The sequence below is a fragment of the Mustela putorius genome, unplaced genomic scaffold, assembly GCF_011764305.1.
Source record: "Mustela putorius furo isolate JIRA1106 unplaced genomic scaffold, ASM1176430v1.1 tig00004053_pilon_pilon_pilon, whole genome shotgun sequence".
Lineage (NCBI taxonomy): Eukaryota > Metazoa > Chordata > Mammalia > Carnivora > Mustelidae > Mustela > Mustela putorius.
The window spans coordinates 1981151-2125329 of record NW_025422186.1 but is presented as its reverse complement, the minus strand read 5'-3'; the positions used below and the strand labels follow the sequence as shown (position 1 = coordinate 2125329).

Here is a 144179-nt window from a genome sequence, read left to right as displayed (position 1 = left end):
TTATTGTTATCTTGAAGAAAATGGGAAGTTTCCTTGAACTGGGTACAGTCTTGAGGAATTCATTCCTTCACTCATTACCAAGCAATATTTATTCAGGGCCTACTATGTGCCAGACACTGTGTCAGGCCCTGAAGAGATAGACAAGCGTTAACAAAACAGCTTTGGGCCTCTAACCTCATGGAACTTACTGTCTAGTGGATATAAAATGAGTGTTTTTCATACTCACAATCCCCAAGTATCCTGTTGGTGGGAATGACTGATTAAGTCCAGAAAATGCCAAGGTATTAAACTGTTCACTTCACAATTTTAGTCTATCTAGCACCAGTGCATGACAATTCCCATCTAGTCTTCAAGGCAAAACAATGGCTAAGCTGGAGTCCCAGGTACTTCCTGCAACAGCATAGCCAGAACCATCTTAAAAGTGGGCCCAGACTGGAGATGGAGATAGAGACCTCCAGAACTTGCCTGATCTGAACTCTTAACCCTGGTTCCTCTCTCCAAGTTGCTCATTTCAGCAGAATTGATACTGTTTGATCAAGTCATCAAGAGATTGGACAATATTTTTCTGAGAACTGGGAGAGATGGAGGTGGGCACTGGGGAATTGAGATGGAATGGGAAGCAAAGCTTTGACTTTGACTTATGTCTTGGACACTAATTCTTACTTTACCTTTAGTTTCATTGGCACCAAAAGGAGTATGAGTGGGGGGCTGGTGGGAGTGGAAGACATATCTGACAATATGGGTGGTGAAGACAGAAGTAACTGGAAGAGGTTGCAGATTGGCAATGCCAGGTTTGGTTTTTTTTCCCCTCCAAAGTACTACAGAAAGTTATTAGCTAACATTTACAGAGAAAGGAAGCCCTGGACTTGGGGAATGGGGTTTGACGTCCTGAAAATTGGTGTGGGCTGACTTTCCCTGGACTCTTCTCTGCCCTGGGCTGGGTCACCCTTGAAGCTTGGGAGAAGAATATGGTACAATATTAATATAATATTAATATATTAATTAATATATTAATTATAATATTATTTACATTTACAGAGAACACATTATGTGGTAGACATGGTAGACACTGTTCCATATAATATAATATAATATATTAATTATGATATATTATATATTAATATTAATATATGTTCCATATATTAACTAAGTTTATCATCACAATAACTACAAGGCAGTTATTTGCATCATCCTCATTTTACTGAAACACAGAAAAAAACTTAGGACAACTAACCCAAGGTCACACAACCATTATTGGGATTTTAAACCCATGTAATCCAGGCCCAAAGTCCATGTTCTTATCCACCATGTTTATGTAATCTCTGCTCAGTTTCTGCACCTATCAAGTGACTATGTTAGACTGGTTTATCTCTGTGAGTTTTTCCAGCTCTTTCAGTCTCATCATTTTTCATAAAAAGTTCTTTCAACTTCCAAGCAAAATGGAAAGCAAAACTGCCCTCCAAATGTCAGTGATGTCTATTCAAGGTCCCTGGGGAAGGGGCAGGGAGCCCAGGCTCAGGAAAATGAGCCTGCCCTGGAAGTTGGTCCTCCCAGCAGCCAGCAGGGCCTGAGAACAGCTGGAGGCTTGGCAAACTCTGGGAGCCATGGCCTGGCCTGCATTTCCAAGTTACTAGGATCAATAAGAGGGAGCATCAGCCCGAGTGGCCTATGCTGGGATGTGGGATCGAGGTTTCACAGAGGGGTGGAGGAGTGGAGTTCCTTGACCCCAGCTCTCTGGCCCACCCCTCAAGCTGCTGCTGCTGCTGCTGCAACCTGGGACCTTGGAGTCCACTTCAACTGGCATTTCCAAGGTTTGTGTTGCCAACGGGCAGAAGAAAGGAAGCCCTGGACTTGGGGAATGGGGTTTGATGTCCTGAAAATTGGTGTGGGCTGACTTTCCCTGGACTCTTCTCTGCCCTGGGCTGGGTCATCCTTGGAGCTTGGGAGAAGAATATGGTATAATATTAATATAATATTATAATATAATATAATCCAGTAGCTGCTGGAAATGGGACACTAATCTTCTAGCCCAGGTCAGCATCTACTTCCCCTCTCCAAGCCCCTGCTTCCTCAAGTACCACATGGGGAGCATATTCTTTACTTCAAAATTAATTACAATGATTACATATATGGAAGGGCCTGCCATACAGTAGGAGCTCAGTAAATCTGAATTAAATTTGAAGATAGTTGATTGGATATTCTAGGTGATACTGGACCTATGGTTTGTGCTCTGAGTTTCCTCGTCTGAAAAAATAAGATTTACCTGCTTGAGGAGAGCCTGGATTCAGGAACATCCTCTAGAAGTGAAGATAGTAGGAAACCTGATGTTACTTCCCCAAGGCTCAGGAAATGGGCTATTTAGGTGACTCCCTTCTTCTCTTCTCCCCACCCCTACTCCAATCCCTTGTTGAACTAGATGTAGAGTCTGTAAAAAAGGCTTTGCTTCACCCTGGAACTACTGTGTCTCTCCTCCTCTTCAGTCTTTCCCTGCACTCACTCCATCCAAGGCCCCTCTCCTGGAAGGACTCTCAAGCTCTGGACAGGAAGAAGGGTCCCTGTTGGCTGGTGGGAAAGTCAAGCCTTAGAGATATGACATTCCTGAGATTATCCAGAGAACCCCTGGGGGTTGCAGCTGTGAACTCACTCTCCTCCCTGGCTCTCTCTCGCCTACTGTGCAGGCAGAAGGACAGGAAGGAAGGACAGAAGGACAGAAAGAGCCCCAAAGGCAAAGAGCTGGTCCTGGAACAGCCCTGCTGACCAGGTGAGAAATGGGGAGTGAGAGAGAAGGAAAGGAGGCCCTTCCACAACTGGCAGGAAGGAATTAAGGTGAAAAGAGTTCAAGGCAGCAAGAATTGCTGTCATGAGAGGAGTTATAAAATGATACACAAATCAGCATTCCTGAGGCTACAGATCAGATACTTTCTTGGGGGGGTTGGTGAGGTGAGTAGATATGAGACCACCATAGTTCTGGTGGCTAGGAAAGGACAGTCAGGCTTTCTAGGGCCACACTCCTAGCAAGCATAGGACACTTTGTACCCTCAGAGAGGGCATAAAAGAAGTAGACCCTCTGGGGATTCCTCACAAGGCTGTCCCAGACTCTGTTCTACAAAGATCTAGAAATTATGTCTTCTATTGCCCCTTCCCTGCTGGGATTGTCCCTTGCCCTCCTCCCTGTGATGGGAGGATGAGAATTATGAAGGACTCACCTATCATTATAGGCAACAAAGAATTGGAGGACCAGCAAAGAATTGGTCGAAGGCACATGGTCAGGCCTAGAATGCCTGTGTGGGTCAGTCTTACTCTAAATTAGGTCTCCTTTCCTCTTTCCAGGAAAGAGATTGGCATCCCCGAGGGCTGTAGCACCCTTTATCAACAGACATCACACCATGAACAGGAGCACATGTCCCCAGGCCTCCAGGATGGGGTTTAAAAGTGGTATCATGACACCAATGCTCCAATTTAGGACCTGGTGGCAGGATGATTCCAGACTCTGCCCACACAATGCCCTTCATTACCCAGATGTCTCCATACTGGACTCTGGGCTCCTCTAAGGACCCAGCCTTTGTCTTACCCACCCCTGTGTCCAGCTCCACACAGCCCCTATTCTGGGCCTAGCCTAGAGGGACTTGACTGAGTGTATAGGACATACATACATACTCAGACACATACCACTGGCCAGATCCACTGCACCCCATCCTAGCAGAGAAACCCTAAGATGCAGAGATGTCAGCTCTGAGGAATCAGAAAACCCTGCTTCCCACAGTGGCCACAGTCTGTGTTGGCAAAACACCAGCTGGGGCTGAGCGGAGGTGGTGAGGGCCCACTCTGGAGGCCAGGAGGGGCAGGCTGTGAATAGGGTTCTGTGTGGCCTAGCTGATAGGGCTGGGGGAGGCTGGAATGTGAAGAACGTGCTCTCATGACTGGCCCCAAGCTTGGGCCTGAGGCACAGAGTTGGCCAGGGGATGAGGGGGAGCAGAGAAACCAGGCAAATAAGGTTTGAATAGTCTCCAGGCTTGCCCTCAGATAGCAGGGCAAGGGCTGGTCACAGGACTTGCAGGCCCAGCAGAGAAGTTGCTGGAGAGAGTGAGGTCCATTTCTGCTGCTTATGGCTGAGGACTCCTCAGGTTTGGACAAGGTCTGCCTTTGCAACTTGTCTCCAAACCACCCCACTCAGACCTCCCACCTTCTCACCCAGCAGCAAGCTTTCTGTTCCCATCCCCTTTTTAGCTCATGTTCTCTCTTTTTCACACTTTCAACGTGATTTCCAGTTTCAAAAACTCCTGATTTGTCTTTTTATTACCCACTAGACTGCAAGCTCCTTGAAAGGCAGGGACTACATCTGCTTCTGTGGGACTTTGCATCTGTGGGTCTACCACAGTGCCTTCTGGAGAGCTCTGAGCAGATTCTCCACAGACCCCTCAAATCCAACAAGTTCAAAACCGTGATTCATTATAAAAGGAAATTCCCCTGTCCCCTACCCCCAACCATGTCTTTTCCTCCCTTCCTGACCTCAGTTAATAGCCCTGTTATCCACACAGTTGCATAGGTCAGAAACTTTGGATTCATCTTTGACTCCATTTTTATATTTCCACATCCTGTCATTGACTTTGGTTTTACCATGTAAATAGTTCATATATTTGTCCTCTCCTTTTCTGTCCCAAAGGCCATTGCTGCAATCTGCTCTGGCCTCTCTGTCTCTAGTTTTGTCTAACCTCCCCCAGTCCCATTCCCAATCTATTTTCACCCATATAAATCTGACTATGGTACTCTTCTCTTTAAGCCCCTTCAATGGCTCCCCAGTGGGCTCTGGATAAGGTTCAAGCTCCTTCACATGACCTACAAGGTCCATAATCTGGTCCCTACCCACTGTTCTAGACTCATTTCTTACTCTGCTCTCCAGCCAGACTATACACTTGCACAAATCACATGCTTTTATACCTCCTTGCCTTTTCTATGCTTTTCTTTCTACCTGCTGTGCTCTTTGCCCTCTTGCCTGCCTCATAAACAACTATTCATCTTTTTTTAAAAAAGATTTTATTAATTTATTTGACAGAGACAGCGAGAGAGGGAACACAAGCAGGGGGAGTGGGAGAAGGAGAAACAGGTTTCCCGCAGAGCAGGGAGCCCAACATGGGGCTCGATCCCAGGACCCTGGGATCATGACCTGAGCTGAAGGCAGAACCCCAACCAACTGAGTCACCCAGGTATCCCAACTATTCATCTTTTTTTTTTATATATAATTTTTTATTTTTTATAAACATATATTTTTATCCCCAGGGGTACAGGTCTGTGAATCACCAGGTTTACACACTTCACAGCACTCACCAAAGCACATACCCTCCCCAATGTCCATAATCCCACCCCCTTCTCCCAAACCCCCTCCCCCCAGCAACCCTCAGTTTGTTTTGTGCCAACTATTCATCTTTTAACACCTGTTCCAAATATTGCTTCCTTCATGAAGGCCCTCTTGACAATGCATCTGCATTCCCAGCACTCTGTTTGCTGATATCCACAAGGTTTCATGCTTTCCAATAGCACTTACATGGAACTGTGATGATTTGTGCATGTGGCTTCCCCTCCCACCCACTTGGTTGTGATTTGCTCAAGGGCAGGGAATGTGCCCAATTTGTCTGAATCCCTGAATACCTAGCACAGGGGCTGGCCCTGACAAAGCCTGTAGGGAGTGAATGAAGGAATGAATGAATGAGTGATTGGAACACTGTCACTATTAATCCTGGTCCTTTTCCAGAGTGGCTATCTCTGTAACTGCTAGGTTCCCAGGTTCAGAACAGCCCCAAGGACGGGGAATATGTTCTACAACAGGAAACAAAAAGAGCCTACACTCTGTAGCAGAACACTCTGATGTAGAAGTTTATGCCTCACCTTTCCCTGTAAAATTCTCAGCCACTAAGATCAGGATCCAAAGCAGAGTGGAACTCATAGTTCTAGCCCAGTCTGGGTTATCTGGGTCCCCACAGAGAAAAAAAATAACATACAATAAAATTGGGAGCTCCGTAGGCCTAAGGTATAAACTTGGTTCTGACATTTGGATAAGTCATTTCACTTCTCTGGACCTCATTTTCCTCATGTGTTACATGAGAATAATAATAATAAAAAACTTACCTTGTGGAATGTGTGTGACGACCAAGTCACTTATTTGTAACCTGTAAATTCCTGTGTAAAATTGAAGCCTAACTAGCACCTGAACTATCTTTAATTCTGTCATACCCATGATGGGTTGGGAGATAGGGTGGGAGAAGAGGGAATTGAAAGTGCATAGAACAGGACTGCAGAGTAACAGTCTGCTCCACCTATCAGTTCATCTCCTAATTTCTCAGAATGGTCACATTTAGGACCTCACAGGGGACTGCTTCTTCCTTCTCTCCCACTCCTTTATCCTTTTCTTTTACTCCCCTTTTGTCCACCACTGAGAATTACATTAACTTACTTAATCATAGGTCTCATAGCTTGTAGGGGAATACTGTATCTGTCCCTCTTGATTGGTCTTTCCCCTCTTTTTCCACCTATCTCATTCTATTATTTAACTCACTCATACTAGCATCCCTCAAGGTCCTTGTCAATTAATACTGGGGAACACCATCCATCCCTCTCATCTCCTGTGGCCAATTGTAGGTTGAAGATTCACCAGATTATTTTGTGGTCTACCAAGGTGGAGCTGAACTTTATCCATTTTAAAGTGATGTAGGGCTGAGACTGATCTCCTAAGACTAGCAATCATTGTAGTCAAGGGTCTGCACCTGGTGTGGCAATCACTCTTCAGGGGATAGGAGAGATGACAAATAACTATGACAACTCCTTTCCTGATAAGCTTTTGATTGGCTGCATCTCTTCTTTCAAATTAACATCCCAACATTTCCTGAACTACTGCAAAAGCCTCCTAAAAGTTCTCCCTGCTTCCACTCTAGCTCCACAATGCATTCCCCACACAGCAGCCAGAGAATGATCTTTTTAAAGTGAAAATCAGATATTGTCATTCTCCTCTACACCTTCCAATGGCTTCATAATGCAATTTAAATCAAAGTCCCAGTTATCACCCTGGCCCTCAAAATCCCTTGCCTCTCTCTTCAACCTCTGCCTGGAATATTCTGCACCAAGATTGTCACAAGACTGGCTTTGTCTTATCATGCAAGCCTCTGTTCAAATTTCAGAACCTCTGTATAATAATAAAGGGGACAGTCTGACAAGAAGCTGTAACAATTGTAAACATTTATGCACCCACCGTAGGACCACCAAAATACATAAAACAGTTAAAAACAAACATAAGGGAACTTATCAGTAATAATACAATAATAATAGGGGCCTTGAACACCCCACTTACATCAATAGACAAATCATCTAAACAGAAAATGAACAAGAAAACAATGGCTTTGAATGACACACTGGAACCGATGGATTTAACAGATATATGCAGAACTTTCCATGCTAAAACAACAGAATGCATATCCTTTAAAGTGCACATGGATCATTCTCCAAAACAGATCACACATTAGGCCACAAAACAGTCATCAAAAAGTTCAAGAAGATCAAAGTCATGCCATACATCTTTTCTGACCATAAAGCTATGAAACTAAAAGTCAACCACAAGAAAATCTCTGGAAAGACCACAAATACATGCAGATTAAATAACATGCTACTAAACAATAAAGGAAGAAATAAAAGTATATGGAAACAAATGGAATTGAAAACACAAAGGTCCAAAGCTTTTGGGATGCATCAAAAGTAGTTCTCAGAGGAAAGTATATAGCAATATGGGCCTACCTTAAGAAATAGAAAAAACCCCAAATAAATAACCTAACCATACACCTAAAGAAGCTGGAAAAAGAAAAACAAACAAAACCTAAAATCAGCATAAGAAAGGAAATAAAAAAGACTACAGCAGAAATAAATGATACAGAAACTAAAAAACAGCAACAAAAAACCACAGTAGAACAGATCAATGAAAACAGAAGCCAGTTCTTTGAAAAAAATCAATAAAATTGATAAATGCCTATCCAGACTTATAAAGAAAAAAAGGAGAAAAGATTCAAATAAATAAAATCACAAATGAGAGAGAAGACATAATAAACAAAGCCATGGAAATACAAATAATTCTAAGAGAATATTATGAAAAACTATATGCCAACAAATTGGAAAAACTAGAAGAAATGGATAAATTCCTGGAAACATATAAACTACCAAAACTGGAGCAGGAAAAAATAGAAAATTTGAGCAGACCAATAACCAGCAAAGAAATTGAATCAGTCATCAAAAAACTGTCAAGAAACCAAAGTCCAGAACCAGATAGCTTCACAGGACAATTCTACCAACATTTAAAGAAGTGTTCATACCTATTCTTCTTGAACTATTCCAAAAAATAAAAAAAGAAGGAAAATTTCCAAATTCATTCTATGAGGCCAGCATTACCCTGATGATACCAAGATACCAAAACCAGATAAAGACTCCACTAAAAAAGAGAACTACAGGCCAATATCCCTGATGAACACGGATGCAAAAATTCTCAACAAAAACTACCAAACCAAATCCAACAATATATTTTTAAAAAATTATTCATCATAATTAAGTAGGATTTATTCCTTGGGTTGCAAGGGTGGTTCCATATTTACAAATCAATCACTGTGATACATCACATCAATAAAATAAAGGATAAGAACCATGTGATCATTTCAACAGATGCAAAAGAAGCATTTGACAAAGTATAACAACCATTCATGATAAAAACCTTCAAAAAAGGAGGGCTAGAGGGCACAGACCTCAACATAATAAAGGCCGCCTATGAAAAACCCACAGTTAACAGCATCCTTAATGGGCAAAAGCTGAGAATTCTCTCCCTAAGATCAGGAACAAGACAAGGATGTCCATTCCCTCATGTATTCAACATAATACTGAAAGACCTAACCACAGCAGTCAGACAACAAAAAGAAATGAAAGGCATCCATATCAGTAAGGAACAAGTAAAACTTTCACTATTTGCACATGGCATGATACTCTATATAGAAAATCTGAAAGATTCCTCCCCAAAACGGCAGGAGCTAATACATGAATTTAGTAAAGTCACTCAGGATACAAAGTCAATGTACAGAAATCCGTTGTCTTTCTATATACCAATAATGAGGCAGCAGAGGAAGAAATTAAGAAAAAAAATCCATTGTACAGTTGTACCCAACCAACATAAAGAAAGAGGTACCTAGAAATAAACTTAACTAAAGGGGTAAATAACTATACTCTGACAGCTACAAAACATTGATGAAAGAAATGGAAGATGACACAAGGACATGGAAAGACATCTTGTGCTTATGGATTGGAAGAACAAATGTTTTTAAAATGTCCAAAATACCCAAAGCAATCTACGCATTTAATGCAATCCTTATCAAAACACCACTAGCATTTTTCATGTAACCAGAACAAATAATCCTAAAATTTGTATAGAACCACAAAGACCCCAAATAGTCAAAGTAATCTTCAAAAAGAAAAGCCCAGTTGGAGGCATCAAAAGTCCAGACTTCAAGTTATATTATAAAGCTGCAGTAACCAAAACATTATGATACAGTCACAAAAATAGACACATAAATCAATAGAACAAAATAGAAAACCCAGAAATAAACCCACCACTATATGATCAATTAATCTTTGACAAAACAGTAAGACTATCCAATGGGAAAAAGTCTCTTCAACAAATGGTTTTGGGAGAACAGCATACCAACATGCAAAAGAATGAAACTGGACCACATTCTTACACCATATACAAAAATAAATTCAGAATGGGTTAAGACCTAAATGTGAGACCTGAAACTGTCAAAATCCTAGAAGAGAGCACAGGAAGTAGCCTCTTTGACACTGGCCATAGGAACTTTGTAGATGTCTCCTGAGGCAAGAGAAACAAAAGCAAAAATAAACTACTGGGACTTCATCAAGACAAAAGATTTCTGCACAGCAAAGGAAACAATGAACAAAAATTAAAAGACAGGGGCACCTGGGTGGCTCAGTGGGTTAAAGCCTCTGCCTTCGGCTCAGGTCATGATCCCAGGATCCTGCGATGGAGCCCTGCACCAGGCTTTCTACTTAGTGGTGAGCCTTCTCCCCCGACCCCCCACTGCCTGCCTCTCTGCCTGCTTGTGATCTCTGTCCGTCAAATAAATAAATAAAATCTTAAAAAAAAAACTAAAAGGCAACCTACAGAATGGGAGAAGATATTTGCAAATGATGTATCTGATAAAGGGTTAGTATCCAAAAAAAATATAAAGAACTTATGAAACTCAACAACCAAAAAACATATAACCTAATTAAAATATGCGCAGAAGCATTGAACAGCCATTTATCCAAAGAAGACATACAGACAGCCAACAGACACATGAAAAGATGTTCATCATCATTTATCATCAGGGAAATGCTAATCAAAACTACACTGAGATATCACCTCGCACCTGACAGAATGGCTCAAATGAACAACAAAAGAAACCACTGGTGTTGGCGAGGATGTGGAGAAAAAAGAAACTTCACACACTGTTGGTGGGAATGTAAACTGGTGCAGCCACTCTGGAAAACAGTAAGGAGGTTTCTCTAAAAGTAAAAACAGAACTGCCCTATGATCTAGCAATTACACTGCTCAGTATTTACCCAAAGAATACAAAAACACTAATTCAAAGGGATACATGCACCACTACGTTTATAGCAATATTATTAACAGTAGCCAAATTATGGAAGCAGACCAAGTATCCATTGACTTATGAATGGATAAAGAAGATATGGTGTGTGTGTGTGTATATACATGGTGTGTGTGTGTACACACACACACACATGAATATTACTCAGCCATAAATAAGAATGAAATTTTGCCATTTGCAATGACACAGATGAAGCCAGAGAGTATTATGCTAAATGAAATAAGTCAGTTAGAGAAGGACAAATACCATGTGATTTTACTCATATGTAGAATTTAAGAAACAAAACAATAAGCGAAGGGGGAAAAAAGAGAGACAAAGAGACTCTTTATAATGATAGAGAACACCCTGATGCTTACCAGAGGGGAGGCAGATAGGGGTGATGATGGGAATGAAAGAGGGCACTTGTGGAGATGAGCAAAGGTGATATATGGCATTGGTGAATCACTATATTGTACACATAAAACTAATATGTTAACTAACTGGGATGAAACTAAAAACAAACAAAAAAATTCAGCTCTTCCGACACACCCTCTCTGTCCACCTTTTCTAAAGCAATTATCCCTATTACCCCCCCCCCTTTTTTTTACCCTATCACTTCCTACCTCATCCTGTTTTTTTAGTTTCACCTTCTTGGTTCTAAGTGATGTCTGAAAATTCCTTATTTGTTTTTTTGTTTGCCGATTCATTGTTTGTCCCTGCTCTATGAGAACAGGGACCTTATCTGTCTAGATGATTGCTACAGCTTTAGCATAGTGGGTAGTGCTCTACAGGGTACTGGTGCTCTATAAATATTTATTGAATGAATGACTTTAAAGTGTGTTTTATTTTATAAAGTGCTTTCATGTAAACTGATTTCTCACAAAGCTTATGAGGTTGGGATTATTACCATTGTAGTCTTAGGGATGCAGAAACTGAGATTCAAGAAGGCATGTCTAATATTACATAATAAGGTAGTCCTGAACTTGAGCTTTCCAATTCTAAATACTGCTCTTCCCACCAACATACCATGTTTCTAACCAAGGATGGTATGTGCAAAGCAACTGTTAACTGATTCTTTGATAATCCTTACTGTTGGGTCTTGGAACAGCCTTGTGAGCTGCCGCAGACTGTCTCCACTCTCCTGACTTAGGGAAACTCCTCAATCCATGAGAGTGAAGTGAACCAGGGGAGTCAGTGGAGTGGGACAAAATATTATGGATCAGGCAGTCAAAAGTCTGGGCTTTTAGGCTCTACTTGGCTTCCCATTGTACTTCATTCTCCTTTTCTGTAAGACTCAGTGTATCTTTCTGTAAAATGAGTAGATTGAACTTGCTGATTTCAAAGATTCCTTCCAGTTCTGACACTGAGTAGGTCTCTGCAATGTATTGACTTCTCTGTTTCCTTTGCAGTGCTTCCCATTGCTGCAGAGGAGGAAGAATACTGGTAAGTGTGTGAGGTGGGGGTCACAAGTGTCATGTGATGGGGCAGAGCTTCTCAGTGGTACTCATGGCCTGGCTGATCTTGTTCCTGAACAATGGACTAGATGCAAAAATCTGGATACATCCTCTGTCTCCCTCCAGTGGGCATTTTCTGACCTCTTTCAGTTTTTCCTTTTGGAAGGGAGTAAGCTTGCAGAACTTCTTTATTTCTCAGACGGAGGGTTTTCTCTAGTCAGGGAGCCAGGGAGGATTTTCCTAAAGATATATCACCAAGTGTACCCATCCATATGCTTCCCTTGTTCCCAGGTGCCTACTTCCGACCAGGATGTATATTAGGGGTGGGAGGTATGTTGGGAAAAGGAATAAGTAAGTGGAAGATAAAGGAAAGAAACACGACATTTAGAATTCAATGTCTGTGATATTCCCAACACTTGCTTTATCTTAAAGGCTTCTAGGAGGTTTAGTTAGGATGGAGGGAATATACATAGCCTTTTTCTAACAAGTTTCTTTGAGCCCGACTAGATATTTGCCTTTTGTCGCTGGTGTCCTACTTGGGTGTGGGCAAGTTAGTGGCGTTCTGGGAACAACTCCCATTCATTGAGGAGGACACAGTTGTCTGGAAGGGATACCTGGTTTGGGGAGGAAGAGAAAGAAGGATCCTGGCCAGGAATGAATTTGCTGCCAGAGTCTGAACTCTGGGTATTGGCTGAGCTTTGCTGAGGTCATTTAGGCCATCCTCGGAGCTCTAGCCCAACCTCAGCCATTCCCACTGCGTACAGTTTTTCAGGATGAGCTCAGGACTTGACTGAGCATCGTTTCTAGGTGGAAGTTAGGGCTGAGGGTCACAGAAACAGAAGGCATCAATGAACAAGTGGCATGCTAAGGGCCTGTGTGAGGCGCCTTAGGGAGACTTTAGAAGCGACCTGATCTCTTGCTCCTGAAGACCTCCTCAAGCAGTTGGATCCAGTTTGGGCACAGTTTTACCTGAAAGCAGAAAGGGGATCTAGTGACCTTCCAAATATCTTCCCACCTTAAGATCTTGAGTTCTTGGGTAGTGGCTGCTAGAAAAAAAGAAGAGTTGTCAGGGCGAGGTGTTTGTTTGCATTGCCATGACAGCAGATGAGAGAGGACCTATTTTGAAGTAGGATCCCTGCAGTGATCAGCACAGAGCCTACATCTGCTCTTCCACTCCCCACCTCCTCCCCCATCACCATTCCAGCATTTCTTGCAGAGCACAGTTCCTGCTTTGCAAAAGCAACTTCTGGGTACACAAGATCTGTGAGCTGTCCATCCTGGGAGAAGAATAAACTTCTCCATTGCAGATACACCAGCTGCAGAAGCTAAAAGGAAGACCCTAAGACCCTGAAATAATGACCCTCTCAGATGAATACACTTGCTGCTGCCAAGTTAGAATGTCTGTGCCAAGCTCAGTCAACCGGGCTGAATCCTGGAAGGGTGGGCACCAGGTGGCTGAGAGCCTGTGGCTTCCTGAGGAAAAAGAAGAGTGTCTTTTAGGGGGTGGGCCCAGGCAGAAGAACTTGCCACCTGCAAAGCTTAGCTAGTACTAGTTTTTGTCCTACTTCTTTAGGTTAAAGTTTGAAAGTGACTATTGAAGGGCAAAGTCAATCCAAGGACCATCTGGCACAAATTATGACTTTATGTGGATGTGGCAACAGAAGCAACAAGGCACTGGGAATCAAAGGACCTAGATTTTAGTCCAAATTTCATTACCAGTTCACTGTGTGAGCCCAAATAAGGAACTCCCTATCTCTGGACCAGTGTCCATTTTATAGTTCATCTATACAATGGAACTTAGTGCATGAAGCTCTTGTATGCATCATACAAGATAGTGCGTTAAGAGGTCAAAATGCTGAACAAATGTTATTATTTCTGCGATCTGGCTCAGGGAAGGAAGAGAACTCTTGGGATTTTTATTCATTTATTTTTGGAGTATGTAATACCTTCATATACCTCAAACTTCAAGAGATAGGAAAATAAAAATTCTTTCCACCCCTGTCCCCCAACCATCCAGCAGTCCTCTTGGAGGTGGCAAATGTTACCAGCTTCTTGGACCCTTGAGGAGTTTAAAGGTCTCAAGTGAGTTTGCTAGACAGGACGTCAGCAGAGGTGGCTGCCTGATTTGGGGTCGGGTGGCGGGGCGGGGTTGGGGGGGGTTCCTGATGAAGGGAATGTGTGGAAAAGGCAGTGGAGAAGGAACTGTGGAGGGGAAATGTGGGGCAGTAGTGGAAGAAGCACGAATATGGGTGCCAGAAGGTCTGGGATCCAGTCTTGACTGTTCCAATCGTGGCTGAATTATCTTAAGAACCTTCCCCTCTCTGACCCTCAATGTTCCATCTGCACATGAAAACTATTGTGTTCTCGTATGCCATTCTGACAAGTTCCACAGGAGTTGAACAGATATGATTGAAGAGAGGACCAACTAGGGACACTGTAGAAAAGAAAAAGCCAACTCAAAGTTGACAATTGAATATGATTTACGTGTCATCTTCTTCATATTAAGATCAGCCAATTGAAGGTTTCTCTGACATGCTATTGCTTTGATCCTGGTGGTCTTACTGACAGAGGAAACCTTTGGCACTGTCTTCACAGGAAACAATTAGGAATGTCCATCTGGCTTTAACATATGTAGTGCTGCCCAAGCCCAAGAGGATGAGCTGAAGGACCTTTGATAGCTGTCAAGGAATCCACCAGCACAATGTTTCCCAGATTTTACGTATTTGTGAATCAACTTCACAATTTTTGCCATCACTTCATCCTGTGCCAGTTCATACTTAATTTTTTCTTTATATCAATCAGATTTTAAACAATAACCTTGCTCAAAGCCATAATATCTATGAAATTAGTGTTTGCAGTACTAGTTACATCTTTCTTAATACATGTTGAATTCAGTCTATATCTATCATGATTCAAAATGTATCACTCCAAATCATCCTGTGCATTGGAAAACACAGAGGTAGCCGTAACACAACCAGCAGGTCAGAAGGAGGTTCAGGCCTTCAGGGCCCACTCCAAGACTCACTAATGCTCTTGGGCTTCCTAAAACACTTCATACTCCTTCCAAGTCCTTGTATCATGTTATGCAAGCATGAATTGCTCCTGAGATAGAAAAAGGTTCTGGAGGCCAAAAGGAGCTCCCTACCTCCAAACAAAATCTATAATTCTAAATGGCCTCACAGGTGCTGAAGTGAGGCCATTTGACTAGGGAACCAGGAGCTCTAGGTCCAGTTTTGGCTCTGCTGTTTGCTAGCTGTGTGACCTTGGGCCTGTCCCATTCCCTCTCTGGGCCTTAGTGTCCCCAACTATAAAATGAATAATTTGGTCTAATGATCTCAAAGGTATCTTGCTGCTCTGAAATTCAATGACTTTTTCACTGGTACCCCATACTTCTGCTTACCCATTGACTCCCAACAGCTTGCAGAGGTGAGAAGCTGCTGAGCTGAGCTTCTACTACCTTTGTGCCAAATCCTCCCTCAGGTCCCTTGCTCCCAGTGCGCAAAGTCCCTTTTGTTGCCTGAAGCCATTCAGGGCTCCTCTCCAGGCTCCTGCAGAAGTGACTGAGGTGACCTGGTGGGTAATAGTTGGCCTGTAACAAGAGTCTGCTTCCCCAACCCCGCTGGCTGCAGGCTTGGCCTTAGCACTAGATTCTGTGTATCAGTTGCCCCAGACCCCTCCCTCGGGCTCTGAAGGAGCAGGGAAACCAGTTAAAAGGGGAAAAAATATAAACAGATACATTAATTTAAGTGCATTTATTTAAGCTGCTAGTTAGTATCACTTCCAAGTCTCAGGAGGGCAGGAGACTGAAATACTGAGCCAAAGAAAATCAATAATAATGTTTCAATTAACTTTCTTTCTTTTGAAAATGACCAAATCATTCTTGTAACAAACTCTTGACAGACTTGGCCATTTGACATTTGCTATTTCATGAAGAAAATTTGCAGGGTATAACTTATTTAGCATTTGACAAACAGCTTATCCAGCAACTTTGAATAGTATAAAGGTCTACTTAGTTAGGGGATATCTGGAATTTATTATCATTTGAAACAGGAAACCTTACAACCATGACCTATAATGAATTCAGCCAATGCAAAAATACTGGACTGTGAGTTGAGAATTCCAAGATCTAGTCCCAGGTCTGACATTAGCTCTCTCTGTGACTTTGACTTAGTCGTTTCTTTTCTCTGGGCCGCAAATTTCTTGTCTGAAAAATAAAAAGGTTGAAATAGAAGGTCCCAAAGTCCTTTGTACTCTGTTTCTGTGTCATCCTTGACCACTGCCAGAGTCAGAGTGAAAGGAGGGAGAGGTTGAGATAGGGTCAGTAGAAAGGGCAATTTCAAGATGTTCTTTGGGATTGGGGGAAGGATTTACAGACCTGTGGAGGAGTGTAACAGCTTCCTTCTGGGTCAAAAGGGGCTGAGAAGCCCAGGTTCCCAACAATTGTTTTCAGAAGTGCAAAACAGAAAGTCAGGCCAAGGTTTACAGACATAGGTCAGGCAAATGTCCTGAAGCACAGCCTAGTGGGACATTTTTATAGCCTGGACCAATCCAGAATATAAGAGCAAGGGCTGGATGGCATGGGATAAATACCCAGGGGCTAGGAAGGGAATGAGAATTGCAGGAGGAGTGACAGGTCTGGAAAAGACCTGGGAAGTGTTATTGGGCACTTCTACCAGAACATCCCATTAATCCTTAAGACTCAAAAATCAGCATCATTATTCATGATCATTCTCCTGGAAACCTTCTCCTTCTACAGGACTCCCTTTCTTGATTAATGCACCATCATCATCCACCCAGTCAAGCAAGAATCATGGGAATCATCTGGACTCCTCCATCTCTCTCATTTGTTGTCATCCACTTCTTTGTGATGTTTCCTACTTCTGCCTCTTTTTTTTCCACCCACACTAGGATAGCCCTCCATCTCAGGCCTTAGTAGCTCTGGCATGGAAGGTTGCTATGGCTTCTTAACTGGTCTCCCAGCCACCATGCTTTCCCTTCCAGTCCATTTCCCATACTGCTGCCAGAGTTCACCCTTTAAGAGAACAATTTGGTTACGCTCAAAAACTTTTCATTGTTCCTTACCTTTGGTCAAAGTCCAAATTCTTTGCAGTGGCATTCAAGAGCTTTCACAACTTAAACAACCTATCTTTCTTTCATCTCCTGCCACATCCTCACATTTCTGAGCTCCATGGGGCAACTCCTTATTTCCTATACATACAATGAGTTCTCATATTGGACTCTTCACTGGAAGTGTCTTTGATAGCACCCCCACACACAAACACAGAAAAACACTTGGCCTGTTAAGCCATCCTCTAGACTCCCTTTCCGTCAGTTCTACATCTCTATTATAACACCTTATGTTGTTCCTCATTTGACTCCTTTCTTTCCTATACCTCCTACAGACCATGAGTGTATGAGAGGTATATCTGACTGACCCCTGTAGTCCCAGAACTGAGCATGGGGCTTAACACAAGCAATGAATCTGGCAAGGACTGTCTTTTATTTTTGATGGCAGCAAAAGAACTGCTGGTAATCAGGCTAATGAGTTCTTCTCAGCAGACTTTCTTCTCTGTCATTTCAGCTCTGCATTAGATATTATAAATTGACAAACAGACCCCGCTGTCTCCAGATGACAAATTGTCTGGAGATGAGGCCCTGAGGTTCCTGTAGTTCCAGCTAATGGTGCAGATTCATGTAAAACACATCTCTACCAAAACCTGGAAACTTTGAGGTTGCCTTACATATCAATGCAGGAAGGGCACTTAAGGACCTTATTAACCAGTTGTTTCAAACCAAATACTGAGGGACTCTAGAGTTCCCAGAGAGTCAATGGGGTATGTGAAAGGAGGAGAGAGTTGAGGGTACTTCATTTAACCAAGTATATTTTACCTTTTGGGGATTTCATGAGGATTTCATTTGGAGACTGGAGTTGACCACATAAAATTAGATGTTGGAGACCACTGCTCTAGCCCAGTGCTTAACTGCTAATAGCCTCCCTTTTATACCATTCCTGCTATGCATCCACTTGGGCTTGGACCAAACTCTCCAGCTATGGTCAAGTATCCCTTTTTGTTCTGTCCTTAGTGGAAAGTTCTTATTTATGTAGAACCAGAATCTGCCTTACAACTTTCACCCAGCTGTCCCATTTTCACCCCTTGGAGTCTCACAGAAGTTGTTTCTTCTTCCCTGTGACCAATCTACTGGCATAGAATTTCTCAAAGTCTTAGATGGAAGTGACTCTGTAGTTCATACAGTCCAGTGTCTTCACTGTGGTTGGGGAGCTTAAAGCCCAGAGAAGGCGGGGATTTGCATGACAAAAGACAACTCATCAGTGGTAAAACTGAGACTAGAAGCCAAGTTCTCATTCCCACTCATCTATAACTCATTTTCACTCATCTATAACATCTTCCCCTGAATCTGTCTTTCCCCATAGTAAATAGCTCCAACTCCTAAAATGATTTCTCACAATCCTGATGACTATGCCCTAAACTTGTTTCTGATTGACAGTAGCCAGTGCTTGAAGATCAGCAGCTCAGCTGGTGAAAACTCTATGGTTCCCAGGCTTTTGTTGGCCTGGGGTAAGGGCAAAGGCACAGGAAAGCAAACTGCCATCAAAAAACGAGCTGTGCCCACTGGGCAGTCTGGATGCTATTCTCCTCCTCTTTCCATAGGACCAAATTCCATTCAAACAGTGCTCCTCCCATGTCAGGGCAGCTTAGGGACAATTTTCAGAGGCCCCTTCTGACCTGTTCGCTAGAGGGACCCTGCTGTGTGACCTTCCAACATCCCAAACCCAGAAACAGGAAGAGCTGGTTTGGTTTACAATTTGAGAAGAAAAATGAAAACATAGGAAGTGGGGCTCCTGAGAACAGGAGCTTCCAACTCTGTGTCCATGTGCCCCTGGAACAGGATATTTCAGAGAATACATTCCACAAGAGAAGGGAACGGCCTCCTTATTAAAAACAAAGCACAAAGCCCTTCAAGGTTTGGAAAGAGAAAAAGGCCAAAAGGAGACTCTTAAAGAGAGGAGGGGCAGCCTGTTCAGAATCTCCAACCCTTCTCCCCTATCCAGCACTTGGAACTGTTGTACTTTGATCTTACTGCTGTTATCACCACATCTGGTCCACAGAGATCCCCCTCCTCTCTTTAACCTATGGCCCAGAAGAAGGTCTAAGCCTCTTTTCTTGTTTATCTGAGTATCATCAAAGTAGGCTCTCACTCAGAACCTTCCTTTATAAACCAAGAAACAGAAGACATAAATTAATTACACAACCTACAAGCAGCAGAATAATATTCAGGCTTTACAAAGTAAGTGCCTCTTGTCTTAAAGCCAGCAAAAGGAGGGAAGCACTTTATCAGTCCCCATATATCTCCCAGGATCATTGCTTCATCGCTCCACATGAACCACTGTTAAGTTTGCCTGGCTTTCTCCCCTCTCAGCTTTGTCTCTGGGAGGCGGGTTCTATCTTGTTTCCCAAGCGCAATTACCAAAAGAGCCAATGCAAAAAGTCTTTTAGAAAAAAACCTCCCACCCTTCCTCCATGCTCCTCTGTTTTGATTCTTAAATTCCACACATGAGTGAGATCATCTGAAAATTGTCTTTCTCAGACTGACTTATTTTGCTTAGCCTAATACCCACTAGTTCCATCCATGTTGTTGCAAATGGCAAGAGTTCATTTTTGACAGCTGAGTAATAGTCCATTGTATATATTAAAACAAGATGAAATCAGAAAGGGAGACAAACCAGAAGAGACTCTTAACCATAGGAAACAAACTGAAGGTTGCTGGAGTGGGGGGATGGGGTCATTGGGTGATGGACATTAAGGAGGGCATGTGATGTAATGAGCACTGGGTGTTATATGCAACTGATGAATCACTGACCTCTACCTCTTAAACTAATTATGCATTATATGTTAATTAATTGAATGTAAAAAAAATTTAAAAAAAGAAAAAAGAAAAGGAAAATGCCTTCCAGAACCCCTTAGGTCCTTTCCAGTTCTGGTGTTTGCATCTAGGAACATGATTAGTTCACAGGGTAAAAGTGTGGCATCTGGATGCCAAAGGAACACGGTCCTACAAAGAAACAGTGCTGGTCACCTCTGGAGCTTCCACAAGCACACACAACCACATGTTATACGCATCTATGTGCACACACACACAGCATCTTTACCAAAAATCTTAGTTTTGCAGAGTAACAGCTGCTTTAAAACACAAAACTTTACTCCTGTCTCTTGCTTCTCAAAGGGGACTATATGTCCCCTTGGGCCAGGGGTAAGCAGAGCCTCTTCATGGAAGATGAGTCCAAGACCATCTGCTTGGAATGGCTCATTCTCCTTAAAAGATCCAGGTTGGAGGGAGCATTATTTTTATATTAAAACAAGCATAGATATATTTTATGGAATAGCATGCAAAATTCACATGAATTTGTGAGCTAAAAGTGGAGCCTTCAAAGGAACTTTGCACCTGTGGATGACTACATGGGCTTCTCCATCTCCTTGGGGCCAGGTGCAGAATGGGTCTTTTTCAGTTCAACCATTTGGTATTTGGGTGCAAAAGTTTGAGAAGCACTCACTGGAATGGTGGGCTTCCTGAAAGTGGAAACTTCATTTCGCCTCTCTCTGTATCTTCATGCCCAATACAAAGCAAGCCACAGACAGCGTGTGTTCAAGAACTGTTTGCTTCATCTTTCCATCTACCCATCGGCCCATTCGTCCTTGTCAAGGAACAAGCAAAAAAATATAGTCTTAAAGTGGTGGAAAGAACTCAGTTTCTGGAGAATCCAGACAGCTCTGGGTTGGATTCTGACTCTGTCACTTATTAGCTGTGTAGTGACTTCTCTGAGCCTTGGTTTTAAAATGAGGATCGAAATACCCATCTCCTGGGTTGTTATAGGAACTAAGTGTGGTAGTGGGTGTAATAGTGTTCTATGAGGCTCCCAGGCAATATGCAAAGCATAGTTATTAGGATTATAAAATGACCACCATGCCTATCCCAGGCAGGAGGGTAAGGGAAGGGAGAGATGTTTTCTGCAGCCCAGAAGTCTGATTTGAGATTAAGAAAACAGGATTTGGGATTATGGACATTGGGGAGGGCATGTGATTTGGTGAGTGCTGTGAAGTGTGTAAACCTGGTGATTCACAGACCTGTACCCCTGGGGATAAAAATATATGTTTATAAAAAATAAAAAAATTAAAAAAAAAAAGAAAACAGGATTTGAAGCCTCGGGAATGAGCCCCTGGGCCTCTGGGATGGGGAGGGTGGATGTTGAAACATGGCTCTAGAGCCCCACCCCCCCCCACTTCAGGGAAGCAGTGTGCAGGCCAGAGGGCAACTTCTTCCACTGGAGTGACGGAAGGGTCAGATGTACCGGATAGACCTCAGCTCTTCAAAGGTTAGATGCGCTTGTTCCTCATGTCTGCCGAAGAGCTCCTAGGTGGCCCAGCTCACAGCAATGGTCATTTGTCAGTAGAGGCTAAAGTATAACCAGGCATGATGATTTGACTACTAACAAATTCTGTGACCTTGGGTAAGTCTTCTTCGACATTAAAATGAGGAGATTGGAGAGGGTGGGGTTCGAAGGCCCTCAATGGCCTACACACTGTGGTTATGTGACCTCTAACTGAAAAGGTGTTTGACTTTCATTCTCAAAAAAAAAAAAAAAAAAGTTATCAATCTGATCACCTGATAGTTTGATACTGGACCCCAGTTTTAAAAAAAAAGAAAGTTGGGCGCCTGGGTGGCTCAGTGGGTTAAGCCGCTGCCTTCAGCTCAGGTCATGATCTCAGGGTCCTGGGATCGAGTCCCGCATCGGGCTCTCTGCTCGGCAGGGAGCCTGCTTCCTCCTCTCTCTCTCTGCCTGCCTCTCTGCCTACTTGTAATCTCTCTCTGTCAAATAAATAAATTTAAAAAAAATAAATTAAATAAAATAAAAAGAAAGTGAAAAGTGGTGTGGGGAGGCCTTGCTAGAACCCCCTTCTGTTTCTAAGGCTGCTGGTCCTTCTGCCTGTGTCAGGCTGAACTGGCACTGTAGGATAGCAGCCCAGGTGAGGGGTGAGTGGATAAAGCAGGTGTTTCCCAAGCCCTGGGCTCTGACCCAGGTACCCCACAATGTAAAATGAGGAAAGGGAAGAAAACAGGAAATCCTGTCCACTATACGCACCTAATTGTTTAGGAAGAATGCCTTCTAAGCCGGCATGTTGTCTCAGAAGTCAGCAACAGCTGCTGAGCTGTAAAGCTGACTGCTGTGGTCTCTGGGACTCTGGGACTCCCCACCCCCATCTTAGCCTGTTTAGAGCTTTGCCATTCTTCCAAGTTCATTTCCAATACTGTTCCCCGCCCCCCTTCAAATCCCTAGCATACTGTGTGTGTGTCTTCTAGCATGGATTGTGTTCTACCTCACATTGGAGCTATTTTCTTTCACATGTGGATAAGAAATAAAATACATTCCCCAAGGAAAGATTTCAACCTGTAATCTAGATACAAAATGGAGAACCCTAGTCCTATAAACCCTCACTCCCACTTTCCAGAACTAACCACTGTTTGGAGGTTTCCTCGCAGCTTCACAGAAAGCTCCTTATTGTTGAAGCGACTGAAAAGGCCAGAGCCTGATGCTTTGGACAGAGTGCTGGCTCTGAAGACTAAACACTTGGGTTTGTGCCTCAGCTCTCCATTTGCTGATCAGATAAGCTTGGGTAAATTCGGTCTCCTCTTGAGTCTCAGTCTTCCACTCTGTGAAATGGGATAACAATTCCTCTCCTGCTATCTCCCAGGACTGTTGTAAAGACCAAATGAGACAAAAGAAATAAAAGCATTTTGGGAAACTATAAGGGGTGCTCTATTTCTCTCCATTCTTGTGTCTGCAGCTTGAATGTAAGCACCTTGAGCACAGAAGTCTTTGTCGCTCTGGGGCTGGCTTTCCATTGCCCTTAGTCCAGACGACTTGTCTATAACATGCAGGTAGTGAATAATAGGAGATAGGGAACTGAATTCTGGATGGTGTGCTATACCTAGATGGGTTGGTGCTTTGTTCCTATCCTGCTTCTGGGCTCATAGTTCTTGACCTTCCTTTAGAGATCAACCCAGCTGAGAGGACCATTATTTTGTAAAGTTTACTTGGCTTTACTTTGAAAATCCTGCAACTGTTATTTCCAGCCTCTACCTCCCTCAGCTCCCAGTTCCTCAGACTCTGGCCCAGCTAAAGCTTTTGGAGTTCTCTCTCTCTCTCTCTCTCTCTCTCTGTGTGTGTGTGTGTGTGTAGATATTGATACAAATATAGGTGAGCGATAGAGAGAGCTGACTAAGAAGATTCAATTTTTTATTTTTTATGACTTTTAAATTTTTTTTTTTCATTTTTTTATTTTTTTTTTATTTATTTATTTTTTTTTAAATTTTTTATTTTTTATAAACATATATTTTTATCCCCAGGGGTACAGATCTGTGAATCACCAGGTTTACACACTTCACAGCACTCACCAGATCACATACCCTCCCCAATGTCCATAATCCCACCCCCTTCTCCCAAACCCCCTCCCCCCGGCAACCCTCAGTTTGTTTTGTGAGATTAAGAGTCACTTATGGTTTGTCTCCCTCCCAATCCCATCTTGTTTCATTTATTCTTCTTCTACCCACTTAAGCCCCCATGTTGCATCACCACTTCCTCATATCAGGGAGATCATATGATAGTTGTCTTTCTCTGCTTGACTTATTTCGCTAAGCATGATACGCTCTAGTTCCATCCACGTCGTTGCAAATGGCAAGATTTCATTTCTTTTGATGGCTGCATAGTATTCCATTGTGTATATATACCACATCTTCTTGATCCATTCATCTGTTGATGGACATCTAGGTTCTTTCCATAGTTTGGCTATTGTGGACATTGCTGCTATAAACATTCGGGTGCATGTATCCCTTTGGATCACTACATTTATATCTTTAGGGTAAATACCCAATAGTGCAATTGCTGGGTCATAGGGCAGTTCTATTTTCAACATTTTGAGGAACCTCCATGCTGTTTTCCAGAGTGGCTGCACCAGCTTGCATTCCCACCAACAGTGTAGGAGGGTTCCCCTTTCTCCGCATCCTCGCCAGCATCTGTCATTTCCTGACTTGTTGATTTTAGCCATTCTGACTGGTGTGAGGTGATATCTCATTGTGGTTTTGATTTGTATTTCCCTGATGCCGAGTGATATGGAGCACTTTTTCATGTGTCTGTTGGCCATCTGGATGTCTTCTTTGCAGAAATGTCTGTTCATGTCCTCTGCCCATTTCTTGATTGGATTATTTGTTCTTTGGGTGTTGAGTTGCTAAGTTCTTTATAGATTCTGGACACTAGTCCTTTATCTGATATGTCGTTTGCAAATATCTTCTCCCATTCTGTCAGTTGTCTTTTGATTTTGTTAACTGTTTCCTTTGCTGTGCAAAAGCTTTTGATCTTGATGAAATCCCAGTAGTTCATTTTTTCCCTTGCTTCCCTTGCCTTTTGCGTTGTTCCTAGGAAGATGTTGCTGCGGCAGAGGTCGAAGAGGTTGCTGCCCGTGTTCTCCTCAAGGATTTTGATGGATTCCTTTCGTACATTGAGGTCCTTCATCCATTTTGAGTCTATTTTTGTGTGTGGTGTAAGGAAATGGTCCAATTTCATTTTTCTGCATGTGGCTGTCCAATTTTCCCAGCACCATTTATTGAAAAGGCTGTCTTTTTTCCATTGGACATTCTTTCCTGCTTTGTCGAAGATTAGTTGACCATAGAGTTGAGGGTCTATTTCTGGGCTCTCTATTCTGTTCCATTGATCTATGTGTCTGTTTTTGTGCCAGTACCATGCTGTCTTGATGATGACAGCTTTGTAATAGAGCTTGAAGTCCGGAATTGTGATGCCACCAACGTTGGCTTTCTTTTTCAATATCCCTTTGGCTATTCGAGGTCTTTTCTGGTTCCATATAAATTTTAGAATTATTTGTTCCATTTCTTTGAAAAAGATGGATGGTACTTTGATAGGAATTGCATTAAATGTGTAGATTGCTTTAGGTAGCATAGACATTTTCACAATATTTATTCTTCCAATCCAGGAGCATGGAACATTTTTCCATTTCTTTGTGTCTTCCTCAATTTCTTTCATGAGTACTTTATAGTTTTCTGAGTATAGATTCTGTGTCTCTTTGGTTAGGTTTATTCCTAGGTATCTTATGGTTTTGGATGCAATTGTAAATGGGATTGACTCCTTAATATCTCTTTCTTCTGTCTTGCTGTTGGTGTAGAGAAATGCAACTGATTTCTGTGCATTGATTTTATATCCTGACACTTTACTGAATTCCTGTATAAGTTCTAGCAGTTTTGGAGTGGAGTCTTTTGGGTTTTCCACATATAGTATCATATCATCTGCGAAGAGTGATAATTTGACTTCTTCTTTGCCGATTTGGATGCCTTTAATTTCCTTTTGTTGTCTGATTGCTGAGGCTAGGACCTCTAGTACGATGTTGAATAGCAGTGGTGATAATGGACATCCCTGCCGTGTTCCTGACCTTAGCGGAAAAGCTTTCAGTTTTTCTCCATTGAGAATGATATTTGCGGTGGGTTTTTCATAGATGGCTTTGATGCATCAAAATTCAGGAGGTTCAGAGAATGCCCCTCAAAATCAATAAGAATAGGCCCACACCCCGTCACCTAATAGTAAAATTTACAAGTCTCAATGACAAAGAGAAAATCCTAAAAGCAGCCCGGGAAAAGAAGTCTGTAACATACAATGGTAAAAATATTAGATTGGCAGCTGACTTATCCACAGAGACCTGGCAGGCCAGAAAGAGCTGGCATGATATTTTCAGAGCACTAAACGAGAAAAACATGCAGCCAAGAATACTATATCCAGCTAGGCTATCATTGAAAATAGAAGGAGAGATTAAAAGCTTCCAGGACAAACAACAACTGAAAGAATTTGCAAATACCAAACCAGCTCTACAGGAAATATTGAAAGGGGTCCTCTAAGCAAAGAGAGAGCCTACAAGTGGTAGATCAGAAAGGAACAGAGACCATATACAGTAACAGTCACCTTACAGGCAATACAATGGCACTAAATTCATATCTCTCAATAGTTACCCTGAATGTGAATGGGCTAAATGCCCCTGTCAAAAGACACAGGGTATCAGAATGGATAAAAAAAAAAACCCATCTATATGTTGCCTCCAAGAAACACATTTTAAGCCCGAAGACACCTCCAGATTTAAAGTGAGGGGGTGGAAAAGAATTTACCATGCTAATGGACATCAGAAGAAAGCAGGAGTGGCAATCCTTATATCAGATCAACTAGATTTTAAGCCTAAGACTATAATAAGAGATGAGGAAGGACACTATATCATACTCAAAGGGTCTGTCCAACAAGAAGATTTAACAATTTTAAATATCTATGCCCCCAATGTGGGAGCAGCCAACTATATAAACCAATTAATAATAAAATCAAAGAAACACATCAACCATAATACAATAATAGTAGGGGACTTTAACACTCCCCTCACTGAAATAGACAGGTCATCCAAGCAAAAGATCAGCAAGGAAATAAAGACCTTAAAAGACACACTGGACCAGATGGACATCACAGATATATTCAGAATATTTCATCCCAAAGCAACAGAATACACATTCTTCTCTAGTGCACATGGAACATTCTCAAGAATAGATCACATCCTCGGTCCTAAATCAGGACTCAACCGGTATCAAAAGATTGGGATCATTCCCTGCATATTTTCAGACCACAATGCTCTAAAGCTAGAACTCAACCACAAAAGGAAGTTTGGAAAGAACCCAAAATACATGGAGACTAAACAGTATCCTTCTAAAGAATGAATGGGTCAACCGGGAAATTAAAGAAGAATTGAAAAAAATCATGGAAACAAATGATAATGAAAATACAACGGTTCAAAATCTGTGGGACACAACAAAGGCAGTCTTGAGAGGAAAATATATATAGCGGTACAAGCCTTTCTCAAGAAAACAAGAAAGGTCTCAGGTACACAACCTAACCCTACACCTAAAGGAGCTGGAGAAAGAACAAGAAAGAAACCCTAAGCCCAGCAGGAGAAGAGAAATCATAAAGATCAGAGCAGAAATCAATGAAATAGAAACCAAAAAAAACAATAGAACAAATCAACGAAAGTAGGAGCTGGTTCTTTGAAAGAATTAATAAAATTGATAAACCCCTGGCCCGACTTATCAAAAAGAAAAGAGAAAGGACCCAAATAAATAAAATCATGAATGAAAGAGGAGAGATCACAACTAACACCAAAGAAATACAAACTATTATAAGAACATACTATGAGCAACTCTACGGCAATAAATTCGACAATCTGGAAGAAATGGATGCATTCCTAGAAACATATAAACTACCACAAACTGAACCATGAAGAAATAGAAAGCCTGAACAGACCCATAACCAGTAAGGAGATTGAAACAGTCATTAAAAATCTCCAAACAAACAAAAGCCCAGGGCCAGACGGCTTCCCGGGGGAATTCTACCAAACATTTAAAGAAGAACTAATTCCTATTCTCCTGAAACTGTTCCAAAAAATAGAAATGGAAGGAAAACTTCCAAACTCATTTTATGAGGCCAGCATCACCTTGATCCCAAAACCAGACAAGGATCCCACCAAAAAAGAGAGCTATAGACCGATATCCTTGATGAACACAGATGCGAAAATATTCAACAAAATACTAGCCAATAGGATTCAACAGTACATTAAAAAGATTATTCACCACGACCAAGTGGGATTTATTCCAGGGCTGCAAGGTTGGTTCAACATCCGCAAATCAGTCAATGTGATACAACACATCAATAAAAGAAAGAACAAGAACTATATGATACTCTCAATAGATGCTGAAAAAGCATTTGACAAAGTACAACATCCCTTCCTGATCAAAACTCTTCAAAGTGTAGGGATAGAGGGCACATACCTCAATATGACTTTTAAATTTTTAAAAAAGATTTTATTTATTTATTTGACAGAGAGAGAGACAGTGAGAGAGAGAGAGTAAAATCAGAGGGAGTGGGGGGAGGGAGAAGCAGGCTTCCTGCTGAGTAGAGGAGCCCAATGCAGGCTCCAACCCAGGACCCAGGGATCATGACCTGAGCTCAAAGGCAAAAGCTTAACAGACTGAGCCACCCAGGCTCCCCAAGAAGATTCCATTTTTTAAATGGACCGCCTGTAAATGGTTGGAAAAGAGAGCTGGAAAGCTCCTCAGGTGTCATTTAGTCCAATCACTAACCTGTAACCTCTATGAAAACGGAGGCCCAGAAAAGGGAAGGGATTTTCCTAGGAGGCTAGTGGCTCTGACAGCCAAGTTACGGAGGAAAAAGGCAAGGCTCTGGGCTGAGGGCACTCAAGTTAAGGGAACTGGCCTGGAGAGAGTGTGTGGGGCCCCAAAAGAGATGAATGTGGGCAGGGGGCAGGGCATCAATCAGGGGAAGCAGATGGGACCATCTGCAAAATTCCCCTGGAAAGTGGAAATATAAGAAACACGAGGGGCGTGGTTTAGCAAGTTATTAGGAGTCTGGCTGAGCAAGGAGGAGGAGAAAGGGAGAGAAAAATAGAGTCAGAAGTGGGTGGAGAAGGAGAAGAAGGAAGTCTAAACCAGGCAGACGGAAAATATTTAGAGTAGTAGGCTCAGTAAGAGCTGAACATAGCACGTCAGTAGTGTTTTGTGGTGTGTGGAACATCTAGCTATCTTCTAAGTTCCCACCAGCTCGGCTGCCTGACTTCTTTTAGACTCCCATCATGCAAGCTAGTCCTTATTTTCTCAGTAGATGCAGGAGTTTTCCATGGCACTGTTTGCAGAAATGGTCCCACACTGTAGGTGTGGCCTCAGATGTGGCAGGTGAGGGCACTGTATGTACAACCTGGACTAGTCGTCAGAGCGGGACTGCACCGGCTCTGGGGCTGCAATCCCATTTTAGGCACACAGTCACATTGTGAGGTGAACTCAGCCCATTTTTCCAGATGAGGGGTAACACCATTTGTCAGTGAAAATTATAACCAAAAAAAAAAATACAGATAGCTACGTATGTATTGAGAACCCATAGTTCATCATAGCTGATGAACAATGAGGGCCCCAGAAGCCCCACCACCTATATTCTAATGCCCAATGCGCCTCTCATCCCTGGTGTGAGCTTGGAAAATTTGCTTAACCTCTCTGCCTCAGTGTCCTTATCTGTAAAGTGAGGATAATGATAATGCCTTCTTGAGAAGATTTGTAAGGATTAGGTGAGTTGACCCAGGTACAGCCTTGGCACAATTCCTGGCACCTAGTTTTATGCAAATGAGGGTTACAGTTGACATCCTCATTATGGCTGGGCATGGTGCTAAGTGTTTTACTTATATCATGGTGTATAATCGTCACTTGGGAGGTAGCTGAGGCCCAGGTGCAGGAGGAACATATCAAGTCACTGGCCTTTAAATTTTCCTTAGAGGCAGACTCTTTTCCCTGGCCCAGACTGAATTCTGTGTAGAACTCTGATATATAGAATAGATTTAAAAAGCAGCACGGCTCTGACTGATGCAGTTGGGTAGGGGTGGGAGTTAGAGCCTCCAGCCTCAACCTTCCCATGTTTTCCCCTCCCCCAACATCCCCAAGGCTGGCCTTGAGGGTCTTCTTTGGTCACTGTGAGGAAAAATCTGCAAGCCCACTGATGTAGTCCATCCCACCTTGTTATACTCAGATGAAGATATCATGAACCCTGAAAGGGTGGCACAGCTAGCCAAAGGCAGGGGGGGGCACAGGTGGCACCACTGGGCATGGAGGAAATAATTTAGTTGAGGAGAAAAGCCTCCTTGGTTAAGCTAGAACACAGAGACTGCTAGGCCTGGGCAGAGAACAGCTAGGAAAGGAAGGTGAGCAGGCGGGAATGGGAGGCTGAGCCAGAGGCCTTGCCCCTGAGTTCTAGATGTGAATAGACCCTGGGAACCCTCATATCCTATGGGAGCCACCCTAGATCTCAAGACAATAAGACAGCACCCTACCATCACAGGACCTCTCACAGGCTTTGGGGATCTGTTTGGCAAGGGACATAGTCCCTGAGGTCTCTAGTCTGTGGGATGCATCTGCCGTGGGGCTAACTTTTACCATTCCGGCTGGACTCTTGGCATTAGCAAGGCATTTTTATAAGGCTCCTTTGCCTCCAGGAGTCTGGGAAGGCAGCCTGGCTTCCAGTGCACTAGAATGGCCCAATGCTCTGCCCCTCTTACAGCTGTGCTTGCGGGTGCCCATCTCTGTTCAAGGTGTGATGCTCCTGAATCTAAGAACCTGTGTGTTGCCAACTTTTATTTCCAGATTTCAGCACGGGTTACCTGAGGACACCACATGGAGGAGAAATTACAGAAGTTCCTCCCAGAGAACCTTGGGACTTCTCTGGAAATCCCTTCTTCTGACCTAATCTCTTGAGCAACTCAGGCCCCATGAGAGCTCTGGAAGACTGAATCTTCCAGAGGCAAAAACTGGAGGGCAAAGCCTGAGGGAGGGGCCCTGAGTTGCTTGCCCTCCCTGGATAGGCCTCAAGATCTTCATCTGGACCACGAAGGAGTGGAGCAGATGTGCTCTGCGGGCCCACCAGCTCCAGGCTAGTCTTCTGTGGAAGTACCCCCCCCCCCCGCCCCAGACTTGGCCGCTCCCTCATGTGCTGGTCTAGAATCTCCAGGGAACCCACCAGGCAGTAAATGCATAAATAAATCTTGCTCCCTGCCACGGTTTGCTGGCCCTTTGGACCAGTCATAAGAAGGCATGGATGCAGGAGGCAGATTAACGATCCCTGACTCGAAGACTACTCCTCTGACATAAACGCAAGGCCAGCTGCTAAATGGACAGAGCCCTCAACCCCTGAGCCATAGTGCAAGATAAGCATTACCATGGGACTGGTGGTGCACCCTGCCAGAGGATGGGAAGAGGAGGAGAGGACTCTGTGAGTTTTGACGGGGATAAAGGTGTAGGTACTAAGGCTGGGGAGTGGGGGTGGGGGGATGGCCAGGGGTAGACCCAGATAAAGGCAGAAAGAATTGTTGAAGTTTCAAATCTGCAGCCTACATGATTCAAGGGCAGGAAGAAAGACACGAAGCAGGGTGAAGGGCTAAGGGGCAATCCTGTCACTCATAAAGGCATATCACTGACACTTGCACTTTTGATCCCCATAACATTTTAGAGAGGTAGGTGTTATTGTCTCCATATAACAAGTGAGGAAACTGAGGCCCAGAGAGGTGATATAACATGTCATCAAGTGTTCAGGCTGGCATTCAGGGGAGCCCAGAGGTCTCAGTTGGTTAAGCTTCTGCTGTTGGCTCAGGTCATGATCCCGGGGTCCTGGGCTTGAGCCCTGTGTGCATCAGCCTCTTTGCTCACCTAAGAGTCTGCTTCTTCCTCTCCTTCTGCCTCTCCCCCTGCTCATGCACTTTCTCTCTCTTTCTCTCCCTCCCTCCCCCTCTCTCATGCTCTCAAATGAATAAAATCTTAAAAAAAAAAAAGCTGTTTTCATACCCAAGGGTGCTTTGAGAGTTGCAAAGCAGAGTTGCTTCCCATCCAGCTACCTGCTAAGACTTGGCCTCAGGGGCCTGGGAATGATCTTTCCCATTTTACAAAGGCCCGGAAAAGGTTGATTGTCATACAGGAGTCATACTGAAGCAGGGTGAGAGAGGGGAGAGGCTGAGGCTCAGGTCCCTCACCTATCTGCCTTCAACTGGAAAACTGCAGAAAGCTGCTAAAAGCAGTCCTCCTACTGTCATTTTCTCCACATCTAGTCATGTTTCCCTTTGTTTGCGGGGCAGAAAAAATTATTTCCATTTTCTAAGTTCGGTAACTTGCCAAAGGTCACAGAGCTACTGAGTGGTGGAACCAGGACTTGAGACCAGAGCTGTGCCCAGACTCCCCTCTGCTTTCCCACAAAGCGCATTTGGCCAGCAAGAGACAGACAGAGATATGTTCACTGAAGCATAATGTCTGAGACCCAAAGCAGCAAACTGGGGTAACAATTCAGCCCTTTGCACTTTTCCATCTGAACCTCTGAAGTGCCAAGGCAGTCCTGGGGCCTCTGAGGGAGAAAAGCAGAATCCAGTGAGCTCAGCTTTCCAGAGCAGATCCCAGAGTGCCAGCTTCTGTGGTGTACTCAATGCCCCATCAGCCCAAAGTTAGTCCAACCACACAAATGGCAGGATGGTGGACGGGCATGAGGGGGAGGGAGGCAGTTCTCTCTTCCCCTCTCCCTACCCGTGGTTGCATTTCATGCTCAGTCACCTTTACACTCCTCTATCCCGGTGACACTGGGGAAAGAAAACCCCAAATGTCTCAGGCAGCATTTGATTTGGTCAATGCCACTTTGGGGCCAGTCACTCATTCGTCCTCTCAATTGTCATCAGTCCTTTAGCCAATATCCCCTAAGTGCCAACTCAATGCCAAACTCCTTCCTGAGTAGCGGATATGCCATAAGTAATATAACACAGTCCTGGCCCTCAGAGAATTCACATTCTTATTGGAAAAGATAACTGAACTCAATATAGAATGACTGCTGAATAAACTGAGCTGTGGGAATATCCAGGTAAGGAAGGGCCGACGGTATTCACAGGAAGGGCTGCAGGAATATGTAGGACTTTGCCAGGTGCAGGAGATAGAGCAAATACCTTAGCCTCTATTGTGCCTCAGTTATCTCATCTGTAGAATGGGAGAGTAACTATGTGCAGGGTTTCTGTAAGAGTCCATGAGTGAAAATATGCAAACAGCTGAGAGCAGGACCAGGCACACAAAAAGCACCAATATACGTGTTTGTTAAAAAATAAATAAATAAATAAATAAATAAAAAGAGGGGGCGGCAAAAGAAAGAAGAATGAGCATTCTTGTGAGAGAGAAGATCCCATGTAACAAACACATCTGGAGGGGTAATGAAGTAGAGGGTATTCTGGGAATGCTTGCTGATTTGGCTGGGTGAGCTTGGGTGGCAGTTTGAATGTCAATATCAGAGGCATGGACTTGTCCCCTGTAGCTGAGTGGCAGCCATTTCCAAAGCTGGATCTTTGCCGCGGAGAGTGGCAGAGGAGTCCTATGTGAATCGTTAGCACTCTGGCTATCAGCCCAGTAGGTGCGAGGTCCGAGAGACTGCCACAGGCCAGAGTGTAGTCAGTTGCCACACATGAGAGGACAGGCCCTGTGCTTGGCCCCAGACCCTGGTTCAGCATCATCCGGGACAGGGTGGCTTGGTAGGGGAGACACTATGTATCTGCCCTCAAGGAGCTGCTCCTCTAATGGGAATGTGTCATGCCAAGAATCAACTCAATCATCCTGGTGGCAAGTGGTGGAGATGGGTGGGGAAGAGAGGCTCTGTTGTGGCCCAAGAGGCGCCATCCACAGAGCGGTGACAAGCCAAGGCTGTCAGTCTGTAGGGGTTTAAAGCCTAGGGGTCACTTACTTACAAGCTGTGTGACCTGGGGCTCATTGCTTAACCTCTCTGTGCTGTGGTTTTTCCACTAGAAAATAAGGGCAATAATAATCATCTTCCCTCCTCGTAGAATTGTCATGATGATTAAGTCATAAGTGGAAAGTGCTCAGAATGTTGGTTCATATAATAAGCTCTTCATTAATGTTAGCTCTTCTCAGTGACTAGGGGCCCACCATGTGCCAGGTGTGTGGTACCCATGAGGTAAAAGGCAGTTGCCTGGAGCACACAAATGCACAGGACCACTGAAGTGTCAACTTTCCTCAAAACAACATGGATGCGCACCAGAGTTAACCAGGAAATTCAAATAGGTGTTTAAGATAAGACCAGGGACTTCAAAGACATCCTCTGCATGGAACCAAAGCTTCCGGTTATGTCTTTGGCTCCCCCAGCGTTTCTAGGCATTCTTCCCCCTGAGCCATTAGGATTGTTGTGTATAAAAATTTTAGCCACACAGACACATGTGAGCTCACAGGACTTTAACGAGGGATCATTCTCCGGGATAATTCTGTCATGATACAGGTGAAAACTGAGGATCAGGGTTCAAATTCTGCCATCATCACTTATTAGCTGGGGGAACCTAGCAAGTCACGTTACCTTGGTCATCCCTCAGCTTCTCCATCTGTGCAAAGAGGGTGATGGCGATGATGATGACAATCGTAACAGTAACCTACTTTAGAGGGTTGTGGTAAAAATTAAATAGACGAATTCCCAAAGGACACCTGGAACCAGGCTGGGTATGTAGTTAGTGCTAAGTGCATGATAGCTTTTACTAAATCTGTTCTCACATTCTGTCCCACAACACTGGCAGGTAGATGTCTTCCCGTCCATTCCTTCAAGGAGGAAATTGAAGCCGGAAGTGGTTAGGTCACATGCCCCCCTCCTCTCTGCTCCAGAAGGCGCTCCTGCTGCGGGGAGAAGGTGGGAATAAATGAGCTCTGAGGTCTTCCCAGTTCCAAGTTTCTATGACTCAAGGAAAACTTTGGAGTCCCTTTCACACCACTGTTCTGGCTGGGGCTAGAGCAGCAGAACACAGGAAACGGGAGGGACCAGCCAGGGAGGGAGATGACTTAGCAGGGTAGGAAATGGCTGCTGCCGCCCTTCCTTCGAGGCCACTGCTCTGAGAGGCTGTGTCCTGCACTCCCACCCCACAAGAGAGCAAAAGGGAAACTCCTGTTTTTGGAGGAAGCTGACTGGGACCTCCTTTTCCTCAGAGGGGAACTTGGCCCCTGGGGCAGAGGCAGTCCCAGGACTTTGAGAAACTCAGAAGTCAAAGGCTTGGAAGTACCAAGCTGGGCGCAGACTGGGGCCTCCCTGTGGTTGCTTCTCCTGGCTAAGCTCGACCAGAATGGGGATTGTCAATAGACCAGAGGGTTCTGGGGGAGAGGAATGAGTTCCCCACTGATTTAGGATCGAATGGGAGAAAAGAATTCCATCAAGGAACAGGGCCTAGTAGAAGGAGTAGATGTGAGATCTCTCTTGACTGTGAAACAGACTCACTGTGTGATTTTGGGCAAGTTTTCTTCCCTGGGGGGGGAAGAATACGTTCATTCAATACTTTGTGAACCCTACTGTGTGCCAACACTGCTCCGGGGCAAAGGGAGACTGGTGTGGAGATCAACATGTTCATTTCTCATTCCTTTCCAGCTCTGACATGGCATCTATGAAAAGTGAGTGCAAATCTCATGCAAATAAGCACATACCAAGTCACAAACTCCTCTTCTGTTTCCTAGCCTGTCCCTCACAAATGGCGTTGCTTGGCCCTAGCCTAGTGGCACAAGGTATGGAGATGGGAAAGGGAAGAAGCTGTGACCTTCACCTGCGTATCCCTTCACCTGAGTCATGGGATTATTATCCTCATGTTACAGACAAGGAAATGGAGGCTCAGAGAGGGAAAACCACATGGGTTTTGCCCAGTAAGTGCAGAGCCACTATAAGATCTTGCCTCCTTACTGGCCACCACAAGAAGTGGAGCAGAAATAGCCAGGTCTGTGAGCTACTCCATCATAAACAAAGTTGGACAGAACTCCCCACCATCCCCAAATCAGGGCATGCAAATTTGCCTGCCTGGGTGGGGTGGAGGTGAGGGTAAGGAAAAGGGTCATGGAATTTAGGGTCCTGGTCCAGGTTTTCTTTGTGGCAGATCCTCAGCACTGATATCTTTGAGAATAGAAGTTAATCTTTCTTTAGAGCCTCGAAACAGCACTGCAACAGAGATAATTGTCCCACTGAGATGACAACTAAGTCATTTGCATTTTAGGGCGTCAGTTTTGCTTTCTCTAATGCAAGAGAGCCTATAAGAAAGGAATGCTTCTTCTCCTAAGGTCCAGGATATTCTGGGTGCTAGAAGGATTTCAGGTCATCCTTGTTGGAACCTAGGGTCCTGTTGCTCTGGTCAGACAGACAGAAAATGGGACTGGGAGAGTGCTAAGAAGCAGGGCGTGGAGGGGGCTGAGGAGCGAGTGAGTCAGTCAGTCCACCAAGTGGGCTAGAGCCACTGTTTCCCTCTCCATCCGGCTATTGCACAAGGTCTTCTGCCATGTCACGTGGTTGGCGAGGTGTGGGGGAGACAGGAGGTGCAGCGGCTGACCCTAGTGATGAGGTTTGGGGGAGGCGGGAGGTGGAGGGGCTGACTCTCACTACCTTGCACTGGCAGAGGACAGCAAAAAGGAGTGGGATCTGTGGTGAGATACCCCTCAAATTGGGGGCCAGTATGGGAAAGGCCAGACCCCAACCCGGGAGTGGAGACCTGATTGTGAGGCGCGAGGCAGAGTGGCAGAGCTCAATAAGTAACCTGAGGCCAGTGGAGGCTAGAGAAGGGGGGTTTTCTGCTCAAGGTGGGGGCGTGGAACTTTCTAGTCGTCGCTGAGTGGGCGGGGCAACTTGGGCCGTCATTCCCTCAGCCCCTCCCTACCTCCACTTGGCGCCGTCCTCGCCCCAGGCTCAGTGCGGGGACGACAACCCGAGGGACCAGCGCTCCGCTTGGGAGTCGCCGGTGAACTCATGGCTGAAGCCCCGGGCAGGGGGCCAGGCTTGCGGCTCCCAAAGCCCCCGACGAGGATGCCGTGGAAGCTGCGGGGTGCGAAGGGCGCTCGGTGGGACCCGCCGCACTGGAAGCCAGGTGAACAGAGCTGGGCGGACCTCTGCGGGAGGTCAGGGCTAGGCTTGCAAGTCGCTGGGAGCCTTGGCGCTGCCCTCCGGCTAAGCAGAACTCCAGTCCCCCTCGCCTCCGAATCTTTGGTTCCGGTCCCGCTTTCATCTATTTAGTTCTGCGTCCGTTTGTCTGAATCCCATCCCGGACTGGCACTCTCCTTTTTTCAGACCTTGCGTCCCCGCGCTCCTGCTTCCTTCTAATTCTTAGGCAGTTCTTGCTGTTTTTCAAGGTGCCCCCATCCTTTTATCCCAGCTGTCCATCGGGCTGCGCCCCTACCTGCCTCTCTCCCTTTGCCTTTATCCGCTACTCCCAAAAGACCAACATTTTAGTTGTTAACACATAGTAGGGATTTAATGAATTGTATGTCCCTTATCACTAGTCCTCTAGCACTTTTTTGTCTCCACCACTGGCGTCACACTTCCACCCTCCTGTCTGTCTTCCTGTCCCATTATATGTCTGACCTGCTTATGTTTTGACTTCATCCCTTCATCCTTCTGTGCTTCTATCCCTCTTTTTGTCTCTGGATCCTTGGGTCTCACTACCTAGTCAGTAGCTCCACACAGCCCCTGTCACTCCAGGGGACCCTTACTGCCTCACTCTGTCTCCTAGTTGCATGATGTGGGCCCGCCACCCTGGCAGCACCTTGATTGCCTAAAAGCTCCATCCCAAGGCCTGTTTCCACTCCAGTGGGTCTCCCAGTCTACCTGGCACTTTGTCTTTTTAAAAATTGAAAAAAGTACTGATTTTTCTGTGCTGTAAAAAAAATCTCCAGGCTCTGCTGCTTCCTTTTCCCCCAGTAAGTTCTCCCTTGCTCCTGCCCAAATGGCAGGGAGGAAATAGCAAACTGGGTTGGCTTTCTCAACATGGGTTTGTCATGGAACATGAACACTCTTGAAGGACAGGGCCTGCAGAAACCCTTAGAGCAGACTCTCTGATTGTACATATGTGGAGCCCAAGGCCCAGAGAGGGCAAGACTCTCAGCCAGGTCACACAGCTCCTCAGTAGTAAAAGGAGGGTAGAAGCCAGAGTTGCAGTGTCCTGGGCCCTGATCCAAGAGCCTTGATGGGGCCCAGGAGCCACTTTCCTGGTGTTTCCTGTGGGGTCGGTTCATCCGGAGATATCAAGTGTGAAACATGGGGGCCTTGCTGTCCCCTCTCTCCCTGTCCTCTGGGACCTGATCTGGCTGCCCCCTTGCCTGGGTTGGGTATTCTTTATCTGGGGACCACTGTTGTCCTTCCAGTGGTGTCAGAGCTCCATAAGGCAGAGACCCTGGCTGTTGGACCTACCTGCCTTGTTTTCTCCTCCCGTCCACCCCACCCCAATGCCTGGGTGCCCATGTTGACTGATACATTGATACATATGAACAGGGAATATATATATTCTCTATATGGGAATACACATATTCCTTCAGCCAGGAATGCCTGGCTGAAGATCAGCTCAGAATTTTTATTTAGTGAGTATGCGTGTTTGTGTTTTGGGATGTGTGTGTGGAGGGGGTAGCTATGCTTGGAGAAGAGCACACTGAGAGGGGCTTTAAGAGCTCAGAGCCTTAGATGAGTGGCCCTCGAGCATCACCATACATCCTATGCCTTCTCTGATGTCCCCACAGGCCTCTGTAGGCTATTCTTCAGGGGAAATAGACAGGGTGGGTGGCCCAGGGATCATTCTGTCTGCTTGAATTGAGAATACCAAGCCCTAGATCCTGGTAATCACAGGGCTGAACTGGGATAGACTCTGGGCAGGCCTGTGAAAGTGAATCCCCCCTCCCCCACCAGCCACCCTCCAACTTCATGGACACCATATCTGGTTGCAGCATGACGTCAGACCACAGTGGGTTGATGGGACAGCCTGTTGGGTAGGAAGGAAGAGCCCACTCATCCTCCTCCATTTCCTCCTCACCCTTTCTGTTTTGTCCCAGGAGCTGCTTCCCTTGAGGGACAAGTGGATAGGTCCCAGGCAAGGGGGCAGGATCCTGAGCTCTGTTCTGAGGCCGTGGGTGTCCACTGCTACCAGGTGAGCTGGAGGCAGTGCTGGAGGCAGGGATCAGGTCTCTAGACTTCTGGGCTCATTTGGTCCCAGCATCTGCCCTGCCTCTTTCTCTGCCTTTTACCTCAGCCTTCTCCTCCTTCCTTTTTCTCACTTTCCTCAACTTTTTCTCCTCATCCTTAGAGAACTCTTACACCCCCAAGTACTTCTAGTCCTCTGCAAAAGCTCCAGAGATGTTGGGTTTCTGGGATCCTCACCCCCTCCACAGGAACGAACACACAGAGAACCTCACAGAAGCAGAGAATGTTATGGAAAGAAGGTCCCTGGGGCATCTGGGTGGCTCAGCCAGTTAAGCATCTGACTGTCAATTTTACTCAGGTCACCATCTCAGGGGTGTGAGATTGCGCCCCTCATTGGGCTCTAGACCCTCTGCCCCTCCCCCTGCCTTTCCCTCCCCATTTCTCTCAAAAAGAAGAAAAGAAAAGAAAGAAAGCACCCAAGAAACCAGGACGCAGCTCTGTTTTTCCAGATGAGGAAACTGAGCCTGGCCAGGAAGGAGTGAACTCAAGGGCTGAAACTAAGTCAGGCAGAGGGGAATGTTGTTGAGGGAGCACTGGGAGGGTTTCTCTGGTTTCAGCTGCTTGCAGGTGTGCCTAAGGATGGAGTGGGGCAGGGAGAAAGCTTTCGTGTTAGAAGTTGACTTGTTTTTACTCATCTCACTGCACGGTGACTATCCTCTGAAGGGCAAATGAGGTGGGGGGTGGGGTGGGAGTGGACATCCTGCTCTGGGTATCTGTGGCAGGTTCACTAAGGGCTTAGCCCCTCTGTTTGTTTGAGAGGAGGCAGGCAGACCTCCCTGAGAGAATGGAGGGGTGCTCCATTTGCTTGCAGCAGAAAACCTCTGGCCTCTTTGAGACTGGCCAGTAAAGCCAAGTCAGGGGCCCATCCTGGGTGTGAAATGGTGCCTACCACACTGTCATGGCTCACTTGGGTTTGTTGCGTGGATGCTGGGGGCTGGCTTTCTAGCTGCTGTCGCTTTGCCTAGTATCTGTTGGAATGATGCGGGCAGGCTCTTGGGTGTCTGGAGAATAGTGGGAGGCAGAGACTGAGGGGGCTTGGGTTCTCCCTTTCCAGCTGCTTAGTCCAAGTGCTTGGAGGTTCATCATGAGCTGCCACCTACATTCCTTTCAATAGTTCCAGGAGGCAGGTGAGAGGGAATAAATGCATCTGAGTCCTAGCTTGGAGTTGGGGGGAGGGGATGTCCTGAGAGAGTAAGCAATCCCTCAAACTCCCCTGGCCTGTGCCTGGCTTAGCCAGTACCTCAGCTTTCCTCACAGCTAGCCCAGTGCTCCCAGCCCAGCACGGAGCTCCCCCTTTCAGGGTACTCTCTGGTGTGGGGTGGGCACAGCCATGGTGATCTCCTGGGCTGTGGGCTGAGAGGTGGTCTTTGTGCTCCTCCCAGGACTTAGCTCCATCTCCACTCCCACTTAGCAATGCACAGTGGAGTTCCTGTTACCCCTCACCTTTTCAAGACCCTCCCACTACCAATCCCTTTCTTCCTACACTGGCACTACTCTGGCTGCCTGTCTTGGTGCGAACGCCCCTACCATGGCATGGCATTTTTTTTTTTTTAAAGAGCTGTAACTGTCTCATGTTGTGGGGATCTGAGCAGTAGCCCTCGTTCATGAAGCTGGGCAGGGGCCCCAAAAACTTTGAAGAGCAGGCCTTTACCGTCCCAGGCTTGACTGGAGGCCTTTCAGACCTCAGACTGGAGGTCTGAGAAAATGTGTGCAGGTGTGAGGGCATCCGTGGTCCTGTGCTGTCCGGGGCTGGTCCAAGTGTAATTCATTTCCCCCTCATGGTTCCTACCTGCCTTCTTTCTTCTCAGCTGGGTTCCCTGGGAATTATTTGCTGCTGCTGCTGCTGCTGCTGCTGCTTTAGCTCCATGGAAAAAGGTAGTGGAAGCACCTGTTTAATCACCCTCAGCTGTTCCAGAGTGGAGCTACGGGTCTGCCTGCCACAGTCTGAAGGATGTCCATTCCTAGGCAGTAAGGGATCTAGGGGGCATTAGAAGTCCAGATAGACACTTATTGGAACCCATGTGTCTTGGAGTGTGGCTCACAGTCACGGCATCTGGAGTTTCTCTCTGCCACCTCCTAGAAGAAATGAGCTGGTTGGCCTTGGAAAAAAGCTGAGCTGCCCAACACCTTGCTTGCCCATCCCCTCACCTGCCACCACCCTTTACAGCCCACCCTCACATCCATTGTCTTAATTTTGCTTGATAGGGATTATGCTCTATCCTCATTTTACAGGTGAAAATCCTGACGGTTGGAGTGGCACAATGACTTTCCCTCCTTGACACAGCCAAAAAGTGGTAGAACTGGGAGTAGTATCCAGCACTTTCTCTTTATTGCTTAGTACCTCTGTCACTGTATCTAACACTTAGGAGCACTTACTGTGAGCTAGCCACCATTCTAAGTACAATTTAGCCCAGAGGATCCGCTTAACAGCCATATAAAGTCCGGACTGTGATTATCAGCCACATTTTACAGGTGAGGAAACTGAGACACAGAAAGGTGGAAAATAATTTGCATGAGGTCACATGGCTAATGAGTAGCAGAGTTGGGCTTTGGGCTTTGTGCTTGGGCTGTCTGGCTCCAGATTCCATCATACGGCTCTTTGTATGACACACCTGGGCTTGGATAGTGATAGAGGGAAGCCCTATGTCTAGGGCGTGGAAATGCATACATGCACCCCAAGGTTTTTCCACCTGCCCTCAGTCTGCCCTCATGCACTCTACATTACCCTGCTTAATGGCTGAGCTGGCATCTAAGGTAGTAGCAGCAGCAGCAGCATCACCCTAAGATATCCAGGCAGTAGTAGGGGCTTGTGGGAAAAGGGACACCTGGGGCCTAAAGGCTCCAGTTATCACCAGAGCCATTCAAGATGCAACCCAGGAGACTGTGAAGAGGTACCATTTCCTCATCTGTACCAGGCCCCATTACTGTATATCTGCTCCACACAAGACTCTGACTTAGGTAAGGGCCTGGGGGTAGATCAGAGAGCAAGGATTGAAGGCAACGAGTTATCTCCTTCTGAAGAGACTGAGTTCTTGCCTTTCTAAAGCTCATGGGTTAAGAGAAAGAGATCAAGAAAGACCCAAAGAAATAGCCTAGATATGGGCTACTCTATGCCAGGCACTGTGAAGTTCTTGTTCCACTTATTTATAGCAATTGCTATATTTTTACTTCTGTAGTTTTTCCTTTTTTAATTGTCTGGTTTGATTATTATTTTTTTAAGACACTACTGGGTGTCTCAGAATCCATCATCTCTGAGTCACTTAAATATATCTCCTAAAAGGTTATTGGGGTTTGGTCATTATTTATGTGATTGCAATTTCATTTCTTCATGGTTGGTTGTCCCTTGAATATCTTTCAACATTACTGAGAAACTACTGTGGACACTGCTTGGTGCTATGTGGTGGATGAAATTGGCTCTGACATGGCTTCCTCCCCATAGGGAAGCTATAAAGATACTGCAGGACCCACACTTTTTATATCCTTTTTGCATTTTTCAGAAACAAAATAAATTTGGCCCCAACTCAGGACCTTAGGGATGTCCACAAATATAACAGCCCAGCCTCAGGAAGGAGGTCATCTACCTTCCCACCCTTTACAGACATTCCTGACTCTGGGTAGGATTTTGTTTCCAGAAGTGAGTTCTGAAGTCTCATCTACAGGTCTCATCTACATCCAAAACCCACAGGGACCTGACTCATCTTGAACAAAGTGCCAGCTCCCGTCTTGCCATTGAGAGGAAAGAAGGGGTGCACCCTGGGCGTAGCCTTGCTTCAGCATTTCTCCTCTGATTCTCTCAGGACCACTAGGGAAGGAAGGTGGGAGAATTCCAATTTGTCTGAAGACCAAGACAGGAGGGGGCACACTTGCGGCTATGCCTATCTTTGCCATTGCCTGGGTGACCTTAACAAAGTTGTTGTCCTAATAAACATGAATTTTTGCTCTTGTCTGTGTTGGGTACTCTAGCAAAGAAATTAGGTGGATGTGGCCCCTGCTTTCCAGGAACTTCAGCTTCATTTCTCCCGTCTGTTAGGTATGGAGAAAATAACCCATGGATCTGATAGGTTAGCTTGAGTGAGTCATGTCTTCTCAGTTTCTGTATCTGTAAATGTGGAGGAGGGCAGCTGGATGGCACATTGTCTTGAGTACTCCCAGTCCCCACTAATAGGAGTCCTCAATTCGACAATAAAGTCATGGTTGTGAACTTGTAAACTTCGTGAGGAAAGACAAGAGGGAAATCAAATCTTAACACTCTTTCTCATAGAATTTAAATCAGCGGGGCACCTGGGTGGCTCAGTGGGTTAAGCCGCTGCCTTCGGCTCAGGTCATGATCTCGGGGTCCCGGAATCGAGTCCCGCATCGGGCTCTCTGCTCAGCGGGGAGCCTGCTTCCTCCTCTCTCTTTCTCTGCCTGCCTCACTGCCTACTTGTGATCTCTGTCAAATAAATAGGTAAAATCTTAAAAAAAAAAAAAGAACTTAAGTCAGCTTTCTGATGTCACACTCTTGGAAGCCCTCGCCTGTCATGATTAATGCATATGCCCCAAGTTGTCCATGCATTTCTCCCCGGAGGTAGAGTTTGGACTTGAGGCAGAGAGCTCGGGGTAGGCGGGAAGTTGCAGAATGCCGGGGGCTGAGCAAGGTGGGAATGGCAACTTCCTGCTCAAGTATTCAATGTCCAAGTTTCCCTCCCGGTTGTCCCTACTAATCGGAGATCTCACTGAAGTCTTCGGAATGCTCCATAAATTACCCGCAGCAAGCATCTGAACCTTGACGTGCACAGGCACATGTATTTAAATTCCCCAGACCGTGCCAGGCACATTCAGAACCTAATAAATAGTCTGTGCGCCTGGCCAGCCGCTTGCTCCTTCACCCCGCGCTGCTAGCTCTGGCTGTGGCTTCTCCCCGCCTACCCCTCTTCCCACCAGCAGTGTGACCTGAGGAAGAGGCCCCAGAGCGGTTATTATTGGAGGAGCTGGAAGGCAGCGCCCCGCCCACCACAATTTGGGCAACTTTCTGGGAAGTCCGGTGGGCCGGACTGCGCCCTCATTGGTGGAGGGGCCCGTAGGTGGGCGGGGCGTCCCTACCGCCCGACTTGCAGTCGTTCCCTCCCAACCTGAGCCGAAAGTGGCCTCTGGTTGACAACAGCTAAGCAGCCGCCGCAGCTGCTCCTCTGGCTGACACCATTACCCCCGCCCGACCCCAGGCTCCGCGCGTGCCCCAGCCAGGAGCAGTCCTTCCTGCACTCACCTCCTGCCCACTGGCCGCTGTGTCAGGGTCTCGAACCCCAAGTGGTGGACGCGGCCTCCAGGTAGGAGTTGGGGTGAAGTCAGGCAAAAATCCGGACCCACGGGGCCTCCCGGGGCCTTCCTGGGCCCCCTGGCCCGGCCTAGTCCCGGGAGCGCTCTGGCCCGCCCCCGCTCTTAGCGGTTCGGCCAGGCAGCGCACTCAGGAGCCACTTTCGCCCCGCCCCGGGATTTGGGGTCGGAGTCCCCGAAATTGGGGGATCCCCTGAGCCCGCTGGCAGCGCTTCTCCCCACGGAAGCCCCGCCAGTCGGGTGGTAGAAGGAGACTTTCCCTCGTTATCCCGGGCCTGGCCGGAGTCTGGAGCCCTAGCTCTGGGGCTTTGGAGGGGGGCTTGAACAGGGCAGGGGTGGCGGCCCTTCGGGCTCTGTGCCACCTCGCCTACCCTTTTCCTTCCTCTGCTATTGAGGGCATTTCCAGGAATCCCGGGTAGGGCCCTGTGGGCTTTCCCCTTGGCCATTGTCCTCCCTTCTGAGAAGCGCTCGTACTTTCCTGGTATTAAGGTGGCTGTGGGGATCAAGTAAAAACCTTTGGATAAGTCGCATCTTTCACGGTTCTGTGGCCCCATGAAGTCCCAAGTGGGTTTGGATTATGGAAGCTCTGAGGAAAGGCTTCCTTTTAGTGGAAGTTTTTGGGATTTCCAAATTAGGTAGTCTGGGGTTCTCTCCATTTCTCTTCTCCCAAGGCTCTTTAAAGTGGAGCACTGAATTAGGACTCAGGAATCTGGGGTTCGGCTACTAATTCATGTGACCTTAGGTAAGTCATGCTACTTCTCCCGGCCGAAGTGTTTTCAACAGCGCTCAACCCGAGGTCGTGGGTTGGATTTCAGTATCTAAAGGGCCAGTGTTTTCCATGACATTTTGACTTGTCCCACGGGTCCAAGCTCCTCACTGGTATAGGTAGGTAAAAGTTTGTCTTGGAGGTGCTTGGGGCGACAGGAACTATACAGATGGAAAGCTTTGTGGTGATTGTGCAGGCAAACCAGCAGGCAAACCAGCGGGAAGGGTGAGTAGGACAGCAGCCAGATTCAAGGTGGGGAGGAGTGGGGCCAACTCAGAGCCTGGGACCCCAGAGGTTGGGCTGGAAAAGCCTGGCTTTCTCTGTCCCCCTTGGAGCCCCGAGGTCTGCCCACCTAGGAGGAGAGGGTGATGAGTCACACCCAGGGCTATTTTCAAACCCTGACTCCTACTGTGGGACCTGTTGCCGCCCCCACTCTGAGGGTTGCTCTCTCCACCCACCATCTTTTCTTGTTGCTCTCTGAATTTTCCCCTCATTTCCATCTGCCTGGAATAAAGGAGAGGCAATTTCTATCTGGGGGTGGAAAGGCAGACAGCCCAAGGGCATAGAGAAAGAGGCATGGCTGCAAGTGGTTTATGAATGGAAGATGGAGCAAGTGGGTAAGAGTGTGATGGGAATGGTGTTGGGGTTTGGGGGTTTTTTACCCTAAAGCTGTAGCTACCATATCACTGGGCATTCTGGGTTTGGAGCTCATTTCCGGGATTTGATGTCCAATTTTGTTCCCGATTTGGGGTTTGGCATTTCTGCTCCCTGGACCTCTGTCATTAGGGCTAGTAAACACCACATGGACAGAATCCCATTTGCCCTCATCGCTGGCCTTATGTCCACCTCTTAAGCAACTCTTTGAGAAGAATGCTCAACCTCCCTGTGCATCTGCAGCTCCCCTGCCCCACCAGGAGAGGAGACAGGGTTGAGAGATAGCTGGAGATGCTTAGAGCAAGAAGAGGAGCAGAAGGTGCACAAAGGGGCTGTGTATCTTGTGGGAGTGCTGGAGAGTGGGGCATGAGTTGAGCAGGGTGGATGGAAGAACTTTCTTAATTAAAGCACACTTCGGGAGTTTGAGCACAGGAGCAAAGAGGGTGCCACAAAGAGGCCTGAACTTTGACCTTCTCTGCCTTCTTGAAGTTTTAAAGTTCCACCCTTAGGGATAGGGATTGGAGAGGGAGCATAGGACCCCTGGAGCCAGCTACAGGGATACCAGCAGCAACACAAAAGCTAGAAGGTTCCACGGGAGCAGAGGATTGTTTCTGTAATCTGGATGCTATTGCAGCTGCTGGTGCTGTTCTGCTAGGACACTCTTGGAGTTCACTGTTCTGGAATGTTCAGGTTCAGTGGATGGCAGGTTTAACAAATGAAGACTGTGCCCTCACTTTTTTGGAGAAGGTGGGGCAAGGGGTCTTTGGCTGGAAGAAGGAATTGCCTCTAGCTTGAATAAAAGAGAACTTTTTCTTTGGACTCTAAGTTTGGGTAAGATGGAGTGTCTTGGCCCTGGGCCCAGGCCCTGGGGAGGCCATTATCAGATAAAATAGAGATAAATGATCTAAAAAATCCAAGGGCTCTAGGATGGGAAGTGTGAGCTCCCCCACTCTGCAGCCCTAAACAAAGTAGTGGAGAATAGGCCTGAGCACATAATCGTTGGTGTCAGCTGTGTACTAAGGCTCTCTTCATCTGTGACCCATGGCCTTGGTTCGTGTGTATGGGAGGAGAGGGGGACTCATCCCAGAATCGGTCCATTGCAGGTCTGAAATGCTGTGTTTGTGTGTGAGTTTTCTCTTGCCCAGCCCCCTACTCTGGGAACTCACATTTCACTGACTGCTGTCCCTGTTTACCCCCAACCCTCAGGGTGCTGGTATGGGTAACTGGACGTTAAGTTCCTCAGGAATCCAGGATGGTGTGGGGCAAAGCACAAGGGAGTGAAAGCTGGACATATGGGAAGTTTAAATCTGGGCCCTGCTGCTCCATTTGTGACTTCCCCAGCTCTTGGTTTCTCCTCACTGTTTCTACCTCATTGGATTAGATGAGAGAATCCATGGCTAAGTGCTTTGTAAACTACCAAAGACCGTACAAATTATTAGTCATTAAGTTCAGGCTTGGCTAGGTCTTAGAGGACACAGAGTGTAACCCCCACCTTCAGGGAATCGACCAACTAGTTTGGGGGTTAGTGGCATAAATCATGCGTGGCAAACAAAGCCTTTACCTCAGTGAGGACTTTTCAAAAAAGATTATTTATTATGAAGGCTTTCAAACATATATAAAAATAGAGGAAATTAGTGTAGTAAGAGCCCATTAGCCCATGGGTATAATCCTGCCTATTAATACCTCCATCTGCTTCACCTTCTTTCTTGTTATTTTGAAACAAATCCCAGACATCTTATCAATTTATCTATAGTGCAATATATAGATCTCTAAAAGATAAGGCTTCCAAAAAAAAAAAACAAAACCTACTGTACCATTAACACATCCAGAACAGCCCCTTAATATCATCAGATATTCTGACAGTGTTCATCTTTGCAGCTGTCTAGGAGGGCTGTTTTGCCTGGGGATGCCTGACTAGAGAGCCTGCTTGTTGCTTTTGACTGAGGGGAAGGTGACTGACAGAGGCGAGGCAGTGATATTTGAGCTGAACCTTTGAAGAGGGGCCTAGGCAAAGTCAGAGCTGGAGCAATTAGGGAATCCTGGGCCCTCGTTTTACAGCACTAGCCCCAGTCCCTGGGACTGCCGCTCCGGAGGCTGATTTGGGGAAGCTTCTTGCCGAAACTTTGTGCCTTGCTCCTCTAGCAGTAAATGGGGTGAACTTTCCCACTTGCCTCCCCAGTTCCAGGGCCACCCAGGACCTTGAGGTCAGTAGGCCTGGGAGAATTCCTGGGAGGCTCCTCTCCTCCTGGCCCCTCCCCTGACCCCTGAGGCCACTTTGGAGCAAAACAGGATGCATTCAGGATGAGTGTCTTTCCCAGCTTGTCAGCTAATCACCAAGGCCCAGCTTGGAGCTTCCTCTCTAATTCATGATAAAACCTCTCACTGTCTCCCTTTTCCCTCCACCTCAGTGAGGGTGTGCTGACTTCCTCCACATCCGGGCCAGCCCTCCTCCACCCTCCTGTGGAGCTGAGGGAGAGGCCCTCATCCAGGCCTTTCTTCTGACTGCTCCAGAGCTGGCTGTGAGACCAGAGCAGGCTGTGAGAGGGCCGGGAGACCCCATGAGCGCTCTCCCTGGCTGCAGCCTCCTGCTCTTGGGCCGTCCTTGGGAAAGGAGTGGCTCCATTCCAACAAGCCTGGGGTCCTGCCACTGCCTGGTTAATGATTGAGCCACATAATAACCACCTTGAAAAGTCACCTCTGGGGGATGGCCATTAACCAACTCCCCGTCCACCCCTGGCCTTAAGGGGGATCCCCTCTTAACACTCACCTCCCTCAAGGGGACACTAACAAACATTCCTTCACGGGAACTTCCCGGAGCCAATTAAACTTCTGGCCCTCTGTTTTTGCTTGGGCAAACAAGTTCATTTGGGTGGTTATTGAGAAGGTCAGGGAATTGATAGGGATTCGGATGGGCAGTGAGGTAAGGGGAATCTTTAGGCATGAGTCAGAAGGGTCTGGGGGTCTTTCCAGGAGTCCCTCACCCCCTCAGGTCAATTTGAAAGAGCAAGAAATACCCACGCAAAGGATCTGCCGTTAGTGGGGCTGTGTGCCTGTCTGTTTTCAGTCCAGCTGTGGGTCACTCCTCCACACTAGGCAGAGACATGAGCCGTCAGTCATGCTGCTGCTGCTCCTGCTGTAAGGCTGAGGCCTCCACGGTGGAAGAGGAGACCTCCCTCCAAGAGCCTGCATCTTGACGAACAGTGGGAATTGGGAAGGGTCAGGTTAGGTCCCATTTGGAAAGCTCCGGACCCCAAGCAGTTTTCTGCAGTTTCAGTGAGAAGAGACGGAACCAGCATTTAGGGAACCAGTGGGGGCCTCCTACAAGTCAGGAAGCCTGCCCTCTGGTTGTGCCTCTCTGTAGCTACCTCAGCATGAGTGACTGTTACTTTCTCTGGGACTCAGTTTTCACAGGTAGTGTGCACTCAGTGGTCTCTCAGGTTCCATTCCAGCTGTAAGATTATGCACTCCCAGGCAAAACCTTTTGCTTGTCCACAAGGCAAAGGTCGGTTGGCTTTAAATTCTGCCAGGCCCGGTTACTACATTGTGCCAGTTGGCTGGTCAGTTTGAGCTGACCAGGCCTTGAACTGCCATAGCTTGGGTTTTGCTCGAGCATGGGCTTTTGTGCAGTTGCTCTCCAGTCCCCTCCCCGTGTGTGTGTGTGTGTGTGTGTGTGTGTGTGTGTGTCCCAAGGGGCTACCCTCTGACCCATTCAGCTACAGGTTAATGAGTGACCTGTTGGCCCTGGTTAGCAGCTGAAGGTGCTCCTGGGATCCCAGGTCTCTGAGGGAAGCGGCTCAGGGCTTAGCCAGCCCCACCCACCTTTATGCACAATACCCCAGAGGTAGAGAGCCAACCTAACTCTGGGGAGAAGGGTCTTTAGAGGGCACTCAGTCCAATTCTCCTTATGAACCTAGATCTTCCTACCAGGGATTTGTGCAGCTCTTGTGCCCCCATCTTCAGTACCTGAGAGCTCAAGTTTTCAAAGCAATTGCTTTCATTCCTGGAACGTCCAAAAGCATTTGCTTATGTCGAACTGCACACCATATTCCTGTGGCTTCTACAACCCTGGATCCCAGCTCTGCCCCCTGAGACCATCTAGCCAGGGGCCATTCTCGCTGACTTCCAGAGGTCTGAGGACGGAACCCAAGTCCCCTCGCTTCTTCTGTAGGCCAAATAGCTTCAGTTCCTCCAAAGACTTCTCAAGGGACCTGGGACCAGTCCTCTTCCCAGCCTCATTACTGTCTTCTGCACATGCTACGGTTTGTGGCCCTGGGAATGGGAAATGGGGCTCTGGAAGCCCCTCACGCTCTGTTTATTTCTAGCCTGAACTTTTTTTTTTTAAGATTTTATATATTTATTTGAGAGAGAGAGGGAGAACACAGGCAGGTGGAGCAGCAGACAAATGGAGAGGGAGAAGCAGACTTTCCACTGAGCAAGGAGCCAGATGTGGGACTGGATCTCAGGACGCTGGGATCATGACCTGAGCCGAAGGCAGATGCTCAACAACTGAGTCACCCAGCAGCCCCTAGTCTGAACTTTCCTACAAGACTTCTCCATTATCTTTTTCTGGTGGCTCCAGCAGTTGCATTCTGAACCCCCAGGGTCCTGGGTCCAAACAGCTCCTGCAGCTCTCTGATTTGTTTGTTGGTTAGGTCTGGCTGGCCTTCTTCTTGGTGCCCTCATAGCAGAAGGCAAGCCTGGTGAGAGGAAGTGCTCATTTCTGATGAGCTGTCTGCAGTGTATTCTGTGTGGCCTGTCAGTATATCCTGTTTTCCTGCCACTTACTTTCTTCCCTTGAGCTGGTGGAAGTCAGGGGGAAGGGAGTGTTTTGAGGAGCATCAAAGCCGGAAATGAGCATGAGCCATGCCCACACTGGGGCGTAGAAGGGTGAATCAGATGGGGAGAAACACCAACTCAGCCATTCCTCCTCTGCAGTTGATGATGAAGACCACGATGAGTATTCCCATTTCTTTCCATTTCCAAGGTACTTTCACTTCTACAATTCCACCCTTTTCTCAGAGCGGCCCTGGTAAGAGAAGCAGTGTGATCATTGCAGGTGCCCACCTGGGGCCCAGATGGGGGACAGGCTTGGTGTCTGAGGAGGGAGGATTCAGAGCCCAGGTCTCCTGATGCTCAGCCCTCACTATTTCCCCCAAACCACACCCAGCAGCTGAGGCAGCTGGGGCTGACTCCGCTGCTTCCTCACCACAGAGGAACCTCTGCCCAGGCTGAAACTCTGTTCCCATGGTGGAGGGAGCAATCTTCAGGGGAGGTGGCCAAGGATTTCCTGTCTTTTATCTGGGCTGGCCAAAGGCTGGCCTGTCTGAGGTGTGAGACACGCACTCACAGCCAGCTTTTCTGCTCCCGGTCAAGGTCACGTCAGGCTGGGGCTATGAGCAGGCAGCTTGGGAAGTGCTTCGCCACAGACATCTGCCCTGAGCACCCCTCACCTGAGCAGGGCCTTCTAAATGGCAAAACCAAGAAGGGATGTGGGAAAGGGGCCAGAATGGAGATGAAGTGAAAGGCATATAGAGCTGTACATCCAGAGTTTGGGGCAGGAAAGTGTGTCATGGTGGGGAGCTGGGGCTCTGGGATAAACAGCACTGGGTGACTTTGGGCCACTCACTTAACCTCTGGGAGCCTCCATTTTGTCAACTGTAAAATGGAGCTATAGGTACCTACCTCATGGGGTTGTTGAGTCATAAATCCAATAATATGAACAGGATTCTTCTTATTGTTGTTGTTTAGTGGCACTTTCTGCCACCTTATCTCTTTGCTGTTTTTCACTGACCTGGGACTGTGCTGCACCCAAACATGTGGCCCCCGAGGCCTTAGGTCTTCTCTGTCCCTCAGATTCCACTTCCTCACAAAAAACATTCCTGGGCCACACTCACCTGGAGGGAGGGATCCTTCTGGTCTCCTCGAGTGAGGAGTGACATTTATGATCACGCTAACAACAATAATAATAGTAAACTCTTCTAAATTCTTGACACCTTTGAACTTAATTAGCTCCCATGGTAATTCTGTAAGGTAGGTACTGCTATTCTCCTCACATTTTACATATGAAGAAGTATACAGGGAGAGGCTAAAAGAAGAACGGACTCAAGGTCACATGGCTAGGGAATCATGGAACTGGAATCAGGACCCAGGTAGGCTGAGTCTACCACCCACACCCTTAGCAACGGTGCCATGCCTCTCCTCCCTTTTTGGGGTGGCCAGCCAGGAGGCCAGAGCTCGGGCTTGGGTCTCCCTTCCACCCCTGACTGCTTATTTTACCCATCATGATCAGTCTTTCCTGGGCAGACAGTCCCTAGGTCCTTGCCTGCTCCCTCCCCAGCAAGGCAGACAGATGGAGGGGAGAGAAAATCAAAGGGCTGGGTATTGAGGCTTTAAGCAGAGCTGCACAGTGGGGGCGGGTATACAGGAGGAAGCTGGGGAGGTGGTTCTGACAGCGGCAGGCCTGCCTGATTAGCACCTTCCAGGACTAAGGGTGCTGGGTGGCATCAGGGAAAGGAGACACTCTAATGAGCTCTCCTGACAACCAGAGTTCATTATTTAGAAGGTGTGGGTGGTTAGGGGCAGGTGGAAGGCTGGCTGAATTAACTTGCTTGACCCTTCCAGCTTGGTGTGGTCCATGCTGGTATTGGGCATGTGGAAGGGTAAGCTTTTGTCCAGAAGCTCTACCTTCCCCACAACGTTCCCACCTCTGGGCCCATGGGGGGCTAAAGACTTCCTTCCCATAGGCTGTACCCCCTTTAGAGCTCATTCTCTGTGATCTTGCCTGCAAACAGAGGCCAGAGAGTGCTTCAGAGGATAGCCAACCTTAGCATCTGCTTCCCTGAGAAGTATGGGCCTGATAGCAGCTCTGGTACTGTACTCCAGGAGAGTTTGGCTTTTGCTCAGTTTCAGACCCTGGTGCCTAGCATGGGGCCTGGCACAGGGTAGGATTGGATTTGGAGGGGAGAGCCTAGGGAGACAACATGGGAACAGATCAACAGGTTGGTTGTGGTCATTTAGGCAGGCTCCTGGTCCTCGTCCATAGTCCAGTGGAAGCCACTTGACCTCCTATAGCCTCAGTTTTCCCATTTGTGCAGTAGGTCTGTTTCGGACAGGGCTGTCATGGGGACCACAAGAGATGTGGGATGGTCAGGTGTTTTCTCCACTGATGGGAAGTTACTTCAGGCTCAGGGTTCATACTGCACAACTCCTGGCCTATGTTTCTTGTGTCCACAGCCAAGGCAACTTCTATTTAATGAGTATTCTAACTTGGTGGACTTGGAGGACTCTGGATCTAGACTGCCTGGATTTGCACCTTGACCCACTACTTCCTAGTTGCTGATTTAGGGCAAGTTACTCAATATCCCTGGGCCTTAGTTTTGTCATCTGTCAAATAGAAATTTCATAGCACTTAGCCCCTGCAGGGTTGTTGTCAAGATTCAGTGAAATAAACCATATAAGAAGTACTTATGCTGGGGACCCAACAATGACTTGGAACCCTTTGCTTGTTGTTATTATCTCATTTTATACTTGCAAAAACCTCCTGACATCAGGGATATAAACATGTCACTATTTTACAGCTAAGGACACTGAAGCCCAGAGAAGCTAAGTCTTGCCCAAAGAGATCTGTGTAAAGTTCTTAGCTTGGGGCTTGGCACATATTAAGTGCTCAGTAAATATTAATGTTTAATCTTAATTATTGTTAATAATGACATTCGGTATCCTTAGTATTATTATTAGTAAGGAACACAACCACAGCTAAGAAGTAGCAGAGCCAAGACTAAAAGCCACAGTCACTAGCCTGTTAGTCTTCCAACTGCACCTGAAAACCTCTATTTCTAGATATTACACAGTTATTAGGTTGCCATTTAGATTCTCCTTCCCTTCACCCCAGGTGGCCTAAGCATGCACATGGCCACCCCTGCCCACAAAGCTAAGCCCCCCCCCTTTCTGCACAGAATCACAACCCTCCCTTTGGCTGCAGAGCTCAGGGGAGGCTTGTATCCATTGGCTTCTAGAGGGGGAACAGACCCTGTGAAGAGGTTACTTCTCTTGGGCCCATTTTCTTTCTGTAAGAGACAATATTTTTTTCTGGGTCTCAGGGTGGGGCCAGGCTCCTTCAAGGCATTTCCTGCCTGCGGGTTTATATTTGGCCTCAGCAAAAGGAAAAGGAAGTAGGCAAGGGGGGTGGGATGTAGAAGTGGAGACACAGGTTCAAGATGGGTGAGTGCCAAGACTTTGCAGGCCAAGAGAGGAAGCAGGAGACGGTGCATGTCCCTTGCCCTGTGGGCTTGGGGGCCCTCACAGGAGCTTGGGATGGAAGAGCTGAGGGTTCCTTGGGGCCAGAATGTCTTTGTCCCTAGGCAGAGATTATTTTCACATCTTACACCTCTGGGCCTTGGTTCTTGGCCGTGGTTTCTGCCCTGGGGCAAAGTGTTCTGCTGGTCATCTAGTTGGCTGAGTTGCAAGCGTGTCTCCTCAGTTCTGTGTCTTTGCTGTAGTGATAACAGAGGAATGGGTGGAGGCAGAGGCCTGCACACTGTTTAGTTGGAAAGCAGGACTTCCTGCCTAGGTGTTGCCAGAACATTCTGTAGCCCTTACCACAATGCAGTGGGGATACTGAGACCGATAGGACCCAGTGCCGTGGGACTCCAGTTGAATGGGGCAGACAGTCTCATGTGCAGCTGAGAAGGTAATGGAAATGCGTAGGGGGTAGGGGTCACTTAATTTAAGTGATCCGTTAGTTGGTAGGGGATTTAGTGAGAGGTCAGGGAAGGAAGATCTCATGGGACGTTTGACCTCCATCTTGATGAATACTGGGAGTTTGCAGCTTCGAGTCAGACTGAGTCTGGGGTGCTGAAGGCCTCACGTGCCAGGTGAAAAGCAGTCTGGTTGTTGCCCTGGGCTGTGGGCAGGGGAGCCTGCAAGGCAGAGTGGAGTGTGGCCAGGTCAGAACTGGGTTCTTGTAAGAAGAAGATGGCAGGACAACTTATTGAAAGGAGAGACTAGAGGCTGGGAACTTGGAGGCTTAAGTGATCCAGGCATGCCAACCTAGAGCACAGTCAGGTGTGGGAAACCATGACCACTTGATGGAAAAGTTGATAGAACTTAGTGATTAAATACACAAGTTGAGAGAGGACAGACCAGGATGACTGGTAGGTTAAGCCTGGGTGTTCGGGTGCCTTGGGAGGCAGGAAAGCCAAAGAGCCAGGTTGGGAGGGGAAGATGGATTTGGTCTTGGTGCCCACTGAACCGTGGGTCTGCCACTCAGACTTACTGGAGTCTGCCAAAAGAGTGTGCAGGAGGAGCACAGCTCCTCTACTGAACCAGCCAGGGAGAGTCATACACACTCCCCTCTGGGTTTAGATTTTGGTGAGTGGCCACTAGGAGACAGAAAAATGGAGGCCCAGACAGAGTTGGTGGCTTGCCTGAGGTCACCCAACAGGTTTCTAGCACAGTTAAGGCTCTTAGAATGTAGTTCTCTTGACCTTCAGTCCGATAATCTTTCCAGCCATACCATAGTGGAGAGCAGTTCGTTGGTCTACCATCTGCCCCAGACTAGTTAGGTGGGCATCTCTTGCCTACAGCTTGGTGACTGGAGGTGTTGGAGTAGTGCACAACTTATGAAAACACCTGTCCTTTCTTGTAACCATGACCTTGTCAGAGCACTTGGGACTGGGTTGGGGGCAGGATTCCCTGAGGGTAAGAAAGTTAATGGAGTGACTGCCCCTGAGCAGGTGGCAGCATTGACCTTCACTGTCACAGGAAAGCCCTGGGCTGGGTCAGAATGTCCACCGCCTGCTTTAACCCTGCTGTACCCAGTGACAGCCTGGGAGACCACAGACTGGACTCTGGTCTCAAACTTTTAAGCAGCCCCGGGAGGCCAGAGGCCTGGTTTTGGTCCCAGTACCCTCCTGTTCCTCCCTCACTTAAAGCTGTACACCAAATCTCAGACTACAGCTCCGTCGGGGAGAGGGGTGCAGTTGGGGATTTCTTGTATAACTTCCATGTTTTTAAAAACTCTCAACTCAAACTGCCACCTGTCCCTGGCTGACCTGCGGGATCAGTGTTTCCACAGACAAGGGACCTCCACTGAATCATGCATCCAGTCTTTGCCTCATCCCTCAGGACATCTTCAAGGAGTGGTTGCCTGAGGCCCCCAGGTAAGGTGGAGGCTGACCTTGGGGTCACAGTTCAGGACTGGAGTCTGCCTTTCTTTCATTGTGGCGACTTTCCTGGAGCCAATATATTTCTAGACATTGCCAAAGGTCCCCCAGGGCATAACGTTGTCCCTGGGTGAGACTCCCTGAGGTCCTGTGGCTTTGGTGCAGACATGTAGCATTAAGGAGAGAGGGCTATTTGAATGGAGAGCCGCACGTGTCAAACTGCCACTAGTCAGCCGGAAGATGCAGTGGATTCAACATGCTGCCACCCAGCCGCATGGTACTGTCCCTTCCTGGGCTGTGTGTGTCGGTGGTGCTGCAGTTCTGATGGGGAGACTCCCTTGCATGGGCTTGGGAGCTTGGTATCCAGCTGCAGCTCTGGCTAAGATTGACACAGCATCCCAACAGGTGCAGCAGGGGCCCCATGTCCTGCCTGTGACCTAACAGGCTTGAGGCCAGCCAGTGGCTAGCGCAGCCAAGCTGGCTGCTTAAAATCCAGCAGCCTTTCCTGTGCCCCTGCCTCCTGTGGGGTTTGGGATGTGGGATGAGAGCTATTTTGGTGTTGCTGCTTTCTCTCCCTTTGCCCCCCTCGCCCATGAGAATCAAGTAAGAACTGTCATTCCTGCTATGAGCAGCAGTAGTGGGGAGACGAGTATACCCAGTGTCCCGCCGAACAGGGTACTGCAGACCCTTCCCCCCCACCGAATGTCCCATTCAAGGTCAGGAAGTGAAGTCTTGGCAGTCGTAAAAGTCATGACAGCTGTTACAGCTGTTAGTATGAGCCCTTGTGAGAGCTCCTCTCCCTCTGTCCCTTGGTGGGTGGGGGATAGCCAAACAGTCACCTGTTGCAGCATTTGTGCAAATTTGAATGGAGCCCCACCTCTGAGGGATCCAGGGCTCAAGGCTGGGTGGGCACCCTTCTTGTGGCCTAGGCTCCTTAGCTTATATCCTTACAGGAGGGTGAAATGAGCTGCTAATAAGCATTTGAGGCCAAGTGAGATCCAAGCCCCCTGCCAGAAAGACAACATCTCTTCCTTAGACAGGATCCCTCTCTGGGAGTGAAGGTGGGAAAAGGAGGAGGGCTTTGCATTTCCCAAGAGAAATGGGCCAAGAAGCCATTTGCCCAGACCTAGCATTTCCCAACTATAGTAATGGGGCCGGGGTGGGGTGGGGGGCTTCTGCCTACCTGGAATACCAGCTTGACCTTACAAAGTCTACCTCGGAAACTTGGGTTGTCACACAGACATCAGCATCCCAGGTCTTTCTCTACTCCCTCAGAATGCTGGCTTTCCCTCCTGTGCTCACTAAAGTTGGGAGAGACCATGCTGATCCCAGACCTTGTTTGGAAGACACTCGTCCTACAGTGAGGGCCAGTGAAGGAGATGTTTTTCCAAACATAAAGCAAAGTAAGGTAAAGGAAATTGGCACATTTGCTGAAAGATTCTTTATGGAGTAGGACAGCTAACTGTTTGACTAAATTACCTTCACAGACACCCACAGACTCGCCCTCCCCTGTCCCACCACATGCATTCGTATTACCACTCATGGCTCTCTTGCTCCTTGTCTGGGGCCTGGAGAGAACATGGACCAGTGATTAGAATGGGCCTGAGTCTGGCCTCTGGCTAGAATCTTTCCAGAGACCTATGCTGTGGCTTTTTGGCTGACTGTGTTTGTTCAGGGCAGTGGTGCTCTTTCTTGCCTGCACTCAAGAATCATGTAGAAAACTCTCAAAAACAAATGAAAGCTTTCCCATAGATTCTAATTTAATTGGTAATGACTGGGGCCCAGACATGGGAATTTTTAAAAAGAGTTTATATATTTATTTGAGAGAGAGAGAGAGCGAGCACACACACATCCACATGCATGTGCTTGTGAGCATGAGTGGTGGGGGGCGGGGCAGAGGTAGAAGCAGACTCCCCACTGATCAGGGAATCCCAATGATGATGATGATGATGGTGTCACCACTGCCTAGGATCATGCCCTGAGCCTAACCGAGGGAGCCACCCAACTAACCCCCAGGTCCTGGAATTTTTAAAAACTCTCAGACTATATAATGTGTGGTCTGAGTTGAGAGGTTACTATTTTGGTGGTAACAAGGATCCTGTTGACTGGGGCCTCTGTGACATCCACCCATTGCTTGTCCTGGGTTCTGAGTCTTACCTGGTACCTATGCCTGGAGATGGGTTTTGGGTTGGGAAAGAGTAGGCAGAGTGGGGTCTGAGCAGCTCTCTCATAGCCCACTGAGTGACCACAAAGTAGAAGGACTCAAGTCCCCTGAATGTGGCATGAAGAGGGTGGGGTTGGTGATATTGGCTCGGTGAGGCCCAACTTCCCTAAACTTAGTTGGCAATTGCTTTTTCTTCCCCTCCTAGCTCATGCTCACTTTTTAAAAAGTAGGACAAAATCTGAGCTGAGGCTCACCAACTGTGAATGTGTGCATACCAAGGTCAAGGAGTCTTTTTTTTTTAAGTTTTTCTTTAAATTCCACTTAGTTAACATACAATGTAATAATAGTTTCAGGAGTGGGGGGGCAAGTTCAAGTAAACTTAACAAAAATTGTGCTCTCTAATGATAACTTTCATACAGCCACTTTCAAAACCAGGCAAAACCTGACCCATTCCATGCAATAACCATGGACGTAGGCAGGAAAGCTTTTGGTCATCACTACCTAGTTCAAAATCCAAAGCTTAGGGAAAGAAGCAAGTTGGCTAAAGTGACTTAGGCAGCGAGTAGGGGAGCTGGCTTGATGGGAAAAAGCTCGCTCTTCGACTCACTTATCTATCATCTTGGAGCATGATTGCATTTCCCCCGTGGGAGATGTTGCTCGCCCTTTCCTGAGTGCGTAAGCTACCCTTGTTCATGCAGCATTTCTTGGGAACAGAAATGCTTTTCTCTGCGTTCTCTCCTTCTCAAAATAGAAGAGAGCTCTGTGCTAAGAGGCTCCTGGTACATGGCCTGTTTAAGTGTAGGTGTAGATCCTGTCATTGACCTCTAAAACCTTCTCCTGCTGTTCAGCCATTTTTCTTTGACACTCCCTCCAGGAAACCTGTGGGCATGGCCTTGAGACCTAATTTGATTCTGGAGCTTTTGAGTATGCCCCTGGCTCTGATTCTTATGGCTCAGATCACCTGGGACCATCCCCGGGTTTAGAGTCTGAGCCTAAATCTCTGTGGAATCCAGCTTGTGCCAGCTGAGTGCCATTCCTGACCTGTCCCAGCACATCATCCTAGCCTTGGCCAGAGCACAGCCTGCAAAATATAGCAGTTGAAAACTGCTCAAATCTGTACATCTGGACACAGAAGCAGGACAAGGGGACACAGACATTCCTTCATCGCTTGCATCGGCCTGCCCGGTGTCACTCTCCCTGCCAGGCACAGAAGGCAATTCTGAGTCTGGAACACCTGGGCCCTAACCTCAGGGGAGTGGACTTGCTTGGGGTGAGTGGTCACTTCTGGTCCCAGCCTGGGCAGGCTGGGGTGGGTGGGAGGAGTAAACGCAAAGTACTTTAGCTCAGTCCTTAATCACCAAGACATATGTCTCTGACTGCTTCATCTGGGAGGAGCCTTAGGGCCTCCCCGACCTCCACGAGGTGGTGTAATGCTGGGAGGCAGTGTCCCTGACATCCTGTTGGGTAATAACCCCTTACATTCTCCAGATTCCTGCCAGGGAGTACTTGCTGGGGATTCAGTCCATAGCCCTGCTTCAAACTCCTTGGCTCCTTTGTCTTTTGGAGCTATTGTGGCCTCTTTGAAATGTCTGCCTCTTAACTAACCTCACTTCCCAGAGCCATTTGGCTATAATTTTGACAGTAATGTGGATGCAGCCACTTTACAGACCCAAAAGGAAATGCCAGCTGGGTCTCTTTCTTCTGTTTGTTCTTTTTCCTTCAGACCCTTCAGTTAGTTGCAAGTATTTATACTATGTGTCAGGGGTTTTTGGTTATTGTTTTTTTTTCTCCCTCTTTAGTATTTAACTTAATGCTCTCAGTAGCTATTCCAAGTAGACTCTATTACCTCCATTTTACAGAGGGGGAAACTGAGTCTTACAGAGGTTAAATAACTTGCTCAAAGTCAGAGGGCTCATGACTGGTAGCACCAGGATTTCAATTCAGTCTTGTAACTCTACTCTATCAGAAGGGTGGAAAAAATTTAGGGGACATGGAGTTGGTTCCTTTGAGTGTGGGCCCTTGGTTTCTCTGGCATTTGAGGGCAGGTGGCATAACTCCATGGAAAAGAGAACTGGACAGGAAATGAAAAGATCAGGGTTGTACATGAACAGATATTTCTCCAAAGAAAAATCCAGATGGCCAGCAGGTGCATGAAAAGATGCTCATCATCACTTACCATCAGGGAAATGCAAACCGAAACTGTAAGGAGATACCATGTCACACCTGCCAGGATGGCTAAAATCAACAACACAAGAAACGCCGGTTGTTGGTGAGGATGTGGAGAAAGGGGAACCCTCTTGCACTGTTGGTGGGAAAGCAAACTGGTGCAGCCACTCTCGAAAACAGAGTGGAGGTTCCTCAAGAGTTAAAAAGAGAACTACCCTATGACCCAGCAATCACACTACTGGGTATTTACCCAACGGGTACAAAAACACTAGATGAAAAAGGATACATGCAACCCTATGTCTATAGCAGGATTATTTACAGTAGGGAAGCTATGGAAGCGACCCAAGTGTGATGAATGGATAAAGAAGATATGGTGTGTGTACACACACACACACACACACACACACACTTACAGTGAAATACTACCTAGCCATAAATGAGAATGAAATCTTTCCATTTGCAACAACATCGATGGAGCTAGGGGGCTTATGCTAAGCGAAATAAGTCAGAGAAAGACAATTTAGGAAACAAAACAAATGAGCAGAGGGAAAAAGAGAAAGCAAGCAAGCAAGAAACAGACTCTCAACCATAAAAACAAACTGGAGGTAGGTTACTGGAGGGGAGGTGGCTGGGGGGATGGCTGTAATCAGTGATGGCGATTAAGGAGGGCACTTGTAATGAGCACTGGGGGATGCATGGAAGTGTTGAATCGTCATATTGTACACTTGAAACTAAAATAACACTGTATGTTAAGTAATGAATTTAAATATAAAAGAAGGGGCGCCTGGGTGGCTCAGTGGGCTAAGCCTTTGCCTTCAGCTTGGGTCATGATCTCAGGGTCCTGGGATTCAGCCCCACATAGGGCTCTCTGCTCAGCGGGGAGCCTGCTTCCCCCTCCCCCTCTTCCTGCCTCTCTGCCTACTTGTGATCTCTCTCTCTCTCTCACTCTCTCTGTCAAATAAATACATAAATAATCTTTGAAAAAAAAAAGAAAAAGAAAAGATGAAGGTTATAGTCTCAACTGTGACACATAAATAACTGTGGGAGTTGGAAAAGCCTCTTGGGCCTCAATATGTCCCATACTATAACTTTTTTAAAGTGCTGATTTGGGGGCATCTGGAGGGCTCAGTCAGTTAAGCATCTGCCTTCGGCTCAGGTCCTGATCCCAGGATCCTGGGATCGAGCTCCATATCGGGCTCCCTGCTTAGTGGGGAGTCCACTTCTCCCTCTCCTCTGCCTGCCGCTCTGCTCTCTCTCTCTAGATCTCTCCAATAAATAAATAAAATCTTTTTAAAAAATGTTGATTTGGAGAATCTCACCACAGAACAATTAAATCAGCCTCTGAGGATGGGGACCCAGGAAACTGGTATTTTTTAAAGCTTCCTAGCTGATTGTGATATGCATCCAAGGGTGAGAATCCTTGAGCTAGGTAATATAGGCCAGTGCTTCTCAGACTTTAATGTGCATGCAGATCAACTCAGGATCTAGTTAAATAAATGTCAATTCTGATTCGGTAGGTCTGGAACTCTGCATTTCTAACCAGGTTCCCAGTGATACTGATGGCTGCCGGTCCAGGGATCACACATAGAATAGCAGGAGGCTTGAGGGCTCTAGGTAGCAGTGAAAGAACTTGGTGCCCTCTTGTGTGACCTTGTTTCCTTCCCAACAACCCTGGCTAGAGCCTAACACAAGAGGAGCAGGTGGCTCGCCACTCTCCTGTGGGCTCTGCCTCCGTGGCTTGGGTAGATTGTGCAGGTATTTGAGATGTACACTTAATTATTGCACTCTTCCACCTCCTTCAGGCTTAGGAAGGAGCCCAGGAGTCACGGACAGGCTAGTGCTTCTCTCCTTCCTTTCGCTCTTTGTTCTGCCGCTAACCACAAAGGACTGAGTGGACTTTGAAGGTGTGTCCTTGCCATGCAGGCCTATCTCTGGAGTTCACAGCCCTGCCTGGGGTGGCCATCCCAAACCCATGGTCCTTTAGGGGTGACTGTTTCCTTCTGTGCCTGCCTTTCTGGAAACTCCTAGCAGATCCCTCCTTCGGGACCTTCTCTTTGTCCTGATGATGGGATAGCAGAGCTGGCTTCTGGCAGGGGCTCTGAGGATGGATAAGGGCCTTCTCCTGGGGCTGTGGTAGGATCAGAAGACAGGGAGATGGTTATGGCAACTGGCTCAACTGTCCTTACAGCAAAACCATGTCCCTGAAATGCTTCCTGGGCTGAGGCAAAGTCCCTTCCAGCAGCTCTTAGCACAGTTCTCCCAGACTGCCTCTTGTCTAGAGACCTGAGTCCTCTCCCAGGCCTGCATTGCCCCCTGCCAGGGGGTCTGGGGGACTGCTGGCTGAGCTCTGTGGAAACAAATGCCTTCCAGGACCTCTCAGAAGTCCTGATGACCCTTAGATCTTTGTCATAGGTTAGAAGGTTGCAGTAACAAAAAACATGTACATGTGCACAGATTCGGTTGCATGCACAGACTGAGGGGCCTGTCCATGTGCATGTACAGGAGTGCCATCCCACATTGATATTCATGGATCATGGACCTGAGCAGACTTGGCTGCAGCTGTGAGCAGAGGGAGATGCTGGGGGTGGCCCTCATTCTGGGAAATGCACAGATGTTCATCTCCACCACACTCCTGTTTGCCCCCAAAGCTGTCAGGGGAGCCAGAGCCTTCTCTCCTCCCCTCCTCAAATCCCCATCAGTGTGTGACCCTTGAGAAGCCTGTTGTTTTTTCTAACCAGCTTCCACCTTTCTGTCATCTTCCCTCCCTTGGCTCCCCACCCGGCATTCTCTCAAGTACTGTTTTGTCTTTTAACTTTCCGGTCCCAGCTTCTAGGGCCTCATCCTGGATTTTCCTGCAGGAAAGCCCTGGAAAGCAAGAGCTATCCCAGTCTCAGAGAAACCTCACAAGTCTCCTTGGAGTCCCCTGGTCGTGGGTGCTAAGGACCAGGGCTTTGCTGATGGTATTCAGCCCACCCAACCTCCTTTAGTCCAGGTGCATGTCTCTGCTGAGGCTAGTAGGGGTGCTGAGCCTTCCCAGCACAGAGGTAGGAAGCTAATCCCACCACTGCCCTCTAAGATTCCCACAGGTCTGCACTGCGTTATCAGGACAATCAGCACTGGATTATATCACATAGGCCTAACCACTGGGGAGAGCTGGAGCAGTCCCAGGAGGCTCCCCGGGGAGGGAGGGCTAGAAATCGATGATGATGTGTGGCCAGGGAGGGTGAGCACCGGGGAGGCTGCCAGATCAGAAGGGTAGGAGCCCTGAGGAGGAGTCAGACTGAGTTTGAACTCTGGCCCCAGCACTGCTACTTTGGTCAATTGTGAAACTATGGAGGAGTCCCTCCCTTCCTGAACCTGTCTAGAGAGCCATAGAATAGAGAGAATACAACCTTCTTCATGGCATGTTGTGTGTGCTAAGTGAGATTCAGTTCTCAAAGTGCTGGGGAATATTACATAGAATAATGGTGGGAAAGAGAAGGCTAATCCTTGAATATTTTGTATCCCTGACTGGAGTAGGATGGCCTCCCCAGGGCCATGGAAGGGGGACAGCTTCCCGAAGAAAGGAAAGGTGAAGACACAGCTGTGGCTTCTTCCCCCAGCAGTACTCCTTGACTCCTTCCTTTCTTGGGGGTTGCTGCTGGTGGGTTCTGTTCTTGGGTAGGTATGGTAGAGTGAGAGGAGCAGTGGGACAGGCAGAGAGTGAGGCTCAAGAAGGGTGTGCCAGGACATACAGAGGGTTGGGTGTGGGAAACTGAAGGTAAATCCTAGCAGCGAATATGCCAGACCTCACCATGTTCTCCTTGCCATTTCTGGATCACAAGAACTCGAGGTGAGGCAGTGTACACCCAGGGTGGCTCCATTCCAGCACCCAGCTAACCCCATTTCTTGGCCTATTTCTGTCCCTCTGTTCCATTTTAGAAGCTGAGGCCAAGAGAGCATGCAAGTGGCTCCGAGCGACAGGATTCCCTCAGTATGCGCAGCTTTTTGAGGGTAAGGCTACTCTGTTGCTCCCCTTTCCCTACCCCCAAATCTTGCCTTATCCCTCTTGTTTTTTGTTTCTAAAATGAGGCCAATCAGATCCTTTCTCCAACCACACAAGAAGCTGTGAACATTGGTCCTGCTCCCATCACGACCCCATCATCTCCAGTGGGTCACTCTGATTGGCTCTCCTAAGCTCTGGTGTCACCTCTATGTTCAAGTACATTGTCTCAACCAGGGGCCCTTGCACTATACTGCTTCTGAGGGTTGAGCCTCTGCATGGCCAGAATTTCTGTTTCCCTTCATTCTTCTGTTTTTCTTTAGAGTTGTTTATATTTGTTGTTCTAACTTTCCCTCTTCTTCCCACACCTCCCACTGTACCCTACCTTCACTCCCACTTTGCCAATAAAACAATCCTTGTCCAGGTCGCTGTGGACTTGCACATGATCAAATTCAGTGATCCCTCCCCAGTCTTAATCTCTTAAGAGCTTTCAGTGCAGTTGGCCACTCACTTCAGCTTCTGGAACACTCGCTTCAGCTTCTGGAACACTCGCTTCTCTTGGCTGCCTCTCTCTAGCTGCCACTGTAAGTCTTCTTATAATAGACTCTGCTTTCTCTAACTGGTGTCTAAATGTTGGGGGTATCCCAGAGCCCAATCTTGGCCTTTTTTCCCTCTACACCTTTCTTTCCCAGGTGATCCTTCTCCAAGTACCACGTATCTTCTGGTGCTTCCCAAATAGTTCTGTTAGACCTCATTCCTGAGTTCCAGATTCATCTAGCCAACCGCCAATTCAGTATCTCATCTGTCTGATAGGCATCTCAAATGGAGCAGGTCTCAATTCCATCTCCTGAGGGCACTACCGTGCACTCAAGCCCCACAGCCAGGAATCACCCCTGAGTCCTCTTTCTCCTTCATCCTCCATTTCTCCTCCAGCTGGTCACTTTCTCCTTCCATGCTATATATCGAATCAGTCCACTTCCTACCACCTCTGCTGCCACCTCCTTTGTAACCCACCATCACTGCTCTCCTGTCTTAGAGCACCAGCCTCCTTCCTGCATCCCCCTTCTCTCGCCTCTCATCAGCCCATGGCAGCCAGAGGGACCCCGGGCCTCACTCTGTCATTTCTCTGCTGCTTTCCTGGCACACTCAGAATGAGGGTAAGCTCACATGCTTTATTCTGGCCAGCAAGACTATGTCACCCAACTTCTGTCTAGTCCCCTTCCATTTGCTCGCTACATCCCAGGCTCCTTCCTACCACTCCTTCACACCTTCCCTTCCTCAGAGCCTTAATGTTAGTCCTGCCTGAAATCCTCTTCCCAGGCTCTTGGCCCAGCCAGCCCCCTCTTACTCCGCAGGACTCGGCTCAGAAGTCACCTCTCTATGAGTGCCCCCGACCCCGCCAGCCTTCCTTGGCCCTATCATCCTGGCTAATGTCTTTTTGTGGCATTTAGAACTGTCTTATCTTGTTCCACACACGGTCTCTCCATGAAGGCAGGGATCATTTTTATCTCATTCACTGTTTGATCCCCAGTACCTGGCACCAAGTAGGTGCTCAGGTAATGTCAGTTAAATGAGAAAGTGGGTTTCTTTTGGCAGTCAGGCAGAGAGGTGTGGGATTTCCTGGATGCGTTGTCCTCCGACCCTACTCCTTCCTCTCTCCCCTCCCCTTCCTACATCCTAGGGAGTGGGCTCTCCTGTTTGGACAAGTAGGAGGAAATGAGGTATTGTTTGGCTGCACACTGCCCTCTCTGTCCTCACTCTCTCCCTGCTCCCACTTCACCTTGGGCCTGGAAAGAGGTTCCCTGTCTGAGTAGCCCAGGATTCAAAGGGGACTGGGGGCGGGGGGGGGGGCGAGCTTGGCTCTTGACGGTCACCCAAGTCCTCGGGCCCGCCATCTCCCAGGGACCTGCTTATTGCTGGGTCCTCTCATCCAGCTCAACCCTCCTTTCCCTCAACCCTGGACTTGCCTCTGATGGTCAACCCCAAGCTCCCTGGGCTTCTCCTTTACTCCAGGCTTGCTCCTTCTGCTTTGCTTTTTGCCTTCCAGCCTCCTCTCTTCCCTGGCCTCCCCTTTTTCTTCCTCAAGGGTTGCTGGCACTGAGTTTCTGACCTACTACTACCGTGACTCATCTTGGCTTCTTTTCCGCCATACAGAAGGTCTGTTTCCTCTGGATATTGGTTCTGTGAAGAAGGACCACGGTTTTCTGGACGAGGACTCTTTGGGGGCCCTGTGCAGGTAGGGGGCGCTGGGGGCCAGGCCTGAGAAGTCAAGGCCCGGCTTGTGGGCTTTCCTGGGAAAGAATCAGTCCCCAGCCCTTTCACCAGAGGAGGAGCCCAGCCTGTAACAAAGCTTCTCTGCAGCAGTCATACTGCTCACTCTGTTTTCTGTGTCCGTGTCCGTGACTCCTCGCCACACAGGCACTCGAGCCAGAGAGCCAAGATCTGGCCTTGATTCATTTTCTCCCTTCAGTTCCATTCCCCAGACATTCCTCTGCTTTGTCCCCCCTCTGCTTACACTGGTTTGGGCTGTGTTTCAGGCCAAACCACAACCTTTTGGATCCAGTTCTGTAGCCTACTAACTGGCCTTCCTGCCATTCCCCTCCTCACCCTGATCCAGACTCTCTCTCTACAGCTCCCAGTTTCAGCTTCCAAGCAGGTGCCCCTCCGCTTGGTGTGTGCAGCTGCCTACAGAGGAAAGTAAAGATTTTTAAACACGAGGCAGCTTTGCAATCGGGCTCTGACCAACCGTATCAGCCTCAGCGCCTCTATCACACCAGCACTGGTCTGTTTACTGACTGTTTTCCTCTCTACCTTGTCACAGCCTCTTGTGGAAGCCTGGGATAGAAGTTCCCAGTTTTTTTTTCTTTTTCTCCTTCCGAATCCCATCCCCCTTTGCGGAAGTTCCTTGTCCCACCCTCTGTATGCCTGCTGTACCTCCCTATATACTGTTCTTAAACTTGCCCCATGTCTGTCGTGGTTTATTTGCATATATGAGCTCCCAGAGGACAGAAGCCATGATCTCCCTAGCACTGTGTCTGGCACTGAAAGCTTCCTGAACACCAGGTCTTTGGAGATGTTCTGATGGCTCAAGCATGTAAAGTAGTGGATGGCATCTTGGGACTGTCTTGGTAGATCATTCCCTGCAGGCTTTGGCTGGGACCCTTGGTTGAGTGCTACTTTCTTTCCTTACAGGAGGCTGATGACCTTGAACAATTGTGCCTCAATGAAACTGGAAGTTCACTTTCAAAGCAAGCAGGTGAGTCATGACAAGGGTAGGGCCTGGGGACTTGTGGCACCATGGGGGAACCCAGGATATATGCAGACCACTTGCAAAAGTAGCTCCAGGGTCCTGGGACTCTGGGGTGTACAGAGCAGTGCCTTGGTCTAGCCTGGGAGTGAAGTATAAGGGACTCTATGATCCTGCTGTGTTTTGGCAAGTGTGGCTTAGAGGTTGGAGTCTGAGAACAAGTACTCTGGCCCATGGCCTCACACACCCGCCTCGGTACCCCTCTCCCCACTGAGTTTACTCATAACCTGATCCAGTGATGGCCCTTCCTCAGGGAAGTCTATCTGCCTCGTCTGCTTTGTGATGGCAAGAAATCCTTGCCTAGGGAGCAGAGACAGAATAATGTGGTAGAAAAATCACAGTCTATATGAGCTGAGGAGTCAAGATCCCCAGCCATGTCCCCATGAGGTCTTATACCCCTGAGCCTCATTTTTCCCCATCTCTGCACTGAACTGGAGGGGAGCATTAATAGCCTCAAGGGGCCTTTCTGACTCTACCAATGTGAGACTGAAGAGACGGAGAAGATCCTCAGTCCACATGTAGCCCTGATGACCTCGTCCTTCTGTAGGGTCCGGCTTCATAGGTTTCTTCTAGGGCTTTCTCCACTAGAGATCTGGAGCCAGGAGGTTCAGCTAAGCTGGACTGGAAAGCAGGAAACCCCTGGAACCTGGTCCCAGCTCTGCCACCAACAGCTCAGTGGCCTTGAGCAAGCCTCTTCCCCTCTCTGGGCCTTGATTTCCCCATATTGCAAAGGAGAGAATTAAAATCCCCTTCCAGTTCTGGCATTACATAGTTCTAATCTAAGACCATAGCCTAGAGGCTTGGGGAGCTGCTGAGGACAAGAGGTCAAGACACCTGGATTCTAACCCTGGCTCTCTCACTGACTCACAGCATGCTACTGTATGACCTTGGGCAAGTGGCTTCTCATTTGTGGGTCAGGGTTTCCCCATCTTATTCTGTTGCTTCCAGAGCCAGCTCCCCACCTAGGACATGTCCTCTGTCAGAAAGCGGGGCCCTTTGCCTCAAAGTCCCCCAAGAGTTTGGAGGCAGAGTGTTGGGGGTACTAACAAGGGCTTGGGGAGTGGACTTCTCTGACTTGACCTGACCCCATGGCTCCGTCCCCAGAATGAAGACTCAGAAGAAGAAGAGCAGTGTACCATCAGCAACCATTGGGCTGTCCAGCAAAAAAGTAAATTCTGGTCCCACGGAGGGTCCTCTGACCTGCTGGCCCCCCCGAGCCCTGGCCTGCCGGGGACCTCCAGCTGTGAGAGTGTCCTCACAGAGCTCAGTGCCACTTCCCTGCCAGCCATCACTGTGGGCCTATCACTGGAGCCAGAGGACCTGCCCTCACCCTGCCATGTCCCCAGCCCAAGTAATCAGCTCCTCCTTAGCCCCACCCAGGGCCAAAAGGGTCCCTGGGACAAAGCCAAGAAGCACCGTTCTCGTAGCTTCCTTAAGCACCTTGAATCTCTCAGGCGGAAGGAAAAGGGTTGTGGTCAGCAAGCAGAGCCTGAGCGTGGCCCAGCCACCTTAGAGAAGACCAGCAAACCCTCCTCTTTCTGCAGTCGCCGCAGTTTCCTCTCTGCTGGATTCTACAAGGCCAAGAACAGGGCGGCCACCTCAGCTGGTGACGGTGGCGCTGCAACCCCGAGGGCCTGGGAGGCCTGGCCTGTGGCAGCATTTCAGCATCCACAGCGGGCGCACCAGGGTGACTGCCTTGTACACGTGCCCAGGGACCACAAACCAGGCACATTCCCTCGCTCCCTGTCCATTGAGAGCCTGTTTCCTGAGGACGGACACCGCCTGGCAGATTGGCAGCCAGGGAGGCCCCGGGGCTGTGAGGGGCGTCGGGGCTCCTGTGGCTCCACAGGCAGCCATGCCAGCATCTATGACAACATGCCCAAGCTGTACCCAGCGGAGCCTGTCCTGGCTGGCGCTGAAGCTGAGGAGGAGGAGGAGGGCAGCAGCAGCTATGCCCACCTAGATGACATTCTCCAGCATGTGTGGGGGCTGCAGCAACGGGTGGAACTCTGGTCTCAGGCCATCTACCCAGACCTGCGGACTAGAGAGAAGGAAGAGGAGGAAGAAGAGGAGGAAGTCATTTCATCCGTAGAGATGGCCATGGTTGAGGTTGGAGGGCAAGCTGAGGCTCTGGCCCAGGTGGAGGCTCCAGCCCACCAAGGGTCCTCGGCCCTGGACCAGGCTGATGTCCAGCCAGTAGTCCCAGCTCAGATTCAGGTTAGGGCTGAGGTTGAGCCCCTGGCACAGGCACAGGCTGAGGCCGATACTGAGGCCCTGGGTCCAGCCCAAGATAATGGTCAGGAGGCGAATTCAGGTGGGGAACCCACCTCAGTCTCCAGCCTGTCTATGGAAGAAGGACACTCCATTCCTGACACCGTGGCCTCCTCCAGTGAACTGGACAGTAGTGGAGCCTCCGTGAATGAGCCCGAGGCCAGAGGCTCACCAGCTGAACTTCGGGCATCAGCACCACGTGAACGACGAGATTCAGGCGTTGGGGCCTCGCTTACTAGACCCTGCAGGTGGGAGTTTTGAGCAGGGGTGGGGACAGAGGACTCTGTCATGTCTCTCTGTCTCTCCCCATCCCCGTCCCTCCTCCTCCTTCTCTTCCTTTCCCTCTCTCCCTCATACAACTCTCCCTCAAGCCAGTATGTTAGTCCTGAGGCCCAGGGGCAGGGTCTGTGTTCCCTCCAGGTTAAGTTCAGGGCCTGCCTCTGCTGTGATTTTGAGCAAATTCTAGCTCCTCTTTGGGCCTTGCTTTCCCCATGTGCCAATCAAAGGTATTAGAGAAGATGGTCTCTCATCTCCAGCTTTGCCACCTTGGGTTCTCAGAGCAGCCCCTTTGCTGCAGTCTTGGAAGCAGAGTAATGGTGCTGCTTATTGGCCCTAGATGGCCCTAGATGGGCCTCAGCTCTGGGCCACCCACCCCGACGGCATCTTGGCCACCAGACAGCCCTGGAAACTGGCGTTCAGTTTTTCACCCGGGGGCCCAGTAGCAGTGCTGACAGTGGTCATATCTCCCCGCATTTGCTTTCTTTGGGGGAGAATAAAGGGACCAGAAGAGTGCAAACTTTCCTAAGATTTATCTGCACCTGTTCCCTTGGCCTTCTTGGCCCACCTCCTATCTTTTATCAGGAAGCTCCGCTGGCACAGCTTCCAGAACTCCCACCGGCCCAGCCTCAACTCAGAGTCCTTGGAGATCAACCGCCAATTCGCCGGCCAGATCCACCTCCTGCACAAGGGCTCACTGCTGCGGCTCACTGCCTTCATGGAGAAGTACACTGTGCCCCACAAGCCAGGATGGGTCTGGTGAGCACTCCTGGGCCACAGAGGGTTGGTGGGGAGCTTCTTGCCCAGGTCCCAACTCCCTCCCTGTTCCCAATCCAGGACCCTGGGAGGGTCAGCCCCCAGAAGGTGGGTACAAGTAGGAGGGGCCCAGAAGCCAGTAATGGTAGGTTGTGCCAGGCAGCTGGAGAGGCTGAGGCCCAAGAGGCCAGCATGGCTTGCACATGTGTCTGTGTGTGTGTATGGGGGGGGGTGCTCCTGGGATGTGTGTGCATGTGTGTGCTGTGTGCAAGGAGGAGTGGGGGTAGGGGACCCTAGGTCCTCAAGCCACACCTCCTCCATCCTAGCCTCCAGGCTGCCACCAGTGAGATTGTCCTGAAAGGCAGCTTTAGTTGCTGCTCTCCTGATAAACACCCTTCGTGCCCCCGTCTCCCTCTTCCCTCCCCCACAACCACTGCTGGAACCAAAGAAGGTCCAGCTTCCTTCCTATCATGACCCTTTCATGTTCTGGCCCTGCCCCAGCTGTTGGGTTCCTTAGCCTGCTGCCCTCAGGCAATGCCACCAGGTAGGCCACTGGGGTCATTGCTCTTCCCTCAATATGCCATACTCTTTTCTTCCCCTGCTTCTTTGCCTTTGTCCATACTCTTTTCTCTGCCTGGAATACCTTTTCCCCATTTCTTCTCTGGGACAACACCTACCTGTCCCTCAAGAGCCTGCTGAATGCCCACACCCTCCCTGAAGGCTTCTCTGATCCACTAGGTACGGTTCCCCTTCCTCGTAGGTCTTCCCCTAAGTTCTTGCTTGTTCCACCCCCGACCACATATAGTGTCCCTGCCTGTCGATGCAGTTATCCCCTCAAGCAGCCCGAGAGCTCCCTGTGTTCCTCTGGGACTCTCTAGGGCCGGGCCCTGAACAGGTGCTCAGGGAGTGTTGGCCCTGGGGACACGGTGTGTTTCTTACCCCACCCCACCCATCCCTGCCCGAGACCCCTGAGACTGCACAGTCTCCAGGCTACATCTGGACTGGGCCCATGGCTCTCAGTGGACCTCTTGTTACTGCCCCAAACAGGTCAGTGCCCAAGTTCATGAAAAGGAACAAGAGCCCAGACTACCGGGGCCAGCACGTGTTTGGGGTGCCGCCCCTTGTACATGTGCAGCGCACAGGCCAGCCACTGCCGCAGAGCATCCAGCAAGCCATGCGCTACTTGCGCAGCCAGTGCCTGGACCAGGTGAGCCCTACTGGGGGACCTGCAGGGAGACAGCCCTGGGGAAGAAATCCAAGGCCAAGGAACTGGGTGGGGGGACCACTGGGGACTTTCTAGCCCACGAGAAACCTTTCTGGACTTTCCTGAGCTGAAGCTCCCCTCTGCCCAGCTCTCTGACCACTTCTTTCTGGCCCAGGCACTGTAGGCGCCATCTGTGGAAACCTGCCTTAGCCTAGGTCCTTTTCCTGCTCATTCCTGCTACAGCTATCTTTCTCTTTGACCTTGAGGCTGTAACAACCCTTCTCTTTGGTGTTGCCATTTTCCAGGCAGGAAGCCTGGCAAGCTTGGAAGTCTCTGGGGTGGACTACACTCCTGACACCCAGCCTGGGCCTGGCCTCATCATAATCTTCCTCCCCACCCCACCCCTGCCCTGCATGTCTCCTTCCCTTCCTTTCCTGCATGGGCCAGGTGGGCATATTCCGCAAGTCGGGGGTGAAGTCCAGGATCCAGAACCTGCGCCAAATGAATGAGATGTCCCCAGACAATGTTTGCTACGAGGGCCAGTCAGCTTATGATGTGGCTGACTTGCTGAAGCAATATTTCCGGGACCTACCAGAGCCTATCTTCACCAGCAAGCTCACCACCACTTTCCTGCAGATCTACCAGCGTGAGTCACCTGCAATTGCCGCCAGATGCCTGCCCCGTTCTCAAGCTCCCAGAATCCTGGGGCTTGTGAGAGATAAACCCCATGTGGGCAAATCTAGCCATACATAGGAATGAGCTCGTTGGATGATCTGCTATCTGGAGTTGGAAAGGCCCTCCCACCCTTGAAGGGAGACCACATTCTTAAAAAAAAAAAAAAAAAAAGGACTTAATTTATTTATTTGACAGAGAGAGAGAGAGAGAGAGATGGTCAGAGAGGGAACATAAGCAGTGAGAGCTGGAGAGGAAGAAGGAGCCTGTCTGCTGAGCAGGGAGCCCGATGCAGGGCTTGATCTCAGGACCCCCGGATCATGACCTGAGCCAAAGGCAGACGCTTAATGAATGAGCCCCCCCAGGCACCCCGGGAGACCACATTCTATTCCCCAAACCCATTATACAGAAAGATGGTCTAAAGCCCTGAGGAAAGACAGGGGCTTCCCTAAATGTACATTGTCCGTTAGAATGGGGTTTGGTCTAGGACCCAGAGACCTCCCAGAGCCCATCTTTACCTTTTCTTCTCACTGACTTCCTTTGGGACTGCTGCGCCCTCTGCATTCCTAGAAGTAGGAAATTTGTTGCCAGAAGCTTTAGGGGTGTAAGAAAGCCCTTCTGCCATTCCTTTCTCACAGTCCTCCCCAAAGATCAGTGGTTGGCAGCAGCGCAGGCTGCCACCTTGCTGCTCCCTGATGAGAACCGAGAGGTCCTACAGACCCTGCTCTATTTCCTAAGTGACATTGCCTCTGCTGAGGAAAACCAGATGACAGCCGGCAACCTAGCCGTGTGCCTGGCACCCTCCATCTTCCATCTCAACGCCTGCAAGAAGGATAACCCCTCACCCAGGTGAAAAAGGGCAGAATGTAGTAGGGCGCGGTGTGATGTGGGAGCTGGAGGGTTTGGCTCCCTTTGGATGGCAGGCCCTCTAGGGCTGGCCCTGCAGTTCCCAGGCATCACCACAAGGGGTCAGCCTGACTCTTCAGGGGCCTGGGACTGCATGGATGTTTTCAAAGCAGGTCCTTCTAAAGGGTTGCAGTTATTTTGTGTTGATTGGTTTGGGGGGGGGGGGCTTGAAGCCAGCCATATTGTCTTGAGCCAATGCACCATCCTCTCCTCCCCTGCCCTCCAGGATCAGGAGCAAACGCAGCCTGGTTGGCCGGCCAGGCCCTAGGGACCTGAGTGAGAACATGGCTGCCACCCAGGGCCTATCACACATGATCAGTGACTGCAAGAAACTTTTCCAAGTGAGTAACCCTAGGCCCAGATCAGGGGAACCACCAGAACAGAGCTTCACACCCCCGGTCAGGGGCAGGGCCCAGCTTGACACGTACCCCCTCAACTTCCCACTCCTGTCCTATCAGGTTTTTTATCTACCTCACTCCTACAGCCAGACCTCTCTAGTGGCCCTGAACATGGACCTGAGAGATCCCATGGGTTCTGGGATGGATGGGCCCCGAACCTTCTGTTGCTGCCCATGGCCCCAGTGTGTGTGTGCTCTCCCAGGTCCCCCAGGACATGGTGCTGCAACTGTGTGGCTCCTACAGCGCAGCTGAGCTCAGTCCTCCTGGGCCAGCCCTGGCCGAGCTGCGGCGGACCCAAGCTGCAGGTGTGAGCATGAGCCTCTACATGGAGGAGAGCATCCAGGAGCTGCTCCGCGATGCTGCCGAGCGCTTCAAGGGCTGGATGAGTATGCCAGGGCCCCAGCATACGGAGCTGGCTTGCAGGAAGGTAAGGAACACAATGCCCGTGGCTGCCACGGAGCGGGTAGCGTGGGCAGTGCACACAGGGAGGTGAAGAGGCCCCAGGGAGGGAGCCACCCTGCCAGTCTCAGCATGCCTTGGCTTGACCTTGGAAGATGTCAGCTGGAAGAGTCGAGGACCTTAAGGAACCAGGACCCTGATGAGACCAGGGGCTCTCTGTTGGGCATCATGGGCCAGAATTCCTGTACCAAAGCCCCACTGCAGACATTTCACTCTTTGCAGAGCCTCGCTTCTCGTATCTTTCTGCACTATGGCCGTGCTGAGCCCCTCACACTTGCACCTTTGTGCTTCCGCCCCTGCCGTCTTGCTACTTGGGCTGACCTGGCCTGAGCATTACCAAGCCACAGGAAGCCTTGATTTGATATGCCTTCTCCTTCATTCAGAGCCTCCTGTCATGTCCCAAACTGGAGATGACTTCTCTGTCGTTCTCTTGGCACTAGCCATCTTCTTTCTTGAATTGCAATGACAAGTAAGACTGCAAGCCCAAGGTTTGCTCTGTTTGCGCCAGTCATAGTGAAACTTTCCTTATGGGATGGGGACGAGAAGCTCTGATTGCTATGCCCTTGGCCTCCTGCCTGGGCTCAATGGTGAGTTCCTTCAGGACGATCACCATCTTCTCTTCCTGTTCACCTCCAGGAATTCTAAGCCCCGTGTCCCTTTCATGGTAGAGCCTAGTAGGCCCCAGAGGATGTGCGTCTCAACATCTCTCTGTGCTTTTGACTAGGTGGAGAAGCAGACATCCAGAAAGGACTGAGAGGACAGGGCACAAAGGGACTACCTGTCTGGATGTGGCTAGGGCTAGCAGAGTGCCCCTGCAAGACTTCCATTTTCAGGAGATAAAATGAGGACAGCCTGGTTGGAATCGGGGGATGTGGGTGCAGAGTGGGTGTTCTCCGGCTCTGACGGCTGTCCCCCATCCCCACTCCCATGGCTCACAGGCACCAGACGGGCACCCCCTGCGTGTGTGGAAGGTGTCCACTGAGGTGGCAGCCCCTCCGGCCGTGGTGCTACACCGTGTTCTGCGGGAGAGGGCCCTCTGGGACGAGGACCTGCTGCGAGCCCAGGTGTTGGAGGCCTTGATGCCCGGCGTAGAGCTGTACCACTATGTTACCGACAGCATGGCGCCCCATCCCTGCCGTGACTTTGTGGTGCTCCGGTGAGGGGTTCTGGCTGGCAGCCTGCTACGCATGGGGGACTAGGGAGGTGGACCGGGAATGGATGCCAGGAACCTGACTGTGCATGTCCCTTTCCTGCAGGATGTGGCGCTCCGACCTGCCCCGTGGTGGCTGCCTGCTAGTCTCCCAGTCCCTGGATCCTGAGCAACCGGTGCCAGAGTCAGGGGTGCGGGCTATGATGCTCACTTCCCAGTACCTCATGGAGCCTTGTGGCCTGGGTCGCTCCCGGCTCACTCACATCTGCCGTGCTGATCTCAGGTACTGGATCACCTGCAGCCCTGGCACTCTCCCCACCTCTGTCCCATGCCGTCTGTCCCAGGGGGCTGAGGGCAAGTCCTTTCTTCCTTCCTCCGGGCAAGGGCTCCAGGCCATAACCATGGCTCATTCTGGCCTGCTTCTACCTCCACAGGGGCCGTTCTCCTGACTGGTACAACAAAGTCTTTGGGCACCTGTGTGCCATGGAAGTGGCAAAGATCCGGGACTCCTTCCCCACCCTACAGGCAGCTGGCCCTGAGACAAAGTTATGAGCCTCACCCCATACCAGGCCCCTTGGCACCAAGGGAGAAAGAAAGCGGGTAAGGGGAGGAGAGCAGCCCTCATGTGTTGCTTCCAGGGGCAGAGCCCGGCCCTTGCTGATCTGGCAGCCTCCTGTCCCCTTGGCTGCCTGAAGCTCTTCCACATGTATAAGGGAGGGGAAGAGAATTTCAAGTGTTCTGACTCTACTCCACCTGCACCCAAGAGCCCGTGTTCTGTCCTCCTAAGAGGGAGGAGTTATTTTCCAAAGAAGACGACTGCTGCGACACTACTGGCCCACAACAAGGCACCATCCATCTGAAACCTTGCCAGCTCCCCCACCTGCAGGGGGAAGGAGATAGACAGCAGGGTGTGCGTCCAGGCCTCTGCCGCTCAGGGAGGCCAAGCCATCCTTTTGGGTGCTCAGTTCCCTTTGAGGTTGGCAGGAGGCTCTGATCCTGCCTTTGGGTCTAATATTTGGCTCTGAACTGACTTTTTCAGAGAAAGGGAATTAGAGAAGGTGAGCACAGGGCAGCCCAACCACAGTGAACTGTTTGATTTGTGTCAATACGATACTGATTTTTACGAGACTGATTTAAAGAGTGGCACTAGCAGTAGGCAGCAGGATGGTTTGGGGCAGCCTGGGATATGGGAATGGGGGTGAAAGGGGGCTCCCTTTCTCAGGTCTCAGGATACCAGTGAACCAGTCTCCCTGGCTTGGGCCCCCTACTTTATCTGCCACTCGCCAGTGTCCTGTGCGGCCTTTGGTCACATACTCTTATGTTTAGAGAGCAAATGGGCTCAATCCCACTACATAGGCCCAGCAAAAGCAGACAGTAGTGAAGAGACACATATCTGTGTCCATGTCCCTTCTCCTGCTCCTCCTGCCTGTGGTAACAGGCTGACACAAGAGCCCCATCATCAAGCAGAGACCTGGCGCCTGCTTCAGGCAGCTGGTCCTCCAGATGGAAGGGCCGAGTGTCACCTCAGCCAGCTGCGGCTTGATCTAAACCTGATCCATCCCCACCCGGCAGCCATCTTGGCTTATGTGGAATTCCAAATGACATTCAAATGCCAACAGGTGCTTCATTTTTCTTTCAGCTCAGTAAACTGGAGTGGGATGGGTGCCAGCCAATGCTGTAATTTTTGAGCCTATTTTATTTGTACCTATAAATACTGTACAGCCAGAATATATATATATATATATATATGTATTTGTGTGTATATATATATATAGATAGATACATATATATGCATATCTGTATATGCACACGTATTCTATTGTGAGTATATTATAATCCGTGGGTGCGAGCAGGGGTCAGGAAAGCCTGAGGGGGACAGGGCATTTAAGATGACGGGGGCTGAAGGCAGGAACCATGTGACCCCTCAGCAGAACAATAAAGCAATACTAGAGATGGACTTTGGTTGTGTGGCTGTCTTCCCTGAGATGATGGGTTAGGGACCAAGGGCAGGTTACAACTGTGGCCTTTGTGTTAGTGTCAGACATTGTGAACATTACCGGTGTAGGATTTGGGGGTAGGCCACAGTAGGATTGGGGAGGGCCTCAGTTCTTCTCTTTGGGAGGTGATTTGGGGGTGGGGAATGTGGGACTCCCAGAAGCCAGGGTGTGGGCAGAAGCCACAGATTTCTATCCTATCCCTTGATCTGGCCAGGGTCTCCAGTCTGTGTGGCACACAATCATGACCGCAGGCATCCTAACAGTAGCCCTAGGGAGAAATGCCCCTGGCTATGCTTTCCTTCCTTCACCTGCTACCCACAGCCCAGGCTTCAGGATGAAGAGTGAAAAAACCCAGCCCCTGACAGCTTGGAGACCATGTTTTCCCCATAAAGCAGCCTAAGAGAGGTCAGAGTGCCCGAAGGCAGCCTCTGGTCTGGCATCAGTGGCCAGCAAAGCCCAGGGGGCTAGAAAGGCCCCCTCACCTTTATTTTCCTGAAGGAAAGGGGTATCTTAGCCCCACTGCTGTGGCCATAAAGTTCCCAAGCTCCTAGGGGCTGCTAGAGAGGAAGTATAGGCAACGCGATCCAATCTATGTTTGTACCCATTGAGTGCTCCTGGGTTGCCTGGGGCAAATAGGTCCTGCTGCTCTCCCTCTAGCTGTAGCTCAGCCTCCTCATGGGCCAAGCAGGCCAGTGACAGCTTGGCACAAGCTTGGCTCAGTAAAAGTGTTGTGTTGGGCCTGCCCTGCTCCACCTGGACAGGTTGGGGCATCTGTCAAGTCCCACTTCTCTGTTACCTTTCGTTCTCTTCTCTTGGGTTCGGCTGTCCCTACATGCCTTTGGCCTGTCTTCACTGCTGCCACCTGGGGATCTCAGCTAGCCTCAGGAGGGAGTGAGGTGGAACAGAGGTCCCATCAGCACTTTGCCTGTGGGAGAACAGTGGAGTTACCCCTCATTTCAGTATGGGAGATGGGAGATGGCTCAAGCCGTGATGGTGTTAAGGGACACTAGGGGGAAGCTCCAGCCAGTAGTTTGAGGCAGACAAGAGCAGCCAGGGGACCTTCTGACCTTTAAGCACCACCTGACCTGGTCACGGAAGGAGGCTATGGCAATGGTACAGAGCATAGCGTTGAGCATGCTGTCAATGGGTGACAATCACAAGGAGACAAAGAGTTGTGTATGAGGGGGATTCTTGGAAGAGCCAGAGAATTCCTCCCACCTTCCAGCTCTTGACCCATGCCCGGCACCAACTTCCCAGGGTGGTTCCCCATATCTGGCATTCTGGGAGAGTTAGTGACAAGTAAGGGAGCTTCTCTGGGCCTTAGTGCTACACACTGTGCGGCCACAGTCATGGCCATTGACTCATTCAACCCTAATGACAACATTGCAGTATGTAAGTAATTATCAGCCTTATCTTCTGTGAGGAAAAAGATATCAGAAAGGTTAAATGTGTCACTGAAGATCACAGCCAGGAAATGACGCAGCTCAGTGTGAACCTGGGTCTACCAGGCAGAGCTGCGTCATTTCCTGGCTGTGATCTTCAGTGACACATTTAACCTTTCTGATATCTTTTTCCTCACAGAAAGACACGAATAAATGGTAGTCGCCTCTACCCAGCCTCCTACCTGCCTCCCCCTTGCCAGGCAGCTTCTGTGCTAAGGGCCTGGGCTTGGGTGGGTGGGCGGGTGTGTGGATTATGTTCTCCTTGGCATCGAGGTCCTATATACCTCCTTGGCTCTTCAACCTCCGTAACCTCAGCTGCCCCCATGCTGGACAAACCCACCTCTTCATCAGGTTCAAAACATCCCAGTGGCCTTTTTGTATCCTAAGTACTGATTGTTTTTTCATTCCACTTCCTCCTTGAGAACTTGGCTCCCTGGACCTATCTTCCCTCCAGAAGCCCTCCTTTCTCCATTCAAGGAGAGCTCTTCCCACTTCTTTGACTACAGCTCATGACCCTCTTCCCTTGCCCCTTTCATTTCTCTTCTCCCTCTGGCCCGCCTCAACCTCGGTCATTCCCCCGAGTTCTTCCTTTTCCTCCTCTCTGCCTCACCTTGCTCATCAGAGACCTCACTGGTGCCCATGGTTTCAGTTTACACTTTGGGGCAGATATTCCCTGTCCCTCCCAGAGCCTCATCACTTCCTTGAGCTCAGGCCAATATTTTCCACTGTGTGAGTGGGCCTGTCTACCTATAGGCCCCTCCTGCATATCAGACTCACCAGGCCCAAGCCAAACTCCTCATCTTCCCACATGTAATCTGCTCCCCACTGCCTGCCCTACCTCTGTTGGCAATGTTGTCATCCTCGCCCCAATCTCTAAATCAGCCAGAACTCTGCCCTCCCTCTCCCCTTTCCCCATGACCAATGCATACAGGTATCCATCCATCAATCCGAGCTCTCATACATTCTGCCATTCAACAAGTAGTTGCAGAAAGTCTGGCATATATGGCAGCCTGGAGGTACAGAGAATGCAGCAGTGACCACAAGCCCCACAAGGTTCCCATGAGCCTCTAGCACACATCTTAGTAGATGGACAAGTGGAGGGAGGTAGATGATAAACACACGCACAAGCTAACATCAGCTATGATAAGAGTGATGAAGGCAGTCAAGCTGGGGAAGGCAGTGGTGACTGAGCCTTTACCTCCACAGGATGATAAGGGAAAGCCTCTCTGTGGAGGTGATATGTAAGCTAAGACCTGAGGAAGGAGAAGGAATCAGCTACGCAAAGTTAGAGGAAGGGGAGGAGCTCTGGGCAGAGGAAATAGCAAATGCAATGGGCCTGGGATGGAGGCAAAGTTGGCATTTTCTGAGGGTGAGCATGGCTGGCATGCAGGAGCAAGGGGAGGGTAGAAGGAGAGTGGAGTATAGGTCTGGATCATGTGGGTCTAAAAGGGGAGGTAGCCACATGCTGCCAGATCTACCTCCACTGTGCCTCCTGCATCTAGCTTCTAACCAATGTCCAAGGCACACTACTCACATTGCACGCCTTTCCCCCCAGACATTAGCACGAGGCACTCACCTCACTTCTCTCTTCTCCCACCCCTTTCACCTACATTTAGAACCAGGTGAATCATTCAAAAGTCAAAAAGTCAAGTATCATCTATGTTTTTCAGGTCCTGTCATTCAGGACCCATGATGTGGCCTTGACTTTTCCACCAAGTTTCTTCTTTTCACTTCCCTTCTTCTGCCACATGCCTGACATGCTCCTTTTCTTACCTCTGCCATGAGCAGATATAGAACTGTCATGGACTGGGAGGACACAGGTTCAAGTTTCAGCTCTGCCACTTCGCAGCTGTGGGACTGTGGGCAAGTTATTTAATCTTTTGGGAGCCCAGTTTGCCCACACATTAAATGGGGAGATGTGCAGATTACTTAGCAACCTAGGTCAATTATTACAAAAAGCTAGTACTCCCAAGCTTTATCAGTTTGGCAATCCCCACTGTGAAGTTGTCCCTGAAGCTTCCAGCAAGGTTTCTTCACTCCCTCTTCCAAGTCATCATTGCCCTTTGTATCTATTTCCAAGCTTCTGTCTCACTTATGTCTCCTCTTATGATTGTTCTTTGGGTACCAATCACATGCCCCTCATTAACCTGGGAGCCCCTGGGATCAGGATAGCAGTGAGGTTCATCTCTGAGTCCTTCGTGGTATACAGCCCAGAGAGACAGGGAGGCTTGATGGAGGGCATCTGGAGACACACAGAGGTGGGTTCAAATCCTGGCTCTGCCATTTCTTAGCAGTATGATCTTGAGCAAGCCTGCTTCGCCCCCTGAGCCTCAGCTTTCTCATCTGCAAAATGAATGTTGAGAGGAGCCCAGGCACCTAGCACAGTGCCTAGTACATTGACAGGCATAAATGGAGTGTTTCATCACCTTTGACTATGTTGGCTTGTTCACTCCAAGCCTTCGCTCTACAAGGTTCCCTCTCTTTGGCTTGCTCTCCTTTATCTCACACCCTTCCAGCCTCAGCCAGCCTTTTCTAACCAACCCACCTCTGAGCTCCCAAAGTACCTTTTGAGTGGATGACTCAAGCAGCACTTTTCATCACACAAAACCTCAAATGGACAAGCCTGTCTCTTTGCTTAGGCTAGGACGTCAAGGACAGGAACCAAGTGAGAGTCATCTCTGTGGCCCCAGGGTCCAACACAGGGTCTTAGGGAGGGTGTGCTGAATGCATTTACGTATTTGTGTGTAGCAGCAGGGAGACATGAGAGAGCATGAGGCACGGAGTGTGCAGTGCACTGGAGCCCAAAGAAGCATGGTAGAGTGGGTGAGAACTGTACCAAACCCTTCCACTGCCTAAGAAGGGATGCATGGATACAGATCTGAGTGTCTACTTTATAGCATTTTCCCCTTACAGGATGTCCTTTCAACCTCAGAAGTCTCCTGTGAGGTATTAGCACCCCCCCCCCTTTTCCTAGGTAGAGATTTCAGAGTCTGAGAAGCAAGGAGACATGCCCTGGAGCACATAGCAAGTAAGGGACTGAAAGGGGACTTCTGCCCAGATTCCTGAGCCTGTGTTCTTTCCACTGGAGCCCAGTGCAAAGGGAGAGGACACTCCCACCTCCCACTGCTAGCTTCAGTGTGTGTGTGGTGGGGGCGGAGGGGGGGCAGTGGGGAGAGAACTGGGAGTGGTAGGTATGAGAGCTGTTGAACAAAGGAGGAAATGTGTTTGAGGAATGCTGGCTGAAGGGCAGTCTGGCCAGGAGAGAGGGAAAAGGGCCAGGGATGGTAGAAGGCACAGTGAGGTAGAGACTACCCTCCTCTGCCCCAAGACCACCCTCACAGCCTGCTGGGAGTTGGCCTGCTTTGCTCTGCCCTGCCTCCTGGATCCCTGCAGTGCTCCTGAGGGCCCTAGGGTCACCTTGGGCAGCTGCTGTAACTCTAAGACAAGAGGGTGGTGCTTCAGCCAATGGGAAGGGCCTGGGACTGAGCAGAGTCCAGGGCTGCATGTGGACTTTCCTGGGCCTTTCCTCCATAAACAATGCTTAAACTTCTATTTTACAACTGCATTGGTATAAAGGTAAACATTATTTGGGCTGCACTGTTCATTACACATATGCCATTATTATTCCCCCTTTCTCTTCTGATGTTAAAATCAATGAAGAGGAAGACATTTTCATGGGCCCTCAATGCCAGGCCTAACATATGCCTAACGATAAAGTGGTCCTGGCAGAGGGCAGCATGGAGCCTGTATTAAAGTTAAAATGTCACCACTCCAGGGGAGCAAGGCACTCAGTCCTGGACTGCTGGATGCCTGACCCTACACTTCGGGTGATCTAGTTTGTGCGACTGGTAGGGACATTTCCTGTCTCTCTTGTTGGAGTGTAGACGCCCCTTATCATTTTCTAACTACCCCCAGCTACGCTTCCTAGTTCAGGGAAGCAAGCAGGTTTTTATCAGGGCCTCTAACTGGCTTCTATGGCCTTGGACAAGTGTTTTGCTGACAAATGAGAGCAATATAGCTCAGGGCTCGTGACTGGGAGGCAGAGGTCCCAGGGTTCCCAGCCTTCTTTCTTCTGAATCAGCAGCTGAATCAGTGGGTACAGCTTGTCCATGGACACCATGGACACCTTGTTCAGGTCACCAAAAAATGTTGGCATAAACAAATGTAGAGTAAATGGCTGTGTCCTGGTCTGTGACAGCTTTATGTGGGTGGGGGGGTGGTGAAGGGGAGGTAAGGGGAAGGTGAGATTGGGGGCAAGGGGACAGAGTAGTAAGAAGGGAGGCAGGGCCCACCCAGGGCCTATGCAAAGGAGGAGGAACCACAGAAATGAAAAGCATCCTCTCTCCCATGTGATTGACATAGCACACATTCCTATTTTCTTATTACTCACAAAACCCTGAAGGTGGGTATAATTTTGATCCCCACTTTAGAGGTGCAAAAACTAAGGCTCAGCGAGGTGAAGGAAGGTGATTGGCCAATGTTACATTCAGCTAGTTGGTACTGGGAGCTACATTTGAACAAATTGGGTCTGTATGACTCAGTGTTGGGTGGGTAGGAAAAGATTAGTCAGTGAGGTGGGTAGGGAGAGTGAGTGAGGCAGGAGTGCCATTTCTCATGGTTTCACTTGTCTGGGGGCCGGGGGTGCAGGTCAGTCTCCTTACTGCCTCCGGTAAAGTGTACTTGACTTGCTTCCGAAAGATCTTCAGGTGGGTATCAGCATTAGAGTAGCTATTAATTATTTATTTATTCATTTATTCCATGCCTACTATATGCCAAGCACTGTTTACACTGTTTACACATCTTTCCTCTCCTGATGCTTAGTGTGCAATTATGATGCCAAGCGGTGTTGAGCCCTTTATATGCATGAGCTCATTCCCTTGCACAACAATCCTATGATTAATAGCCCCACTTTATGGACAAGAACACCTGCAGCCCTGAGAGGGTAAGGGAACTACCTGAGGTCACAGAGCTAGCAAGTGGAGGAAACTGAATTTGAAGCTTGGGCTGTCAGACTCTAAAGACCAAAGAAAAGCTGTGGTTGGGCACAGCAGTGGGCACAGGTTTGAGTCAGGCTGCATATTTGATTATTTACACCAGAGTGGCAAACTTACTTCCTACTCTGAGGCTTAAAGGCCCAGCCTCTCAGAAGGCTGTGCAGCCCCCAACCTCCCACAAGATGGAGAGCTGGAGGACAGTGCACAGTGTGGTAGCATCATTGAACTAGACGAACCACCATTGGAGGCCTTAGGTCACTGAGGATGGCATGGTGATGAAGGGCAGCAGGAGAACATTGTCAAACACCTTCACACTACATAGGCTGCTTTGCTCTGAATTCCACAGGAGGCTCGTGTGCTGAAGGTTTATAGACTCATTTTTCAGGCCAGGGAAACTGAGACTCAGGGAGTGCTGGAATGTGAGAGGAGACATGGGAGATATGCCAAGGGGTGCGGGCTTAGAGGAGGCAAGATTGCATTCTAATGGAGTCATGCTGGGGGAGCATCATTTTAAAGTAGCACTTAAGAGAAGATAGAAGAGGAGGGTGATTTGGGGAGGATGGGAGGAGGAAATCCCATGGAGGAGAGAAGAGTGTGATCCAGAGTTGGCAGGTGGGAGAACACAGGTCCCGCCTAGTGAACTTGAGGATCTGAGCTGGCAGGTAAGAGCAGTGGAAGCAGAGAGAGAAGGCAGATAGGTCTGGAGAAGAGGCTCCCCAGAGAGCTACTTTGAATTGAATTCCCTAGGGCCTAGGCCACAGGGAGCCTTTGAAGGTTTTTGAGCAGTGGAGGAGTGTAATGAAAATTGTGCCTAAGCAAGATAAACCTGGCAGCATAGTGAAGTGAAGTTAGAAGGGGAGCAGGAAACCCAAAGAGGAAACTCCTGGACTAAGAGAAGTTAAGACTCCTGGAAAGAGAAGTTAAAGGTCATGAACTGAGACCCAAGAGGCATCAGTTCTAGAGACCATATAGCCACTGAGTCATTATCCCTCTTCTCTTGGCCTCAGGGTTCTGATCTGCACAGTGATTTGGACTTTGTTTCTCCAAGGGTCCTACAGTCAAGACCTCCTATAGCTCTAACTTGCCAAGTTCCCTCCAACAACTTCTGGCGGAACAACTCAAAACCTTGGTTAGTCCTACCACAAGGGCCACAAGACTGAAAAGGTGAAGGTGCCTGAGGGCTGGTTAAGCAGGGTAGGTCTTACAGACAAGTGTGTGTGGAGAATACAGTCACTTACAGCACAAAGAAGGCCCTACAGCCCTGATACTCGGAGGTGCTCAGGCCACTGAGAGTGTCACACAACACTCAGGGTAGAGGAGTTGGAGGGTAGATCCCAGGAATACCGCTGGCATCACTGGCTTTGCCCAGGCACCATATAGTGATGACAGATTGCCTAGAGAGGAGAAAAACAAGGAGTTATGAAGCTCAGCCATCATGAACACCTAGCAGGAGAGGTAAGATCTTAAAAAGACCCAGCTGGGCTCTAGAAGGAAAGTGGCACATTGCCCTAGGGGTTGCTGGCCTTGCAAACAAACACCATTTCACTATTAATACACTGGCAAATCCCAGTGTCCTCCCCTAATCTCTGTCCCCTTCCCACCCTATCAGATCTCATCCCAGTCTACTTCCAAGTACTCCCAACTTGTATAGATGGGAATGCTCAGGGCCCAGCTCACAAGTTCTGGCTCCTGGAGCTCTGGCTTTTAGCCCCAAGCAGGCAACGGACTTGGCAGGAAGAGGGCCTCAGAGAGGTATGGGAAACACTGGAGCTGGTCTAGTTCACCACCCACACCACAGCCTTCCCAGGAAAGGGAGGCAGAACCAGAGTAGCTGCATTCAGCCTAACCCAGTGGTTCTCAACTGAAAACCATTTTTTCTTCCCAGGGGACATTGGACAATGTCTGGAAATGTTTTTCGTCAACCCAGCTAGGGGACAGTGAGGAGAAATGTGGTAGTGGCACACACTAAATGCCATGTAGAGGCTCAGGATGCTGCTTTTCAGGACATAAGACAGACTCCACAATAAAGAATCTCCCTACCCAAAATGTCAGTAGTACCAAGATTGAGAAATGCTGGCCTAAACCAAATCCTTCCAGTTGCAATTGGGGTTAACTGGCCAAGGCCATTGGTACCGAAGACTGTAAATCCAGAAAATCAAGGTTGAGAAGATAAAGGAAGATGAAAGGAAGGGCTGTGGGGAGCTGACTGTAAACCACCCAACCTTATTCCCAGAGCTCTGAAGCAGGGGCCCTCACAGCCAGTTCAGCTTGGGTCTCTAGGTACAGAGATGAAGTGGGCATGGAGCTGAGAGAATTGTGTAGCAGGAAGCTAGAAGGTGACAAGCAAGTAGACAGGACTTAGTGCTTACCAGGGACTCAGGACTCTGCCAGAAACCCAGGGAGACACAATGCCCAAGAGTCACCTCTCACAAGAACACAGGCAACAACCTCTTCAACCTCAGCTGCAGCAACTTCTTCTTAGAAACATCACCAAAGGCAAGGGAAGCAAGAGCAAAGATGAACTCTTGGGACTTCATCAAGATCAGAAGGTTTTGCATAGCAAAGGAAACAGTCAACAAAATCAACAGCCAACCAACAGAATGGGAGAAGATATTCACAAATGACATATCAGATAAAGGGCTAGTATCCAAAATCTATAAAGAACTTACCAAACTCAACACCCAAAGAACAAATAATCCAATCAAGAAATGGGCAGAAGACATGAACAGACATTTCTGCAAAGAAGACATCCAGATGGCCAACAGACACACGAGAAAGTGCTCCACATCACTTGGCATCAGGGAAATACAAATCAAAACCACAGTGAGATACCACCTCACACCAGTCAGAATGCCTAAAATTAACCAGTCAGGAAATGACAGATGTTGGTCAGGACCTAGAGAAAGGGGAACCCTCCTATATTGTTGGTGGGAATGCAAGCTGGTGCAGCCACTCTGGAAAACAGTATGGAGGTTTCTCAAAAAGTTGAAAATAGAGCTACCTTATGACCCAATAATCACACTACTAGGTATTTATCCTAAAGATACAATTGTAGTGATTCAAAAGGGCAAGTGCACCCCAATGTTTATAGCAGCAATGTCCACAATAGCCAAACTATGAAAAGCACCTAGATGTCCATCAACAAATGAATGGATAAAGAAGATGTGGTATATATATATACAATAGAATACTATGCAGCTATCAAAAAACAAACTCATGCCATTTGCAATGATATGGATAGAACTAGATGGTACTATGTTAAGCAAAATAAGTCAATCAGAGAAAGACAATTATGTTCTCTCTGATATGAGGAATTTGAGAAGCAGGGTGGGGGGTTATGGGGGAAGGGAGGGAAAAAATGAAACAAGATAGGACTGGGGAGAAAGACAAACCATAAGAGACTCTTAATTTCAGGAAGCAAACTAAGGGTTGCTGGGGGGTGGAGGGGAGGGGTAGGGTGGTTGAGTGATGGACATTGTGGAGGGTATGTGCTATGGTGAGTGCTGTGAATTGTGTAAGACTGATAATTCACAGACCTGGGCCCCTGAAGCAAATAACACATTATATGTAAAAAAAAAAAGTCACCTCTCACAGGTACATGGCCTTTGACACCCAACTAAGCATTGTTCTGTCCATGGGTTCCTACAAGCTTCATAGGCACTCCATGGGACCTGACAGGATGAAGATTCTTTTCTCTGCTCTGGGGGAGTAGGAAAAACACAGCTCTGAGAATCAGGAGGCATGGATTCTGTCACAGCTCTGTGACTTCTGAACTATGTGACCTTGAGCAAGACCCTCTCACACTCAGCCTTTCCTCCAAGCCCACGCAGTTTAAGTGGAGACATGGTCTAAGGACCTAAACCAGGGTCTGTCTTCCATACCCCCACCTCTTCTAGGGGATAAGGTGGGGACTCCTGGGCTTCTGTTCTCTGGGAAGAAGCTCCTGCCCCTCTCCTGGTTGCAAGGTAGGTCTACGCATAAACACACATGCTCCCAGACATGTTTACTAGACATGCATGCTCATGTGTGCACACGTACAGTTACCAGACTTTTTGCTCCCTCGCTGGAGCAAATGTGGGGGAAAAAGGAGAACAGGATTAAGAATTTACAGAAAGTTGAGTTCCTTACAAGTAACTCTGCTCCAAAATGTACCCAGGAGCAGCTGGGTGAGGTTAATGCTATTGAACATCCTGCAAGACGCAAGCCTCAGCAAGTGGGTACAGCAGGGGGGCACTGCCCAGGCAGGAGGCCTATGTCAAAGATGGGGTACAGACAGAGGTGTGGTTTCTGATGAGCCTTTCCCTGAATTCCAGGAAAATGTCCCGGAATTGCCCTGATGGTGGAGCCAAAAATTTGTTGAACATTTGAGGTTAAGTCCCCTTCCAAGGGTGGGCCTTGCCAGGCCCTCAGCCTTGCTTTGTTCTAGTTCATCCGAACACCAGGGATGACTGCCCATAACCAAGGCATGAACTGGTCTCACTGTCTTACTGTTCATGGGATGCTGAGGCTATGAAGTCAAGGTGAAAGGTGCCACCCAGGGAAGAAACCAGTACATGATTTGAGGTCATTGAGAATAGACAAGATGCACACCAGGCTCAAGTGGCATAACTCTTACCACAAGAGAGGAGAAAGTGTAGGGGTGCCTGGGTGGCTCAGTTGGTTGAGCATCTACCTTCGGCTCAGGTCATGATCCTGGAGTCCTGGGATCGAGTCCAACACCGGGCTTCCTGCTCAGTGGGGAGAATGCTTCTCCCTCTGCTCCTCACCCTGCTTGTGCTCTCTCTCACTCTCTCTCTCAAATAAAAAATAAAAATAAAAATCTTTAAAAAAAAAAAAGGCAAGGAGAAAGTGCGGTCTTACCCACTGTGGGGTTTGAAATACAGAAAGCTGAGTACATGCCTGAGAGCCACTAATGGGGGGAGCTTAAGCAGAACACATGAGTATGCAATAGGCCCAGAATAGGCAGAGATAGTCCCTCACAAGGCTAGAAGCCCAGTACAATGTTCTAGGCCCAAGACCCAGTGGAGGCAGGGTTGGGGTGGAAGACTACAGAAGACTGCCTTTCCCAACACTCACTGAGCCTTTCTTGACTCCCTTCTCCTTCTCACTCTCATACGAAGCCACTCACAGACACTTCAGGGAAAGGTCCTAAAGAGCAAGGAAGGGGGTACCATAGGGGTCCCAAAAGAGCTGAGTCAAGGACAAAGGCAGGACTGGGCATGGGGCTTACCTGGGCAGTGGGTGTACTCATGGGTCAAGGAGGACTGGCTTGAGTAAAACAACAAGCATCAAAGAGTAAATCTAATGTAAGTGAGAAATACATGGTAAATTCCTAGTTGGCCATGAAAGACACAGACCTTTTTCTCTGGTGAGTCTTCCCATGGAAGATTAACTTTTTTAAAAGTAACTTTTGCCCTACAAGGTATATTACTGCTTCCTTACAACAACAACTTCTCCAAAGGGGTCAGTCAGCTCACAAAATGCCCAGAGTTGTCAAGGGAACAAGTGAGAGTGGTGATGGTTCTCTCGGTCTTTAGACCAAGAATGAAGACTAAAGTTTTGGTCACTTTTGTTAAGGAAGAACTTGGTAAGGTCTGGGACAGAAAGCAGTAACAGATGTCCCTTCAGACCTGATCCTTAGGATCAGAGACAAGTGTAATCTTTGGGTACAAGGTCACTTATAACTGGGGACTGAACACACTTCCCTTTCTTTTCACCTCTGCTAAAGGCTAATAACCAGTGGCCAGTTGACATAGGCTCCAAACATTCCGAGGCCACCTCAAACTCAAGTTTCTCTCTGGACTGGGCTCCTAATCTCCCCTATTACCCAGCCAAACCGTTGAACATTTCCATCTTTCTCTAGCTCCCAAAATCTCAATCCCATCCGTACTCCCTAACCACTAAGCTCCAACCAGGAAACCTGGCACTCAAAGCTTTCTCAGTTCTGACAAACCTTTGAAAGCCTTGGGAGTGATAGAGTGGATTCAGTTGTCTAAAGGAAAATGTTAGACAAAAGAAAGGTGCTACGGTACCTTATGATATCAAATGCTCTTGTGCCCCAGAGAAGCCCAGGGCTCAAGGGAAGAACCAGATCCCCAATGTGTTATCCCTGGGCCCACTGACTCTCCCAGATTCCCGCATTTCTATCCGGGCCTGCCAGATATCTCATTCCCTTTCTTCTAGCAAAATACGAGGGGCTTCCCTAAGTCAAGCAGGACCTGCAGTGGGGGCCTGCACTGAGGAGGGTAAATGGGCTTTGCAGGAACTTGGTCTACCTTCACCATGCCCTGAAAATTGGTTTGATTATTTGCAGCAACTAGCAATAAATAGCAGCTCCATCTTTCCAGTTGCTTCAGCCAAAAGCTTCTCTTTCTTGCATGCCCCACATTCAATCTAGGTTCTGTTGGTTCTCTTTTCAAAATCCACCCAGAAACTTCCCGCTGCCTACCACACCCACTGACCCCACCCTAGTCCTTGTTAATATCATCTCTCCCCTGGGTGATTGCAGGAGCCTCTCAACTGGCCTTCCTATTTCCACCCTAGCCTCCTACAATTCAGTCTCAATATAGAAACCAGAAAGACCCTTTGCTTAAAATTCCAATGGCTTCTGATTTGCTCAAGTCTTTGCGATGGTCTACAAGGCCCTGCCCAAGTTTGCCCCTTGTTACCTCTCTAACCACATATTCTATTACTTCCCCCTCATTTTATTTGCACTGGCTACACTGACCTCCTTGATCTCCCCTGTCAGGCCTACTCCTGCCTTGGTGTCCTTACATTGGTGTCCTTATATCCCCAGATAATCAGCATACTTTTCTATCTTACCTCCTTAGAGTTCTTACTCAGATGTCAGTAAAGCTTTTTGTGACCACTTATTTGAGATGGAATTGTATACCCCCATCCTTGGCCCAATACTCTCTATGTAATTTTTCTGCTTTACTTTTCTGACATACTATGTCATTGATGAATTTCATATATTGTCTGTCCTTCCCCACTCAGCAGAAGCCCCACTAAGGACAGAGATGTTCAATAGGTTAGGTCTCTTCTTTATCACCAGAATCAGGACAATAGCTAGTACACACTCAGTGAACAAGCACTGAATGAATTAGCAGTGAAACCCTTCAAGTGAAGTTGGGAAACCCTATCCTTCTTCAGTTGGGTTGGTGCCCAGGTGGAAGCATCTTCAACATGGGTTGTGAGTCCCACAGAGCAAGGACTATGCCCACTTGATACAGGACTGCCACTTTGTATGTCCCCTGTGTTTGATCAATGAACAGATCTAGGGCAAATTGATAAGTAGATACGATGGGACTAAATACTGGTTTCCCCTCTTTGGTAATATGTTTGCATTTCAAATGAGTCCTCTCAAAACACAATGCTTCCCCAGGGGTACAGGTCTGTGAATCACCAGGTTTACACACTTCACAGCCTTCCTCCACAGATGTAGCAGATACTTTCACTATACTCTAATGTCTCGAGGACAAAATATGAACTTAACATTGCAACATGGCCCGGATCCATAAAGTTTATATTTAGATCACTATTACAAATTAAACTTTTTCTTTATTAAACTAAAAACAACAACAACAACAACAAAAAAAACAAAAACAATGCTTCAACCCCAAGGGTGGAAACTCAGGCTTTGCAGCCACCTCAGAGAGTTACTTTTGGAAAGAGTGAGGTTTTCATTCCAGCCCCCAAGCTCACATCTCTTGGCCTACATTCAATTATTTAACAAAGATTCCTTGGGTACTTTTTTTTTGTTTTAAAGATGTTATTTATTTGACACACAGAGAGAACAAACAGGGGGAAGGGCAGGCAGAGGGAGAAGGAGAAGCAGACTCTCCACTGAGCAAGGAGCCCAATGTGGGGATCAATGCCAGGACCCTGGGATCATGACCTGAGCCGAAGGCAGATGCTTAACCAACTGAGCCACCCACGCATCCTTCTTGGTTGCTTATTTTATATCAGGTTCTAGGAAGGCCAGGGCTCTGCCCACAGGGAAGTTCACTGAAACCCTACCTTTGGACTTTCTAGTGTCCTTCTTTTCCTCACTTCCAAAGTCTGAGCCTCAGAAGGAAGGAGAGGGAAATGGACCCAGAGAAGCAAGAGATGCATCACCTGTGTGGAGGCCAGGATGCCCCAGTGCCCTTCTGTGGAGATGGGGGAATCCTCAGGCCCTTCCTCCCACTGAGGCACTACAGTAGCTTGAGGGCAGGGCCCCAGTGGAGTAGAACCTGACACTGACACATGCTGCCTTTCAGCCAAGTGGGGGCTACCTGACCAGGGGGATGACCTTCCTGAGCATTTCAGTAGACATTTTTTTTTTTTCAAATTAGTGATCACTGCTGAATTAGTAGGACCGACTTGCCCAATGTATCGGCCATGCTGCTGTGTGTGGGCTATAGTATCACTGGATGCCGATAAGCTATTCTTACTAAATATCATCCATTCTTACTAAAGCAGCATTAAGTATCTTATGTAATGTCTGCTGTTAAATTTCAAGTCCATTAGCTTGAAACAGAACCTGGAGTATTCTGAAGGCTTCCTAACAGAAACTTCTGTATAGTTGACACTTGAACATATGGGGATTAGGGCATCGATCTCCCAACTAGTCAAAAATTCCTGTGTAAATTTTGACTCCCCCCAAATTTTACCAATAACCTACTGTTGAGTGGAAGCCTTCCTGATAACATAAATAGTTCATTAACATGTTTTGTAAGTTTGTATTATATACTATAAACTGTATTCTTACAATAAAGTAAACAAGTGAAAAGAAAAGGTCATTAAAAATCATAAGGAAGAGAAAATACATTCACAGTATTGTACTGTAAAAAAAAATCCACATGTGGGGCTTCTGGGTAGCTCAGTCTGTTAAGAATCTGCCTTCAGCTCAGGTCATGATCCCAGCGTTCTGGGATCAAGTCCTGTGTTAGGTTCCCTGCTCAGCAAGGAATCTGTGTCTCTTCTGTCCCTCTCCCACTCATTCTCTCAATCTCTCTCTCTCTCTCTCATAAATAAAATCTTTTAAAAAAATCCACATATAAGTGGACCCATGCAGTTCAAACCCATGTTGTGCCAGGGCTAACTGTACTTGCTGTTACTCCCCCATTCCCTTTTTCTTTCTATCTTTCTCTTTCTTAAAATTTCTTTCTCCTTCTCTGCTGTTCTTTCTGTCCCATCTTTCTATCCAGCATTCACTGAGAACTGACAGGCCCTATGCTGGGCTCTGGGGGCAGAGTAGAATAAAGCTGAAACCCTATCTACAAGGAGCTAAAAATCTCATGCAGGAGACAAATATAGAAATCATTTCAATACATGGCGATTACTGACAAGGCAGAGATAAGCACAGCTGGGAAAGTGAGTGATGTGTAGTGGGTGGGGGTAACCATGGTGGGTTTCCTGGAGGAGGCACAAGTATAAGAGTCCTCAAAGGTAAGTAGGAATTAGTCAGGCAGTAGAAGGGCCGAAGAAGGCATCTGAGTTGAGGGAACAGCATTAGTGAACACAAGGGAGCTGGAGGTGCAGGCAGGAACCAGGTCCCAGAGACCTGTCAAGAAAGTGTTTCCCAAACTGTGTTCTGCTGAACACAATGTCCTGTGGGAAAAATAGTAGAGAGGGTTTTGGCGAGCCTCAGTATACATTATCATAGTACAGGTGCTGATCTGTTCTACAATAAAGATACTTGCTTTACTTTGTTGAACCCAGCGTCTTCTTAACTTATTTAACTTTGGATCTCCTTTTGTCACAAGTCCCAGTGATCATCCCTGGCCAAGGAGTTTGAGAAATGTTGCTATAGACATTAGGGAATGAGCAGAGGGTTTCAGTCTGGGAATGATGAGATTGAGCCTGTTTTAGAAAGCTCATTCTGGACACTGAGTGGGTCATGGACTGGAGAGGGTGAGAAGAACTGCAGGGAGATCAGAAGAGACCACTGCAATCACCCAGGCAAAAGAACTGAGAGTCCCATCCATAGCAATGGCGCAGAAGGGATGACAGATAGCACTGAAGCTTGTATCATCTTTGAATTGGGCTCATTCCATGTGACTTGAAACTTGCTCACAGACTAATACTGAGCCCCCTCAGTCAGCCTAGTCTCACTGTAAGTCTGTCTGCCCTAGTCACCTCCCTCTAGTCCCAATTCCTTCAGACTGCCAAGGATACCAGTGTGCTGGCACTTACAAAAGCTGGGTTCCTGGCCTATTTCTGCCTTAAAACCTTAAAAGGCTGAAATCTCACAAGGCTCATACTCCTCAATTTCATTTCTCCCTAATGGGATTTGCAGCCTTAGCGACCTGGCATCAAGCTTCCTTCTCTTTTATGAGGCATTTTAAGACTTTCAACTAGAGGTACTTTCTTGGGAAGGCTGGCTGGCCTGGTAGAAGCAATAAAAGAGTCGGAAAGGGGGGCGGTGTAAAGAGCAGCTATTCGCCCCATGGATCAGCCCTACCTCCTCATCCCAGTCAAATGGCCACAGTCGCCAAACTATGGAAAGAACCAAGATGCCCTTCAACGGACGAATGGATAAGGAAGATGTGGTCCATATACACTATGGAGTATTATGCCTCCATCAGAAAGGATGAATACCCAACTTTTGTAGCAACATGGACGGGACTGGAAGAGATTATGCTGAGTGAAATAAGTCAAGCAGAGAGAGTCAATTATCATATGATTTCACTTATTTGTGGAGCATAACAAATATCATGCAGGACAAGGGTTGTTAGAGAGGAGAAGGGAGTTGGGGTAAATTGGAAGAGGAGGTGAATCATGAGAGACTATGGACTCTGAAAAACAATCTGAGGGGTTTGAAGTGGCGGGGAGGTGGGAGGTTGGGGTACCAGGTGGTGGGTATTATAGAGGGCACGGATTGCATGGAACACTGGGTGTGGTGAAAAAATAATGAATACTGTTTTTCTGAAAATAAATAAATTGAAAAAATTTAAATAAATAAATAAATAAAATGCGAATTCAAGATCACAGATGGAAACAATCTGACAGACTGTTTCTGTGGACAATGGTGACAGGCAACTTTGTCCACATGGGCACACACTATGTACACCAAACAAGGCCCCCAGGCCTTCAGGTACTTGGGCTGCCCCAAGGGTTCATAAAAGGAAACACGTAGCCAGTGATCCTTATTTATTCACACAGAGGAGTGCTCTCTCTTTCTCTCTCTCACACACACACATGCATACACAGGTACTTGACATTTTGACCTGGTTGCTTTGATGCATCCATTTGGACACCAGAAACATTTTGTCCTGACTGCTTTAATATGGTGGATTTGACATAAAGATCTTTTTTAAAGGCCTAAAATTAAATGAGTAAACTTTCAGCTTTAAAAAAAAAAAGATTATTATTATCAAATGCTATTTGAAATGTACATCTTAGGGTAGATTCTGCAATTTGGTAATGGTAGTGAATAATTCACTTAAACTGTACTTTAAAAGTTAAAAAATGAGTGTAGCAAAAATAACTATAACTATAATAATCTGTTACTAGTTACACAGTATAAAAATGTATAACTTTCACCACCAATAACCAAAAATGTGAGGGGAAGAGAAGTGAAAGTATAAAGTTTAGAAGTTCTATTAAAGTTAAGTTGTTATCAGCTTAAAATAGGGTGTTATAATTTTAAGATATTTCATGTAAGCCTCATGATAACTACAAGGGAAAAACCTATAGAAATTGCACAAAAGAAAATGATAAAGAAGTCAAAGCATGCTAACACCAAAAGACATCAAAACATTAAAAAAGACAGGGGGGCGCCTGGGTGGCTTAGTCGGTTGGGCAACTGCCTTCAGCTCAGGTCGTGATCCTGGAGTCATGGGATTGAGTTCCATATTGGGCTCCCTGCTCAGCAGGGAGTCTGTTTCTCTGGCTCTCCTCTCTTCTCTCATGTTCTCTCTCTCTCTCTCTCAAATAAATAAATAAATAAAAATCTTTAAAAATAAAAAAAATAAAAATAAAAGAGAACCTTCAATTGAAAGACATAGAAAAGCTGAATAGATTTTTTTTTAAAAGAGATAAAGTAGTGTTGCCGCCAAGAAACTCACCTTTGCCTTAAAGACTCACATAGAGTGAAGGGATGAGAAAAATCATTTCAAGAAAATGGTAACAACAACAACAAAATCAAAACAGAGGTAGATATATCAGAAGAAATGGAATTTAAACTTAAAAATAAATACAAAGAGGAAAGAAGGCCCTTTTTAAGGCCATTAAAAAGGGGTTAATACATTAAGAACATAAAACAATTATAAATATTTATGAACCCAACATTGGAGCACCTAAATATATAAAGCAAAATCTAACAGAACTAAAAGGAGAAACAAACATTAAAACAATAATAGTTGGAGACTAATACCACACTCCCAACGATGGATTGATCATTCAGACAAAGAATTAATAAGGAACCAGTGGATTTGTACACACTATAGAACATATGGGCCTAACAGATCTATAGGAAACATTCTATAAAGAAACAACAGGGGCACCTGGGTGGCTCTGTGGGTTGGGCCACTGCCTTCGGCTCAGGTCGTGATCTCAGGGTCCTGGGATAGAGTCCCGCATGGGGCTCTCTGCTCGGCAGGGAGCCTGCTTCGCCCTCTCTCTCTCTCTCTCTCTCTCTGCCTGCCTCTCCATCTGCTTGTGATCTCTGTCAAAAAAAAATAAAAATCTTAAAGAAACAACAGAATGTACATGGGACATTATCTTTGACAGACCATACATTAGGCCACAAAACAAACAAGTCTTAGTAAATTCAAAAAGATAGAAATCATATCAAGTATCTTCTCTGACCACAATGGCACAAAACTAGAAATCAATAACAGCAAGAGGAAAACTAGAAAATTTCTGAACACATGAAAATTAAAAAACACTCCTCTGAAAAACCAATGGACCAAAAAAGAAATTAAAGGGGAAATAAAAAAGTTTCTTGAGACAAATGAAAATGGAGATACAACATACCAGAATTTATGGGATGCAGCAAAAGCAGTTCCAAGGGGGAAGTTAAGAGCATCAACACCTACAGTAAGAAGAAAGAGCCCACCCCCAACAACCTAACTCTATCTGTTAAGGAACTCAAAAAAGAACAAACTGAGCCTAAAGTTAAGAGAAGAATGAAAATAATAAGGATTAGAGCAGAAATAAATAAAATAGAGAACAAAAACAATACAGAAGATTAAACAAACTAAGAGCTGGTATTTGAAAAGGTAAATAAAATTGACAAACTTTTAACTAGACTAACCAAGGTAAAAAGAGAGATAACCCAAATCAAAAAATCATAAATGAAAAAGGAAACATTGACAAGGCAAGAAACAACAAATGTTGGAAAGGTTGTGGAGAAAGGGGAACACTCTTACACTGTTGGTGGGAATGCAAATTGGTATGGTCACTCTGGAAAACAGTGTGGAGGTTCCTCAAGATGTTAAAAATAGAGCTACCTTATGACCCAGCAATTGCACCCCTGGGTATTTACCCCAAATATACAGATGTAGTGAAAAGAAGGGTCACGTGCACCTCAATGTTCAGAGCAGCAATGTCCACAATAGCCAAACTGTGGAAGGACCGAGATGCCTTTCAACAGGTTAATGGGATAAGGAAGATGTGGTTCATATATAAAATGGAATATTACTCAGCCATCAGAAAGGATGAATACCCAACTTTTGCATCAACATTGATGGAGCTGGAGATAATGCTGAGTGAAATAAGTCAAGCAGAGAAAGGCAATTATCATATGGTTTCACTTGCTTGTGGAACATAAGGAATAGCATGGAGGACATTAGGAGAAGGTAGAGAAAAATGAAGGAGGGGATTGGAGAGGGACAAAAAACATGAGAGGCTGTGGATTCCAGGAAAAAATTTGAGGGTTTTAGAGGAGAGGGGAGTGGGAGCATGGGTTAGGCTGGTGATGGGTTTTAAGGAGGGCACATATTACATGGAGCACTGGGTGTTATACAGAATGAACCATGGAACACTACATCAAAAAATAATGACGTATTGTATGGTGACTAACATAATATAATAATAAAAAAAAGAAAAAGGACACATCATAACTGATACCACAGACATACAGTGGATCATAAGAGAATACTATGGACAAATATATGTTAAAAAACTAGAAAACCTAGAAGAAATGAAAAAAAAATCTTAGAAATATGAAACTTACCAAGACTGAATCAGGGAGAAATAGAAAATCCGAATAAGCCAATTATTAGTAAAGAGATTGAATCAGTAATAAGAAATCTGCCAACAAAGAAAATCCCAGGTTCAGATGGCTTCACTGGTGAATTTTACAAACATTTAAAGAAGAATTAACACCAAATCTTCTCAAACTTTTGCAAAAAATCAAAGGGGAGGAAACTTTCTCAAATTCATTTTATAAAGCCAACATTATCCTGATTCCAAAACCAGAAGAGGCAACTACTAGAAAAACAACAACAACAAAACAACAACAAGAAACAAAACAAACAAACCAATTACAGGTCTATATCCCTAATGAATATAGATGCAAAAGTTCTCAACAAAATACTAGCAAACTGAATTCAACACACATTAAATGAAACATTTACCATGATCAACTTGGAGTTATCCCTAAGATGCAACAAATGCAAATTAAACAATCACATTAATCGAGTAAAAATCGTAAGATCATCTCAGTAGATAAAGAAAAAGCATTTGACAAAATTCAACATCCATTCATGTAAAACTTTTTCAAATTAGTCATGGAAGTAACATATCTCAACGTAAAAAGGGTCATATGTGACAAGATCACAGCTAATTCATTCTCAATGTTGAAAGTTTGAAAGCTTCTCCTCTAAGATCAGGTATAAGACAAAGGTGCTCACTCTCACCAATCCTATACAACATGGTACGGGAAGTCCTTGCTAGAGCAATCAGCCAAGAAAAAGAAATTAAAAGGGCACCTGGGTGGCTCAGTGGGTTAAGCCACTGCCTTTGGCTCAGGTCATGATCTCGGGTTCCTGGGACTGAGTCCTGCATTGGTCTCTCTGCTCACTGGGGAGCCTGCTTCTCTCTCTCTCTCTTTGCCTACTTGTGATCTATCTCTGTCAAATAAATAACAAATAAAATCTTAAAAAAAAGAAATAGGGGCACCTGGTTGGCTCAGTGGGTTAAACCTCTGCCTTCAGCTCAGGTCATGATCTCAGGGTCCTGGGATCGAGTCCCGCGTCGGGCTCTCTGCTTGGCAGGGAGCCTGCTTCCTCCTCTCTCTCTCTCTGCTTGCCTCTCTGCCTACTTGTGATCTCTTTCTGTCAAATAAATAAAATCTTAAAAAAAAAAGAAATAAAAAGTATCACAATATGAAAGGAAGAAGTAGAAGTAACATTGTCTCTATTTGCAGATTATATATATATATATATATATATATATATATATATATGTTTTTTCCATATACATAGGGTTTTTTCCATATACATAAGGATTTTCCATATATATATATATATAATTATATATATGTTAGATCTAATATATGTTAGATCTAATCAATGAATTCAGTACAGTTGCAGGATACAAAATTAACTACAAAAATCAGTAGCATTTCTATATACTAACAACAAAATTTCTTAAAGTGAAAGAAATTGACCCTATTGACAATAGCATTAGAAACTATAAAATACTTAGAAACAAATTCAACCAAGGAGGTGAAAGATCTCTACTCTGAAAACTACAAGACATTGATGAAAGAAATCAAAAAGACACAAATAAATGGAAAGATATCCTGTGTTCATGGAATGGAAGAATTAATATTGTTAAAATGTCAATAGTACCAAAAGCCATCTATAGATTCAATGCAATTTCTATCAAGTGTTCAGTGGCATTTTTACATAGGTATAACAACACTCCTAAAATTTATATGGAACCACAAAATACCCCCCAAACCACAGAAATCCTAAGAAAGAAAAATAAAGCTAAAGACTTTATTTTCTGATTTAAAGTTATAGTCATCAAAACAGTGTGGTACTGCCATAAAAACAAACAAATGGACCAATGGAAGAGAATCAAGATCCCAGAAATAAATCCAAGCAAGCACAGTCAACTAATATTTGACAAGAGAACCAAGACTATTCAATGGAGAAAAGAGAGTCTCTTCAATAAACAGTGTTGTGGCAATTGGATATTCATATGTAAAAAAATGAAACTGGACCTTTATCTTACACCACTCACAAAAATTAACTTGAAATGGATTAAAGACTTAAATGAAAGTCCTAGAAGAAAACTTAAGGCTCCATGACATGGGTCTTCATGATGATTTTTTGGATATGAAGGCTAAGTCACAAGAAACAAAATAAAAAATAAACATGTGGGACTACATCAAACTAAAAAGCTTCTGCACAGCAAAAGAAACCATCAATAGAGTAAAAAGACAACCTATGGAATGGAAAAAATTATATGCAAACCGTGTATCTGATAAGGGGTTAATATCCAAAATATACAAACTTATACAGAGAACTGAATAATGTAAAATAATGTATAGAATTGTTGAATCACTATATCATACACCTCAAAATAATGTAACGCTGTATGTTAGCTATACTGGAATTAAAAATTTTAAATTAAATTAAACTAAAAAAATAAAGACTTCATACAACTCAGTAGCTAACACAAATAAACCAACCAACTAAACAATCGGCAATGAATCTGAATATTTTTTCAAAGAAGACATACATACAGTTACATGAAAACAATGCTCAACATTAGTAGGCATTAGGGAAATGCAAATTAAAACCACAGTGACATATCACCTCATACTTGTTAAAATGGCCATCATCAAAAAGACAAGAGATAACAAATGCTAGCATAGATATTGAGAAAAGGGAACCATTATAAACTATTGATGGGAATGCAAATTGGTGCAGTCATTATGGAAAATACAAAGTTCCTCAAAAAATTAAAAATAGAACTACCATATCATCCACCAATTCCACTTCTGGGAATATAGCTAAAGGAAATAAGAACACTAACTAAAAAGGTATCTGCACCCCCATGTTCATAGCAGCATTATTTACAGTAGCCAAGTCATGGAAATAACCTAAGTGTTCATTAAAGGATGAATGGATAAAGAAGATGTGATATATATAGCTAAAATAGAACAACATTCAGCCATAAAAATGAAGAAATCCTATCATCTATGACAACATGAGTGGACCTTGAAGGCACTATGCTTAGTGAAATAGGTCAGACAAAGACAAATATTGTATAATCTAACTTACATGCAGAAATCTAAAATAAATAAATAAATAAATAAATAAATAAATAAAAATAAGTACTCATAGAAAAATAGATCAGACTTGCAGTTACCAGAGGTGAGGTAGGGGAGGGGGAAGTTGAAGAAGGTGGCCAAAAGGTACAAACTTCCAGTTATAAGAAGTAATATGCTGGATATAGCTAACACTGCTCTATGATATATATGAATATTGTTAAAAGAGTTAATCCTAAGAGTTCTCATTAAAAGGGAAAATATTTTTTCTATTTTCTCTTCTTTTTTTGTATCTATATGAGATGATGGAATGTTACCTGGACCTATGGTGGTAATCAGTTCACAATTTATGGAAATCAAACCATTATGATGTACATCTTAAACTTACATAGTGATACATGTCATTTTTTTTTTTTCTCAATAACACTGACCGGGCAAAAAAGAAAAGAGACCAAAATAAAAATGATAAAAGATGCATTATGGGAGCATTTTATGCACCAAAAAGATGAAGCATAAAATCAAATAAGTGTTGACCCTGCTTCAATAAAAAATAAGAAATAAGTGCAGATTAATGGTTTATTTTTTAAGAAAGAAAAAGAAAAGGACATCCTCATCGCACCAATTCACCTCACTCTATTGGTGACCCTGGCTCTGATGGGGACTAAGAGAGGGATTCATAGGTGAAGGGAGGCTCAGGGGTGTTTCAGAAGTCCATTATGTGGTAATAAAATCATGGTGATTTTATGTTGTAACCGAGTCATCTGGGTATAGTGTGTTAGTGGCTCCAGTAGAATGGCCTTCAAAATATTCTTTTTTTTTTTTTAAAGCAAAATATTCTTTTAGGATGTGCTGACTATGGCAATGCATGAAGATGCAGGGTGCAGAGGTATATGTGTACACGGTGGCACAGAAGAACAAACCCAGTCACAAAGACACACAGGTGTCTCCACAAACACACAGGAGTCTCTAACACACATCATTTCCTCTCCTCATTTACTTATTTATGTAATTCTGGGTTGTAGTGTGCTGCAATCAGGGTATGTGTTGGGCACCCCAGTAATACAGCAAGGACAGAGTCATGCAGGCCCTTGTAGGCCTTCAGAAATTGAGTACTGGATGAACTGTTCATCCAGGAGCTAGTGGGGCTGGAGGAGTGCTGGAGACCCAGGACTGGTTGCAGCCATTGGCCACCCAAGAGTTCTCCCCCAGGGGTGAATCACACACACAGTCAGCCCCATCAACAGAAGCGTGTATGTAGGGATGCTGCTCTGTATGCCCCTTGCAGTGTCCTGCAAATGTCTTTGTTCTCAGGTGCTTACACTGTATGGAAAGAGGGCAGCCTGTCTGGGAGAGAGAAGGGAGAGAGTCTGGTCCTCTACCCAGCTGGGGGCTGTGGAGAAGAAGCAGTTAGGAAGGCAGTGATCCTTAGGCTGAAATAAGCTGTTGGTCCAGACAGCTCATAGGTGAGGCCTTCTAAACACCACATTAACAGGCGATGAGGTGAGGGGTAAGCATTTACTCCTCATTCAGGACAGGCTCACCCAGATTATGTGGGCAGGGGTCTCTTCCTGGAGCACAAAAGTCTTCATACAAGACCCTTCCATAGCCACTCTTCTCCTACTCAGCACCTGGAGGAGATTGGCCTGGTATAGGCACAGTCTCTCATTCCTCTGTACACATACACACACAGAGTCGGTTAAGTGTCTGCCCTTGGCTCAGGTCATGATCCCAGAGTCCTGGGATTGAGCTCCGTGTTGGGATCCCTGCTCAGGGGGACCCTCTTCTCCCTCTTCTCTCCACTCATGCTTCCTCTTACTACTTGTCCCTATTTCTGTCTTTCTCTCTCCAATAAACAAGTAAAATCTTTAAAAAGAGAAATTATGCAAATTGAGACCAGTCTAGGGAACTCAGTGACTTCACCAAGCATAATAACATTCATATTATAGGGATCTCAGAAGGAGAAAGAGAAAAGGGGTCAGAAAATTTATTTAAAGAAATAATAGCTGAAAACTCCTCAAATCTGGGGAAGGAAACAGATATTTACATCCAGGAGGCACAGATCCTCCCCCAAATTCAAGGAGGTCCACAACAAGATATTTAGTAATTAAAATGGTAAAAAGTGGCAACAAAGAAAACATTTTAAAAGCAGCAAGAGAAAAGAAGACAGTTTCATACAAGGGAAATCCCATAAGGTAATCAGCATATTTTTCAGTGGAAACTTGGTAAGCCAGAAGAGAAGGACATGATACAGTCAAAGTGCTGAACAGGAAAGATCTGCAGCCAAGAATACTCTGTCCAGCAAGGCTTTCATTCAGAATGGAAGGAGAAATAGAGTTTCTCAGACAAACAAAAACTAAAGGAGTTCATGACCAATTAAACCAGCCCTACAAGAAATATTAAAGGGGATGCTTTTAGTGGAAATGAAAGATCACAAATGAGAATATGAAAAGTAAAAAACCACAAAATCAGTAAAAATAAATATTTCTGTAAAAACCAGTAAAGGGATTCATAACACGAAAGGATGTAAGATATGATATCATATACCTAAAATGTGTGTGTGGGGTGTAAAGAATGGGTTGAAACTTAAGCAATCCTCAACTTAATATAGACTGCTATATGCAGAAGATGCTATATATAAACCTAATGGTAAGCACAAGTCAGAAAACAGTAATAGATATGCAAAAAATAAAGAGAAAGGAATCCAAGTATATCAATAGAGAAAGTGAATGAACCATGAAGAGAGCAAGAAAAGAAAGAATCAGAGAAAATCTACAGAAGAACCAAAAAACAAGTAACAAAATGGAAATACATACATATCTATCAATAATTACTTTGAATGTAAATGGACTAAATGCTACAATCAAAAGACATAGGGTGATGGAGTGGATAAAAAAAAAAAAAAGACCCATCTATACACTTGAAACTAATATAACCTGTATGTTAACTAATAGGAATTTAAATAAAACCTTAAAAAAAAGACCTATCTTTATGTTGCCCACAAGAAACTCATTTCACACTGAAAGATACCTGCATATTAAAAGTGAGAGGATGGAGAAACATTTATCATGCAAATGGATATAAGGCATACTTCTATCGGACACAATATTTTTTAATGTAGGCTCCTTGCCACGTGTGGAGCCCAACATGGGGCTTGAACTATGAACCCTGAGAACTGTGCACTTAACAGACTAGACCACCCATGCACCCTACGACAAAACAGATTTTAAAACAGACTAAGTAGATACAAAGATGGACACTACATAATAATACAAGGGACAATCCAAGAAGATATGACAACTGCAAATATTTATGCAATTAACATGAAATAGTTAATAACAAACAGAAGGGAAACAAGTGATAGCTAATACAATAGTAGTAGGGGACTTCGACATCCCGCTTACATCAATGGACAGATCATTCAAACAGAAAATCAACAAGGAAATGCTGGTTTTGTTTTTGATTTTGTTTTTGTTTTTGTTTTAAGATTTTTTATTGGACAGAGAGAGAGAGCACTAGTAGGCAGAGCAGCAGGCAGAGGGAGAAGGAGAAGCAGGTGCCCCGTTGAGCAGGGAGCCCAATGTGGGGCTTGATCCAAGGACCCTGGGATCATGACCTGAGCCAAAAGCAGCAGCTTAACTGACTGAGCCAGCCACTCAGGCTCCTGAAACACTGGTTTTGAATGACACACTGGAGCAGATAGATTTAACAGCCATATTCAGAACACTCTATTCTAAAATAGCAGAATACACATTATTTTCAAGTGCACATGGAAAAGTCTCCTGAAAAGATTACATATTATACCTAGATTAGATTACATATTAGACAAAACAAGCCTCAACAAATATTTTAAAAAATCAAAATCATACCATGCATCTTTTCTGACCACAAAACTATGAAAATAGAAAGTAAATCACCCCCCCACATACATTTAGAAGACCACAAGTACATGGGAGTTAAATAACATGCTACTAAAAAAATGAATGGGTTAACCAGGAAGTCAAAGAAAAAATTTAAAAGTACATGAAAGCAAATGAAAATGAACACACGATGGTCCAAAACCTTTGGAATGCAGCAAATCTAGGCAGTGGTTCTAAGAAGAAAGTTTATAGCAACACAGGCCTACCATAAAGCAAGAAAAATCTCAAATAAACAACCTAACTTTGCATGTAAAAATGCCAGAAAAAGAACAAATGTAGCCTAAAACTAGTAGAAGAAAGGAAATAATAAAGATTTGAGATGAAATAAATGATATAGAGGACAGGAACACGATGATGGAGGAATAGGAGACCTAAATTTCATTGGTCCCAGGAATTCAGCAAGATAGTTATCAAACCATTTTGAACACCTACAAACTCAACAGGAGATTGAAGAGAAGAAGAGTAGCAATTCTAGGAACAGAAAATCGACCAGTTTCTGGAAGGTAGGCCATGCAGAGAAGTGAATCTGAAGCGATGGGAAGAGAGACCATGGGTGGAGGGGCTGGCTCCTGGAAAATGGTAGAGGAGTGGAGCACAAAATTGGAACTTTCAGAAATCTGCTCCACTGAGGAACATTGCTCCAGAGACTGAGCGGGGGCAGGGAGGGAGGTCTTGCAGAGATAGTGTGGTCTCAGGACCCGCAGGATCACAGAAAGACCAAGGGTGCCTGAGTGTGGCAGAGCTCCCAGGTATCGGAGCAGGAAATTCAGCTGCAGAGATGGAGCTGAGCAGGGGGTTCTCAGCTTGTGGTTACCTTAAACCATGATCAGAGGCACAGTTGAGCCACTGCTCTTCAAGCTGGGACCTCACAAGTGGCAGATCCAGTAAGACCCCCTCATTCATCTGGGAGGAGTGGCATGGGGCACTGCAGCAGGAATCTGCTGGGTTTGGAGTCTCCAAATGTGGCCATGTACCAGAGATAGAAATGCTTGGTCACAGGCTGGGTGGGAATGGAGTGCATTTGGAGACCAGGGAGACGGGAGTGATTGACTGCTTTTCTCTGAGAGCGCACTGAGGAGTGGAGCTTCAAGCTCTTGTTTCCTCCAGCCAGATATTGGGAGGCCGCCATTTTTATTCCCATCCTCCAGAGCTCTATGGAAAGTGTTCAAGGAACAAAACCTCCCGAGAGTGAACCCGAGTAGATTACTTAGCCTGGCCCCTGGCAAGGGTGGTTTACTTCTGCCTTGGGCAGAGACATTTGAGAATCACTGCAACAGGTCCCTCCTTGAGAAGATCAGCAAGAACATTCAGCCAAGACCAAGTTCACTGATCAATGAGAACGATGCAACTCCAGGGTTAGGGGAATGCAACACATAGAATTCATGGCATTTTTCCCATTATTCTTTAGTCTGTCAAAGTTAAATTCTTTTAATTTTATTTTTTCTTATTCAATTCTTTTTTTAATTTTTCCCCTTTTCTATTTTAACCTCTTAAACTATTTTATCTTATCAATAACTTTTTAAAAGTCCTTTTAAAATTTCATTCTTATAGTCACATTCTCTCCATTTTTTTTCTTTTTTCAACCAACTCTTATCAATTCCTTTTTAAAAATCTTTTTAAATGTTCATTTTTTTAAAAAATTTATTTCTTTTCAGCGTAACAGAATTCATTGTTTATGCACCACACCCAGTGCTCCATGCAATACATGCCCTCCATAATACCCATTACAGTCATAGTCCATCCCTTCATTGTATTTACCTTTAATTTTGTATATATATAAGTTTTTATTTCCTCAAAATTTTGGGAGACATTTTCTTCTAACAGACCAAAATATACCCAAATCAAGTGTGTGGCTCTGTTCTATTCACCAGTCTGAATATATATATATATATATTCACACACATATATAGATATTTACATATTATAGATACCTAAATATTATATATTATGTATAATTATATATTATTTAACATAAAAGTATAAATAATTATATATAAATAATATATAATAAATACAAACATATTTATATGTATATTATATATAATATTGTATATTATATTATATTATACATAGTATATTTTATATATATATATAATCTATATATACATTTTGTTGTTGTTGTTCCTTTCTTCTCCCCCTGGTTTCAGGTCTCTTCTGAATTGGTTAGTGTATATTTTTCTGCGGTCATTACTACCCTTTTAGTATTTTGTTTTCTCATTCATCTATTCTTATCTGGATAAAATGACAAGGCAGAAAAACTCACCTCAAAAAAAACAAAAAACAAAAAACAAGAGACAGTACCAACAGCTGGGGACCTAATCAATACAGACATTAGTAATATGTCGGAACTAGAGTTCAGAATGATGATTATCAAGCTGCAAGCTGGGCTCAAAAAATGCATTGAAAATACTTAAGAATACCTTTCTGAGAACCCAAATAAATAAAATCATGAATGAAAGAGGAGAGATCACAACGAACACCAAAGAAATACAAACTATTATAAGAACATACTATGAGCAACACTACGCCAACAAATTTGACAATCTGGAAGAAATGGATGCATTCCAAGAAACATATAAACTACCACAACTGAACCAGGAAGAAATAGAAAGCCTGAACAGACTCATAACCAGTAAGGAGATTGAAACAGTCATTAAAAATCTGCAAACAAACAAAAGCCCAGGGCCAGACGGCTTCCCGGGGGAATTCTACCAAACATTTAAAGAAGAACTAATTCCTATTCTCCTGAAACTGTTCCAAAAAATAGAAATGGAAGGAAAACTGCCAAACTCATTTTATGAGGCCAGCATCACCTTGATCCCAAAACCAGACAAGGATCCCATCAAAAAAGAGAGCTATAGACCAATATCCTTGATGAACACAGATGCGAAAATTCTCACCAAAATACTAGCCAATAGCATTCAACAGTACATTAAAAGGATTATTCACCACGACCAAGTGGGATTTATTCCAGGGCTGCAAGGTTGGTTCAACATCTGCAAATCAGTCAATGTGATACAACACATCAATAAAAGAAAGAACAAGAACCATATGATACTCTCAATAGATGCTGAAAAAGCATTTGACAAAGTACAGCATCCCTTCCTGATCAAAACTCTTCAAAGTGTGGGGATAGAGGGCACATACCTCAATATCATCAAAGCCATCTATGAAAAACCCACCGCAAATATCATTCTCAATGGAGAAAAACTGAAAGCTTTTCCGCTAAGGTCAGGAACACGGCAGGGATGTCCATTATCACCACTGCTATTCAACATAGTACTAGAGGTCCTAGCCTCAGCAATCAGACAACAAAAGGAAATTAAACGCATCCAAATCGGCAAAGAAGAAGTCAAATTATCACTCTTTGCAGATGATATGATACTATATGTGGAAAACCCAAAAGACTCCACTCCAAAACTGCTAGAACTTATACAGGAATTCAGTAAAGTGTCAGGATATAAAATCAATGCACAGAAATCAGTTGCATTTCTCTACACCAACAGCAAGACAGAAGAAAGAGAAATTAAGGAGTCAATCCCATTTACAATTGCACCCCAAACCATAAGATACCTAGGAATAAACCTAACCAAAGAGGCACAGAATCTATACTCAGAAAACTATAAAGTACTCATGAAAGAAATTGAGGAAGACACAACGAAATGGAAAAATGTTCCATGCTCCTGGATTGGAAGAATAAATATTGTGAAAATGTCTATGCTACCTAAAGCAATCTACACATTTAATGCAATTCCTATCAAAGTACCATCCATCTTTTTCAAATAAATGGAACAAATAATTCTAAAATTTATATGGAACCAGAAAAGACCTCGAATAGCCAAAGGGATATTGAAAAAGAAAGCCAAAGTTGGTGGCATCACAATTCCAGACTTCAAGCTCTATTACAAAGCTGTCATCATTAAGACAGCATGGTACTGGCACAAAAACAGACACATAGATCAATGGAACAGAATAGAGAGCCCAGAAATAGACCCTCAACTCTACAGTCAACTAATCTTCAACAAAGCAGGAAAGAATGTCCAATGGAAAAAAGACAGCCTCTTCAATAAATGGTGCTGGGAAAATTGGACAGCCACATGCAGAAAGATAAAATTGGACCATTTCCTTACACCACACACGAAAATAGACTCAAAATGGATGAAGGACCTCAATGTGCGAAAGGAATCCATCAAAATCCTTGAGGAGAACACAGGCAGCAACCTCTTCGACCTCAACCACAGCAACATCTTCCTAGGAACATCGCCAAAGGCAAGGGAAGCAAGGGAAACAATGGACTATTGGGATTTCATCAAGATCAAAAGCTTTTGCACAGCAAAGGAAACAGTTAACAAAATCAAAAGACAACTGACAGAATGGGAGAAGATATTTGCAAACAACATATCAGATAAAGGACTAGTGTCCAGAATCTATAAAGAACTTAGGAAACTCAACACCCAAAGAACAAATAATCCAATCAAGAAATGGGCAGAGAACATGAACAGACATTTCTGCAAAGAAGACATCCAGATGGCCAACAGACACATGAAAAAGTGCTCCATATCACTCGGCATCAGGGAAATACAAATCAAAACCACAATGAGATATCACCTCACACCAGTCAGAATGGCTAAAATCAACAAGTCAGGAAATGACAGATGCTGGCGAGGATGCGGAGAAAGGGGAACCCTCCTACACTGTTGGTGGGAATGCAAGCTGGTGCAGCCACTCTGGAAAACAGCATGGAGGTTCCTCAAAATGTTGAAAATAGAACTGCCCTATGACCCAGCTATTGCACTACTTGGTATTTACCCTAAAGATACAAACATAGTGATCCAAAGGGGCACATGCCCTCGAATATTTATAGCAGCAATATCCACAATAGCCAAACTATGGAAAGAACCTAGATGCCCATTAACAGATGAATGGATAAAGAAGATGTGGTATAAATACACAATGGAATACTATGCAGCCATCAAAAGAAATGAAATCTTGCCATTTGCGACAACATGGATGGAACTAGAGTGTGTCATGCTTAGCGAAATAAGTCAAGCAGAGAAAGACAACTATCATATGATCTCCCTGATATGAGGAAGTGGTGATGCAACATGGGGGCTTAAGTGGGTAGGAGAAGAATCAATGAAACAAGATGGTTTTGGGAGGGAGACAAACCATAAGTGACTCTTAATCTCACATAACAAACTGAGGGTTGCTGGGGGGAGGGGGGTTGCGAGAAGGGGGGTGGGGTTATGGACATTGGGGAGGGTATGTGCTTTGGTGAGTGCTGTGAAGTGTGTAAACCTGGCGATTTACAGACCTGTACCCCTGGGGATAAAAATATATGTTTATAAAAAATAAAAAATTAAAAAAAAAAGAATACCTTTCCGGAGAAATAAAAGAACTAAAATCTAACCAAGTTGAAATAAAAAAGCTATTAATGAGGTACAATAAAAAAATGGAGGCTATTACTGCTAAGATAAATGAGGCAGAAGAGAGAATTAGTGATACAGAAGACCAAGTGATCGAGAATAAAGAAGCTGAGAAGAAGAGAGATAAACAACTACTGGACCACTAGCGGAGAATTCAAGAAATAAGTGATACCATAAGATCAACAATAGTAGAATTGGGACCCCAGAAGAAGAAGAAATAAAGAGAGAGGCAGAAGGTTTATTGCAGAAAATTATAGTAAAAAAAGTCCCTACTTTGGGGAAGGTAACAAGCATTGAAATCCAGGAGGCAGAATAATATGGACTGGGGGGAAAGATGGCGGAGAAGTAGGAGATGCTGGTTCAACCAGTCCCCTAAAGTGGGCTGATTATCTACCAGAATACTCTTAACACCCATGAAGTCAGCCTGAGATGTAGGATTATACATTTCTGGATCTCCACAGGGTCAGAAGACACCAATGGACAGGTAAGCAGAGTGGGAACATCAGACTGATATCAGAAGATAAATAAAAGGGGTAGGGAGCCACCAGAGATGACTCATTAGAAATTAATACTCTAATATGAGAGTGCCCTGTGATTGAGGACCAGCATTAACTTGGAGTCTGCTTAAAAACACTAAAAAAGAGCAAAATATCTTAAGGGGAAATTAGTGGAATCGGGTGGTTACGGACAAAGGCTTAAATCCATTGACCCAGGACAGTCACAGCAGGTGCAGTGTCAGAGAGTGTGGCAAAGCATCCAGGCCATGGTCCCTAAGCCACCAGCTCATGTGAGAACATCTAGATGGCAACGTGTGTGAGAGAGTCTGGTGTGGACACCAGCCAGTGCTCTCTAAAACAGCAGCCTTTTGTACTCTGCATGCGCTCTGCAAGACCAGGGTCTGAGTCGCACTCCACACACTCCCCTGAGAGAGCTCCTTGCAGGCAATAGCCAGAACTCTCAAGGACCAGCGAGAATCTGAACACTCCCAGCCTGGGCCAACATGAAAATCTCAGCGTGCTGTCTCTGGTTGGGATTTCTCCAGTGGTCTGAACCTGCCCAGACATCTGCAGAAAAGGCAGCCACTGGAAGCGGGCTCTCTGGACTAATATTGCTCACAGTTTTAATAGCACCAGGGTACAGAGACAAGCAGCAGCTCCTGCTATCCCTGAGACTAGCTGGGGACGTGCTCTGCCAGTAGGAGGTGGCAGAGGGGAAGTCTATGTGCTCTGGACCACACAGAGGGGAACAAACAGGCTTCTCTCTGAGACGGAGGTCAGTGCACAGTTTGCTTTCCTCTAAACCTCCAAAGAACCACCAAAAGCCACCCAAGGGGGGGGACAACCTTCAGAGAACAAAAGCCTGAAAAACCGGTTTTCTCAGAGCCCAGCCCCTTGATAGAGGGCAGGAGGACTCACCTCTAGCAAGACTGTCTGAAAAATCACACAGCAAGCCCCTCCCCCAGAGTCAGCCAAAACAAACAAACAAACAACAAAAACAAACAAACAAACAAACAAACAAAACCAAGAGGACAACCACCACAGGGTCCCCATAAAGGAGTAAAACCCAAATATCAGGGGGAAAAGAAGATATTAAGCTCCCATATTGCCCTAAAACCTCTATACTTCATAGACACAACTTTTATTTTTAATTTGTTCCCACTATACTCATTCATTCTAATTTTTAAATAATTTTTAACATTTTACCATCACAATGAGAGGTTCAGTACAACACATTCCATAATAACCTTTTAACTTGAAAGTTTTTGATACATATACCTGTGTTTTTCTTTTGCTTTCCTATTTGTTTTTACTATTCATATAGAGATAAGCTTCAAGGTAATCCTCTTTCCCCAATCAATATTACCCTTATATATAAACCAGTTTTCATTCCCCCTTTATCCCTGGAAAATTGAGTCCTTTAACAAAGATATAAAGAAACACCCAGAAATAATCAAAATAACCTTCCTTGCCCATACTGAGGATTTATAACCACCCTCCCATCTTTTTCTTCTGTCAGTGTTTCTTTGTGTTTGCTTTTGTTCTGGTAGTATATAACTCTTATACTTGGGGTTCATTTTAGCTGCGTTCTTTTTTTCTTGTCCTTTACTTTTGTTGGTCTTTTAGTTTGTCCGTTTTTGTTTGTATACTTCATAAATCTTACCTTTGGGGCCAATTCTGGCTGGGTCTTCTTTTTTTTTTTTTCCTCTCTCTCTCTTTTTCTTTTTTCTTTCTTTTTGGTGGGGACTTCCGATTGCTCAGAAGTGTTCCAGGGTGCACCCAGCCTGGATCACGGTTGATACATTCAGCTACACATCCATTCAGCCATCTCTCACCAAAATGACTAGGAGGAGGAATGCCCAACAGAAGAAAAATTCAGAAAAATTCTGGGCCTTCTGCTTCAGAGCTATGGGATATGGACATAAACTGTATGTCAGAAAGGAAATTCAGGTTAACATTTATCCAGGCAATGGCTAGGTTGGAGAAAACCATTAATGACAACATGGAATTGATTCGGGTAGAAGTGAAAACCACCCAGGAAGAAGTTAAAAATGCTATCAGTGAGTTCCAATGTAATCTAAATACTCTTAACAGCTAGGGTAACTGAGGCAGAATATAGAATTAGTGATCTACAGGACAAACTGATAGAGAAAAAGGATCAGGAGGAGGCTTGGAACAAACAGCTTAGAAGCCATGAAAACAGAATTAGGGAAATAAATGGCACGATGAAATGTTCCAACGTCAGAATTATTGGAATCCCTGAGGGAGAGGAGAAAGAAAGACAACTAGAGTATATAGTTGAACAAATACTCCAAGAAAATATTCCCAGTCTGGGGAATGGAACCAGCGCTCATGTCCTAGAGGCAGAAAAGTCTTCCCCCGAGGTCATAGAATCTAGAAAGACCTTGAGACACCTGATTGTGAAATTGATGAATCATAATTTTAGACAGGAGATCTTGAAAGGAGCTAGGGGGAAGAGATTCCTTATGTACAGAGGAAGGTCCATCAGAATAACGTCAGACCTGTCCACAGAAACCTGGCAAGCCAGAAAGGGCTGGCAAGATGTACTCAGGGCACTAAATGAGAAGAGCATGCAGCCAAGAATACTTTATCCAGCAAGGCTGACATTCAAAATGGATGGAGAGATAAAGAGCTTCCAAGACCAGCAAAGTTTAAAAGAGTATGTGACCACCAAACTGGCACTACAAGAAATATTAAGGGGGGGTTCTATAAAAGAAGAAAGAACCCAAGAGTGTCATAGAACAGAAATTTATGGAGACAATCTATAGAATCAAGGGCTTCTCAGGCAACACAATGTCAATAAAAACATATGTCTCAAAAATCACTCTCAATGTGAATGGCTTAAACACTGCCATAAAACAGCACAGGGTTCCAGACTGGATAAAATGACAGGACCCATCCATATATAGTCTACAAAAGACCTATTTTGAACCTAAGGATACATCCAGATTGAAAGTGAAGGGATGGAGAAGCACCATTCATGCCAATGGGCTTCAAAAGAAGTCTGGGGTAGTGATTCTCATATATGAGAAATAAGATTTTAAGCTGAAGACTGTAGTCAGAGATAAAGAAGGACACTACATCATTCTTAAAGGGCCTATCCACCAAGAAGTTCTAACAATTGTAAATATTTAGGCCCCAAATACGGGAGCAGCCAACTACATAAGACAACTGTTAATCAAGATAAAGAGTCATATTGATATGAATACATTAATAGTAGGGGATTTTAACACACTACTTACAGTAATAGATCATGTAAGCAGAAAACCAATAAAGAAACAAGGGCTTTGAATGACACATTGGACCAGATGGATCTCATTCCATCCTAAAACATCAGAATACTCTTTCTTCTCAATTGCACATGGAACTTTCTCCAGAATAGACCACATACTGGGTCACAAATCAGGGCTCAACTGGTATAAAAAGACTGACATTATTCCCTGCACACTCTCAGACCACAGTGCTTTGAAACTAGAATTCAGCCACAAGAAAAAGTGTGGAAGGACTTCAAACACCTGGAAGCAAAAGACCACCTTGCTTAAGAATGTTTGGATCAACAAGGAAATCATAGAAGAACTTAAACAATTCATGGAAACCAATGAGAATGAAAACACTTTGGTCCAAAACCTATGCGATACAGCAATGGTGGTCCTAAGGGGGAAATACATAGCCATCCAAGCCACCCTCAAAAAAATTGAAAAATCCAGAATATACCATATCTCCTTACACCTTAAAGAACTGGAGATTCAACAACAAATTAAGCCAACCCCACACACGAGAAGAGAAATAATCAAGATTAGGGCAGAGATCAATTAGATAGAAACTAGAGATATAATAGGATGCATCGAAAATAGAAGCTTTTTTTTTTTTTAAGCATCAGTAAGATTGATAAATCATTGGCCAAGCTAATCCAAAAGAAAAGTGAGAGGACCCAAATTAATAAAATTATGAATGAAAAGGGAGAGATCACGACTAACACCAAGGAAATAGAAACAATCATCAGAAATTATTATCAACAGTTACATGCCAAAAAGTTAAGCAAACTAGAAGAAATGGATGCATTCCTGGAAACCTATAACTTCCAAAACTGAATCAGGAGGAAATTGACAACCTGAATAAACCAATATCTAGTAATGAGATAGAAGAAGTGATAAAAAACCTTTTAAAGGGGCACCTGGGTGGCTCAGTGTGTTAAAGCCTCTGCCTTCGGCTCAGGGCATGACCCCAGGGTCCTGGGATCGAGCCCCACATCAGGCTCTCTGCTCAGCAGGGAGCCTGCTTCCTTCTCTCTCTCTGCCTGCCTCTCTGCCTACTTGTGATCTCTGTCTGTCAAATAAATAAATAAAAATTAAAAAAAAAAAACCTTCTAAAAAACAAGAGCCCAGGACCTGACAGATTCCCTGGGGAATTCTACCAAACTTTCAAGGAAGAAATAATACCTATTCTTCTGAAGCTGTTTCAAAAAGTTGACGCAGAAGGAAAACTTCCAGACTGCTCTGCTCTCCACTTCCAGGCAAAGACCCCGCCATAAAGGAGAATTTCAGACCAATATCCCTGATGAATATGGATGCTATGATTCTCAACAAGATCTTAGCTAATAGGATCCAACAGTACATTAAAAAGATTATCCACCACAACCAGGTGAGATTTATCCCCGGGTTACAAGGATGGTTCAACATTCGCAAATCAATCAATGTGATAGAACAAATCAATAAGAGAAGAGAGAAGAAACACATGGTCCTCTCAATTGATGCAGAAAAACCATTTGAGAAGATACAGCAACCATTTCTGATTAAAACACATCAACGTACAGGGAGAGAGGGAACATTCCTCAACTTCATAAACTCTACCTATGAAAAAACCACAGCGAATATCATCCTTAATGGGGAAAAGCTGACAGCCCTCACTTTGACATCAGGAACACGACAAGGATGCCCACTCTCATCACTCTTGTTCAACATAGTATTAGAAGTCCTAGCAACAGCAATCACACAACAAAGAGAAATAAAAGATATCCAAATTGGCAATGAAGAAGTCATAATCTCTCTCTTCGTAGATGACATGATTCTTTATATGGAAAACCCAAAAGACTCCACCCCCAAACTACTAGAACTCATATTGCAATGCAGTAATGTGGCAGGATACAAAGTCAATGTACAGAAATCAGTGGCTTTCTCATACATTAACAATGAAAATACAGAAAGGGAAATTAGAGAATCTATTCCATTTACTATAGCACCAAGAACCATAAGATACCTGGGAATAAACCTCACCAAATACGTAAAGGAACTGTACTCAAGGAACTACAGAACACTCATGAAAGAAATTGAAGAAGACACAAAAAGATGGAAGACCATTCCATGCTCATGGATCAGAAGAATAAACATTGTTAAAGTGTCTATTCTGCCTAGAGTCATTTATACTTTCAATGCCATCCCGATCAAAATTCCACCAGCATTTTTCAAAGAGCTGAAACAAACAATCCTAAAATTTGTATGGAATCAGAAGAGACCCTGGATTACTAAGGAAATGTCAAAAAAGAAAAACAAAACTGGCGGCATCACATTGCCTGATTTCAAGCTTTACTACAAAGCTGTGATCACCAAGATAGCATGGTACTAGCACAAAAACAGATACATAGACAAGTGGAACAGAGTAGAGAGCCCAGATATGGAACCACAACTTTATGGTCAAATAATCTTCTACAAAGCAGAAAAAAATATACAGTGGAAAAAAGATGATCTCTTTAATAAGTGGAGCTGGGAAAATTGGACAGCTATGTATAGAAGAATAAAACTTGACCATTCTCTTACACCATACACAAAGATAAACTCGAAATGGATTAAAAGAGCTCAACGTGAGGTAGGAATCTACCAAAATCCTAGAGGAAATCATAGGTAGTAACCTCTTCGACATCGACCACAGCAACAACTTTCAATATGTGTCTCCAAAGGCAAAGGAAATAAAAATGGAAATGAACTCTTGGGACTTTATCAAGATCAAAAGCCTCTGCACAGCAAAGGAAACAGTCAACAAAACAAAGAGGCAACCCACAGAATGGGAGAAGGTGTTAGCAAATGACAATAGAGACAAAAGGCTGATATCCAGGATTTATAAAGATCTCCTCAAACTCAACACACACAAAACAGATAATCATATCAAAAATTGGGCAGAAGACATGAACAAACACTTCTCCAATGAAGACATACAAATGTCTATCAGACACCTGAAAAAATGTTCATCATCACTAGAGATCAGGGAGATTGAAATCAAAACCACATTAAGATACCACCTTATACCAGTTATAATGGCCAAAATAAACAAGACAGGAAACAACATGTGTTGGAGAGGATGTGGAGAAAGGGAAACCCTCTTCCACGTTGGTGGGAATGCAAGTTGGTGTAGCCATTTTGGAAAACAGTGTAGAAATTAAAAATAGAGCTATCCTATGACTCTACAATTACACTACTGGGTATTTACCCCAAAGATACAGATGTAGTGAAAAGAAGGGCTATCTGTACCTCAACATTCATAGCAGCATTGGCCACAGTGGCCAAACTGTGGAAAGAACCAAGATGCCCTTCAATGGACAAATAGATAAAGAAGATATGGTCTACATATACAATTGAGTATTATGCCTCCATCAGAAAGGATGAATACCCAACTTTTGTATCAACATGGACAGGATTGGAAGAGATTATGCTGAGTGAAATAAGTCAGGCAGAGAAAGTCAATTATATGGTTTTGCTTATTTGCACAGCATAAGGAATAAGACAGAGAACGTGGGGGAGCTGGAGAGGAGAAGGGAGTTGGGGAAATTGGAGGGGGAGATGAACCATGAGAGTCTGTGGACTCTGAGAAACAAACAGATGGTTTTGGAGGGGAGAGGAGTTGGAGGTTGAGTGAGCCTGGTGGTGTGTATTATGGAGGACATGTATCGCATGGAGCACTGGGCATGGTGCATAAACAATGAATTCTGGAACACTGAAAAGAAATTTAAAAAATAAATAAAATTAAAAAAAATCCAGGAGGCACAGAGAACCCCCATCAAAATCAATTAAATTGGTGAACACCCTTTCATCTAATAGTAAAACTTACAAGTCTCAGTGAGAAAAAGAAAATCCTGAAAGCAGCCCAGGACAAGAGGTCTGTAAAATACAATGGTAGAAATATTATATTGGCAGCAGACTTATCCACAGAGATCTGGCAAGCCAGAAAGACCAGCATGATATATTGAGAGCACTAAAGGAGAAAAATATGCAGCAAAGAATACTATATCCAGCTAGGCTATCATTGACAATAGAAGGAGCATAAAATCTTCTAGGACAAACAAGAACTAAAAGAATTTGCAAACACCAAACCAGTCCTATAGGAAATATTGAAAGGGGTCCTCTAAGCAAAGAGAAAGTGTAAAGAAACACATAGACCAGAAAGGAACAGAGACAATATACAGTAACAGTCACCTTGCAGGCAGTATAATGGCACTAAATTCATATCTTTCAATAGTTACCCGGAATGTAAATGGGCAAAATGCCCCAATCAAAAGATACAGAGCATCAGAATGGATAAAAAAAAACAAGAACCATCAATATGCTGACTACAAGAAACTCACTTTAGACCCAAAGCCACCTCCAGATTTAAAGTAAGGGGGTGGAAAACAATTTATCATGCTAATGGACATCAAAAGAAAGCTGGGGTGGCAATCCTTATATCAGACAAATTAGATTTTAAGTCAAAGACTATAATAAGAGAGGAGGAAGGACACTATATCATAGTAAAAGTGTCTGTCCAAATAAGAAGATCTAACAATTTTAAATATCTATGTCCCTAACATGGGAGCAGCCAACTATATAAACCAACTAGTAACAAAAACAAAGAAACACATCAACAATAATACAATAATAGTAGGGGACTTTAACACCCCCTTTACTGAAATGGACAGATCATCTAAGCAAAAGATCAAGGAAATAAAGGATTGAAAGGACATATCGACCAGATGGCCATCACAGATGTATTCAGAACATTCTATCCCAAAGAAACAGAATATACATTCTTCTTTAGTGCACATGGAACATTCTCCAGAATAGAACACATCCTGTGTCATAAGTCAATTCTCAACTGGTATGAAAAGACTGGGATCATTCCCTGCATATTTTCAGACTGCAGTGCTTGGAAACTAGAACTCAACCACAAGAGGAAAGTTGGAAAGAACTCAAACATATGGAGGCTAATGAGCATCCTACTAAGGAATGAATGGGTCAACCAGGAAACTAAAGAAGAATTGAAAAATTTCATGGAAACAAACGAAAATGAAAATACAACTGTTCAAAATCTGTGGGACACAGCAAAGGTGGTCCTGAGAAGAAAGTACATAGCGATACAAGCCTTTCTCAAGAAACAAAGAACCAGGAAGATGTCAAATACACAACCTTACCCTACACCTAAAGGAGCTGGAGAAAGAACAGCAAAAAGAGCCTAAATCCAGCAGGAGAAGAGAAATAATAAAGATCAAAGCAGAAATCAATGGAATAGAAACAAAAAATAACAGTAGAACAGATCAATGAAACTAGGAGCTGGTTCTTTGAAAGAATCAATAAGATTGATATACCCCTGGTCAGACTTATCAAAAGAGAGAGAGAGAGAAAGGACCCAAATTAATAAAATCATGAATTAGAGAGGAGAGATCACAACCAACACCAAAGAAATACAAACAATTATAAGAATATATTATGAGCAACTGTACACCAGCAAATTTGACAATCTGGAAGAAATGGATGCATTCCTAGAGATGAATAATCTGCCAAAACTGAACCAGGAAGAAATAGAAAACCTGAGCAGACCCATAACCAGTGAGGAGATTGAAGCAGTCATCAAAAATCTCCCAACAAACAAGAGCCCAGGGCCAGATGGCTTCCCAGGAGAATTCTACCAAACATTTAATGAAGAATTAATACCTATTCTCCTGAAACTGTTCCAAAAAATAGAGAAAATGGAAGGAAAACTTCCAAACTCATTTTATGAGGCCAGCATTATCTTGATCCCAAAACCAGACAAAGACCCCATCAAAAAGGAAAATTACAGACCAATATCCTTGATGAACACAGATGCAAAAATTCTCACCAAAATACTAGCCAATAGGATCCAACAGTACATTCAAAGGATTATTCACCATGACCAAATGGGACTTATTCCTGGGCTGCAAGGTTGTTTCAACATCTGTAAATCAATCAATGTGATACAATACATTAATAAAAGAAAGAACAAGAACCATATGACACTCTCAATAGATGCTGGTGAAGCATTTGATAAAGTAGAGCGTCTTTCTTGGTCAAAACTCTTCAAAGTGTAGGGATAGAGGGTACATAGGTCAATATCATCAAAGCCATCTACGAAAAACCTGCAGTGAATATCATTCTCAATGGGGAAAAGCTGAGAACTTTTCCCCTAAGGTCAGGAACACAGCAGGGATGTCCAGTATCACCACTGCTATTCAACATAGTACTAGAAGTCCTAGCCTCAGCAATCAGACAACAAAAAGAAATTAAAGGCATCCAAATTGGCAAAGAAGAAGTCAAACTCTCACTCTTCACAGGGGATATAATACTTTATGTGGAAAACCCAAAAGACTCCACTCCAAAACTGCTAGGACTCATAGAGGAATTCAGTAAAGTGTCAGGATATAAAATCAATGCTCAGAAATCAGTTGCATTTCTATATGCCAACAGCAAGACAGAAGAAAGAGGAATTAAGGAGTCAATCCCATTTACAATTGCACCCAAAACCATAAGATATCTAGGAATAAACCCAACCAAAGAGGAAAAGAATCTGTACTCAGAATACTATAGTGTACTCATGAAAGAAATTGAGGAAGACACAAAGAAATGGAAAAACGTTCCATGCTCATGGATCGGAAGAACAAATGTTGTGACAATGTTTATGCTACCTAAAGCAATCTACGCATTCAATGCAACCCCTATCAAAATACCATCAATTTTTTCAAAGAAATGGAACAAATAATCCTACAATTTATATGGAACCAGAAAAGACCCTGAATAGCCAGAGGAATGTTGAAAAAGAAAACCAAAGTTTGTTGCATCACAATTCCAGACTTTAAACTCTATTACAAAGCTGTTATCATCCAGACAGTATAGTACTGGCAGAAAAACAGACACATAGATCAATGGAACATAATAGAGAGCCCAGAAATGGACCCTCAACTCTACAGTCAACTAATCTTTGTCAAAGCAGAAAAGAATGTCCAATGGAAAAAAGACAGTCTCTTCAACAAATGGTGTTGGGAAAATCAGACAGCCACATGAAGAAAAGTGAAACCATTTCCTTACACCACACATGAAAATAGACTCACATTGGATGAAAGACCTCACCGTGAGACAGAAACCCATCAAATTCCTCGAAGAGAACACAAACAGCAGCCTTTTCAACCTCAACCACAGCAACTTCTTCCTAGAAACATAAACAAAAGCAAGGGAAGCAAGGGCAAAGATGAACTCTTGGGACTTCATCAAGATCAGAAGGTTTTGCACAGCAAAATAAACAGTCAACAAAACCAACAGACAACCGACAGAATGGGAGAAGATATTTGCAAATGACATATCAGATAAGGGCTAGTATCCAAAATCTATAAAGAACTTGTCAAACTCAACACCCAAAGAACAAATAATCCAATCAAGAAATGGGCAGAAGACATGAACAGACATTTCTGCAAAGAAGACATCCAAATGGCCAACAGACATATGAAAACACGCTCAGCATTACTTCACATCAGGGAAATACAAATCAAACCCACAATGAGATATCATCTCACACCAGTCAGAATGGCTAAAATTAACAAGTCAGGGAATGACAGATGCTGGTGAGGATGCGGAGAAAGGGGAACCCTCATACACTGCTGGTGGGAATGCAAGCTGGTGCAACCACTCTGGAAAACAGTATGGAGGTTTCTCAAATAATTGAAAATACAGCTACCCTATGACCCGAAAATCGCACTACTGGGTATTTACCCTAACAACACAAATACAAAGGGGCATGTGCACCCACATATAACAGCAATGTCTAGAATACCCAAACTATGGAAAAAGCCTAGATGTCCATCAACAGATGAATGGAGAAAGAAGATGTGATACACACACACACACACACACACACATATATATACATGTATATATATAGGCATACTATGCAGCTATAAAAAAAAACCCTGGAATCTTGCCATTTGCAATGACGTGGTTGGAACAGGATATTATGCTAAGTGAAATAAGTCATTTAGAGAAAAACAATTATCATATGATCTCTCTGATATGAGGAAATTTGAGAGGCAGGGTGGTGGGTCATGGAGGGAAGAGAGGGAAAAATGAAACAAGATGGGACCAGGAAGGAGGCAATCCTTAAAAGACTTAATCTCAGGAAACAAACTGAGGGTTGCTGGAGTGGAGGGGGAGAGGAAGGATGGGGTGGATGGGTGGTGGACATTGGGGAGGGCATGTGCTGTGGTGAATGCTGTGAGTTGTGTAAGACTGATGATTCCCAGACCTGTACCCCTGAAACAAATAATACATTAGATGTTAATAAAAATAACAAAAGAAATAAATGATATAGGAACAGAAAAACCAATAGAAGAAATCAATGAAACCAGGAGCTAGTTTTTGAAAATAGCAACAACAAAGATAAACCTCTAGCAAGACTCATTGAGACTGAAAAAAAAAACCTAAAATTATTAATGAAAGAGGGAAAATAACAACCAACACCAAAGAAAGACAAACAATTGTAGCAGAATAATATGAAAACCTCCATGCTGACAAATTGGACAACCTCAATGAAACGGATAAATTCCTAGATACATAATAATTTACCAAAACTAAATCAGGAAAACATAGGAAATTTGAACAGACTAATTACCAGCAACGAAATTGAATTAGTAATAAAAGAAACTCCCAACAAACAAAAGTCCAGGACCAGATGACTTCACAGGTGAATTCTACCAGACATTTAAAGAAGAGTTGATACCCATTCTTCTCAACCTATTCCAAAAAATACAAGAGAAAAGAAAACTTCTAAATTCATTCTATGAGGCCAGTGTCACCCTGATACTAAAACCAGATAAAGACCCTACAAAAAGAGAACTATAGGCCAATATCTGTCATGAATATAGATGCAAATATACTCAACAAAATATTAGGAAACCAAATCCAACAATACATGTAAAAAGTCATAAACATTTGGGGTACCTTGCTCACTCATCAATATAGCACATGACTCTTGATCTCAGGGTCCTGAGTTCAAGCCCCACACTGGGTCTGGAGCCTACTCAAAAAATAAAAAATAAAAAACAAAAGATCATACACTATGATCAAGTGGGATGTATTCCTGGGATGCAAAGGTTACTCCATATTTGAAAACAATAAATGTGATACATCATGTCAGTAAGTCAAAGGACAAAAGTTATATGATAATTTCAGTAGATAAAGAAAAGGCATTTGACAAAGTGCAACATCCATTCATTCTAAAAATCCTCGCCAAAGTAGGTGTACATGAAACATACATCAACATAATAAAGAGCTTATGTGAAAAACACACTGTCAGCATCATACTCACTGGTGAAAAACTGAGAGCTTTACCTTAAGGTCAAGAAGAAGACAAGGAGGTCCACTCACCACTTTTATTCAACATAGTACTGGAAGTTCTAGCCATAGAAATCAGACAAGAAAAAGAAATAAAAGACTTCCAAATTTGTAAGGAAGAAGTAAAACTCTTATTCTTTGCAGGTGATATGATACTGTATATAGAAAAGCCTAAGGACTCCAGCAAAAAAAACTACCAGAACTAATAAATTAATTCAGTAATGTTGCAGGATACAAAGTTAATGTACAGAAATCTGTTGCATTCCTGTATGCTAATAATGAAGCAACAGAAAGTGAAATTAAGAAAACAGTCCCATTTATAATTACACAAAAAATCAATAAAATATCTAGGAATAAACCAAACCAAAGAGGTGAAAGACCTATACTCTGAAAACTATAAACCACTGATGAAAGAAATTCAGGATGATACAAAGGAATGGAAAGACCTATTACACACTCATGAGTTGGAAGAACAAATAATCCTAAAATGTCTATATTGTCCAAAGAATCCATGCATTTAATGCAATCCCTATCAAAATACTAACAGCATTTTTCACAGAACTAGAAAGAACAACCCTAAAATTTGTATGGAACCAAAAAGACCATGAATAGGCAAAGTAATCTTGAAAAAGAAAAAGAAACCTGGAAGCATTGCAATTCCAGATTTCAAGTTATATTATAAAGCAACAATAATTAAACCAGTATGGCCCTAATACACAAAAAAGACACATAGTTCAATGACATAGAACAGAAAACCCAGAAATAAACCCACAATTATCTAGTCAATTAATCTTTGACAAAGGAGGAAAGAGTAAAAGGATACTCTTCAACAAATGGTGTTGAGAAAACTTGACAGCCATATTGAAAAAAATGAAACTGGACCACTTTCTTTCACCATACACAAAAATAAACTCAAAATGGATTAAATACTTAAATGTGAGATCTGAAACCCTAAAAATCCTTGAAGAGAGCTTAGGCAGTAATCTTCATATCAGCCATAGTGACATTTTTCTAGATATGTCTCCTGAGGCAAGGGAAATAAAAGCAAAAATAAACTATTGGTACTACATCAAAATGAAACATTTATGCACAGGAGAGGAAATATTCAACAAGACTAACAGGCAATGTATATAATGGGGGTAGTTATTTGCAAATGTTATTTCTGATAAAGGGTTAGTCTCCAAATATAAAGAACTGATATCATTCAATAGCCCCAAGAAACAAATAATCCAACTAAGAATGGGTAGAGGACATGAGTAAACATTTCTAAAAGGACATAAAGATAGCCAACAGACACATCAAAAGATGTTCATCATCACTTACCATCAGGGAAATGCAAATAAAAATGAGATAACACCTCACACCTGTCAGAATGGTTAAAATAAAAAAGACAAGAAACAACAAGTGTTGGTGAGGATATGGGAATAAAGGAACCCTCTTGCACTGTTGGTGGGAATGCAGATTGGTGCACCCACTGTGGTACAGTATGGAAGTTCCTCAAAAAATTAAAAGTAGAACTACCATACAATCCAGTAGTCACACTACCCCAAAAATACAAGACCACTAATTCAAAGGGCTATCCTCACCCCTATGTTTATTGCAGCATCCTCTACAATATCCGAACTATGGAAGCAGTCCAAGTTCCCCTCAGTAAAGGAAACAATAAAGAAGATGTGGTGAGTGTATACAATGGAATATTACTTAGCCATCAAAAAGAACAAAATCTCACCTTTTGCAGCCACATGGATAGAGGTAGAGTGTCGGGAGCCAGTATAGGAGGCCTACTATAAGAGCTGTAAGGGACTGAATATGATTGGCTGTTCATTTAGGTCCACTCACGCGGGAGGTGCATGAGCACTGCGGTGATTGGCTAGGCGGGCTAAGCTGCCGGTGTATATATGCTTGAATGTACTTGTAGAGGGGCGGGCCTGCCGGGAGCCAGGCCGCGCCGCGCCGCGCTGGCCGGCTGGAGGGGGCCGCAGCCCGGACCATGGCAGCGGCGGCGGCGGCGGTGGCAGGCGCCAAGGGGCGGCGCGCGGTCCGGGAGGTGGCGGCGGCGCCCGAGCGGGGCGGCGGGAGCTGCGTGCTGTGCTGCGCCAGAGGGGGAAGAAGATAAAAAGAAGCCATTAAAGAAGTTTGCCTCCACGCGTGTCTCCGAGTCGTTCTTGCGGGCCGAGAGCGACAGTAGAGAGTATAATGTTTACCGAAATAAGTTAGTCAGAGAAAGACAAATACCATATGATCTCACTCATATGTGGAACTTAAGAAGAAAACAAAGGAGCATAGGAAAGAAGAGATAGAGGGAGGGTGAAACCAAGAAACAGACTCTTAACTATAGAGAACAAACTGATGGTTACCAGAGGGGAGGTTGGGGGGGATGGATGAAATAGGGGATGAGGATTAAAGAGTACACTTATTATGATGAAATAAAATAAAATAACAAAATATTTAAAAAATTTTTTAAAAATGTGAAATGGATGGATTGGATTACTAACCCATCACACACAACCCATTTAGCTCTAAAATACTTTTGTTCTATGATTTTTCAGCATCCAGGGATTTCAAGAGACAAAAGTAATGTGATTCTCCCATAAACCAAATGTCTAAGAGATTCAATGACCTTGAGGTAATATTAAATTTTGCCATAGCTGGCCTCCAAGAATTGCCCAAATAACTCAGGTTGTTTAATGAGTCTAGGTGCTCCTGAGCTTGAATAGAAGATGTGACGCTAAAAAACAACATGCAAATCAAACATAGGCATGCCCAGTTACGCTTCAAGTGCAGATATGAGGAGGGATGAAGTGGCATTTTACACCAAGGAATCCCATAGTAAGCCCCTTCCTGGAACAAAGTTACCTCCTAATTGTGTTATATATGATTCCATTTTCACATCAGGTCTTGAAAGCGCTGGAAAGGATCCCTGTCTCTGAAATAAAATAGTACCCAGCTCTGTGAAAGCGCTACTATGAAGTCACAAAGTACAGCTTAATACAGTGGGGAAAGAAAAGGCAAGAAAGAGACCACTGGTCATTTTTAAATTAATAAGCAAGGATACATTTGAAAGCTGATGTCAAAGCTTGCATAAATTTACTAAGAAAGAATGCAACACCTCGGAGCAGTTCTGGCTTATGGCTATGCAGTGATTAATCCTCAGATTTCTAGGGGTCGCTCTGCACTTTCTTTTACTATTAAAGCTTTGTGGCAGCCCAGAGACCAGGCACCAGAAAGAAAACACACAGGAGTCTCCACACTCTACAATGTTACTCAGTGATGCATAGGGTTTAGAGGTTGAGAGAGGGACCTGACTACAAGGGAGCATTTTGGGGGATGATGGAACTGTTCTGTGTCCTGTGTAATTGAGGCACTGCATATTAAGACCACAATAAAAAATGGATGCCAAGGACAGAGGAGAGAAACCAGGAAAATATAGAAAAGGGGAGAAAGGTGAAGAGAAAGTAAAGGAGAAGAGCAGAGTGTTAGAAATACCTCCAAAACTCCTGGAATGGAGATCCTGGGATCTGGGTATTAAATAAATAATGTTCCTTTAATAAGAAACAGCCCAGAAGAAGTCTTGACTATCAGAAGCTAATAACAACCTTGTATTAGGCTGCCTGAAAATTCTCTCCATTCAGAGGTTTGTGAATCAAATCAAGAGGCTGGACTGCCTAGCTGATTCTGGATGACTGGGCTGAGCAAATCTCTGAAAAGCTAGTAATGTGGTGGGGAAGAAAGAGGAAAAAAGAGAAAGAGAGATTGATGGATTGATGTGGAGAACAGAGCTTCCTGCTTATGAAACCCAAATTAAAACCATGTCCTTGTAGCTGGAGTTGAAAGAGATCTGGGACCCAGTCCCTGGAAAATGGTTTCATAAATGGGCATCTTTGAATCTACTGTGAAAATGGCTCTTTCCTTTTTGTGGGTCAATGTCTCTTTGTTTCCTAGAATAGTCCAGTTTTCATTGGTCACCCTCCTTACTGTACTCACTGTAATTGACCCAGCCCAGGCTACTCAGTGAGATAGTAATAGAGGAGGATCCAGATGCCAAGATTCCAGGTGCCTTCCTTCTTCAAAACTTTTTTGCTCTGCCAGTGGAAAAAAATCTTTCTTGATGAAAAGATGGGGGTGGTGGGGTGGAGTCTTCAATTATTGTGGATCTGCCATTTTCTTATGGCTGGAGGAATCAACAGCCCAGCAAGATGGCAGAGCAGGTATTATTTTCTGTCTTTACAAACCAATCTACTGAGACCAGCAATGGACAGTAAATGACTTACCCAAGCAGAGTAGTGGTAGAGTCAGGATCTGAACCCAGGTCTCCTGATTCCAAATTCTGAAACTGCCAATGTCTTGGAGGAAATGGGGTGACAGGTTATTATGGCTTCAGGGTTCTCCAGAGAAATAGAACCAACAGGATAAATAGATCCATTAATTATGAAGAATTAACTCACACAATTATGGAGGCTGAGAAGTCCTAAGACCTATCATCAGCAAGCTGGAGAGCTGGAGACCCAGGAGAGCCCATGAGTATGTAGTTCTAGTTCAAGTCTGAGAACTAGGAGAGCTGATGATATAAGTTCCAGTCCAAAGTTGGCAGGCTTGAGACTCAAGAAGAGCCAATGTTTCAGTTTAAGTATAAAGACTGGAAAAGATGGGTGTCCCAGTTCACATAGTCAAGCAGGAGTCCCCTCCTCTCCTGGGAAGGTCAACATTTTGTGTGCATTTCTGGTCTTCACCTGATTGGATGAGGCTTTTCCATATCAGGGAGGACAATCTCCTTCATTCAGTCTTCTATTCAAATGATAATCTTATCTAAAACACCCTTACAGGGTGCCTGGAAGGCTCAGTGGGTTAAAGCCTCTGCCTTCAGCTCAAGTCGTGATCCCAGGGTCCTGGGATCGAGCCCCACATCAGGCTCTCTCTGCGCAGTGGAGAGCCTGCTTCCTCCTCTCTCTCTCTACCTGCCTCTCTTACCTACTTGTGATCTTTGTCTGTCAAACAAATAAATAAAATCTTTAAAAAAATAAAAAAAAAACACCCTTACACACCCAGAATAATCTTTGACCAAATATCTGGGCACCCCATAGTTCAGTCAGGTTGACACATAAAATTAACTATCACACCCAGGGAGAGGGTGAAGGTGAGACTATGGTTCCCTTCCTGTTGACAGCTGGTCCTCTTTTACCCACTTTCATACTTGCTTCACTTTCTGATCAAGTCTAAAAGCTGTACATATTCACTGATGTTCACTGGGAAGGAGACAGGAGAGAGAAGAGCTGGGGCAAGGAGAATGGACAAACCCCAAGCAGAGCCTCCCTGCCTCCTCACTGAAAGTGTTCCCATGTGCCAAGAGACTCCATGGATCTGACACTTGAGTGGGGACTCTGTGGACAGGAACTTGAATATTCTCTCTTAATAACACTCTGGGAGGAAGTAGAACCAAACCAACATGAATTCACTCCCTGGTGAGTCACAGATATACTAGGTGGATTTGTTGTACAACATAAACTTTATTTGCAGCAAATAAGGAGCTCACAGGAAATAACTCCCAAAGCCATGACTTCCTGAGCAAGGGTGAATGGGGTCCTTTAATTTAGGGTTAGGTGAATGGGAAAGACTTTTTATCATATGTAGAAGTGGGCATAAGGCCTTATATGTGCCTTAAGGAAACATGCCTATACATCCATTGTATGCTATGTAAATGAGGCTTGTGCTCCTCCTTGGGTGGAGATTTTAGTATTATAATGAGTTAAAGGTAGTTGTCCATCATTTAGAAGTCACTCCATGGTTCATTTTTGTAAATGTAAGTCAAGGATTACACTTAAACTGGTCTGGGTGGTCTGGGTTTGGCTGGAGGTCTTGTCAGGGCAGGTGTTCTTGCTTGAGGGGTGGTTTTGGTTTCCATTTGCCTGAGTTAAGAGATAAGCTGGAAAGAAGATCTTAAGGAAAAATGTTTGGATAAAGGTCAGAGGTTGCAAGCAGATGGGCAGTAATGGTCAGATTTTGGGTCTAACTGATGACAGAAGGAAACCCAGTTAGAAAGTCACTCATTTGGAACCTAAACACCCAAGACATCTGAATAACAAAGGACTAAAGGGGATCTTTTAAATGGACATAAATTTTTCTTAACACCATAATAATGCAATGATGATTCATTGAGCACCACAGCTCATCACAAGATGATAGTGGATAATGTTGGTTGAGTAACACTGGCCCAATTCATGTAGTATGGACAGAATGGTGTGTATGGCACCTGAACCCAGTAATACCACAATGAGTCTCACTGGTAATACATATTTAGTAATAACAATGACAAGTTATTTATGTGTCTTCATGGTTAACAGAAATTATGCATATATAAATACACTTTTTCAACATTTGAATGGATCAAGAAGATGTGGTATATATACACAATGGAATACTATGCAGCCATCAAAAGAAATGAAATCTTGCCATTTGCGACAACATGGATGGAGCTAGAGCGTATCATGCTTAGCGAAATAAGTCAAGCAGAGAAAGACAACTATCATATGATCTCCCTGATATGAGGAAGTGGTGATGCAACATGGGGGCTTAAGTGGGTAGGAGAAGAATCAATGAAACAAGATGGGATTGGGAGGGAGACAAACCATAAGTGACTCTTAATCTTACAAAACAAACTGAGGGTTGCTGGGGGGAGGGGGGATGGGAGAAGGGGGGGTGGGTTTATGAACATTGGGGAGGGTATGTGCTTTGGTGAGTGCTGATTCACAGACCTGTACCACTGGGGATAAAAATACATGTTTATAAAAAATAAAAAATTAAAAAAAATAAATACACTTTTTCATGTACCTTTAAATATTGTTCTGTTTTGGGATAAACGTTCCAAACTTTGGAAATACTATTAATGCATAAAGTGAAGGATCAACCACCATAGATAAAAATCTTTCACAATGTTGTTATCCCTATTTTTAGAGGAATTGGAACTGGCCTGCAATTATACAGCTCCTAAGTGGGGGAAGTGGCATTTAAACTCCATATCTGTCTGACTCCAAAATTATCATGTGACTGATGAGGAGCCAGGGATTCAGAAAAGGGAGGTGGTGGATTTGTGTGGTGAAGACAAACCACTCCTATTTCCCCTCCCCAAGCCCCAGAACCCACTTCTTATGTATAGTCCTTCCTGATGGCTAGACAATATCAGTTCTTGGGATGTGATAAAGTATGTCTGTGGGAAGGGAGCTTTTGGGGTGGGGAGAGGGTGAGAATGGAAGAGCAGTCCTCTGGAAAGGAATAGGATAGCCTATGGGTCAGGTGCCAGAAAACTAATTGGAGGCCATGGAAGACCAAGAGCTAAGTATGTTTGAATGCTTATAGTGGGGCCACCCCTGAACAAAATCAGGGTTCCAATAAGAGAGAAAAAACATGGGGGAGCTCTAGTTTTCATACTTTGGGTTGGCTATAAACAGATTGGCTAGGGGATACTATTTGCATCTTTGAGCTGCTGTTGGTTATCAAATTAGGCTTTGAATGTATAGAAAATGTGTTGCTCATGCAATAGAATGCCACATGATACTAGATCTGAGGTGCTGACTGTTCAGGTTGCATGTCTTCTACTTAATGATGGCAACTGTGACCTCATCATTTTTTTAATTGAGGTGAAATTCACACAACATACAATTGACCATGTTAAAGTATAGACTTCAGTGGCATTTAGTGCAATCACAATGTTGTGCGACCACTACCTCTCTCTAGCTTCAAAACTTTTCACACCCCCAGGAGTATACCGCATATGCATTAGGCACTCACTCCTCAATCACCCTTCCTCCATTCCCTGGAAACCATTAATCTGGTTTTTGTCCCTATGGATTTGCCTATTCTGGATATTTCATATAAAAGGAATCATACATTATGTGATTTTGTGTCTGGCTACTTTCACTTAGCTTATGTTTTAGAGGTTCATCCAAATCTCTTTCTATATATATTATCGGTATTTTATTTCATTTATTTTTTTTCTTATTTGATGTGTGGATAAACCACAATTTGTTTATTCATTCATCTGTTGATAGACATTTGGGTTGTTTCCACCTTTTGGCTATTATGAGTAAAATTGCTATGCACATTTGTGAACAAGAGTTTATTTGAGTACCCATTTTAATTCTTCTGGGTATATATTTGTAGTGGAACTGCTGGGTCATATGTTAACTCTATTTAACTTTTTGAGCAAGTACCAAAATGTTTAATATAGAGGCTGTATTATTTTACATTCCCACTAACACTGTACGAGGGTTCTACATCCTTGTTAACACTTGTTGTTTTCTTTTTTAAATATATATGCTATATATTTAAATATATACATTTATATATAATTTATAGCCATCCTAGCCTTAGTGCCCTAGTGGGCACGAATTTATATCTCACTGTGGTTTTGATTTGTATTTCCTTAATGGTCAATTATATTGACTATCTTTTCAAGTGCTTGTTGGCCATTTATATCTCTTCTTTGAGGAAATACCTGCTCAAGTCCTTTGCCCATTTTTGTATTGGGTTGTGTGACTTTCTGTCATTGAGAAATAAAATTTGTAACAGGTCTATTCTAATATTAAACCCTTACCAGGTATATGATTTGCAAGTATTTTATCCCATTCTGTAAGTAATCTGTTAATTTACTTGATAATGTTATTTGCTGCATGAAGGTTTTACATTTTGATGAAGTCCAATTTATCTATTCACAAATGATTTATTGTCCACAGATGCTCAGGGCTCCTTACTCTCATGTATCATGAGAGAGGTTATCTCCAAGTGCCCAAACCATTCCAGAGTTCAGCCTGGGCCCCCTTCAAGGACTGTTAGATATATATTTTTTTAAAGTTTGACTTTTTCCCTCCATCTCACCTTGCATCACTCTCAAGTCCATCAAGTTCTATCCAGAGAAATGTTGCTTTTCAAGAAATCCCTGGTTTTTTAATACTCCCTGCTCTCCCAATTCTCTTCTTTTAGAACACACAGTGCAGCAAGCTCTTGTTTTCCTTACCTTCCTCTTTTCTCTCCTCTCCTTTATTCTTTCCTTACCTTCCTCCTTCATCCCTCTTTCCTTTCTTTCCATCATTTCTTCCCCAGTTTCCAGGCTATCTAAATAGACTGGAGATGGACAGGAAATAGACTGAGGGTTGCAGGAGTGCAGGGGGTGGGAGGGCTGGGGTGGCTTGGTGATGGACATTGGGGACGGTCTGTGTTATGGTGAGTGCTTTGAGTTAAGACTGATGATTTACAGAACTGTACCCCGAAACAAATAATACATTATATGTTAATTTAAAAAATAAATTAATAACTAAATAGACTGGAGATGAAGAAATAGAGGTCTGAGGTGAGGGAAGCCTGATGTAGTGAAAATGACCTTCAGACAGTTTTGGGAAGCCCAAATCCTAGCCCTCAGACAGTCATTGGCCCAAGCTCCCGTTCTGCCACTGACTGCATGAGTCCCTTCTCTCTTTCAAGCCTCAATTTCCTTTTATCTGGAGTATGAAAACATTGGAACACATTCGTGGTTTCTGCACTTAAAAATAATTTTTAAATGCTATATTCCATTGAAATCTATCTTGGAAAAAGGTATATGAAACAAAGAAAGGCAGACTAGCTCTAGTGAAGAGACTGTCCGGCCAGTTTGCCCCTCAATAGCTGCTCCAGAGGCATGTCCTTAGAACCTGAAAGCTTGGCATCACTCATTTATTGAACAAATATTTTTTGAGAGTCTACTATGGCTAAACTTAAAGTTTCCACTCTGTAGTGCTCTGTGACATTAGATAGCAAAGGGATATGTTACAGGTTCGGGCACTGGCTTTTGTTCCTCTGCCTCTGTGTCTCTGATGTCCTGTGAGGGCATAGTCCATTGCCCACTCAGTACCTTGAACCTACTCTTTTTCTGCTCCCTATTTCTTGCTCCTCTCCCTCCACAACCAGTCTCTTGCTTATATGCCCAACACTATGTGTTCCAAGGCAGGAGGGGAAAGCTATCACTGGGAACTAATCCAGCTCCCTACTCCTATCTTTCTAACCAGATCATCCTGGAATTTGCAGCTGCTAAAAAGGGGGGCATCCCCTAGGGCTGAGGCATCATCTACACTTACAGTTGTTGAAGCTACGAGAATCTGCTTGCTGCTTAATAAACAAGCTAACATATAATAGTCCAGGGCAAATGGCCCTATGAGAGGCCCCTAACTCCAACTCTTCACCCACAACCTGCATACAGTTTTCCCGGGGGGGGGTCATCTCTGTGGATGAAGAGAAGCAAGAAGAAGTCATCCACATGCTGGGAACCCTGTTCCTAAGTCTAGACAGAAAGAAGCCCATCTAGATTTTTTAGGTAGAGCCAGAAATGTGTAGGTTTAATAAGTACCCCCGGAAATTCTTACCGTCAGGGATGTTTAAGAAACCCTGAATTGGTAGTTGTCAGACCTGGCTGTGAGCCAATCAACTGATGCTCAGGCCACACCCCAGACCAATTACTTCAGAGTCTCTTGGGGCAAAATCCAGGCATCAGTACTTTTAATGTTTTCTAGGTGATTCCAGTGTGTAAGCAGAGCTGAGAACCACTCTTGGATGGTCTGGGAAGCCCCTTACAGTCCTAAATTCTATGGCATAGAGACTGTATACAGTTGATAAGGCTCCTCATGGAGGGGAGAGGACCCTGCAGGGAGAAAGGAGCCTCTCTGGAAAGACCATGTGTTGAAGGGGAGAGAGCACTGAAGTGTGTCTGGCCATCTGCCAGAGGGTGGAGGAGGAGGGCGGCAATAATGCCTGCCTGTGCACAAGCAGAGTCCAAATATCCAGCTTGAAAGCCCAACATCTGGAGTGATCAGTGACTTGGATGAAGTACCCAAAGGGAAGTAAAGGCTAATGTGGGAGTTTGATGGTCTTTTGCCCTGGGCTCCATGCCCTGGAACTCTCTTTAATGGAACCCATGCCCTGATGTCCATACCAGCAGACAAGTACCCAGGCAGAGGAAAGAGCTCTGGGGAGGGTAACATTTTCCTAAACACTGCCTGTACTAACTACCCCCCCCCCAGTAAAATGCATCTATGTTTTCCCTTTACCTTCAAAACCAAGCCCATACTTAGATGGAGTTATAGGCCATTTGCCATCTGGTCTTAGCTTATCTGTCCAGCCTTGTCCCTCATCCTCTTTTCCTTCCCCGCTGTGGGCAGAACCCAGCCACACCAGATTACCTCTTGATTTCTCTCAAATTACAGGCTCTTTCAGGCCAGCATCCTTTTGCTTTCACTGTGCTCTGCCTGTGCTGCCCTTATACCCCAGAGTCTGCCTAGAAACTCCTAGTTTTCCTTCAAGACTAGGTCAAATATCACCTCTTCTAGGAAGCTTTTTCTGATATGCCCCTCCTTCAATTCAGGCCCAGATGCTTAGGCACTTTGTCCTGGCTGCTTCCCCACCCCACCTTTAGTTCAATATGCAACAGGCCAATGCCACACACATTGGAGTCTGAGACAAAGGGAAAAATCAGCAGTACCCAGCCTGCCTCCTTGTATAGTCCTAATGTTTTTATCGTGGATTTCTTGCATTCATTTTGATTTAAAAAATATTAGTCTGGGGGGGTGCCTGGGTGGCTCAGTGGGTTAAGCCTCTGCCTTCGGCTCAGGTCACGATCTCAGGGTCCTGGGATCGAGTCCCACATCGGGAGCTCTGCTCAGCAGGGACCTTGCTTCTTTTTCTCTCTCTTCCTGCCTCTCTGCCTACTTGTGATCTCTCTCTCTCTCTCTCTCTCTCTCTCTGTCAAATGAATAAATAAAATCTTTAAAAAATATATTAGGCTAGAATACATAAAGATTACTGAGACTTTTTTGGCAATGCCTTAAATTTCAGCCCAAGGCAACTGCCTTACCCTAGTTCAGGTCCTGGGATGTTCTGTCTCCCTTAACATTGTGCCTGGCTTTCTTACTTTACTCATGTTTCAGCTCACGCCAGAAATGGACTCACATGAACATGGTCACTGACTTACAAAAAAGGCCCTCACTGTGATTCAATGGAGGAAACATTTCTCTTCTTCTTTTTTTTTTTTACTTTTATTTATTTATTTTTTAAATAAACATATAATGTATTTTTATCTCCAGGGGTACAGGTCTGTGAATCGCCAGGTTTACACACTTCACAGCACTCACCATAGCACATACCCTGCCCAATGTCCATAACCCCATCCCCCTCTCCCAACCCCCCTCCCCCCAGCAACCCTCACTTTGTTTGGTGAGATTAAGAGTCACTTATGGTTTGTCTCCCTCCCGATCCCATATTGTTTCATTTATTCTTCTCCTACCCCCTTAACCCCCCCCATGTTGCATCTCCACTTCCTCATATCAGGGAGATCATATGATAGTTGTCTTTCTCCAATAGACTTATTTTGCTAAGCATGATGCCCTCTAGTTCCATCCACATCGTAGCAAATGGCAAGATTTCATTTCTTTTGATGGCTGCATAGTATTCCATTGTATATATATACCACATCTTCTTTACCCATTCATCTGTTGATGGACATCTAGGTTCTTTCCATAGTTTGGCTATTGTAGACATTGCTGTTATAAACATTTGGGTGCACATGCCCCTTCGGATCACTACGTTGGTATCTTTAGGGTAAATACCCAGTAGTGTAATTGCTGGGTCATAGGGTATTTCTATTTTCAACATTTTGAGGAACCTCCATGCTGTTTTCTAGAGTGGTTGCACCAGTTTGCATTCCCACCAACAGTGTAGGAGGGTTCCCCTTTCTCCGCATCCTCACCAGCATCTGTCATTTCCTGACTTGTTAATTTTAGTCATTCTGACTGGTGTGAGGCGATATCTCATTGTGGTTTTGATTTGTATTTCCCTGATGCCGAGTGATGTGGAGCACTTTCTCGTGTGTCTGTTGGCCATTTGGATGTCTTCTTTGTAGAAATGTCTGTTCATGTCTTCTGTCCATTTCTTGATTGGATTATTTGTTCTTTGGGTGTTGAGCTTGCTAGGTTCTTTATAGATTTTGGAAACTAGCCCTTTATCTGATAGGTCGTTTGCAAATATCTTCTCCCATTCTATCAGTTGTCTTGTGGTTTTGTTAACTGTTTCCTTTGCTGTGCAAAAGCTTTTCTTAAAAATTTTTTTATTTATTTTCAGCATAACAGTATTCATTATTTTTGAACCACACCCAGTGCTCCATGCAACCCATGCCCTCTATAATGCCCACCACCTGATACCCCAACCTCCCACTCCCACCCCTTCAAAACCCTCAGATTGTTTTTCAGAGTCCATAGTCTCTCATGGTTCACCTCCCCTTCCAATTTACCCCAACTCCCTTCTCCTCTCTAACTCCCCATGTCCTCCATGCTATTTGTTATGCTCCACAAATAAGTGAAACCATATGATAATTCACTCTCTCTGCTTGACTTATTTCACTAAGCATAATCTCTTCCAGTCCCATCCATGTTGCTACAAAAGTTGGGTATTCGTCCTTTCTGATGGAGCATAATACTCCATAGTGTATATGGACCACATCTTCCTTATCCATTCGTCCATTGAAGGGCATCTTGGTTCTTTCCACAGTTTGGCAACCATGGCCATTGCTGCTATAAACATTAGCATACAGATGGCCCTTCTTTTCACGCCATCTGTATCTTTGGGGTAAATACCCAGGAGTGCAATTGCACGGTCCTAGGGAAGTTCTATTTGTAATTTCTTGAGGAATCTCCACAGTGTTCTCCAAAGAGGCTGCACCAACTTGCATTCCCACCAATAGTGTAAGAGGGTTCCCATTTCTCCACATTCCCTCCAACACATGTTGTTTCCTGTCTTGCTGATTTTGGCCATTCTAACTGGTGTAAGGTGATATCTCAATGTGCTTTTAATTTGAATCTCCCTGAGAGCTAGTGATGATGAACATTTTTTCATGTGTCTGATAGCCATTTGTATGTCTTCATTGGAGAAGTGTCTGTTCATATCTTCTGCCCATTTTTTGATATGATTGTTTGTTTTGTGTGTGTTGAGTTTGAGGAGTTCTTTATAGATCCTGGATATCAACCTTTTGTCTGTACTGTCATGTGCAAATATCTTCTCCCATTCCGTGGGTTGCCTCTTTGTTTTTTTGTTGACTGTGTCCTTTGCTGTGCAGAAGCTTTTTATTTTGATGAAGTTCCAAAAGTTTATTTTTGCTTTTGTTTCCTTTTCCTTTGGAGACATATCTTGAAAGAAGTTGCTGTGGCTGATATCGAAGAGATTACTGCCTATGTTCTCCTCTAGGATTCTTATGGATTCCTGTCTCATGTTGAGGTCTTTTATCCATTTTGATTTGATCTTTGTGTATGGTGTAAGAGAATGGTCAAGTTTCATTCTTCTACATATAGCTGCCCAGTTTTCCCAGCACCATTTATTGAAAAGACTGTCTTTTTTCCCACTGTATATTTTTTCCTGTTTTGTCGAAGATTAATTGACCATAGAGTTGAGGGTCCATATCTGAGCTCTCTACTCTGTTCCACTGGTCTATGTGTCTGTTTTTATGCCAGTACCATGCTGTCTTGGTGATCACAGCTTTGTAATAAAGCTTGAAATCACGTAACGTGATGCCCCGAGTTTTATTTTTGTTTTTTAACATTTCCTTAGCGATTCGTGGTCTCTTCTGATTCCATACAAATTTTTGGATTATTTGCTCCAGCTCTTTGAAGAATACCGATGGAATTTTGATCGGAATAGCATTAAAAGTATAGATTTCTCTAGGCAGTATAGATATTTTAACAATGTTTATTCTTCTGATCCAAGAGCATGGAATGGTCTTCCATCTTTTTGTTCTTCTTCAATTTCTTTCATGAGTGTTCTGTAGTTCCTCAAGTACAGATCCTTTACCTCTTTGGTGAGGTTTATTCCCAGGTATCTTATAGTTCTTGGTGCTATAGTAAATGGAATCAATTCTCTAATTTCCCTTTCTGTATTTTCATTGTTAGTGTATAAGAAAGCCACTGATTTCTGTACATTGACTTTGTATCCTGCCACGTTGCTGAATTGCTGTATGAGTTCTAGTAGTTTGGGGGTGGAGTCTTTTGGGTTTTCCATATGAAGAATCATGTCATCTGCGAATAGAGAGAGTTTGACTTCTTCATTGCCAATTTGGATACCTTTTATTTCTCTTTGTTGTGTTGCTAGGACTTCTAATACTATGTTGAACAAGAGTAGTGAAAGTGGGCATCCTTGTCATGTTCCTGATCTCAACGGGAAGGCTGTGAGCTTTTTCCCATTGAGGATGATATTTGCTGTGGGTCTTTCATAGATTGATTTGATGAAGTTCAGGAATGTTCCCTCTATCCCTATATTTTGAAGCATTTTAATCAGGAACAGATGCTGGGTTTTGTCAAATGCTTTTTCTGCATCAATTGAGAGGACCATGTGGTTCTTCTCTCTTCTCACATTAATTTGTTGTATCACATTGATTGATTTGCGAATGTTGAACCATCCTTGTAGCCCAGGGATGAAACCCACCTGGTCATGGTGGATAATCTTTTTAATATGCTGTTGGATCCTGTTTGCTAGGAACTTGTTGATAATCTTAGCATCCATATTCATCAGTGATATTGGTTTGAAATTCTCCTTTTTGGTAGGGTCTTTGCCTGGTTTGGGGATCAGGGTAATGCTAGCTTCATAGAAAGAGTCTGGAAGTTTTCCTTCTGCTTCAATTTTTTGAAACAGCTTCAGGAGAATAGGTGTTATTTCCTCTTTGAAAGTTTGGTAGAATTCCCCAGGGAATCCATCATGTCTGGGCTCTGTTTTTTGGGAGGTTTTTGATCACTGCTTCAATCTCGTTACTAGATATCGGTGCATTCAGGTTGTCGATTTCTTCCTGGTTGAATTTTGGGAGTTTATAGTTTTCCAGGAATGCATCCATTTCATCTAAGCTGCTAAGCTTATTGGCATATAACTGTTGATAATAACTTCTGATGATTGTTTTACTTCCTTGGTGTTAGCTGTGATCTCTCCCTTTTCATTCATAATTTTATTAATTTGGGCTTTCTCTTTTCTTTTGGATTAATGTGGCCAATGGTTTATCGCTCTTATTGATTCTTTCAAAACACCAGCTTCTACTTTCATTGATATGTTCTACTGTATCTTTAGTTTCTACCTCATTGATCTGTGCTCTAATCTTCATTATTTCCCTTCTTATGTATGGAGTTGGCTTAATTTGTTGTTGATTCTCCAGTTCTTTAAGGTGTATAGACAGCTGGTATATTCTGGATTTTTCAATTTTTTTTGAGGGAGGCTTGGAAGGCTATGTATTTCCCTCTTAGGACTGCCTTTGCTGTATCCCATAGGTTTTGGACCAAAGTGTCTTCATTCTCATTGGTTTCCATGAATTGTTTCAGTTCTTCTTTGATCTCCTGGTTGATCCAAGCATTCTTAAGCAAGGTGGTCTTTAGCTTCCAGGTTTTTGAGTTCCTTCCAAACTTTTCCTTGTGATTGAGCTCCAGTTTCAAAGCATTGTGATCTGAGAATATGCAGGGAATAATCTCAGTCTTTTGGTATCAGTTGAGTCCTGATTTGTGAACCAGTATGTGGTCTATTCTTGAGAAGGTTCCATGTGCACTTGAGAAGAATGAGTACTCTGTTGTTTTAGGGTGGAATGTTCTGTATATATCTAGGAGGTCCATCTGGTCTAATGTGTCATTCAATGCTCTTGTTTCTTTATTGATTTTCTGCTTTGATGATCTGTGTATTACTGAGAGAGGCATGTTAAGATCTCCTACTATTAATGTATTCCTATCAATATGACTCTTTATCTTGATTAATAGTTTTCTTATGTAATTGGCTGCTCCCTTATGGGGGCATAGATATTTACAATTGTTAGATCATCTTGGTGGATAGTCCCTTTAAGAATGATGTAGTGTCTTTCTGTATCTCTTACTATAGTGTTTAGTTTAAAATCTAATATATCTGATATGAGAATCGCTTCCCCAGCCTTCTTTTGAGGCCCATTGGCATGAAAGATGCTTCTCCATCCCTTCACTTTCAGTCTGGGTGTATATTTAGGTTCAAAATGGGTCTCTTGTAGACAACATATGGATGGGTCCTGTCATTTTATCCAGTCTGCAACCCTGTGCCGTTTTATGGGCACATTTAGGCCATTCACATTGAGAGTGATTATTGATAGATACGTTTTTTATTGACATTGAGTTACCTTTGAAGTCTTTCTTTCTTTAGACTGTCTCTATATTTCTGTTCAATGCTATGCTTAGGATTTTTCCTCTTTTATAGAACCCCCCTTAATATTTCCTGCAGTGTCGGCTTGGTGGTCTTTTAAGCCTTGTCAGTCTTGGAAACTCTTTATCTCTCCATCCATTTTGAATGTCAGCCTTGATGGATAAAGTATTCTTGGCTGCATGCTCTTCTCATTTAGTTCCCTAAATATATCTTGCCAGCCTTTTCTGGCTTGCCAGGTGTCTGTCGACATGTCTGATGTTATTCTGATGGGCTTTCCTCTGTACATAAGGAGCTTCTTTGTCCTAGGTGCCTTCAAGAGGACCTGCCTACAATTATAATTCCTCATTCTTACTATTAGTTGTCTCGAGGACTTTCAAGAATCTATAATCTTGGGGAAAGACCGTTCTGCTTCTAGTACATGAATGCTAGTTCCATTTGAGAGATTGGGAATATTTTCATGGAGAACTTGTTCCACTATATCTTCTAAAGTTCTTTCTTTCTCCTCCCCTTCAGGGATTCCAATAATTCTGACATTGGAGTGTTTCATGGCATCATTTATTTCCCTGATTCTGTTTTCGTGGCTTCTAAGCTGTTTGTTCCAGGCTTCCTCCTGATCCTTTCTCTCTATCTGTTTGTCCTCCAGATTCTATCTTCTGTCTCAGTTACCCTAGCTTTTAGAGAATTTTGATTAGATTGGAACTCATTGAGAGCATTGTGAACATCATCCCTGGTGGCTTTCAGTTCTGCCCTAACATTGTGAACATCATCCCTGATGTCTTTCAGTTCTGTCCTAATCAATTCTGTTTTTTCATCCATGGCTTTCTCCAACCTAGATATTGCCTGGATAATTGTTAGCCTGAATTTCCTTTCTGACATATTGTCTATGTCAATAGTCATTAGCTCTGTTGCAGAAGGCCCATCCTCTGAATTTTTCTTCTGTTGGGCATTCCTCCTCCTGATCATTTTGGTGAGAGATGGCTGAATGGATGTAGTTGGATGTATCGACCATGGTGCAATCAAGGTGCACCCTGGAACGCTTCTGAGCAATCAAGAAGCAAGCAATCCCCACCCAAATTAAATAAAAAAGAGAGAAAAAAGGAAAGAGAGAGAGAGAGAGAGACAGGAAAAAAAAAGAAAGATAAAAGAGAAGGCTCAATCCAAATGGGTCCCAAGGTAAGATTTATGAAGTATACAAACAAAAACACTGATAAAAGTATATGACAATAGAAAAAAAAATATATATATATATATAAAAGCAAAAAAAAAAAAGAACCTCATCAAAAAGAACCCCAAGTATAAAATTTATATACTATCAGGACAAACACAAATACACAGAAACACTGGCAGAAGAAAAATATGGGAGAGTGGTTGTAAATTCTCAGTGTGGGTGAGGAAGTTTATTTTTATTCTTCCTGGATGTATCTTGATATCTTTGTTAAAGGACTCAACTTTCCTAAGATAAAGGGGGATTAAAATTTGGTTTACCTATAAGGATAGCATTTATTGGGGAAAGGGGATTACCTTGAAGTTTAACTCTATATGAATATTAAAAAATAAAAATAAAAAGTAATAAATTAAATAAAATAAAATTTAAAAATATTAAAAAATAGAAAAGCAAAAGACAAACATGGGTATAGGTATCAACAAGTTCAGGTTAAAAGGTTATTATGGAATTTGATGTACAGGACATTTCACTGTGATAGTAAATAGGTTAAAAAAATTATATAAAAAAATGAACCAGAATAGTGGGAATGAGGTAAAAATAAAAGTTGTATCTATGAAGTAGTGGTGGTTGTTCTCTTTTCATCTTTTTTTTTTTTTTCTGTTTAGCTTTCTGGGGGAGGGGACTGCCATGTGGGTTTTCAGGAAGTGTTCCCTTAATTTCTCCTGCCTTCCCTCAAGGGGGTGGGCTCTGAGGAAACCAGTTTTTCAGGCTTTTGTTCTCTGGAGGGTTTTGTTTGTTTGTTTGTTTTTATTATTCTCTATTTTTATTTATTTTATTTATTTATTCATTTTCAGCATAACAGTATTCATTGTTTTTGCACCACACCCAGTGCTCCATGCAATCCATGCCCTCTTTAATACCTACCACCTGGTTCCCCCAACCTCCCATCCGCCGCCCCTTCAAACCCCTCAGGTTGTTTTTCAGAGTCCATAGTCTCTCATGGTTCACCCCCCCTTCCAATTTCCCTCAACTCCCTTCTCCTCTCTAACTCCCCATGTCCTCCATGCTATTTGTTATGCTCCACAAATAAGTGAAACCATATGATAATTCACTCTCTCTGCTTGACTTATTTCACTCAGCATAATCTCTTCCAGTCCCATCCATGTTGCTACAAAAGTTGGGTATTCGTCCTTTCTGATGGAGGCATAATACTCCGTAGTGTATATGGACCACATCTTCCTTATCCATTCGTCTGTTGAAGGGCATCTTGGTTCTTTCCACAGTTTGGTGACCATGGCCATTGCTGTTATAAACGTTGAGGTACAGATGTCTGTTCTTTTCACTACATCTGTATCTTTGGGATAAATACCCAGGAGTGCATTTGCAGGGTCATAGGGAAGCTCTATTTTTAATTTCTTGAGGAATCTGGAGGTTTTTATGTTTGTTTGTTCATTTGTTTTCTCTTGCCTTGACAGCTTTTGGTGGTTTTTGGAGGTTTAGAGGAAAGCAAACTGCACCTGGACCTCCCTCTCAGAGAGAAGTGTCAGTTTGTTCCCCCCTTGGTGCTGCAGAGCACATAAGTTCCCCCTCAGCCACTGGCAGAGCACATTCTGAGTCGCGTCCCTGGGGACACAGGAACTCCTGCTTGTACCCAAAACCAGGACAGCAGCGGCTGTCTAGGCAGCTCCAGACCACCAGAGAGGTTCCAAGCAGCGATCGCAGACTGAGATTTTCCCACTGGCCCAGGCTGGGAGTGCCTGGTCTTTCTGGGTCTGAGTTAGCCAGGCTGGTGCCTGTGCAGGCCTCTCTCAGGGGATGGTGTGGGGCGTGACTCAGGCTCTGAAAGCATGGCACAGCACATGCGTGGGGACTGCAAAAAGTCTGTGCCTCTGCCGGCTGGTGAGGCTTCCAGCCCCTCACGAGAGCCGGACCCCACACGCTCTCAGATGCCCTTGCCGCTCAGGGACCAAGACCTGGTTTCGCCGCTGCACTCATTCTGGCTCAGCGCCAGGGGTGGCTGTCCTGGGTCTGGGGACTTAAGCCCCTGTCCCTAACTCCCCTGATTCCCACAATTTCTCCCCACGACCCTTTGCTCTTTTTGAGTGCTTTCAACTAGACTCCAAGTTAATGCTGGTCCCCAGTTGCAGTGCACTCTCGTATTGGGGTATTACTTTCCAATGGGTCGCTTCTGGTGGCTGCCTCCCCCTTTTGTTTATCTTCCAATATCAGTCCAACATTCCCACTCCACTTAACCTGCCCACTGGCGTCTTCTGCCCCCATAGAGATC

General features: G+C 45.1%; 1 protein-coding gene across 6 annotated transcripts; it reads left to right on the top strand.

The window, feature by feature from the left end:
- Positions 1 to 36472: 36472 nt before the first annotated feature.
- On the top strand, positions 36473 to 77344 carry STARD8 (StAR related lipid transfer domain containing 8). Of its 6 annotated transcripts, none has more exons than XR_006604575.1 (14): positions 36473 to 36681; positions 63928 to 63999; positions 66143 to 66224; positions 67181 to 67244; positions 68400 to 69814; positions 70428 to 70601; positions 71646 to 71805; positions 72250 to 72448; positions 73113 to 73323; positions 73607 to 73721; positions 73981 to 74205; positions 75176 to 75301; positions 75494 to 75670; positions 75822 to 75960. XR_006604575.1 is itself a non-coding variant. In XM_004777883.3 (14 exons), exons 1-14 carry the CDS (start codon positions 36564 to 36566, stop codon positions 75937 to 75939), a joined length of 3348 nt encoding a protein of 1115 aa, XP_004777940.1. In that variant the 5' UTR covers positions 36474 to 36563; the 3' UTR covers positions 75940 to 77344. The 6 variants fall into 6 exon arrangements, 5 of the variants coding, with proteins under 5 accessions (XP_044928686.1, XP_004777940.1, XP_012904100.1 ...); XM_004777883.3 differs by having other exon boundaries at positions 36474 to 36681; positions 75176 to 75393; positions 75822 to 77344; XM_004777886.3 differs by lacking the exon at positions 36473 to 36681 and adding an exon at positions 43957 to 44086 and having other exon boundaries at positions 75176 to 75393; positions 75822 to 77344.
- Positions 77345 to 144179: the final 66835 nt, after the last annotated feature.

Coding starts and splice junctions, on each gene's coding strand:
- STARD8 (XM_004777883.3), top strand. CDS start 36,564: ATGGCTGAAGCCCCGGGCAGGGGGCCAGGCTTGCGGCTCCCAAAGCCC. Junction 74,206..75,175: donor CGGAGCTGGCTTGCAGGAAG/GTAAGGAACACA, acceptor CATGGCTCACAG/GCACCAGACGGGCACCCCCT. Junction 75,394..75,493: donor CGTGACTTTGTGGTGCTCCG/GTGAGGGGTTCT, acceptor CCTTTCCTGCAG/GATGTGGCGCTCCGACCTGC.